Below are 121434 nucleotides of genomic sequence, written 5' to 3'. Positions count from 1 at the left end.
ACTCTTTACTAGCTCTCTGATCCTGGAAAAATTGTTTATATCTATCTGAAACTCAGTTTCCAGTAAGTGGTTAAGTAATAATATTAGTATTAATCAGCACCTACCTCCAGTGGTGTTTTGAGATACATTAGATAATGTATATAAGGTGCTTTGTAAAACTTGTGATATACAAATGTAAATGATCAGGGATTTTCTTTTTTTGGACAAGACTTGGGATTTCATCAATATTAAAAATTTCTCATGAGGAACTTCCTCCAGTTTCAGAGACTAATTGATTACTTATTATTGTTATGCAACATGGCAAATTGCATAAATCACTCTTTACATTTTTATATTATTTAGGGGCAGCTTGTGAACTTTGGCAAACTACCAGCACAACCTGCTTACTTTGTCCAAGTCAGTGTCACCGAATCCTGCTAAAATGCTTGCTGTAGCAACATCTTAACTTCAGCCATGAAGAAAATAGGCAGAAAATCATTGACTTAACCTTCCACTGTGGCTTAATTTCATAGATGCTAGGCTGCTAACCATCACATGGTCCATTCCAAATAAAGCATTTCAGCCATTAGAAGAATATGCTTCTTCTTGAGTCACTTGGTATTAGGCTGACAAGCTGTAAGGATGCTTAGTAGATTAAGGCTCATCTAGCACCTTTGAATATAAAATTGGCAGTTCACATGATGTGACTGAATTTTGTAAGGGAAACTACAGCAGCAATTTGGAGAGGAATTCACAGATATTTTAGAAGGAATGACAGTGCATATTTCAATTCCAATTCCTGATCATTTGGATTCTGGGCAGGGCTTAAAGGAGACAAGAGGATGATATTGCCTCTTCCAGTATAGTGATGAATGATTAAGTTTTGGTTAAGATGTTAAATAATGTTTTGAAAATGCATTTAGAAAAATATATCCTGTTATATCACCATTATTTCATTTATTATTAATGTCAAACCCAGAAAGACCTTTAGAGAACACTGCTCTCTTCCAACATATACTCACACTTATTTTTTACAAATCAGGAAATCAAAAGCTGGACTTGGAGTCTGAAAGATTTAAATCCAGTTCTATCATACCCTTTAATTGTGTGATTCAGGGCAAGTTAATTAACTTGTGTCTTATTTTTATCATCTGTAAAATGGTCATAATATGTGTAGGATCTTCCTCCTAGTAAGGTTGTAAGGTTTAAATGAGATACTTTAAATAAAGTACACACAAAGTACTTATACATATCACATGTTTTATATATGTATTTATATATTTTAAAGCATTATATATCATTTTTTATTAAGTTACTTTTTAAAGACTAATGAATTAGTACAGAAGTCCATACTAGAGCCCTAGTATCTGCCTTTCTGTGCTTTTCCTCTAAGAGTGAAATGATGACTCACACTAAATCATTTATCATGGTTCTCAGAAGATCCTTTAGAGTTGGAAGGGACCTTGACTCCCATCATTCTACATATTAGGGTCAAGAAGGTACATTTACTGCCTCAAATTCACTTGGCTCTTCTGGCTTCAAGGTCCCTGATATTTTTCCAATTCTCTGAATTTCTTACAATTTGCTTTTTATCCTAAAAAGAAGGTATGTACGAGGAACACCACTTTATCATAAAGATATCAATATCAATATCTTTATCAATATCTTATTGAGAAATTATGCATGTATTTTATAGAATTGTCATAAAGAGTCATTGTAATAATCTTACAATATAGCCTAAATTGTGTGGCAAAAGCCCAAATTCCATGATGAAATTTATAATTGAGTATTGGTGATGTTTTTTGATATAATGAAAGAGCTGTCTAAGTTGTAAATTGAAGGATTATCTTTTAGATTAATGGGTGGGTTTCTGTTTTTGTTTGTTTGTTTTTTTTTATAATGGCTATTGGACAATGCGGGAATTGTTTAGCAAAGAGATTTTGCAGTCCTCTTTGTAGAGTAAATGGAAAGAGCATGGGCAACTTTAAAAATAGTACAGTTAAATTTCTCAGCCACCCAGTTCAAGTTGTCTGATGCTAAAATGGTTAAAGTGAGGATTAGCAGATATATCTATATGACATACTCTATTCCAGTGGTCCTCAAAGTATAGTCCAAAGAATTGTTGGAGTCTCTGAAACCCTTTCAGAAGGTCTACAAATTCAAAATCATTTTTCATTTCTAATATAGTAAATAGCTATAACTATAACCCAAATGAACAAAAACTCTTTGAACAGATCCTCGATAGTTTTTTAACAACATGAAGATACTGAGAACAAAAGTTTGAGTCTATTCCTTGAATTAAGTATAATAGGGAGAAAAGAAGGTAAGGACCTATGGTTGCATGAGGGGGGGAAGACACAATGAGGCAAGATTGTTCCTTGGAAAAATATTCAAGATTATAGTTTGTCAATAAAAAGCTATTAAAAAAAACTATAATGCTCTCTGTTTGCTGAGAATAGCAATACTTTGTTCCCATCCCTTACCATTTTAAACAACCTATAAACCCATTCCTTGGTTTTTGGAAAACCCTCAAAAAAGAAATGGTTTCTCTAAGATACTGGTGTGTGTATGTGTTTTCCTGAAAAATAGCTGAGCAAGACTGATCTTCTAATGACATAAAAAGAAGTTCTGATGTTGAATAGTTCTGACAGCTGAATGAAAGAGATTGTACTGATAATATTTTAGCTTCCCCAAAGCTGAGCAGAGATCAAATGAATCTGGATTCCTATGTAGACACAAAATAAGCCTGACCTTGTTCTGGTGGGAGAAGATTTGGTAAATAGAAATGAGTGAAGGCCTCTCTGAAGCAGTGGGAAGTTTCTATCATTTTACCCTACAATAGGTTAAAAGAACCTAAGGACAGTTGACTAAAGAAAAAAGCAAACTCTGAGAGACATTCAGAGAGGTTCTCTGCCTATCAGGGTAAAGGAGCCAGAGATGCTAATACTTTCCCTCAGCCAAACATCTATCCCCATCATATGTAGACATACCACACAAGGAAGTTCTCTTAGTACTTACCCAATAAGACAATAAGCAGAGAAAAATAAAAAATAGTATGCAATATCTCCTTAATCAGGAATGACATTCTACATAATTGAATTGACTCTTACTCCTTTAGCCATTTCAAACTTCCTAGATATAAAAAAGTCCCATTTCTTAAAAAGCAGAGAGGTTCATCTGGCTACACCCAGGGAATGAACTCTGGGAGATGACTAGGAACCACTACATAGAATTTCCAATCCCTCTATTTTTGTCCACTTCCAATTTTGACTTCCTTCACAGGCTAATTGTACACTATTTCAAAGTCCGACTCTTTTTATACAGCAAAATAACTGTTTAGACATGTATACATATATTGTATTTAACTTCTACCTTAACATATTTAACATGTATTGGTCAACCTGCCATCTGGGGGAAGGGGTGTGGGGAAGGAGGGAAAAAGTTGGAACACAAGGATTTGCAACTGTCAATGCTGAAAAATCACCTGCGCATATATCTTGTAAATAAAAACCTATAATAATAAAACAAAAGCAAAAAAAAAAAGCAGAGGTTCATGAGTACTATTTAACTTTTTCAAACTTAATGACTCAGTTTCATTATTTTTTCCCCCAGTTTTATTGATGTATTTTGTTTTTACATTACATTTACAAATTACCCCAACTTTGTACGGTCTATTATAACAAAGTAAAACAAAAAAGTAACATTAATACATTCACTTCATCTGAAAGTTTAACATTGTACTGTTTACCTTTCATTTTTAAAAAACAAATTTATTTCTCTCTCTTCTACAGTTTCCCTCAAGCACACACCCCCACTTCCCTGTGTGTGTGGGGGAAGATAATTTTTTTTTTATAACAGAAATGCATTGTCAAGCAAAACAAATCCCCCTAATGGTTATACACAAAAATATGTCTCATTTGAACCCTAAGCCCATTGCTTGTTACTGTAACTAGTTATTATAATGCAGTAATATCCTAAGAATCTCTTGAGACCTATTAGGAATTGCTATAATTTCTGAATTAACATTGTAATTTGTATAATTTTTTCTTGCCCTTTGCTATCAGTTGACACTTTTTACTGCTTATAAGTGTCATATTTTAAATCTGAATTATATAACAGTCTCCTAAAGTTCATAATGATTTACTCCTCTGTGGTTTTAGGGAATTTATTTCAGATTAAAAGTTATAAGGGAAAGCTAAGTGGCAGAATCTTAACGTCAGGGAGACTTGAGTTTAAATTCTGCCTCAAAAACTTACTATGTGATCCTAGACAAGTCACTTAATAATCATTGCCCTAAAAAAAATATATATATATATATGAGTTCAGTTAGTCCCTTTGATATATAAACTCCCAGTTTATAAAATTCTTAACTGTGTTAAATTTATATTTCTATGTATGTCTAGTTAATTTTTGTAATTGAGGAAAAATTCAGGTTACTGAAAACATCTGGGTAACAAAATAGTAGCCAGCCTATATTAAGGGAAATGGAAAAAAGTAAACCTTTTTTGGCAATTTCCCTCAATCCTTTAAGAAGGATTAAGAAGGGCATTTCTAGTGAAGTAGACCAAATCTTCAACTCTGAGATGTTTGCTGAGCTGGTGATTCTCCTTTAATATTTCTGCCATAGCTCAGTCTTACCTTCTCCTTTTCCTATTGCTGGTTGTCCCTAGGCTTCAGGTTCATTCCCTCCTAACTTTCTTTTTTGACCCCTTTCCTACTCCTACTACACTTTCGGACTTTATGAATATATATGGTTTGCTGATAGTTCCTCCTTTTTTTACACGTTTCTTAGGATATGACAAAGTTTCTCAAATAATGGCTTTGATTGATTCAAGGAAGTATAACCAGGCTCTGTTGGTATTTATTTCTGATTAATTTAATCAACAAATGTTATTATCTAATAAATGTAATTTTTTAAATAAGATAATCAATGAAAATCAACCCTTTCACAGTTATATACCCACCTCATGCTATCTTCTCACTTCTTTTTTAATTTGCTATTTCTACTCTGTTATGGGATTGGGAAATCAGATAATCAAGCTTTGTTGTTAATTGTATCTTAAGTAGTGGTTCTCAAACTTTATTCTTGGCAAAAGGAAATCCTAAATGTTTGTGTTGATATGAAATAAAAGTTCCCAAGCAATCAGATCCCTAGACCTCATTACTTGGGCCTTGGGATTCTTTCACTTTTCCCATCCTTCTTCCTTTTCTTTCCTTACTTCTCTAGAACTTAAATCCATGAATAGAGTTTTTTTTAAATCATTTTTTAAAAATAACTTTTTATTAATTGATCCCATGCCAGGGTAATTTTTTACAACATTATCCTTTGCACTCACTTCTGTTCCGATTTTTCCCCTCCCTCCCTCCACCCCCACCCCCAGATGGCAAGCAGTCCTATGCATGTTGAATATGTCACAGTATAGATACAATATATGTGTGCAGAACCGAATAGTTCTCTTGTTGCACAGGGAGAACTGGATTCAGAAGGTGGAAATAACCCGGGAAAAAAACAAAACTGCAAACAGTTTACATTCATTTCCCAGTGTTCTTTCTTTGGGTGTAGCTGCTTCTGACCATCATTGATCAATTGAAACTGAGTTAAATCTCTTTGTCAAAGAAATCCACTCATGAACAGAGTTATTAATATGACCTTTTTAACATTGTTGGGGAAAAACAGACCGTGAACTACAATTAGGGCTGGAGACTGAGACATCTCTGAGTGTAGTGACAAGTTTCAGAATTTATCAGCAAAGCTTACAAGCATGCCACAGCATATTCTTATACACCAGTGGTCTAAAGTAAGAATAAATAGATACTAAGAGCAAGCTTGAATGAAAGACCTGCTGATTTTGCAAAGCATCTTGCTGATCAATGAATAAAATGCATATACCTTAATGCTTGGTCTTTCTGGCATTTCAGGAGCTCTTCTCACTTTTTTTTTTCGTTATGTCTTATTATGGCTACACCAGATAAGTGAGGCATAACTATGGTTGTTCTGCCATATATTCATTGTGATTGCTACTGATTCATTTCTTGCTTAATAAAATTTTGTTAACTTTACTATATGTTCCTAGTTACTGATACATCACACCAAGTATATTAATACAAGTGTTCCTTAGTGAAATGTCTCCTTTGAGACAGAAAATTTTTCTACCATTTAGAACTATTCAAAAGGGAAATCGGTTACCTTGGAAAGGAGCATATTGTTCTTCAATTGAGGTATCTGAACAAAGTCTGGAAGACCATCAGTCAGATATGTTTTAGAGAATTAAATAAAGTCTATTCTAACTGAGATTAGAGATCAGCTGTCTGTGTGACAGGCATCTTGAATACAGTGGAGACAAAATTTTTTTAGATAATACTGTTTATTGTTCAATGACTGAATGTTCACTTAAGAATGATACAAAGCGTCAGAGACATGCAGACTGCTTGTCATTTTTCAACAACTTTCATGTGTTCCCAGCACAAGAAGGTTTCAGACATCATATTCCAGCAAAAAACATATTGCCCCCAAAAGATCCAAACAAAACAAAACAAAAACCCCCAAAGCTTTAAATTATGGCAGCCAAATAGATATTTCTTAATACTTATAAGCAAAGATTTGAAAATAACTATAATGTAAACTTTCTTTAAAAATATTTTGAGTTGCTTGCACAAAAAAAAGCATGGAGAAAGGGTAAAAAGAACAGTGCTTAATTTGTATAACATATAAATTAAAGCAATGCCAAATGAAGATCCTTCATAAACAATATATATATATACACATATATGTATGTGTATGTATGTATGTATGTATGTATATATGTGATAATTATTTATTGTAAAGCTACTGGAAGGGTTCCTTATCTCACCTGCAATTTTAGTTTTTTTTTGTCTTTCCTATTAAGAAAGGAAAGAAGACTAACTAGCAAGGAATTTATATATATATATATATATATATATATATATATATATATATATATATATATTTTTAAATTTATTTATTTATATATAGCCTGTCCCCCCAAGATAACTTTCTCAAAGACCTGTTAACTTTGCAGGCATTTGAACAAGAAGGTATAAAACGAGGGGAAAGCAAAGAAGCAAAGGTAATTAAACAGCTAAAGAAAAGGTCCAGAGGAATCTATCTTCATAGGCTAACTTGACACTCTTTCCACTCTGTGTCAAATGCTTCCATTATAGAAAGCTTTTAAAAGAAAGTGCAATTCTAACACCTAACAACAGGGTTGGAGATGGTTAGGAGGTGGAAACATAGCACAGTAACAATATAACCAATGCCCAAAACAACTAAAAACATTAAAAGAAAAAAAAAAAGGAAAAGAGAAATCAGAGAAAAAAGTAAATGTCACATGTTTCACATGATTTAACAATAAAGTAAACAAATGGAGAATATTATATTGGCTTGACTAGAGTAAAATCACTTCTATTGGTCCAATACGACATCTTTAAAACCTATTGACAAAGAGCATGAAAATGCCCCCAAAACAGGTTTGCAGGGGTTTATTTCTGGATGCTGTCTTAATAATTTTGCCCTAGAAAGGTAAATTATCAAGGCCTGTGCTGACTGGATCCCAGACAAAAGAGGCTCCATGACATTTAAGGATCACTAATTGTTTTGGGGTAACTGCAGAATATGCTCAACTGATGACAGTTGGTGAAGTAGTTTCACAGAAGAAAGATCACTCATAGACTCTAATTTTAATTTAATTACAATTTGTGGTGTGTATATCTTCTGAAAGTAGGTTATTTTTACAACAGAGATATTTTTATCTCTGGGACTAACTTCCTTTTGCTATTAGTAAAGTTATTTGCCTATCTTAATTCTAATTACTAGGGACAATGAGTCATCTTTAGGAAAAAGCAAGTAGTATTGTACTTTGAGGAGATCTGATTTTCTTCACTATGTTATATTTCTGACATAGAAAATATAAGCAGATGGTGGCACATCTGGCATTTGGATTGATGAATTAAATCTCGAGAGGAGATGCCTCTAAAGCAGGCCATAATGTCCTAGAAGAGCCCAGGAAATAAGAGCTTCATTTAACCTTCTTACCTCCAAAATCCCTTTCCTCTCTATATAAGAATCAATAGTTCTATGTTGCTAGCCAAATAGCTTTTGCAGAAACCTGAGAGCAAAATGGCAACTGTCAATCTCTCTGGGAGTCTAAAGAAAGTCAAGGAACTTTAACACTAATGCTAGATATCCATGTCATCTGCACAACTGCAGATGCCTTTTTGAAAGGCATGCCATGGAACTCTCAGGATTCAAAGCTGAGTATATGGACCAGAGCTTCCTTGATTCTGTCCTAAGTCTGTGATGCTCAGAGTGGAATCCAAAAGATTCTCACTGTAGGAGACAGACTATATTTGAAAACTGTGTTCAGCTGGAAATTTTGCTGCCTCTGCATATTTCCAGGGTCTTTGGGGCTCCATCTGGTATTCTGTTGAGTGATAAGTTTTGGATGCCTTCAGAAGAAACAAGAAATCTGAGTGCTAGTTGTATAAATGGAATTTTATGGGTACACATTAAGACATGAGATTTTGAAAACCTGCGAAAGGCACAGACTGCAGGGAAATGGGGGTGAGGAGTAAGACTAGAAAGGGCTTTGGGGAAAGGTAGGGACTGACATTTTGAGAAGAAGGAAAAGAAAATTAATGAAATGAGGGACATGCCATTCAAGATGAGAGATACCTGGTAGACCTGCTACACAGAATCTTGCAATGAACCTCACTGATTTCTACTAAATGCAACATTCCAAAATCGGGGTGCTGGTGGGTTAGAGATTTCCAGGGAATTTCCTGGTGGTTATTATTCTGAGGAATGCAAACTGAAAATTACAGCACTTAGCCCAAGTCTAGATAGGATGGGAACTCTGTGTCCTCCTTCTACCTTTCCCTAGAGATGTAGTAATTGTTTGGGGAAAAAAAAAATGGAAAATGAAAATCACAGCTAATTTTGACACAATTGGATAATTATATTTTCATGCTGTTTCTTGAAAGTAATGTCAGAGTTGGACCTGTCTAAACTCTTGGAGTCTTTTCTATTGGCTGTTAGGGTTCTGCCAGTCCACTTATGGGTCCTCAATATCAAGAAATTCCTGCTTGGGTGGTGCTGCCCCACGGTACCATGCACAGGAGCCATCACTCCTCTTGATACAAGCAAAATACTTTGCCTGATGCCCATAAATGATCTTCTCTGTGACCCAGTCCATCCACAGGCACTCATCTGGTGAAGATACATAACATGGGATCATGGGGCATCGAGAAATCTAGGGAGAAAATAAAAACAGGGTCACAAGACAGACTCAGGGGCAAAGTCCAAATTAAGTAAAAAGGATTCTAGAATTTAAAGCTGTTAAAAAAAAAAAAAAAAAGAAAGAAAACAACAACAACAAAAAAAAAACAATCTATCCAGGCAAGATTTTTCATCCCACAGATCAAGAAAGAGTAATTCAGAGAAATTTAAGTGATGTCCAAAGACCACACAGAGAAACTAGATTCACTTGCTATTCTTATCACATTGTTTTTAGATAGCTGCCTATTGAATCCATTTTGCAACGCCAAAAGAGGTAGCTTAGTCCAGTGCTTAAAGCCTGGGGCTGAGTGTCTGCTATTGAAGGGGGAGGGAAATTGTTCCCTTTACTGATGTGTTCCCTTTAAGATTATCACTCTGAAACTGTATTCCATTTTGATCTGTGATCCCTTTTGGAGTCTCAGCCCCTCCTGGGGAAGGCATAACCCCCCAGATAAATTATCTTTCGGGGATGTTAGTGCCTTTGATTCAATTAGAAATCCTTGTTTAAAAGAAACCTTTTGAAATGTTGTTAATTCCAATAGGAGAGCTGGGCTGGATATCGATAAGCATCTAGGTTGGAAACTTAAGCTTACTAAAGCCTTAAGACTCCTTTTAAAGGGCAGTTTTTAAACTTACTCTTTGCAAACCAAGCAATTTGCTAGGACCCTGCTCACTGAGAAGGCATTCTCTTCTCACTGCCAGACTCCATTTTCCCAATCGGACTTTGCCACTATAGAAGTCAGTCTCTTAGCAAACTGGTTTCTATCCAACAATAAACTTTCATTTTTGCCATTAATATTTCAGGATAAGTGAATTCTTTCACTTGGAACCTGCGAGTTGACCAAAAGTTGATTAACAACTCTCTTACTGCCACTAACCTTATCACCACCGGGAACTGAGGGGATACAAATCTCATCACTATGACTTTGAATTGCAAGATGCAAAATACCTTGGATTTTTGAGCTTCATTCCCCTACTAATGTGTTTGGAGCATAAGAATATGGCCTGTCTCCCTTTCCAAACTTTTTGTTCCATGTTGGTCACATTGGAAGAATAAAAAAGGTTAAAAAAAAAATTGAGTTTTGTGGAGACTGGCAGTATATAAATAAAAAAGTGTCATTATGATCTAGTTTGAGCTTAGGTTCTTGAAAGTAGATGACATCCTATTTAAAAAGCAATTTGAGACTTTGCAAAGTAGTGAATACTTTCACCACATCAAATATCCAATAAATCATGAAAGACTGAATTTTAATTGTATGAAAGCTGATAATATTCTGAACTGTTATTAAGAATTAAAGTTTTAAATTAGGGACATTAGCACTCTGTCTTTTTGAATCTGAAAGGGCTAAGTTAAGGAGTAATACACAAGGAAATAAGAAAAGATCTTATGATCTTAACAAGAAAAAGAAGGGTTTGGGAAGCTACAATTCATAAATTTAGTCCCAATGCCCATTGTATTACACTTATTGTCTGCCTACAGTAATTACTATTACTTTTTGTGACTTCACTTTGCTTCCAGTTGCATAATGCTAATATGAGAAAAGAAACCAGAGATCCAAGACTGAAAGAGGCAAAGGATTCATTCCAGGAACTTTCCATGGGCAATTAATACATTTACTGGAGGGTCCTGCAAAAGTCCAGTCTGATGTTCTCAAGTGGGGAAAAACTTGATTTAGAAACCAAAAACTGAGTTTGGAGGTCAGTTTTTTTTTTTTTTTAAGTCAGAACTATAACCAAAGATTAGCTATCTTTTGGCTGATTCTGAAAAAGTCTATTTCTCTTGACAATATTTTGAACAGGGAGAGATAGCCTAGATCTATACAGGCTACAACTGGAGGGAGCTTGAATGTTGGCAAGGGACTAATAACACTTGGATTTGTGAGAAAAGGTACATGTGCTTATCTTTTTAGCCAAAGTACAAAAACATCTACAGAATTCCTATTTTTTTCTATCAAATTTCCTTCCAGATGTCTTCTTTATGAGTTGCAGACCACAGGCCAGATCTATTTACATCTGTCTATCCAAAGTTATCCCATTTCCCTTAAAAGATGACCTGGCAAAGCTGATTCTTGGAATACTAAACCACATTGTATTCCTTGTGGCCATTATTTGCCACTACCCTTCCATTTTTATCTCATGAAGTCCCCTCCTTCTATAAAACCTGCCCTTAGGAGCAGATTTGTTAAATTTAGAAGAGTGATTCCACACAGCATAGGTGTGCACAGCATATCTAAAAAGGATATACACCTAGGGCATTTTTTAAGGTCAACGTTTACTGAGTGAGAAATCATAAAGTAAGATATTTTTATTCATCCAACTAAAAAACAAAAATGTAAGCCTAAATTGAAGGGGAAAAAAAAAACATCTAAAATTTAAATATACAAATATTGCAATTACTGGAGATTTTTTAAAATAAAATTTTTATTTCTGGAGACTGGTTCTCCCTATCTCATCCAGGTGAAAAATATAGTGGCCACTCATTTGTCTATTCCCACCTATAATTGGCACAGAAACTGTAACTTTCTTTACTGGACCTAAGCTGAATTAGCCCCTTTAATTAGCCCTTGGGTTAATCAGATTTCTCTCCTGCTTTCCCCTCCCAGAAGCTTCGCCATATTAGTGCCCAACTAATGTAACTGGCTTAGCCCTCTCCCCCCCGGAAGCTCACTGAAGCTTCTAAGCAACTGATCTACCAGTCTCAGTCTCCCTGGTAGCAGGGATAATAGGTATGCACTACCATGACCAGCAATTGTTCCTTTTAATCAAACTCTTTTCCTTATGCTAAAATACAGAACAACCTTGTCAGCTTTATCTTCTTGGCTAAAAACACATTTTTTTTTTAAACTTAATGCTGTTTCTCTAGCCCAATACTGCCATCAAGGGTGGTAATGGAATTTAAGGACTAGTTAGTACCACCTTTAAAATTTAAAATCTAACTTTTATGCCTTTCTGACCCATACCCATCAGACCCCTAAAGTCACATATAATGAACTGAGGAAATAAGGAGGAAGACAGAAAGCCTAGAGTGTTTCCATGGCATTCAGATTTCAGAGCAACAAAATCATCATTTGTGATTCCTGCACTAAAGGCTAATGGAAGCTCTGGAGGGTAACTCAAGTGGGAACTAAAGGAAGAAAGTAGAATAGCAAATGTGATTGTAGGAGCTTAAAGTTACCAGGGATTGGGGAAACCACCTACATCCCAAGAGGGCTCTCAAGCCTTGGTAGCTTTACCAAAAGCAAAAGGGCCTTGGCACATTAAAATGTACACATGCACAGCTGATACCTTTGCTATCCGGTAAGCCTCAGCTCCACAGCACCATGATTAACTTAAAGTTACCATGGAACCTCTGCTCTAATATTAAGAACTGACTGGTAGTAATTCTTTGAATGACAACAGAAATTATCTGCTTACCTTGCACTCACAGCCCATCTGGTAGCGCTGATTTAGACTCTTCTTCTGAGTGGTACTCAGGCTATCCCAGGGCTCAATGAAGTCACATAGAGTAACATGCATTTTGCCATTTCCTTCTGACTTTCCTGAAAAGACCCAAGAAAACAGTGAACTTGTCTTATTTTATCCCCCATTATTCATTTGGCCTTTTGGCTTACTTAAAAGTAAGAGTTTAGTTTCACTGCTGGGTTTTGTAGGGTGAACAACACATTCTTGATTGCAAATGTTAAGTGAAACCAACAAACATTTAAAGCACCTCTACTCTGTGCAAGCCTCTAAGTAAGCAGCATAAATTGTTTTATCTGAATTGAAATGTAAAGGTGAATAAAAATGATCCCTGCTCTCATGGAACTTATAAAAATATAGGAGAGACAAATGATTTACCCAAATAGCCATATATCAAAGTAGAAAAGGGAAGCAACAATCTGTTATTAAGCATCTACTATAAAACAAGATGTGACATACTGATGACACAAAACCAGAGTTCACACCTTTATGAAATTTACCTTTTACTGGAGGAGAGAGAATGCTTTAGGAGTTTAGAGGAGGGAGGGATCACAAAGACTTTGAAGTTAATAGCAGATTATTGGATAGAAAATTCTACTGTGATGTTCCTATCTAACTGGACATAGGTGAGTTCCAGTAATTTTTCACATTTTGCAATGGCTTCTTGACTCAGCTTCCTTTTCTATCTCTTTGATAAAGACATAAAACCTGTGACATACAATGTCTTGGAGAAGCAGGAGACAAAACAACTATATTCAGTGAATGATGGAATCTGCCAAGGTAGGGTGGTCATTTTTAAAACTACTGTATTCATCCTTGTTAAAATGATATCCTGTCAAAATGTTCAAATGTTCATCAACCAGAATCTTTGACAGGCAGACTGAACAGAGAAGCTTTTCTAGAAATGGAAGGATAGTAGCAATCTGAAAATGCCACTTTGAAAGGTAAAAACAGCTTGCTTGACAGAATTTTAGCAGACCAAACTTCAATTATCTTAGGAGCAAATTTCATCTGGTAAAGTCACAAATGGAAATACATTATAGCAAAGCAGTAGTGTAGCTGGTGAAAAGTATGCTGACACCACAAATAAATGAGCTGTGACCAATTACCATGGACAAAAAACCGTGGATGCCTGAATTAAATAAAACCCTTTATGAGTGAAAATCACTGTTTCAAGCAGTGCTCTCTTGACATTTGGACTTCTCATATTTTGGTTTCTATTTTAATTGCTTGGCTTTCCAGGAATATTTTTATTTCATCTGGTTCCCTATAGTAGTTTTGGGCTCCAAGTGAAGAAGTTATTATTATTATGTTTTTCTTGCATGTTTGAATATTTTGTGGAGTGGGATGAGAGAAAAAAAAATCTGGTATTTATACACACACACACACACACACACACACACACAGAGCGTAGCCTTTAAGAACCCTGAATTTGGAATTAGGAAAACATAAGTTCAAATCCTACTTCCAACACCCTTACAAATTGTGGGACCATGCACAAGTTACTTACCCTCTCTAAATGTCAATTTCTTCTTCCATAAAATGGGATTAGTAATAGCACTTAGCAGAGTTATTGTGAGGATCAAATGAGATAACAGGTATACAGTGCTTTGCAAATTTTAAAGTGTTATATAAAAAAAGAGCTATTACATGTTAAAAAGACATAAGATCTTGTACTTTCTACCTGGCTCAGTAATTTCTTTTAAAAAAGGATCAAAAAAGAGCTGGAAGAAACAGAAGTGATGAATTATATATAACATAATCTGCTTATCTTTCATTTTACAATCCCATTCTTTTTTCAAATCTCAGCTCTTACCCAATATAAAGGGTCATTCATCTATGCTGTCATTGGTTTGAGAACTCTGAAACCTTATATGACTTAGACTCTTAGATTATGACTTGGACTCCATGATTATCCATGATGAGTCTTGCTATACATTACTTTGCCATAAGTTATCATATTAGTGTCAGGAGCAAGATATGAATTTCAGACTTCTGAACTCCAAGTTTAGCATTCTATCCAGTACAATGATTCAAGTGAAAGAGATAACTAAAAATATTTCTCTAAATCCAGACAATTCTTATGTGGGAGCTGATTTTCCAATTAATACTTCTCCCAAGTAGGACAAGCAGGAGTTCCTGTAGCACTTTCAGGTAGTACTCATTTTATACTAGCTTAAATTGCTTTTAATCTCTTTATGCATTAAAACAAAACAAAACAAAACAAAACAAAACAACCCCCCCCAAAAAAAAAAAAAACAACCTTCCCCCAGTCTAAAATATAGGTTACTAAACATCAAGGACTGAGTTCTATATCCCTTATTCCCCTCATCTCCTAACACAGCATCTATACACAGAGCACATTTGTTGATAGTGACAATGAACCTTATTTCTCATTTATTCATTCAAAAGAAAGTATTAAGTCTGCTAAGTATAAGGCCCTTTGGAGATAGTAAATGAAAAAGACCCAGTTATTGCCCTCAAGGAGTATAAAACTCCATGGGAAAATAACCTGCACACAGACACTTACCTTCTAATCCAAATAAGGATGACAAAGTACCATGGGTCAATGATCTCCAAAGTAAAGGTTGAGTCCTGATCTCAAGAGGGTGAGTGATTAATTTACCACCGACATATAATCCTGAAGGTTAACTGCCACAAACTACAATCATCCTTATCCTCCACACTCTATCATTCTTTTTCTTCCCTTCATTGTACAAGCTCCCAATCTCCCCTCTTCTGAGTTGAGGTCTGGTCTTCAAGGCAGAGCAATTATGCAGGTGACAGTGGGCAAGTTCTAATCTCATTCACCTTTCCAGCCTATCTATCTCATTTCCATATTCCCTCATGACTTTGGCAGGCATGCCCTGCAAGAGCAGCTCTGTGTTAGTGTTAGTGTTAGTGGCTATGAAAACTGAGAATGTGGTTCAAAGCATACTATTTTAACCTCTTTTGGGGGAGTTTGCTTTTTCTTTCTCTTGGTTTTTTCCTTTTTGTTTTGATTTTTGTCAAAACATAACTAATATGGAAATAAGTTTAAGATGATTGTACACATATAACTTATCAGATTGCTTGCTGTCTTGGGGAAGAGGGAAGCAAGAGAGGAAGGAAGGAAGAAAAATACTGGAAAAAATATTATAAAAATGAATGTTGAAAACTATCTTTATATGTAATTGGTAAAATAAAATGCTATTGAGAAAAAAAGATAAAAAAATTAATTGTAATATTTATCAAAGTTTAAAATCTCTTTAGGTTGGATTGACTATATATTGACTAAAGCAGATTTAAGATCCCATTGTGACATCAAACTGGGTACCTTTCACTAAAGAAAGAAGAGAGCATTCTGAGGTTTCCTGGTTCTTCATTCAAATTATATCCCCTAACTGTGGGTGTCATGCCATGGCTTTCAACTAAGTCCTCTTCTATTGGTTTTCAACACTTCAGTTCCAGCCCCAGTCTTTTTTATGAGCTTCAATCATTCATCATGAATTGCCTATTAGAGATTTCAAAATGGATGCCCTGGAGAGATCTTAAATTCAACATGGCTGAAACAGAGTTAATTATCTTTCTCTCATCACATCCTTTGTCACTTCCTCACTCTTGCCAAAGGCACTACCATTCTTTCTGTGTTAAGCAGGTTTATAATTTCAATATTATTGATTCCTCACTCTTCCTTCACCTTCACCCAACATATCAAAACACTGGCCAAATCTTGCTGTTTCTATCTTCCTAACATCTCTAGCATCTGACCTCTTTCTCCAACTTAGTTCAGGACCTCATTGTCTCTCCTCTATATATATTTGCAGTAAATTACTTTTTTTTTAAAAACCCTCTCCACTCCCAGTCCATCTTACCACTATGAGATTGATTCTCCTAAAGAGCAAATCTGACTTATTTCTTCTTTACTCACTCAACTCCAGTGGTTCCCAGGATTAAATTATTAATTTTAATATTAATTAATTAAATAGAAATACACCTGTTTGGTTATTAATGCCCTATTCAACCTGGCCTCATTTTTTTTTTTTTTGGTCTGGCTATTAACAGTCTCATTCCTATACTCTCCGAGCCTGCCTCTCATCCAAGTTCATGGGTCCTCTGAAATCTATCTGTAGACCTCTCTGAATATCCAAGTTTAAAATCCCTGTTACTGATACTGAAGACACTGAAGATACTGAAAGACAAAGACAGAAAGTACTGATTTCTCCCATATGTTTTTTTCTTTAATTATTAAAAAAAAATCATAGAATTTTGAAGATGCAAGGAACCTTACAGATAATTAAGTCCAACTCATTTTAGAAATCCAATCCATAAGGGCTTTATTTATTAAGGACTTGCTGAGTGAAAGTAACTGTGTTAGAATACAATGACAAAACAAAATACAGGACCTGTCCTCAAGGAGACCACTTTCTACTTAGGGGAAACAACATATAATCAGAGAAATACATAAATGACAATTTGAGGAGGAAGACAAGAACACTGATAAATATGGGGACAGGAAAGGCTTCCCATAGGATGTCACATGTCCTTCAAGATCCAGTTCAAGCACCACCACCTACAGGAAGGCTTTTCTGACTTTCAGTCCCCTCCCTCTCAGCCTATCTTGTATATGAGTTCTTCCTATTTATTCTCTTTATATTTATGTGGCAAAGAGAGGCATATAGTCTAGAATAAAGATAGTGAGCATTGCAGTAGAAAGATCTAGATTCAAGTTTGCCTCTTTTACATGATAGCTATATGACCTTGGACAAGTCATATAAGCTTTCTATGATCTAGCCAATCCTCTAAAATTGTAGGGAAGGTGTTGCTCTGCTTAATAAAGATAGTTTTCTCTAATTCAATAGAATCACAGGTCTAGCTCTAAATTTATTCTGTATATACTTCACTACCTACTGATTATCTCCCCAGATAGTGTAAGCTTCCTGTGATTAGGAATCCATTTTCTTCATTGTATTTGTAACCATACAATACATCTCATACAATATCTGCAACAGGTGCTTATCAAATATTTATTGATTGAAAATAAGTAATGTGCAGTGAGTATTGAAAGGTTCACTGCAGCCATTCTTTAAATGTCAAACTGACATTATTCTAGTAGTATTGGGGTTCTGAATTGGGAGACTTGGTCAGGAGTATGATTTAGGGAGAGTACATTGCCAAAAAGATGGTTTGCAGAAAGGAAGAAACTGGAAGCTAAAGAATCCAATTAGAGGATTGTTGCAACAGCATAGTCCTTCATTCTTGAAGAGAACCAAAATAACATCACTATTTAAGGGGTCAAAGTACAGTAGTCTAACTGTGGGTGATTAGACCAATATGAGGTAGACCAATATCCATTTGGAATAAAGATTTCTTGAATTTATGCATCTCAAGTTTATTTTAAGTAGTGCAATTCCTTTGATAATAAGTGTATTTTAGAAATAACTGATGAATAACAACATCTAAGATTTTTTCTTTGTCAGGTCATGTATTCTAAACTGGGGACCATATGTATACACAAAAAATAATTACTTGGAAGAGTCTGGGACACAATTGAAATCTTAGCAAGTAACTCACTGTTTTTAAAGTACCTCATTATTAGTCAATTTGTTGCATATAACATAACCAAATTTGTGACATAAAGGGCAAATGAGATGTGCTGGAGTAGAATCCAGTTTTCTTAATATCTGTTCCTCTGTGACCACTGAAATGTTTTAATTTTATGTAAGAAATATCCTGTTTTTGTATGACTATAATAGGAGATCAACTGTCAATGTAATGAGTATCATTAATTTTTTTGCAGAGATTTTCCCCGTTTGGTTATAACTCAGGAACTTTAGGGTACTTTAGCAATGAATTTCTATGTAATACGTCAGCTTCTGCCTTAAGCCAGGAATGTCTTGCTGATCTCTATTTGTTGAAGATAAGGTTCTCCACTGTTGTGCTGTTTTGAATAAAATGTTGATAGTTGTTAAATACAATGCTCCATACAGAAAATGGTGCTTGAGTTTCATCATAAAGGAAGAAAAAGGCTCTATAAGTCAGAGGTAAGGAAGGAGTACATCCCAGGCATGGGGGACAACTGGTACAAGGGCAAAGATGGAAAATAGAGGGTGATGTGTGAGGAACAGAGAAAAAGCCAGTTTGACTGGGTCATAAACTACAATCTCTTAATGTTTATGGCACAAAACAAACGCTTAATAAATGCTTATTTCCATATTTCTTTTCTACTCAAGACCACTACCCATCTCTTCACTGCTTTATTTCTTTGCAGACTGTAGTATTCCATGTTTTAAAGTAAAAAGCATTACTAAAAGAATGTTGATGTAAAAAAAAAAAGGATATTTATTCAAACAAGAAGTTTGGGTCTTTTTTAGAGAATAATGTTAACTAGATAATAATGATAACGAATACTTCTGTAGCTCACATTTACATAAACTAACATGTCAAGGGTGACATTCAGATCCCAGATCTTTCCAGACTCCAAGTGCAGGCTCCTTTTACACTATGCTACATTGTCACTCTTAGGAATTTCAGGTATATTTTGACTATACACTTGGAATCATTTATATGAACTCTGAATATAATGCAATTCTTGATATTTCAGAGTATTGCTTATTTCCCCTGTGAATAAGCTATAGAAAATACACACACACACACACACACACACACACGAGTATGGCTACAGAACGAGATAAAAAGCAGTTTGCTTCTACAAAAGCAGGGACAAAAGGATCAAGAGACCAAGAGAAGATAAAATTTCTGAATCATCCAACTAGGTTCAAGGGCCAAGATTAATGTGAAAAGTTCAGTGTCTTGAGAGGAAGAAAAACTAGGAAAGTTTAGAAACTTTAGAATTTAAAGAAATGCTATAGGCAGGCAGAATTACAGTTCTAAGAAAGAACATGACCCATAGTTTAGGATATTATACTTTACCAGAGCTTAATGATTTTAATCTGAGGCCTGTTCTCATTAGCATCTGCTCCCCCTAGCAACCTGATTAGTTTAGGCCAAGCTTGGGATTTTTTCCCATCATTCACAGCCTTTTTTTTTTTTTAAACAATAAAAGATTTAGATACCTCTTACTAGTACTAGTTATCTAGATTCTGATCTACAAGGAGATACACAAATTCAAACACAGGACCAGTTGATAAGGAAAAACCATTTCCAAAACGCTGTAGGAAAGAAGTTTCTGGGAGTTCAATATTACTATTTGATTTTTATCTGATCATTCAATAGAGGTATGAAAGATTTGGAGTTGGGAATCATAGTAGGTAATCATAGACTATGCTGGAAGGGGTCTCAGAGTAGCAAGTTCAACCCCCTCATTTTATAGATGAGGAAAATGAGGCTGGGAGTGTCTTGTCCAAGGTTACTAGGTTGCAAGTACTACTCTATTGAAGGCTGCTTGTCTCTGATTTCAGAGCTAATGTATTTTGCATTATTCCAGCTAAATAACAAATGAAAGGAAAGAAGGAAAGAAAGCATAAATAATAAAGAAGACAGGGTTAAATGAGAATAACGAATATGAAATATTTCAAAAACTATATAAGATGTAGTTATAATTGTTTTAAAAAAAGGATCTGAGGGGAAAAAGAGACACTTCTACTGCCAATCCTCAATAATTACAATTTATGCCACATGTGGTTTTTTCTAATTAATCTCATTTTCTGAGCTGTCAACACCAGCAGTTTCTGCTTTTTAAGATTTTTAAAAAATCATCTTCACAGACTTTAGAAGCCTAAAAGCTTGCCCATATATAGTGTGTGTTTTTTTATATAAACTTTTAAATTTGGTTATGTTTTCAGTTATAGACCAATTTCTTTCACATACCTTTTGTCAAAAATGGAACAATGAGTATAGGAGCAGGAGACTCCAGATGGGGACGGAGTCTTGAAAATGAATTCTGAGAACTCCCATCTGGGATATATAGTAAGGCAACAATTGAGGCACATATTGTGTTGAGAAACTATGTTGTGCCTGTAAGATTTGAGTATTTTCAGAGATAAAATACTTTAATCCTAAAAAGAATTACTGAATCAAAGAACAAATAGAAACAATAAATAATTTCATCAAGGAAAATGACAGTAATGAGAAAACATATCAAGTCTTTTAGGATACCACACACCTGCCCCAGCAAAACCTACCAGACTGTACAATAATCAAGAAATAAAACAGGAGGAGAGGATTCTGGGAAGATAGCAGGGTAGGTCATAAAACTTTCAGCTCTCTGAATTTCTTCTACAGCAAAGACAGAACATAGTCTCAGAAGGAATGTTGAACTTTGGAAATAAACAAAATTCAAACTAAAGTAGTTGTTCTCCTAAGACAATAAGAAGACCCCAGGAAAGACCTAACCTCTTGAGTCAGAGGTTCAAGGTACAAACACCTTTAAATCAATTCTGCTGAATCAATAAACAACAAAAACTTGGGGCAGCTGGAGTTGGAAGGCAGCCTCAGCCTTAGAAATTTTCATTTCCCTGAGAGTGTGGGGGTCTGACTACTGAAGAAGTGGGACAAGATCGAAGGGGTTTCTAGCTGTGACTTAAGAGTGGAGATGAGAGCCCCAGGTTGAAGCCCCCAAAATAACAGTAAGATGAACCTGAGGATTGGGACATTATTCCCCATATCTCAGAACTAGAACTCAATCACACTAATAGCTTCTAAAAAACAAAACAACAACAGAAAAAATGAGCAAGCAAAGGAGAAAGAACCCAATCAATATGGGGATAGAGGAGATATCAGTTTCATATTCAGAGGAAAATAATGGCACTTTTAAAAAGCCACTTCTTTTTCAATGAGAAAACTTCAAATGTTCCTAAGACCAAAAAATATTTTTTAAAATTTAAAAAGGACTTTAAAAATCAAGAGTTTAAGAAAAAATGAGAAAAAATATAAAAGCAATCCAAGGAAATCAAGAAAATTATAATTCCTTGAAAACTAGAACTGTGCAAAGGGAAACTGATGACATCTAAGACAAAAAATAAAACAAAATCAAAAGAATGAAAAAATAGGAGAATGTGAAACATATCAGAAAAACAACTGGTCTAGAGAACAGATCAAGAAGAATATATGAATAGTCAGACTACCTGAAAATTATCATTAAAAAAAGAATCTTGATACAATATTATAAGAAATTATCAAGGAAAACTGCCCTTAAGTTCTGGAACAAGAAGGTAAAGTGGAAATAGAAAAAAAAAAAAATCCATCAACCACTATCTGAAGAGATCCCAGGAGGAAAACTCACAAGAATATCATAGTCAAGTTTCAAAGCTCTGAAGTTATGGAGAAAATATTGGAAGCAAAAAGACAAAAAAAAATTAAATATTGTGGAGCTATAATAAGGATTATACAATACCTAAAAAATACTACGTTGGTCTTGGATTACTACATTCCACAGAACAAAAGTGCTAGGGTTATAACTAAGGATAATTTACCTGGCAAAGTTAAGTGTAATCCTAAATAAAAATAGTGGATTTAGTAAACTGAAAGTGTTTCAGTTTTTTTGTGACTAAACTAGTAAAACTTGGGGAAATTTTGATGTATAACATCTAGAAAACATTAAGGATCAATTATAAGGGACTCAATAAGGTCAAATTGTTTACTTCTTATATATGAAAATATTAACAGATTATAAAAGATTGTCGTTTTTATTTGCATAGTTTGAAAAAACTGCTTGGGATAAACCAAGTATGATGGGATGATTCTAAAAAAAATTAAGAAAAGATAAAAAAGGAGTGATCATCTCATAAAAATGAGGCAAAAATGAAAAAATTGGTAAAGAAGAAGTTAGTAGGGAGGAGGTTGGGCAGTGTTGAAACCTTACACCCATTGGGAATGGTCTATAGAGCAGAAAACAAAAGGAAATCTATAAAGAAATAAAGAAAATATGGACAACTCTGAACATGTGTAGTATTTATTATGTAGGCTTTCTTGAAATGGAAGTTTATGGCTTTATTATTTTGAATCTTCTCATACTCTGCTATGTACATGGCATTGCTTTTTCTTATTTTATATTTAAATTTCAAATAAAATTTTAAAAATGGGGAAGGGGAAATATAATGAGAAAATACAGAAAATAATTTTTTCTCCTCAGAATCACACAAGTTATTAGGAAATTCAGGGGCAACAGGAAAGGAGATTTCTTTGATAAAGTTAGTTCTGGGACAAGCATTGATGAGATATGTATGTAATCTGGAATCCACTAAGAACAGAGGGTTCCCCTGAGAAAATGCCAGAGTAGGTAACGTGGAGGCTGCAGGGAATGACCACAATAGGCTCGACCATTTGTACCAAGTACAAAGCCCTGGATAACCCAGATCCAGAGGCTCAGTGCCTTGTCCTGACACACCAAAGATCTAGCACTGTGAAATTTAAAGAGTGGGAAGGACCAAATCCCTCAGAATTGAGATAAATGCAGGAATAAAGAAGTCTCTAGAGTGGGTCCAAAGAGGGCTGACCACCCTATCCAAAAGTACAGAGGGAGCAGAGCCTGAACCTGGCACAAAGTTTTACTGCAGGAACTGTCAAAAAGAATAAATTGAAGAAAACAAATAAACAAAAAATTGTGTGTGTATATATGTTTTTGGTGTTTACATTTAGAATTAAATATTTATAAAAACAATAGAGAAATTTGAAGTGGAAACAACTTTGGGAAAAAGACAAAGAGTTCAATTTGTGATATGTTCAATGCTTTTGTTAAATGTCTAATATTTCTTCTGAAATAGAAAAAACTGAACTAAAATTAAACAAAACCATTAATAATTTCATAAAAGTAATAGGATAAAATAAGCTCATAAAATCATTAGCCTTTCCATATAGTAACAACAAAAATTACCAGGAAGAGATATAAAAAGCAATTCCCTTCAAAATAACTATAACGTATAAAATATTTTTGAGTCCAACTACAAAAATATATATAGAAATTACATGGATAGTAACATAAAATATATCACAGAAATAGATATCTAAATAATTGCTTATGGTTAAACCATACTGATATAATAAAATGAAAAGACTGCCTAAATTAATTTGCAAATTCAGTTCCATGTCAATAAAACTACCAAATAGTTGCTTTATAGAACTAAAAAAAAATACTAATAGTATTCATTTTGAAGAATATGTAGATTATGAAAAGGTAGTTCTCAAAAGGAAGGCAATCAATAAACTTATAAAAATATTCTTTATAGCCCTAACAATAAGATAAACATAGATAAAAAGAGCTCTGAAATTCTACGTTGGATCTATCAAACTGGCAAAAGATAAACAAAAAAAATGACAACTTTTAAAGGGGCAAGAGTGGTGGAATGGGATACAGACACACTAATGTACTGCTGGTGGAGCTGTGCAAGTGGCCCAACCATTTCAGAACACAATCTGAAACTATTCCCCCAATGTGATTCATCCTTTGATCAAGAATTATCAATCCTAGGATCATAGCACAAAAAGATCCAAAAAAAAAAGGAGGAAAGGATCTATATATATAAAAGTTACATTTTTCAATACTTTGTGGTATATCAAATAGTCTTTTGTTTCTATCTTTTGACCATGTATGTGTTTAGGAATGGCTTTTAGCCAAATATAAACAGACACAGATATATAGATCCATTTGTATGGAGAGTTATCTATCTCTATTGATAAAGGTATCTTTAAAGATCAATTATTATTTTGGCATAGTCAGCCATGAACACTAAGTTGCTCTTTCGTCAACTGTAAATTAACAGGTATTCTAGGGGGCAGCTAGGGAGCAGCTAGGGGGCGCAGTGGATAGAGCACCCGCCCTGAAATCAGGAGGACCTGAGTTCAAATTTGATCTCAGACACTTAACACTTCCTAGCTGTGTGACCCTGGGAAAATCACTTAACCCCAATTGCTGAATCAAAAAAAAAAAAAAAAAAAGATTGATGATTGATTCTAGGGCATTTCTATATTTAAATGAGACTTCCCTTCCCATTATTGTTCCTGAATTTTGCTTTATTGTATTGAAATAATAAGATCTCTTTATCCAAAGGTTAACTTTTCTTTTTTGTTTTAAATCATAGATCCTTTTGGCAAATTGGTGAAACATAGATCCTTTCTCAGAAGAATGTTTGTAAGGATATAAAGTAAAACACATAGAAACCAAACATTTACAGATGAAACCAAATGCACTGAAATAATTATATTTTAATATACATTACACACATACATATACACACACACACACACACACATATACATATTTAAAGTTCACAGACCTCAAGTTAGAAATCCTTCTCCATGCTTATGCTTTGTAGGATTTTTAGCATAATTGAGTATTATCCTTTGTCAACAATTTTTTTATATCTATTGAAATAATTAATAGTTGAGAGTAGTGATATTAAAATTGAAATCAAGAAAATATTTTTGACAAATCATTTTTTAAAAAGTAAATAGAGAATTGGAATAGAAACCTCAGAAAGAGAAAAACAAGTAGGGCAAAAAAATCCAAGTGGAACATAGTAAAATTCAGTGTCACTACACAGTTCTTGTTTTTGCTTTTTTTTTTTTTTTTTTATTACAGAAATGTTCAATAGTTGCATTTGTTGATAATGGCCAAGTTCATAATAATAAAAAGGAAAAAATTTCAAAAGAAAAGCAAAAAACTGAACAACACAGATGTTTAGTGAATTGATACACAGTAAGTTAGTGAAGTGAACTTTGGTAACCTGATTATCCTTTTAAAACTGCAAAAGGTCTGAAGGATAGGCAGACCATGTTTCAGACCACAATCATATCAGGTGAGTTGGAATGGTCCTCTGTTGGCCATCTATGCCATCTGATTTGCTATTGCTAAATCTTTCTACTCAAACTTCCAAAACCAAAAGGCTAAAAAGGAGTTTAGGATTACCTGGATTAGTGAGACTCTACTAAACCTAACCTACCCAACCTGATCAAGATCTTTCACAAAGGACATTTTTCTGACCTGATCAAGTTAACACTGTACCTTTGCTTCTGGAAAAGTGTGTCACTGACAATTCTATAGTTCCTGGATAATTAGATCTATAAACTTATAGAAGTTTACAGATGGAAATGGATAACTGGTAATTGAGAACTATGGAAGAGGCTTTTGGGGATTATTTCAATTCAATTCCATAAGTGAATAAATATTTATTGAGTTTTTGCTAAATGCTAAGGAAAATCCAAAGATAAATAAAAACTCAACTCACATTCATTTTTTCAGCAATTCTAAAAGAGGTGAAGTACCTTAGACAGTGGCAGAGCTGGGACCTCTCCTAGTACTCCAGGCCCTTTCTGTTCAGCCCTAAAATCTTTGAATGGGTCCTCCTGACTAGAAGGAATTTATAAGATACTGGAGAAGATAAGAACTGGAGGTAAAAGGCCATTAAAAAGAAGTGCTAATGAGAGGTACAAAGTTTATAGATTTGGCAACATGAAGTTTATAGATCTGACCACTGTTTAAAAAATCTCTTTTAGAAGTCTTTGTTTTTGAAGTGAATCGTGACTGATGAAGGTCTCCCATAAAAAAATGGGATGGACTTCCTTCTTTCTCTAATTCTCTATAATCTATCTAATCAAATGTCCCCATTAAGATCCTTTTAAGTTCCAGAATTTGAACTTTTGTCAGAAACACAAAACCCTGACAATCACTACCCGTAAATTCCTAAAAGGAAGAAACTTTTTCCTGTTTATTTTGGCTTTCCCATCATTTTCTACGATGCTTTGCAAGTGAAAGACCCCCTACTGCTTGTTGCACTAACAAAATTCATCTCTCTAAGCATTAGTTTCATCATATATCAAATACAAATATCACACTAAGTTGTTGTGAGGATTAAATGAGAAAACCAAATGCTGCACAAATACATAACTATTATGTAACATAAACTTAACTATTTTTATTATTGCCAAAGACTAGAAATTTTTTGTTTCCCAAATCATTCTGCCCAGTTGTTTTTACTGCAAAGCAGTATCTTGAAGAAACCACTAGAGGGGAGTATAAGATGTAAAAATAATGGCAAAAGTTTTTATTTTCATGTAAAAAGTATTGTCAAAGTTCAATTCTTTTAGAATTGAGAAAGAGACTATATTGATTCTGGTGCAGTCCTTTCTCAGAGATCTCTATGGATTTTCTCATGACAGGAGTACAATAAGAAAGTGAAAGAGATCCTTGTGCCAACTTAATAAATAAATTTACTTAATATAGTATTTAATAAATAAAAATGATAAAAACTAAAAATTGAATGAAGGAAAACTTCTGTGATGAGAAACTTAAGTAAAGGTAAAAAGTTAAAATGACCCCAAGAAATTGGGGAGAGGGGAGTAGAGAGGAGAGAAGGCTTCCAGGCTTCCTACCACACTTAATCTGCTTTTACGTTCTGATACATGCAATTTTTCTCATCTGCAAATGTCTCCCTTTTCTGAGAACAGACAGGTTTTTTTTCTGTGTGTGTGTGTGTGTGTGTGTGTGTGTGTGTGCTATTTGCCTTGTTTTCCTAGTGTTTAGCAGTGTTTGGCACATGGTAAATCCTGTGGAACTGACTTCTTCCAATTGTCCAAATGCTACTCCTTTTTAAGGGTCCAATTAAAGACACTTCCTCCATTAAGTTTTTTGATTGCTCTAGCCACAACGTTCTCTTATCTGATGCTCTACATTTATTATCTGTATATATATATGTACATGAATATTATGTATTAACTTATGCATGGCTACATACATATTTTAGAGGCAGACTAATTCAATAAAAAGAACTATAGGCTTAAACTAAGGGAAACTGGCTTCAAATCGTATTTCTTATACTTACAAGCTGGGTAACCTTGAGCAAGATCAGAAGACCATAGCTTTAAAACTTTAAAAGAGAATACAGAGGTCACTGAATCCAAACCCTTCATTTTACATCTGACAAAACTGAGGTACAGAGAAATTAAGTGATTTGTCTAGAATCAGAGATGTGGTAGTTTTCTAAGGCAGGATATGAAACTGCCTTCCAAGATCAGACCTTATCTGCTATACCATGCTGGTCCCTATAAAAGGGGAATACTTACTTGTTTTAGCTGCCTCGAAGAATACCATAAGGAAACTGCTTCATAAATTCCCCATTCCATCTTCTGCCTCAATACTTAAAATCACTCAGTCTTCATCTCTATCTTTCAAAATCTTTATCTTTACGATTCAACAGCAATTCTGTCTCCTGAGAAGTATTTCTTAAATCCTCCCCTTCTCCCCTACACCAATTTTTAGAGATTTATCCCTTCACAAATACTCCTAGAATTTTTCAATCATTACTTTGCCTTCTCTTTGTTATTCTTAGTGATGTTCCAGTTAAATGCTCCTACTAGAATGTATGGCAGGTATTACTTTCATCTTTGTATCTCCAATGCCTAACATAGTTCCTGTTACAGTAAGATTTAGAAAGGAAGAAAATAATCATTTATTAAGTGTCTATCATATGTTAAGTACTATGTTAAGCATTTACAATATTTCATTTGGTCTTTCACAATAATCCTGGGTAAATGCTATTGTTACCCCTACTTTATAATTGAAAAAATGAAGCAGAAAGTGACTTGTATAAGGTCATACATTAAATATCAGATTCAGGATGGGAACTCAGGTCTTCTTAACTCAGAGTCTAGTACTTCCATTGAGCTATCCAGGTGAAAGCAGCTAGGTGGTCCTAAGTATTTATAACAAAATACAATGGAAATAATAAAAAAAAATACATAATGACTTTAAAAAAATACAATGGAAATAATAAAAAATACATAATGATTTTTAAAAGACCTTAACTTATTTTGATATTTGACAACTTGCTGCCTTGTATTTTTCTGCATCCATTCCAAGTATATGGAAAGAATATTGCCTCTGAGGACCTGGATCTGAATTCCACCCTTGTTATTTATTTATCTGTGAACTTGAAGAAGCCACTGAACTTTCTATAGCACAAGTTATCTCATATGTAAAGTGAGGAGCTCAGAATTAAGCTGCCTTCTGTCTCTAGATCACTGACGCTTTGAGATATGAAACATTAGAGTTGAGTCAGCCCAAAGTCTTTTCCGTGATATGTAACAGTCTCTAACTAATAGCCTCACATACCTGCAAAAAGATAATCCTTTTTTCCTCCTGTGTCCAATGAGACTCCACATACTGCAGAGGATGGAGCAGTATAAATAAACTCGATGTCCTTATCAGGTCCTTTAAACATCTGAAGGGGAAAAAAAAAGTGAATCTTTGAAAGGGACTGCCCAGTTGCCCAGTTCTCCTTTTAAAGAAACTCATCAGAGACTTCTATATCCACTATCATGGAATAGTCTAATATTCTCTAATTTGTTCTTTCATCACAATTGGTATTTTAAGAAAATTATATTAAAAAGAAATACAATTTATAAAATAAAGCTATAAAATCAAGGGGTGAACATTACGAAGAGATATAATAGATTTACTTGGAGGTTTTAAGAATTTTCTGGTAGATGTGAAGTATGTGTTTATGGACAATTAATTAGCTAGTAAAGCAGATAAACCTAAAAAAGAAAAAGAATGTATAGATGATTGAATAAAGTTAGAAACAAAAATATCTCTGAAATGATCATTTAACAAATGGGAAAATAGTAATAGTAATAGCTAGCTTTAAAATGATGTTTTAAGGTTTGCAAAAAACTTTACATTATGTATTTCATTTTATCCTTACATTATTATTCTCATTTTAAAGATTAAGATAAATCAAAAAAGTTACATGATAATTTTATTGTACATTTGAAAGAAATATATGCATTGTAAGTTTGCAATCCCATGTATAATCATCTTTTTTATTCTACTGTGTTATGGAAATGCTTGTTTTATTCCATAAATATAAATTAATGTAAAAAAAAAGTGAAAAAAATACAGAGAAAAAATTTTTAAAAGAGAGAAGTCAAAGATGAGAAAAATGAGATTAACTCTGCTCGCGGTCTCAGCTAGTAAGTAATCCTACCATGTTTCCCCGATAATAAGACCTATCCCGAAAATAAGCCCTCCCCTGTTGTGTAAGATTCCTCTAAAATAAGCCCTCCCCCGAAAATAAGCCCTATTGAGATTGCTACTGTAGTGAAGGTGATCCCCTGCGCTACATGCTACATTACAGTACCCTCTGTATGCACCGTCCCCTCCTTGCCCCCTGCCGGGTGAAATGCACGCCGCGCTCCGAGCTGCAATCAATCAGAGCTGCAGCAGTGAGTGCGTCATCCTGCTCTTCCCCAGTGATTTGCTTGCTGGCGCCGTTGAGAGCAGTGCTGTGGAGGAGAGCTGAGGCAGGACAACACAAAAACCCAGTATGTAAGTGGGAGTGAGGGGGCGTGATGGAGGATAAAAGAAGAACTCAGGGGGCATCATGGAGGATAGAAGGAGCCCTCAGGGAGCATAATGAGGTTAAAACATTATTGAGGGGCATGATGGAGTGAAAAGAAGGACTGATGGTCATAATTTTATTATTCTGTCTGCACGGGTCACCTGTGTTTTGACAATTCATTTGGATGGAAAGAAAGCCACACCTCTAATTATCAGTAAGGGCAAGAAAGATAAGATTGAATGTGTATCAAGCATTTACATTCTTGAAACCAAAAAAGCCTGGTGTACACAAGCTGTTATAAGAAAGTGGGTTGATTTAATGCTGCCACTTGTTATGCGAGGTAACCAAAGAGGTCTGATAATCTGGGATTCAGCCAGCACTCACCACACTAAAGAAATGAAGAACTTCCTTGCAGAGAAAAGAATAGATCAAGTAATGATTCCTTCAGGAATGACTGCCTATCTCCACACCCTTGATATAGAAAACAATAAACAAGCCATTCAAGGACCATTTGTTCATGGAAGTCAATGACTACATTGAAAATAGAATGGAAAGAAATCAGCATGGAAACTTTGTGAAGCCCTGTCTGCAAGAAGTCGTGACTTGGGTGAAGAAGTCGTGACTTGGGTGAAGAAGTCATGGGATAAAATTACTGACAGCTGTGTCGCCAAGGCACTACGAGCAGGTTACCTGGATAAGACATGTTCATTTAAAGAGAGCTATATTGATGGACATGACAGATTGGGTCCACTTCTTCTGAAGGAAATAGAGGCACAAGACATCCAGGATGGAATTCAGGGTATGGACACTTATGACGATGTTGTTGAAGAAGATGACATGATCATTATTGAATAAAGATACTTTTTTTTTGTTCACATTTACCTGTTTATTAAAATTGTTGTCAATGTTCATTAAAATAAGGCCTTCCCTGAAAATAAGCCCTCTGGTGTTTTTCTGTCCAAAAAAAATTTAATAAGACAGTGTCTTATTATCGGGGAAACACGGTATCTGAGGTAGCATTCAAACTCAGGTGTTGCTTCTGACACCAAGTCCACACAACTGCTTCAAATAGTATTTGATGTATAAAAACTTTAAGGCAAAGGAATAGCTAGGAATGTTGGGATTGAGCAAGGAGCCTTTTCTGAGGGATGTGGCTACCAGAGGGAGGAAGCATACATCGCAAGCTATCTATGCTACTTAAGGACTGAGTGGATAATACTGAGAAGATGGGGGAGAGAGAAGAAAGGGCTAAGAGGAGCTGGGGATATAGTTGATGGTTGAGAGGAAGCCCACTGAGGGCCAATGTCCTCAGTCCTCTAGGAATTTAGGAGCCCAAAGATTTAGATGCAATCCATGGTTACCCTGTCCTACTTACACCTTTGATTTATGCTGTGTTTCAGGGATACAGCTACAGTTTAAAATGAGGTACACCTATGCAAAGTGAACAGATCTTTTTTTTTTGTAGTCAGAGGTTCTGCTGCAAAAATAACCGTGTTGCCCAGCACTGAATCATAACAAAAGGAAGCAATGCAAATTCTGTTCAAGTAGTCCCATGGCACAAGGATGCTGGACTAGGGGGTAGACCGAGGCAGAAAGAATCAGAGAGATTATCCTGGAGTCGTACAAGAGATGACCTCTATGTAGAACATTTCTAAAACCTTCATATAACTATTAGAGCTATATTGGACAGATACAGGACTGAAACCATCATTGGGATCTATATTGTAGAAACTTTTATGAGCTAAAACTGTTATGATTCTCCGCCCCCCTCCCTCATACTTTTAGGCAGGCAGCTAGGTAGCAGTTGATGAAAGTTGAACCTGGAGTCAGAAAGAATTTAAATTTGTCCTTAGTCACTAGCTGTGCGACCCTAGACAAGTCCTTTTACCCATTTGCCTCAGTTTCCTCATCTGTAATATGAGGATTGTAGCATGTATATCCCAAGGCTGACATGAGGATTAAATAATTGTAAAACACTTCAGCATAGTGCCTGGCATATAGTAAGCATTATATAAATTTTAGCTATTGTTATTTATTACATTTGTTGTTGTTCAGTCATTGCAGATTTTTTCCTGACCCCATTTGGGATTTCTTAGCAAGCATACTGGAATGATTTGCCATTTCCTTCTCCAGCTTATTTTTAAAACGAGAAAACAGTTTAAAGTGACTTGCCCCAGAGTCAAACAGCTAATAAGTATCTGAGGCCGAATTTGAACTTAGGAAGATAGGTCTTTGTGACTCCCAGCTCAGTACTCTATTCACTGTACCACAAGGTTCTAACCATGTCAACACTAATTCTAAATTGGCAATAGATAACACTATATAATCAGAATCACAGCATCTCAGAGGCCAACTCAGTTCAACTCACACCTGAACAAAATAACACAGCTGAAAAGTACTTAGTATAATAACTTTATATTGACAGAATCCATGCCAGGGTAATTTTTTTTACAACATTATCCTTTGCACTTGCTTCTGTTCTGATTTTTCCCCTCCCTCCCTCCACCCTCTCCCCTAGATGGCAAACAGTCCTGAATATGTTAGATATGTTGCAGTATCTCCTAGATACAATATATGTTTGCAGAACCGAACAGTTCTTTTGTTGCACAGGGAGAATTGGATTCAGAAGGTAAAAATAACTCAGGAAGAAAAAAACAAACATGCAAACAGTTGACATTCGTTTCCCAGTGTTCTTTCTTTGGGTGTAGCTGCTTCTGTCCATCATTTATCAATTGAAACTCAGGTCTCTTTGTCAAAGAAATCCACTTCCATCAGAATATATCCTCATACAATATCGTTGTCGAAGTGTATATGATCTCCTGGTTCTGCTCATTTCACTTAGCATCAGTTCATGTAAGTCTCTCCAAGCCTCTCTGTATTCATCCTGCTGGTCATTTCTTACAGAACAATAATATTCTATAACATTCATATACCACAATTTACCCAGCCATTCTCCAATTGATGGGCATCCATTCAATTTCTAGTTTCTAGCCACTACAAACAGGGCTGCCACAAACATTTTGGCACATACAGGTCCCTTTCCCTTTTTTCGTATCTCTTTGGGGTATAAGCCCAGTAGAAACACTGCTGGATCAAAGGGTATGCACAGTTTGATAACTTTTGGGGCATAATTCCAGATTGCTCTCCAGGATGGTTGGATTCGTTCACAACTCCACCAACAATGCATCAGTGTCCTAGTTTTCCTGCATCCCCTCCAATATTCATCATTATTTTTTCCTGTCATCTTAGCCAATCTGACAGGTGTGTAGTGGTATCTCAGAGTTGTCTTAATTTGCATTTCTCTGATCAATAATGATTTGGAACACTCTTTCATGTGAGTGGTAATAGTTTCAATTTCATCATCTCAAAATTGTCTGTTCATATCCTTTGACCATTTATCAATTGGAGAATGGCTTGATTTCTTATAGAGTCAGTTCTCTATTTTTTTTGGAAATAAGGCCTTTATCAGAACCTTTAACTGTGAAGATGTTTACCTAGTTTGTTGCTTCCCTTCTAATCTTGTTTGCATTAGTTTTGTTTGTACAAAGGCTTTTTAATTTGATATAATCAAAATTTTCTATTTTGTGATCACTAATGGTCTCTAGTTCATCTTTGGTCACAAATTTCTTTCTCCTCCACAAGTCTGAGAGATAAACTATCCTATGTTCCTCTAATTTATTTATAATCTCGTTCTTTATGCCTAGGTCATGGACCCATTTTGATCTTATCTTGGTATATGGTGTTAAGTGTGGGTCCATGCCTAATTTCTGCCATACTAATTTCCAATTATCCCAGCAGTTCTTATCAAATAATGAATTCTTTTCCCAGAAGTTAGGGGCTTTGGTTTTGTCAAACACTAGATTGCTATAATTGACTATTCTGTCTTGTGAGCCTAGCCTTTTCCACTGATCAACTAATCTATTTCTTAGCCAATACCAAATGGTTTTGGTGACTGCTGCTTTATAATATATTTTAGATCAGGTACAGCTAGGCCACCTTCATTTGATTTTTTTTTTTCATTAATTCCCTTGAGATTCTCAACTTTTTATTGTTCCATATGAATTTTGTTGTTATTTTTTCTAGATCATTAAAATATTTTCTTGGAAGTCTGATTGGTATAGCACTAAATAAATAGATTAGTTTAGGGAGTATTGTCATCTTTATTATGTTCGCTCGGCCGATCCAAGAGCACTTAATGTTTTTCCAATTATTTAAGTCTGACTTTATTTGTGTGGAGACTTTTTTATAATTTTGCTCATATAATTCCTGACTTTCCTTGGTAGATAGATTCCCGAATATTTTATGGTATCAACAGTTATTCTGAATGGAATTTCTCTTTGTATCTCTTGCTGTTGGGTTTTGTTGGTGATGTATAAAAATGCTGAGGATTTATGGGGATTTATTTTGTATCCTGCTACTTTGCTAAAATTATGAATTATTTCTAATAGCTTTTTAGTAGAATCTCTGAGGTTCTCTAGGTATACCATCATATCATCTGCAAAGAGTGATAGTTTGGTTTCCTCATTGCCTACTCTAATTCCTTTAATCTCTTTCTCGACTCTTATTACAGAGGCTAGTGAATACAATACTGAATAATAATGGTGATAGTGGGCAACCTTGCTTCACTCCAGATCTTACTGGGAAAGGTTCCAGTTTTTCCCCATTGCATATGATGCTTACTGAAGGTTTTAAATATATGTTCCTGACTATTTTAAGGAAAAGTCCACTTATTCCTATGCTCTCAAGTATTTTTATTAGGAATGGATGTTGGATTTTATCAAATGCTTTTTCTGCATCTATTGAAATGATCATATGGTTTTTGTTTGTTTGGTTATTGATATAGTCAATTATGCTAATAGTTTTCCTAATATTGAACCAGCCCTGCATTCCTGGTATAAATCCTACTTGGTCATAGTATATTATCCTGGGGATGATTTTCTGTAATCTTTTTGCTAATATTTTATTTAAGATTTTAGCATCAATGTTCATTAGGGAGATTGGTCTATAATTTTTTTTCTGTTTTCAGCCTACCTGGTTTAGGTATCTGTACCATGTCTGTGTCATAAAAGGAGTTTGGCAGGACTCCTTCAATCCTTATTTTTTCAAATAGTTTATTTAGCATTGGAGTTAATTGTTCTTTAAATGTTTGGTAGAATTCACATGTAAATCCATCTGGTCCTGGGGATTTTTTCTTAGGGAGTTGATTGATAGTTTGTTCTATTTCTTTTTCTGAGATGGGACTGTTTAGGATATTTACTTCTTCCTCTGTTAGTTTGGGCAAGCTATATTTTTGGAGGTATTCTTCTATTTCATTTAAGTTGTTGAATTTATTGGCATAAAGTTGTGCAAAGTAACTCCTAATTATTGCTCTAATTTCCTCTTCATTAGTGGTGAGTTCTCCCTTTTCATTTTTAAGACTAACAATTTGATTTTCCTCTTTCCTTTTTTTAATCAGATTTACTAAGAGTTTGTCTATTTTGTTGGTTTTTTCATAGAGCCAACTCTTAGTTTTATTAATTAATTCAATAGTTTTTTTTTACTTTCAATTTTATTGATCTCTCCTTTTATTTTTAGAATTTCAAGTTTAGTGTTTGACTGGGGGTTTTTAATTTGTTCCTTTGCTAGCATTTTTAGTTGCAAGCCCAATTCATTGACCTTTTCTTTCTCTATTTTATACAAATAGGCCTCTAGAGACAAGACATGTCCCCTTATTACCACTTTGGCTGCATCCCATACATTTTGGTATGATGTCTCATTATTATCATTTTCTTGGGTGAAGTTATTATGTCTATGATTTGCTGTTTCACCCAATCATTCTTTAGTATGAGATTATTTAGTTTCCAATTATTTTTTGGTCTACTTTCCCCTGGCTTTTTGTTGAATGTAATTTTCACTGCATCATGGTCTGAACAGGATGTATTTACTATTTCTGCCTTACTGCATTTGAGTTTGGGGTTTTTATGGCCTAATATATGGTCAATTTTTGTATAGGTTCCATGAACTGCTGAAAAGAAAGTGTACTCCTTTCTCTCTCCATTACATTTTCTCCAGAGACCTATCATATCTAATTTTTCTAGTATTCTATTTACCTCTTTGACTTCTTTCTTATTTATTTTGTGGTTTGATTTATCTAATTCTGAGAGTGCAAGGTTGAGATCTCCCACTATTATAGTTTTGCTGTCTATTTCTTCTTGCAGCTCTCTTAATTTCTCTTTTAAGGATTTAGATGCTACACCACTTGGTGCATATATGTTTAATATTGATATTGCTTCATTATCCATGCTACCCTTTAGCAAGATATAGTGCCCTTCCTTATCTCTTTTAATTAGATCAATTTTTGCTTTAGCTTGATCTGAGATCAGGATGGCTACCTCTGCTTTTTTGACTTCACCTGAAGCATAGTAGATTTTGCTCCAACCTTTTACCTTTAACCTGCATGTATCTCCCCGCTTCAGGTGTATTTCCTGTAAACAACATATTGTAGGATTCTGGCTTTTAATCCATTCTGCTAATCGCTTCCTCTTTATGGGGGAGTTTACACCATTCACATTTATGGTTAAAATGACCAATTCTGTATTACTTGCCATCTTGTTAACCCCTGTTTATGCTTTTTTCCCTTCTTTCCCTCTTATCCCCCTTCCCAGTATTAAGCTTGTGAGCACTACTTGCTTCTCACAGCCCTCCCTTTTTAGTATCTCTCTCCCCCTGGCTTAGAGTTCCTCCCCCATCTTACTCCTTTCCCTCCCAGTTTCCGTATTCCCTTCCACTTAGCTTTATTCCTTCCCTTTTCACTTTTCCCTTCTCACTTTTCAACGAGGTGGGAGAAGTTTCACCATAAATTGAATATGTCTAAAATTTTTCTCTTAAAGCCAATTCTGAAGGCAGTATACCCACTATATTCATCCCCCTCCATTCTTTCTCTCAGATATAATAGGTTTCCTTTGCCTCTTCATGAGATGTAGTACCCCCACTTTACCCTTTTTCTGGTACAATGTCCTTTCCACATCTAGTTTCTAGAACAAGGTATACATGTATTCTTAATACATCTTTATAGCAGAAATATAGTTCCCAAGATTAATGTTTACCTTTTTAGATTTCTCTTGAGTTCTATATTTGTAGATCAAACTTTTTGTTAAGTTCTGGCTTTTTCATCAAAAATAGGTGAAATTCACTTACTTCCTTGAATGTCAATCTTCTTCCCTAGAAAAAGATGCTCATTCTAGCTGGGTAAGTTATTTTTGGTTGCATACCAAGTTCCTTAGCCTTTTGGAATATCATATTCCAGGCCCTTCGATCCTTTAATGTGGATGCTGCTAGATCCTGGGTGATCCTTATTCTGGCTCCTCGATACTTGAATTGGGTTTTTCTAGCCGCTTGCATTATTTTTTCCTTCGTCTGAGGGTTCTGGCATTTGGCCACTATATTTCTTGGTGTTTTGATTTTAGGATCCCTTTCAGTAGGTGATCGATGAATTCTTTCAATGTCTATTTTACCCTCTGTTTCTATGACTTCTGGGCGGTTCTCTTTGATAATTTCCTGGAAAATAGTGTCCAGGCTCTTTTTTTCATCATACTTTTCTGGGAGTCCAGTGATTCTCAGATTGTCTCTCCTGGATCTGTTTTCCAGGTTTGTTGTTTTCCCAAGAAGGTATTTCACATTCTTTTCCATGGTTTGATTTTTTTGGATTTGCTTGACTGATTCTTCTTGTCTCCTCGAGTCATTCAATTCCATTTGTTCAATTCTGATTTTCAATGAAGTATTTTCTTCACTCACTTTTTACATATCTTTTTCTAATTGTCCAATTGAGTTCTTTTGTTCTATGGAATTTTTTTCCATTTCGCCAATTTTGTTTTTTAGAGAGTTATTTTCTGTTTCCAGTTCACTAATCCTATTTTTCAAGGATTTTATTTCTTTATCCACTCTGTCTTTAAATGAGTGGGATGACTTCTCCAGACTCTCTTGCCAAGCTTCCCTCTCCTTTTCTCATTTTTCTTCTAGCTCTCTTGTGAGAGCCTTTTTAACTTCTTCTATGAGGTTCATCTGTGCTGAGGAACAGATGATCTCCTCCTTTGGGGATTCACCTGGAGACAGTCTGTTTTTAGTCTCCTCAGGGTTTAGAATCTGCTCTCTATCCGTATAAAAGCTGTCAAGGGTTAAGGTCCTTTTCAATTTTTTGCTCATTTTGTCAGAGAAGAATCAAAGACAAACTAACAAAAAGAAAAAAAGAAAAAAACCCTAAATGGAGTCTGCTATTTTGGGGGGAAGGGGCTGGGTGGTGTTACCGAGCTTCCTCTACAGACTGCGGGGGCAGCAGTGAGGCACTAGCAGGACTGTGCTGCTCCTGCGCTCTGAGACTCCGAGGGCGTGCTGAGACACTGTGGGGGAGGGGTGGCCAGGTCCCGAGAGACTCCAGCTGTTTGGTGTTGTATTCTTCACCCCCGGTGTTTTTAGCTTCTCTGCTGGGCTGCTGACTTGCTGCCAGGGCAAAGTATCCAATCCTGTAGCAAAAGCTCTCCCCGCAGAGACGGCTGAGATCACACCCCACCCCGCTCCAGTCTGCTCGGCTGTGAGCTGCTCCTGTGCTCTCGCTGCCGCTGCCTGTCCTCAGCCTGCGCCCGATCTAAAACCTTCCCTGCCCTCAAGCAAAAACTTTCCTGGAGAATTTCAAGGATGTCTTCTCTTGGTAACTATTTGTGGCGTTTTTTTCAGTCAAGCATTAATTCAGAAGCTTGTAATGAAATGGATTTTGAGAGAAAACACGGAGCTTACACAGCTGTGTGCCTCCTCTCTGCCATCTTGGCCGGAAGTCTCCATACCTTCTTGCAAAGATTTAATTCCTTTCCCTGTTTTTCTTCTCTCTTTTATGATCCTTTTTTAATTCTTCCAAGAAAGCCTTGTGAAATAGGGACCAATTCATATCACCCTTTGGGGCTTCATCTGGAGCTGATTTGCCTTTTAGAACCACACGTTTTGAGGTCTGTATCTCCATAAAAACTGTGGTGAGAGTTCTTCTTGCTTTTTTGCTCACTTTTTTTAAGGGTTAAGCTCTGCTTTTAAGGCAAAGAGATGGCTTCTGTTTGCCCTAGGGTCTGTGTTTCTGACTGACTTCTGGTACTGGATAGGTGTGGCCAAGTCCCTTGTTCTGGGGTTTGGGGGCTCACAATTTGCCTTTCATATTTGCTTTGGGTGTTTTACAGCAAACCTGCTGAACTACTGGCCTGTAACTAGGACAGAGTAGCCTACAAGCCTCAAAGTAGCTTCCCTTCCTGGCTCCCTGTCCCAGCTCCTTGCCCTGGAGGTTCCTGTGCTGTGTATCTGGAAATTTGTTGTACTTTAAATATTTGTGGCTTCTGTCACTCCTAAACCAGTTCAGAGGCTTAATCTGCTGTTGATTTGAGGGAAGCTTGGAGGAGGTCACACAGAGAAGCAATTACTCTCTGCCATCTTAGCCCTGTCCTCTGATAATATTTAATAAATGGTTTTGTTTTGTTTTGTTTTGTTTTTACTGAGTGGCTTAACATTACTTGTCAGCATATCCAATTAATTGTCCCTTCATAATTGTCATACTCTCAATAAAATCATTTTGGCATATGGGCTAAACCAGGTTAAAGGTAACTGACAGGACTAAAATTCATTGTTAAGTTGGAGAGGTGTCTACCTCTGGCATGTAAAGACTTCTCTTGATCAAATGCCAGAGGAAAAAAATTTATTCTGATGACCTTGAGGATGACTGAAACAGGTATTGTAGAGAACTTAGAGTTGGTCAGGTATCAAAGACACCAATATCATTCACTGCAGCCATGTTGCTACTGGACCTTCAATGACTTTGGAAGAGAGGGTGAGGCTGACAATTTGTGCAACTCTACCCTACTTAAATCCAATGCTAGGAGCAGCTAGATGGTGAAGTGGATAGAGCATAAGCCCTGAAGTTAGGAGGAACTGAATTCAAATCTGGCCTCAGACACAACACTTCCTAGCTGCATGATACCAGGCAAGTCACTTAACCCCAATAGCCTCAGCAAAAAAATAAATAAATAAATAAAAATAAAAATAAAAATTAATTTAAAAAAAATCCTGCAACAGTATTTTTGACAGCTCAAAGTTGTAGGGAATGGAATGTTGGACTTAAGATCCAAGAAGATCCAAGTCCTCAAGCTCTTACTAGCTGACTTACCCAAGTACTTGTAGTACTTCACTTTCTTTAAAATGAAAATAACAATAGAATCTACCTCTACTTTTTTTGTGTGAGAATCAAATGCTATAACATAGGTAAAGAGAATTGCAAACTTTAAATTGCTAAATAAATGCGAGTATTAGCTATTTCACACCTAAATTCTTAGGAAGTTTTTCCGGAAATCAAACCTAAATCAGCTTGTATACAATTTCACTCCTACTTCTACCCTCAGAAGCCAAGCAGAGGAAATTTATATATAAATCTTTAACATATAATGCTAATGTCATGTTGCTGATGACAAAAATATATTCACATAATATCTCTTTCAAGAGTCAACAGTGCTTTACAAACATTATTACTTAATTTACAAAATACTTCAGGGAAGTCAGAAAGAAAAGACGTTCTCTTTCCTACTTTATGAATGAAGGATAGGAACAAACTCAAATATTTCAAAATTATTGTGTTAATATTATACATTTAATTTATTATGATGATTATCAATGTCTCTTCCACTCTCTGTAGACTAGTAATATTATATTTCTCTCTCCCCATCCCTTTTATTTATTTATACAGCTATTTTGAGGCAATCTGGGTTAAGGGACTTGTTCAAGGTCAAATTTGAACTGGTCCTCTTTACCTTAGGACTGGTACTTTCTAGCTGCCCCTCCTTTGTTGAAACCTATCTTTACATGTAATTGGAAAAAATACTATTAATTTAAAAAAAAAGCAATCTCACCACTATCTTAACATAATCTTTTCTTCTCACCAATGGCACTAATTCTGTATCTCTAATTGCTAAATAGAAATTCCCACATTAATATCTTGCAACCACTTCAAACTGAACATGTCCAAAATGGAAATCATCTTCCTTCCCCACCTCCATAAACTAACTCTCCCAACTTCCCTGTCTTTGTTAGTACCATCATCTTACTGTATGATGGTACCACAGTAATATTCCAGCAGAAGAATTTCCATCAGACATTTGCTATCTGGGTTAAACAAGGTCAGTCAAATTCAGATAAATAATTGTCATTAAGTAAAGGATTGATTTTAATTCAGAAAGACATGTACCACTTCCACTTACTGAAATTAAATGTAGTATGGGGATAATAATAACAACTACCTCACAGCATTGAGGATTTAAAGAGATAATTATAAACTACTTAGCGCTGTGCCTGAAACACAGTAAGAACTATATAAATGCAAGTTATTATTATTATCACTATCATCACATCAATCCAGTCTCTTATCACATTACTCCTGGATTATTTCAACAGCCTCCTAGCTAGCTTCTCTGATTCTAGGCTTTTCTTTGACAAAACCATCCTCCATAGCTTTACCAGACTTTACCAGTCTTCCTTCCATATTTCTGACAACATCATGTCATTCCCTTGTTCCAAAACTGTCAATGACTCCTTTTTTCTCAGTTTTCAAGGCCCTCAATCATTCAGCCCAACTTTCTTTACCCAAACTTATTTCCATCTTTTTCCTCAAAAAAGTTTGTACTTTAGGTAGATGAATCTCTTTTTTGTTCTTACCTCCTTGCTTTCCTCATGTTATCACCTTTCCCATGGAACATCTGCCTCTCTTCCTCCCCTCTTCCACATCCCACTTTTGTGACTTTCACCTTAAACCTCAATTCACAAAGCTTACCTTGACAGAATATTCCAACCCTCAATTAAGCATTTACTATTTAGTGCAAGGGCAAAAACAAAATCAAGCCTCCACATGTGTAAAAATGTTTATAGCAAGTCTTTTTGCTGAGGCAAGGAACTAGAAGTTGAGTAGATGCCCAGCAGTTGGGAAATAAGTTATGGTATATAAATGTAATGGAATATTATTGTTTTATAAGAAATGATAAGCAAGTTGATTTCAGAAAAGCCTGGAAAAAAGGACCAAGAAAGCTTTATAAACAGTAACAACAAGATCCAACTTTGATGGATTTGGCTCTTTTCAACAATGAGGTGATTCAAAAAAATATCAATAGTCTTGGAATGAAAAGTGCTGTCTGAATCCAGAGAAAACTATGAAGACTGAATGTGGATCAAAGCATAATATTTTTACCTTTTTTTTCCTCATTTTTTTCCCTTTTGATCTGATTTTTCTTATGCAGCATGATGAATATGGAAAGATTTAGAAGAACTGCAGATATTTAATCTATGTCGGACTGATAACTGTTTTGGGAATGGGGAGAGTCAGGAGGGAAAAACATTTGGAACAAGGGTTTATAAAGGTGAATGCCGAAAACCATCTTTGCATGTATTTGGAAAATAAAATGCTATTAAAAATTAAAATGAAAAAAAAATCAATCTTTGCCTTGCCTTGCTAAGGAGTGAGGGTGGGAAGACACTGTGTACTCACTAAGTAAAGGCAAGATAGTTAAGAAATAATTTCAGGCCTGGGACTTCTGAGGAAAGCATTCCAGCTGAGCCTTACAGGGACCTCAGGATTCCCAGAGGGAAGGCAGGGCACTGGCAAGTATGAACATTACACAACTGGAAGGATAGTTTGTCTAGATCACAGAGTAAGCAAGAAAAAATAAAAAACTGATTCTCGCTTTCAGTGGATTGCTTAACTTCATGAGCAAGTATAGGCACATGAGTATCATGGACTATTGTACCTGGAACAGAACTTGGAAATCTTCTAGTCCAGAGGATTGACAAATTATGGCCAAGAGCCAATGTGCCAATGTACCATGCAAGGTTCTAGGGACACAGTGAGGTAATCTCACTTGTCTTTTGACATGAAATGATCTGTCCTTGAGAAGCTTATGTTCAGAACAAGAAAAAGTACAGGCATATTGATGAGTAACACAAAGTATGGACAAAATAAATATAAATTTAAATTTAAATAAATAAATAAATAATGTTTTTAAATAATAAGTATAATTAACAAGTTATTATATGCTATATATAATGGGTTGGGAGAAGAATGCTAATAGCTGGGAAAATCAGGTACAATATAGCAGGTACAATTTGAGCTGACTTTTGAAAGGTATAAGGGATTCCAAAAGGTAATAGTGAAGAGGGAAAAGATGAAGCACAAACAAATTATATTTTTTAATAATAAGTATATTTAACAAGTTATTATATGCTATATAAAGGGTTGGGAGGAGAATGCTAAAAACTGGGAAAATCAGGTACAATATAGCAGGTACAATTTGGGCTGACTTTTGAAAAGTATAAGGGATTCCAAAAGGTTATCACCTTTGTGATAGTGAAGTGAAGAGGGAAAAGATGAGGCACATTCTATACCAATGCAGAGAAATGAGAAATGAAATGCTATGCAAATAAGGTATGTTAGTTGACTAGAACACATAGTAAAAAGGGAATTATGTGATAACTCAAGCAAGAAAGACTGGAGTCTGAACTGTGAAGATACTTAAATGGCCAACAGATGAATATTTAATTTTTTATAGAGGAAACATCACTCAATCATTTTCAGTTGTGCCTGACTCCTCATGACTACATAAGGGCTTTTTTGGCAGAATTACTGAAATGTTTTGCCATTTCCTTCTCCAGCTCATTGTACAGATGAGGAACTGAGGCAAACAGTAAGTGACTTGTCCAGGGTCATCCAGCTAGCAACAATCTGAGACCAGAGTTCAAATCAGGTAGATGAGTCATCTTGACTCCAAGCCTGGCACTTTCTATCCTGCCACTTAGCTGCCCCTATAGAGGAAACAGGGAACTAGTTAAGATTCTTAACCTGGAGATGAAATCATCAAATCTGTGTCTTAAGAATATCTTCTAATCTGTTTCTCAAGAATTGCTGTTAATATGAAAATCTGCCATCACTAGTAATATTAGAGCCTATGTATATAGGCTTGTGACTACTAAGATCAGTGTTTTATAATCCCCCTTTACTGATCTTCCCAAGATCAGTCCTTCTTCATCCCCAAGCAGATTCCTTCTATATTCTTCATTCTGAATTTCCTCAGTCCCTCAGTTCCTGATTCACACTCTTTAGTTACTCTTTTATTAAACTTAAGCCTAGCATTCTTCCCCCTCTTGGCTTCAGTGTTCAAAAGAACCTTAGTGTGACATAGCCCTATAGTCTTAAGCCCCTTTCCACCCCCTATTTTCAAATTCTGTATCAATACAATTTAACACCACCATGCTCAATGTGGCTTCATTTGTGAATTTTCAATAAGACTTCAATGTAAAAGTGAAAACATATGCTTCAAAACATATTTTGAAAAGTAGATTTGATTAAGAAGATTTTTCTTATCAAGCCATTCTCCAATTGATAAATGGTCAAAGGATATGAACAGACAATCTCAGATGAAGAAATTAAAACTATTTATAGACATATGAAAATATGCTCCAAATCATTATTAATCAAAGAAATGCAAATTAAGACAACTCTGAGATACCACTACACACCTGTCAGATTGGCTAGAATGACAGGGAAAGATAATGCGGAATGTTGGAGGAGATGTGGGAAAACAGGGACACTGATACATTGCTGGTGGAATTATGAACACATCCAGCCATTTTGGAGAGCAAATTGGAACTATGCTCAAAAAGTTATCAAACTGTACATATCCTTTGATCCAGCAGTGTTTCTACTGGGCTTATATCCCAAAGAGATACTAAAGAAGGGAAAGGGACCTGTATGTGTCAAAATGTTTGTGGCAGCCCTGTTTGTAGTGGCTAGAAGCTGGAAAATGAATGGATGCCCATCAATTGGAGAATGGTTGAGTAAATTGTGGTATATGAATGTTGTGGAATATTATTGTTCTGTAAGAAATGACCAGCAGGATGAATATAGAGAGGACTGGTGAGACTTACATGAACTGATGCTAAGTGAAATGAGCAGAACCAGGAGATCATTATATACCTCAACAACGATACTGTTTGAGGATGTATTCTGATGGACAAGGATGGACAGAAGCCCAAAGAAAGAACACTGGGGAATGAATATAAACTGCTTGCATTTTTGTTTTTCTTCCGGGTTATTTATACTTTCTGAATCCAATTTTCTCTGTGCAACAAGAGAATTGTTTGGTTCTGCACACATATATTGTATCTAGGATATACTGTAACCTATTTAACATGTAAAGGACTGCTTACCATCTGGGGGAGGGGGTGGAGGGAGGAAGGGGAAAAATCAGAACAGAAGTGAGTGCAAGGGATAATGTTGTAAAAAATTACTCTGGCATGGGTTCTGTCAATAAAAAGTTATTTAATAAATAAAAAAAAGAAGATTTTTCTTTAAATAAAGAGGTTCATACTACAAAATTCCTTGAATATATAGTCTCCTAAGTGCTTCCCTGTTTCTGTCAAGGGCATAATTCACCTTCAAGCTGCTCAGCATCAGCATCATCCTTGATTTCTCCTTCCTACTCCATAGTAAATAAATGGCCAAATCTTTTTGCTTCTATTTACACTGCATCTTTTGTATCCATACCTTTCTTCTCACCCTTTTTGGAAAAACAACAAATAACCCTAACTGATCTTGCCTCAAGTCTCTTCCCATTCCAAGACATCATGCACACAAATGCCAAAGTAATTGACAAAGTTCAGGTCTAATCAAGTTAATAAACTTTAAGGATTCCCTAACATCTCTAGTCAAATGTCAATTTGTGTTCATAATCTAGTCCAAACTTATCTACTCATCCTTATTAAAACAATTTCCCTTCGTGAGTAATATAGTACATTCAAATTAATCTTTTTATTGTATCTCATCCATGACATGTACAATACAGTCCATCTCTTTGCAAAACCCTCTTCATCTTTCACTTCTTAGAATATACATTTTTCTCCCAGAGTTAATCCCAAGTGCACCTTCTATCACTACTGCCTTCTTCCAATATTACTTTGTGTAAATTTTCATATTTGCTGGTATATTAATTAAAATAGCTAACATTTATATAGCACATTAAAGTTTTTAAAATACTTTTTGAATACTCCATTTTACAAATTTATTATCTAATTATCTGCTATTTGCCCCAGCTGTTGCTGATAATAATGATGATAAAAGCCAGAAACAAAAAAAATTTTAGTGTCCCTTAAAATCAAATATCATCTGTGTTTCTGTGATGAAAGTTTATATTTTATCCTCAATTAAGTTTTTCTGACAGCAGGAACTAATTTACTTTTGGTTTTATGTTCTTGGCACCTGGTACAGTTCTAGCACATTGTTATTGTTCAGTTTTCTCTGACTCTTCATGATTCTATAAACCAATAGCATCCAAGGCTGCCCATGGGGTTTTCTTGGCAAAGATCCTGGAGCAGTTTGCCATTTCTTCCCCAGTATCTGAGGCCAGGTTTGAACTCAGATTTAACTGAGGGCCCAGTGCTCTTTATCCAACCTTCCTGCCTGCCTGGCACATAGATAGCATTTAAGTGATTGGTTGCATTTATCTATAATGATGAATTATGACAGTTGGCATTTATATAGTACCTGATGCTTGCAAAGTGCCATATATACATTTTGTCATTTGATTCACACAACATTCCTGGTCAATGGTTATCATTTCCACTTATAGATGAGGAAATTGAGGGCGAGAGTAGTTAAGCATCTTCCCCAAGTTTTTTCAAATTATTAAGTGTATGAGGCAGAATTTGAACTCAGGAGTTTTGTTTTTTTTTAAATTAAAACTTTTTCATTTCAAAACATACACATGGATAATTTTTCAACATTAACTCTTGCAAAACCTTGTGTTCCAATTTTCCTCCCCTTCCTCCTACCCCCTCCCCTAGATGGCAAGTAATTCAATATATGTTAAACATGATAAAAATGCTAAATCCAATATATGCATACCTATACAATTATCTTGTTGCACAAGCAAAAAAGGAAAAAAAAATGAGAAAAAATAAGATGCGAGCAAACAATAATAAAACAAGTGAAAATTCTATGTTGTGATCTACACTCACTCCCCACAATCCTCTCTTGAGGGTAAATAGCTCTCTTCATCATAAGATCATTGGAACTGGTCTCAATCATCTCATTGTTGAAAACAACTATGTACATCAGAATTGATCGTATAATCTTGCCGTTGGCATGTACAACGTTCTGCTGGTTCTGCTCATTTCACTTAGCATCATTGTAAGTCTCTCCAAGCCTCTCTGAAATCATCCTGCTGATTGTTTCTTATAGAACAATAATATTCTATAACATTCGTATTTACATAATATACTTATTCATCCATTTTCCAACTGATGAGCATCCACTCAGTTTACAGTTTCTTGCCACTACAAAAAAGGCTCCCACAAACACTTTTGCACATGTGGGTCCCTTGCCCTCCTTTAAGATCACTTTGAAGTATAAGCTCAGTAGAAACACTGCTAGATCAAAGTTTGAGAGCCCTTTGGATATAGTTCCAAATTACTCTTCAGAATGGTGAGATCAGTTCCCAATTCCACCTACAATGTATTAGTGTCCCAGTTTTTCCACATTCCCTGCAACAATCATCATTATCTTTTCCTGTCATCTTAGCCAATCTAAAAGATGTTTAGTGGTATCGGAGTTGTCTTAATTTACATTTCTGTGATCAATAGTGATTTATAGCACCTTTTCATATGATTAGAAATGGTTTCAATTTCTTCATCTGAAAATTGTCCATTCATATCCTTTGACCATTTATTGATTAGAGAATAGCTTGAATTTTTATAAATTTGAGTCAATTTTCTCTATATTTTAGAAAAGAGGCCTTTGTCAGAATCACTGATTGTAAAAATGCTTCCCAGTTTATTGCTTCTCTTCTAATCTTGTCTGCATTAGTTTTGTTTGTACAAATTTTTTTTAACTTAATATTATCAAAATTATCTATTTTGCATTCAATAACGAACTCTAGTTCTTTTTTGGTCACAAATTCCTTCCTTCTTCACAGATCTGAGAGGTAAACTAACCTTTGTTCTTCTAATTTGCTTATAATATTACTCTTTATATGTCTAAATCATGAATGCCATTGGACCTTATTTTGGTATACAGTGTTAGATGTGGGTCAATTGACTGGGGCTTTTTAAGGGAGAAATTGAATTTTCAAGAATTCTCAATGGATCTCATGATATATATATATATGTATATATATATATATACTCATACATATACACACACACACACACACACACACACACACATACATACATATATATAAAATACATAAAGAAACACATGGGAAGCAGCTAGGTGGCACAGTGGATACAGCACTAGCCTTGAAGTCAGGGGGAGCGGAGTGCAAATCTAACCTCATACACTTAACACTTCCTAGCGGTGTGACCCTGGGCAAGTCACTTAACCCCAATTGCCTCAGCAAAAAAAAAAAAAAAAAAAAAAAAAAAAAAAAAAAAAGACATGGCTCAGAGGGCAAAAAGATTTATGATGATGATGATGATAAATCTTTCTTGCTGGAATGTTTTCAAAGCACTGTGTGTGGGTGTGTGGGTGTCTGTGTGTGTCTATGTACGTGTTGTGTCCTACTTTCTAGAGTCCCCAAGTTAGGGTGACAAAATGTACCATTGCTTTCTAGAGCCCCCACTCTGTGTTGATTAAGATATACCTTCCTAGTGAAGAAGTGATGAGGCAGGACTCCGAGGATGGAGAAAAAATGGAGTCCGTCCATTTCAAAGACTTTCTCCTTTTTATAATATAACAAAAACAACACTGTGCACATGGGATTTCCAAGGACAGTGGGAAAATAGAGTCCTGTCTCATCACTTATCCACTAGGAAGGTATATCTTAATCACCCCGGTATGGGTACTCTAGAAAGGAATGCTATACTTTGTCACCCCAACTTGAGGGCTCTAGAAAGCAGGACACAAAACGCACGCATGCATATACGCACATACAATGTAGATTCTATATATAAAATATTTATATATATATTTTTCTCCCAATTACATGTTTTAAAAAAAGCTAATGTAAAAAATTGATTCAAGTTTTGAGTTCCAAATTCTATCCTTCCCTTTACCTCTCCCCTGCTTTACATATATGTGATGTAAATGACTATCCATAACTATTTATAAAGTTAAGAACCAAGTGATAAATTTTGTCCTATTATGAAAAGAGAAATGTGAGTTGCATTAGTAGCATCTGGATAAATACTATAAAAACATTTCTATTGCATTTTAATGTTTTCAAAATCTTCCAACTTCAATCCAGAGCTCTAATCACTATGCAAGAAAATCTTTTAAAATATGAAAAATAACACATATTCTCTATAATCCAATTGTATACTCAGCTACCTATGGAGGTTGGAGTTTCATCACAGGTAAGTGTTGGGGGTTCAGAAAAGGAAAAAGACCACCATATTGAATCAGCTTAGTTCCTGAGAAGTTCTAATTTCCCATTTTATAAGAGCCAAGATCTTTATTTTATCAACTATCCTAGAAATAAAACTAGAAAAAGCCTTATGATGTGAAGTCATGGGTTACCTTTATCTGTTTGATCTCATATTGAATCCTTTTGATGGGATTTCCATAAATATCATTTCCAGAATCTACTTCTTTCCCGCTGACAGCTTTGGCTCTGATCACTGCAAGAAACAAAGAAATAATTAGGAAACCTGAACATATCAGCAAGGTGGATGACTGGAAGGAGCAGCCCAGGTCTTATTTTCGTGCTTGATTAGCTGATGGAAAGGAGAGTGAGGAGTAATGGATTAGGTTTACTTCTCTTTGCCCATCATGAGGCAAAAAAGAACATTGATGTCTCTTGGTGTCAAACAATATTTATGTTCTGTGTGTATTTTAGCTTAGAAATAACAACAAAATGCTGAATTCTTTTGCGGAGGAGAATGAGACAAGGTCATACCTATAGTTTGAGAAAACTATGATGGCAGCTGTATAGGGCAAAGGTGTCAACCATGACATAAAAAAGACATTTCTGCATTGAGACTCACAATATTCTTACTACTGCCTAGAACCAGGTTAAAAGGTAATTGAGAAATATTTAACAAAATTGATAAAATACAATAGAATGAAGATAATGTTAATACGTGGTTTTCTAAATCAATATACAGACAGCGGAGATCTTTGTGTTCAGTTTGGTGACTCTATTGCTATTTTAGTTTGATACCACTTCTATAGATAGATTGAAGAGGGGGGACTAAAAGCTAGGATTCCAATTAGGAAACTGTTGCCAAGGCACAAGCAAGATATATAATTTTGAACCACGGTTATAAAAGGGGAAGGAAAACATGAGTGAAATATGGAAGTAGAATTACCAAATTGACAGTAGAATACCAAGACTGGTCCACAGCGAGGTAGGGGGTGACAAAAAGGGAATAGTCAAGGCTGACCCTGAACTGAAGTTAGAATTCTGGCTGTCCAAAAGGTGCTCTCAAAAGATAAGTTTAAAGAAGAGATGGATTTGAGAGAAGATATTAATAATAATGCTGTATATAAATCTCAACTATATCTGCAATCCCTTGTTCTTAAGGGCTAACATTTACTCAATCAAAAAAGACTTTATAATGTGCTTGGTGGTCTAGAAGAAAAACACTGATTTCCAAATATGTAAATTAATGACAATTTGTTGTTATTGCTCTGTCATTGAAGTTGTGTCAACTCAAATTCCATCTGGTACATTGTTGGTGGAATTGTGAACACATCCAGCCATTCTGGAGAGCAATTTGGAACTATGCTCAAAAAGTTATCAAACTGTGCATACCCTTTGATCCAGCAGTGTTTTTACTGGGCTTATACCCCAAAGAGATACTAAAGAAGGGAAAGGTACCGGTATGTGCCAAAATGTTTGTGGCAGCCCTGTTTGTAGTGGCTAGAAACTGGAAAATGAATGGATGCCCATCAATTGGAGAATGGCTGGGTAAATTGTGGTATATGAATGTTGTGGAATATTATTGTTCTGTAAGAAATGACCAGCAGGATGAATACAGAGAGGCTTGGAGAGACTTACATGAACTGATGCTAAGTGAAATAAGCAGAACCAGGAGAGCATTATATACCTCAACAACAATACCGTATGAGGATGGAAGTGGATTTCTTCGACAAAGAGAAGATCTAACAGTTTCAATTGATCAAGGATGGACAGAAGCAGCTACACCCAAAGAAAGTACACTGGGAAATTAATATACACTGCTTGCATTTTTGTTTTTCTTCCCAGGTTATTTATACCTTCTGAATCCAATTCTCCCTGTGCAACAAGAGAACTCTTTGGTTCTGCACACATATATTGTATTTAGGATATACTGTAACCTATTTAACATGTATAGCTGCTTGCCATCTGGGGGAGGGGATGGAGAGAGGAAGGGGGAAAAATTGGAACAGAAGAGAGTGCAAGGGATAATGTTGTAAAAAATTACCGACATGGATTCTGTCAATAAAAAGTTATTAAAAAAAAAAAAAAAAAGAATCAGAGGACTAAGAGGATGATAAAAAAAAAAAAAAACAAAAACAAAAACAAATTCCATCTGGGATTTTCACTGGAGTGGTTTGCCATTTCCTCCTGAGGACAAAGGTTAGATGACTTGCTCAAAGTGTCTGAGGCCAGATTTAAGCTCAGAAAGGTGAGTGTTCCTGACGTCAGGCCTGGCACTATATCCATCAGCTGCCCCATAATAATGATAGCTGACATTTATATAGCATTTTATTATTTATAAAATGCTTTTTCACACACAATCTCATTTAGTGGTAACAACATTGAGAGGTATATACTACAGGTATTATCATTCTCATATTTCAAATTCAGAAAGGTTGTGATTTTCCCCATTTTATCCATTCCATATATTACTTCCAGAATAATCTTTCCTATGCAAATTTCTTTGCCTGGGAATCAAGATCCTTTACAGTCTGAAGTCATAAGATGTAAAGAAATGTGATACAAATTCTCCAAACTTTTCTTGTGTTCTTTTCACTTGTGAGTATTATTTCAATTTCTCTATTTTTTCTTGACACAGCAAACATATCTAGAACTATAAGAAAGAAGAGAGGATATAATTGCTTTATCCAAGATCTTATTAAGAAGGCTTAGATAGATATATTTATCACATTAAGGAAATATGCAATTACTTCTTTTAAGCGTATGATCAGGCTATTTTTGTTATTTTTGTCTTTTTCACCTGATTTATTGTATCTATAGTTTTCCCAACATTGAACCTACCAGGTTATAAATCCAAGCTGATCAAATATATAATATTTGAATATGCTGTTGTAGACTTTTTGTTAATATTTTATAAACATTTTAGTATTGATATTTATTAAAGACATTGGCTTTTTTTCTCTGACTTAGGTCACCCTATTTTAGGGATCAAGATCATATTTGTCTCATGGAAGGAACGTGTTAGGAGCTCTTGTAATTTTTGCAGACACTTTAGAAGATGTTTAATAGAATTCATTTGTAAATTCATGTGGTCCTGGGTTTTTCTTAACTTTAGGAATTCATTTGTTTAATTTCCTTTTCTTAGAATGCTAAGAAATTAATTTTTTTCTGTTGATTTTATTTTTTCTGTAAATATTTATCTATTTCATATAACATCACTAGCTTTCTTAGTACATAATTGGGCAAATTAGTTTCTAATTGTTTCCGTGATTTCATTTGTTGGGAATTCCTTTTTTTTTTTCATTTCTGATTAATTTTTTTCCATTTTTTCCAATTCTGACAATCGAATTTATCTTTCAAATTAAACAAATTAATTGTATTAATTTATTTTAACTTATTAATTTTATTAATTCTTTTTTTGCTTTCAATTTTATAATCTCTTTTTTTGATCGCCAAAATTTTGTGGCTTATTTTGAATTTACTATTTTTAAATTGCATTCTCAATTCATTTATCTGTTTTATTGATTAAAGTATTTCAAATTATAAATTATCACCACAGGACTGCCTTGGTTGCATCCCAGAAGTTTTAATATATTATATCACTGTTGCCATTTTCTTTGGTGAATTTGTTGCTTCTATCATTTGTTCTTTGACTCCACAAATTCTTTAGGTGTCAATTATAGCATCAACTATGATTTCATGCATTACAGGTCCCTGGAGAAAGGAATGGAAGGCACAAAAGCAACCCCAAGCAATTCTTAAGAAATTCTCATTCTTCTGTCTGATTTTTCTCTGCAATTATGATATTTACAAGGTTAAGCCTCAAGGATGAAGGACTCAGATAAGAGGTTATAAAAGATTTGTCATATTTGAACAGGAACTTGTATTCATTCAGTAAACATTCAACAACAAGTGTTTACTAAGTAACTGTATTCTAGGACAATGATATCAAATTCAAATAGAAACAAGGGCCATTAAATCATATTTAGGGATCCCTGTGAGTCACATACTGACTTAGAAAACCATATGTTAACATTCTCTATGTTCTATTGTATCATCATTATTTTAAAAATTTTATTGCATTTTCACTTATTTGTAATATTTATTTTATTGCTCTAATGTTGGTAAATATTTCCCAGTTATATTTTAATCTGGTTTGGGTGATACTTGGGAATGTTATGGCCTACAATGCTGTCCGCCAGAAGAGTATTTGATACCTCTATACTAGAGAAAACAAAAATAAGATGAAAAAGATGAAAATTCCCTTAAGGAATTTGCATTCTTCTTGGATACTTAGTTCTCAAATCAGAAAAGATACAGAAAAATCCCAGGAAAAATAATCTCCTCACAGAGCAATCTTACCAGAAAAGGTGAGAATAAGCAGAAAGAATCTTTACATTCCCAGTTTAAAATTTCTGGAATAAGAAGTGACCATATTTTCCCAAAATGTACAATTTCTTGATTTAACTTTTAAAATAAAATTTTATTGATATCTGTTATATCCCTTACATTTCACAATGTTATTCTTTCCCTTTATCAAAAAACTCCTCTTTGTAATGAAGAAGAAAAATAGGGGAAAAGACATTTGAGCAAAGCTAACATGAATGATGTAATTTTTAAAAGCCCAAATTACAAAGCATAATTATAAGGTGTTAAGAATTATTACACTAAGGTACTTTCCAATTTGAGCATTCTATGAGTAACAGACAAAAATAATCCTCATTAAATTTGAAGTCACATGTCCTGCCACCTGATACCCAGGAGGTGATAATGAAGCCAGGTCTTTCCTGATTCCAAGTCTAGTAGTCTTTGTAGATGCCACACAAATCCTTGAGCTGCTTTGGAGAAGGATTTAAAGATCAAAATACTAAGTCTAAGAACATAGAGACAATTTTATCATCATTAGTTCAGAGGGTTGGGGATTACTGTAACATAAGCAAAAAGGGAAGAAACTCTGGCTTAATTCTGATTTCTGAAATTTCTCAAGTTTCTGGGAATCAACTCACTTGCTCTAAGAATTCCTTCCTCATATGACCTGGCTGAGCCCTGGGGAGACTAAGACATCAGAACTGAATTTGAGTCACAGATCTGCTACTAATAAGCTGTATGAACTTTGACAAGGTCCTTCTCCATTCTCAGCTTTCATTTTCTCCTCTGAAGAGCAGAACTAATTTTGAGAATATTTTAAACTCTAAGAATCTGTGACTTTTTAGTCCCAGTCCCAAATAAAACAAAAGGTTTATGCCTTAAAAGCTAGGGTGGAAATATTTCAGCTGTCCTGTCAGCAGGACAGTTCCAGAGTCACCAAAACGAGTAGGATTGAGTGGCTACAAAAGTGAAGTTTATTTGTGTGCCCTTCCATTTTCTTTCTCATCTATGCCTAATTAAATGCCTCATAAGTTTGCATGCTATATGATAATTAAGTAACATGTCAGACTTTTGACATTTTATTTCATTTCAATACTCATTTGTCCAATCAGACCTCATGATGTGTTATTCATATAGCATGATGACTGGTTCTTATACCATTGCTTATCAGACAATAAGCATAATATTACAACCATAAAGTTGGTTATAGTAATGTCTCAGCTATTGGGAACTCATTTTTCTGACAATACCAGCTGATTCAGCACCAATCAGGGAAGGAAGTAGAAAAGCCTCTAGGCAGTCAAAAGAAATGACTTCACTCAGTGCCCCTTTACTCTTACTTTACACACAACTCAAATAAGCTTAATTCTGAGGTTCTAAGCCCATAACATATTAGAAATAGTCAATTTAAAAGGGGTAGAAAAAAAGTACTATGATGGCAGTTGTATTGATAATAGAAAGAAGTGACAGCTGACAACAAGGAAAAAGACAGGAAAAATTGTAAACCAAACTTAAGAACTCAAAAAACACAATGAGAGAGGGATATTCAGAATAGGCACAAATGATACCTTATACTTCATTAGCTATGGAAGCATAATCACATACCAGCTAAGTACATACAAAAAGATGTTCATAATAAGATTCCCCAGTCATCAAGAAAAGTTTAGATTTTGTTCAGTATGTTCTGATAAAGAAGAAAACAAAAGTTATCATGAGAGGTGAGTAGGACATGATATTTTTTGAAAGATTTTCTTCCATATTGGTTAAAAATATGAAAAAAAAGTTTTTATTCATAAACGGATAAAACTTTAGCTATTGGAAAAAGTCACTCACTCCCTGAATTGAATTCAGGTCTTTTTGACTTCAGTTTAACACTCTATTCACTAAACACCTACCTGCTTCTATTGCCCATAGAGATAGGTTCCTGTAATGCAAAATGCCTTGCATAACATAGTACCTCTCTCACTTGTGAAGATACTAGCCAAGCAGATATAAAAAGAGAAATATAAAGATTTGGGTGCACTGTGTGTTAAGACAGGATAAAGAAGAGATATCAGTGGATTAAGAAATGGTAAGAAAATAGAAACAAAGGAGTATGGGTATATATGTGAAAGAAATATCCACTAATGATGAAACATTAATATGAAGTTGAATCTACAGACTGATTTTTGAGGTTGCTTTCTGAAAGCAATGAGAAAGGCAAATTTCATAACCTTATATACTAAGCATCTCCCCCTCTTTGTGCCTCAGTTTCTTGCTTTGTAAATTGAAAGGAATGGATTGGGTCATCTCTAAAGTCCCTTTCAGTTTTAAAATTTTGTATTTCTATGATTCCTAGAGAATACTGGAGAGACAGTTGTAGGCAAGAAAGAATCAGAGATAAAAAAAAATCTTGGTACACTTGCAAGGTGAGGCTTCATTAATCAACAAACATGTAAACCTAGGGTAACAGGCTGAGAAGAACATTAATGCCCCAATGCAAAGCTCCCTCGATCTGACTGGTAGAGGAATGGGTCTGGAGTTTTATAAAATAAGCACCTTCACCCAGGGAACACAATTCACAAGAACTTCCCTCATAAAAGGAACTTCTAAGCTACTCAGAATTAAAGCAGGTAAAGGTCTCTTTACATCTAGGGTTCTTACTTCTAGGATCTTGTTAACTTGTTTTTAAAAAAAAATTTGGGAGGGAAAGTAGGTGGCGCAGTGGATATATCATTAGCCTTGAAGTCAGGAGAACCTGAGTTCAAATCTGCCCTCAGACACTTAACAATTCCTAGCTGTATGACTCTGGGCAAGTCACTTAACCTAAATTGCCTTAGGGGAGAAAAAAGCAAGTAAAAATTTTTTTTGATGATTTATTTCAATGAAATTGGTTTCTTTTATAATTCTGGGTACATTTTGAGAAAGGATCTACAACCTTTCCAGACTGTCAAAGGAGTCCATGATACACACAAATTTAAGAATCCTTGCTCTATATGGTTTTACAAACAAGAAGAGAGGTATTCTTAACCCATCTATTGTTACAGCTGCATCCAGCCAGATATGCCTTAAAATGCCTGGCTGCCTTAAATGGAGGATATAAATCCCCTCAAATAAGTAGTTTTGAGGTACATAAACAATTTTGAAAAAATGAGGAAAGGTGGACCATGGGTTCACCACTGAAATAAGTTAAGGGTTCCAAAAGTTGAAGAATATTCCAAGCATGATAGCCTGTACAGAAGTACAGAAGAACAATATGGGAAACATGAAGAAGTTGGTCGGTTTAACTAGAATGAGAAGTGAGAAGTGATATTTAATCAACCTGGAAAACAGGTTAAAGTCAGACTGTGAGGGATTTTAGATGACAAACAGGATATTTCCAGTGAATTTTCCACTGCAATGAAGCAGCCTTACAAATTTCAATGATGAATGGAGAAAGAAATGAATGAATGGGAAGGAGATCCCAGAAGTCACAAGTCACATTAACCCTACTTGAAAAAGCACTTGGGGGTGGGAAGGGACAACGATTTCTCCCACAGGTCACAAATTCTCAATTGCTTTGGAAAAGACTCTCCCCTCTAAGGACCAGGAGAGAAACATAGTTTATTTTTTTTGTTTTTTTTTAAGACTTGTTTTATTTATTTATTTATTTTTAATGTTTTATTTTATTTTATTTAATAATAACTTTATATTGACAGAATCCATGCCAGGGTAATTTTTTTTTACAACATTATCCCTTGCACTTGTTTCTGTTCCGATTTTTCCCCTCCCTCCCTCCACCCCCTCCCCTAGATGGCAAGCAGTCCTATATATGTTAGATATGTTGCAGTATATCCTAGATACAATATATGTTTGCAGAACCAAACAGTTCTCTTGTTGCACAGGGAGAATTGGATTCAGAAGGTAAAAATAACCCGGGAAGAAAAACAAAAATACAAATAGGTCACATTCATTTCCCAGTGTTCTTTCTTTGGGTGTAGCTCCTTCTGTCTATCATTTATCAATTGAAACACAGTTAGGTCTCTTTTGACTTCTTTCTTATTTATTTTGTTGTTTGATTTATCTAATTCTGAGAGTGCAAGGTTGAGATCTCCCACTATTATAGTTTTGCTGTCTATTTCTTCTTGCAACTCTCTTAATTTCTCTTTTAAGAATTTAGATGCTACACCACTTGGTGCATATATGTTTAATATTGATATTGCTTCATTATCCATGCTACCCTTTAGCAAAATATAGTGCCCTTCCTTATCTCTTTTAATTAGATCAATTTTTGCTTTAGCTTGATCTGAGATCAGGATGGCTACCCCTGCTTTTTTGACTTCACCTGAAGCATAGTAGATTTTGCTCCAAGCTTTTACCTTTAACCTGCATGTATCTCCCTGCTTCAGGTGTGTTTCCTGTAAACAACATATTGTAGGATTCTGGCTTTTAATCCATTCTGCTAACCGCTTCCTCTTTATGGGGGAGTTTACACCGTTCACATTTATGGTTAAAATGACCAATTCTATATTACTTGCCATCTTGTTAACCCCTGTTTATGCTTTTCTCCCTTCTTTCCTCCTTATCCCCCTTCCCTGTATTAAGCTTGTGAGCACCACTTGCTTCTCACAGCCCTCCCTTTTTAGTAACCCTCCCCCCTGCCTTAAAGTTCCTCCCCCATCTTACCCCTTTCCCTCCCAGTTTCCGTATTCCCTTCCACTTAGCTTATTCCTTTCCTTTTCACTTTTCCCTTCTCACTTTTCAATGAGGTGGGAGAAGTTTCACCATACATTGAATATGTCTAAAATTTTTCTCTTAAAGCCAATTCTGAAGGCAGTAAGATACCCACTATATTCATCCCCCTCCATTCTTTCTCTCAGATATAATAGGTTTCCTTTGCCTCTTCATGAGATGTAGTACCCCCACTTTACCCTTTTTCTGGTATAATGTCCTTTCCACATCTAGTTTCTAGAACAAGGTATACATGTATTCTTTATACATCTTTATAGCCAAAATATAGTTCCCAAGATTAATCTTTACCTTTTTAGATCTCTCTTGAGTTCTATATTTGTAGATCAAATTTTTTGTTAAGTTCTGGCTTTTTCATCAAAAATAGGTGAAATTCACTTACTTCCTTGAATGTCAATCTTCTTCCCTAGAAAAAGATGCTCATTCTAGCTGGGTAAGTTATTTTTGGTTGCATACCAAGTTCCTTAGCCTTTTGGAATATCATATTCCAGGCCCTTCGTCCTGGGTGATCCTTATTCTGGCTCCTCGATACTTGAATTGGGTTTTTCTAGCCGCTTGCATTATTTTTTCCTTCGTCTGAGGGTTCTGGCATTTGGCCACTATATTTCTTGGTGTTTTGATTTTAGGATCCCTTTCAGTAGGTGATCGATGAATTCTTTCAATGTCTATTTTACCCTCTGTTTCTATGACTTCTGGGCAGTTCTCTTTGATAATTTCCTGGAAAATAGTGTCCAGGCTCTTTTTTTCATCAAACTTTTCTGGGAGTCCAGTGAGTCTCAGATTGTCTCTCCTGGATCTGTTTTCCAGGTCTGTTGTTTTCCCAAGAAAGTATTTCACATTCTTTTCCATTGTTTGATTTTTTTGGTTTTGCTTGACTGATTCTTCTTGTCTCCTTGAGTCATTCAATTCCATTTGTTCAATTCTGATTTTCAATGAAGTATTTTCTTCACTCACTTTCTAAATATCTTTTTCTAATTGTCCAATTGAGTTCTTTTGTTCTATGGAATTTTTTTCCATTTCGCCAATTTTGTTTTTTAGAGAGTTATTTTCTGTTTCCAGTTCACTAATCCTATTTTTCAAGGATTTTATTTCTTTATCCACTCTATCTTTAAGTGAGTGGGATGACTTCTCCAGAATCTTTTGCCAAGCCTCCCTCTCCTTTTCCCATTTTTCTTCTAGCTCCCTTGTGAGAGCCTTTTTAATTTCTTCTATGAGGTTCATCTGTGCTGAGGAACAGATGATCTCCTCCTTTGGGGATTCACCTGGAGACAGTCTGTTTTTAGTCTTCTCAGGATTTAGAGTCTTCTCTCTATTTGTATAGAAGCTGTCAAGGGTTAAAGTCCTCTTCAATTTTTTGCTCATTTTGTCAAAGAATCAAAGACAAATTAGCAAAGAAAAAAAAGAAAAAACCCTAAATGGAATCTGTTTTTTGGGGGGGAGGGGTGGGTGGTGTTACCGAGCTTCCTCTACAGACTGCGGGGGCAGCAGCGAGGCACTAGCAGGACTGTGCTGCTCCTGCGCTCTGAGACTCCGAGGGCGTGCTGAGACACTGTGGGGGAGGGGTGGCCAGGTCCCGAGAGACTCCAGCTGTTTGGGGTTGTATTCTTCACCCCCGGTGTTTTTAGCTTCTCTGCTGGGCTGCTGACTTGCTGCCTGGGCAAAGTATCCAATCCTGTAGCAAAGCTCTCCCCGCAGAGACGGCTGCGATCACACCCCACCCCGCTGGGATCTGCTTGACTGTGAGCTGCCTGCCATGCTCTCAGCTGTCTGCCCTCAGCCTGCGCCTGATCTAAAACCGTCCCCGCCCTCGTGCAAAAATAGACCTTTCCTGGAGAATTTCAAGGATGTCTTCTCTTGGTAACTATTTATGGTTTTTTTTTTTTTCAGTCAAGCATTAATTCAGAGACTTGTAATGAAATGGATAGTGAGAGAAAACATGGAGCTTACACAGCTGTATGTCTCCTCTCCTCCATCTTGGCCGGAAGTCCCCGAGAAACATAATTTAGCCTGAAAATCTTCCTTGCTGAATACAGAGTCCCTCTAAATCAAACCTAACAGAAGTAAATGTCTCCTAAACTCAAACTATACTTAGCAGGGCCAGAACTTAACATGCTTTCTTTACTAGACAAGAAAGATTACCCTCTGAGAGCCCTGCCAACTCTAAGATTCTGCCAACGTAAAAATCCTCAAGAGATTAAGCTGCTAGCTTAGGCAAGAGTGTGAACATCAGAGGAGAAAGGCCAAAAATAATGAGGTTCTGGATAACTAAATGGGCCTTAGCAGAAAAAGTTTGAAACATAGATAGGATCATAATATTCCCAATTTAGCTAAGTTCCTTTAGCCCACCAATCAATAATATAATCCCTTTCTTCTGCTAGCCCCTTTTTGGGGTTAGTCTGCTAAATTTCTCTATGGATTTAGCCCATTATTTTATGGCATTCTCCTACCTCATGTTGTCTTCCTTTTAATGCCTTGTTAGAGTTCCACTAGAGAACTTGTCTTCCTCCTTGTTAATTGTTAATTGTTAAATTAATTAATTGTTAAAACCCCATTCCTCAGTAATTCTTGAGTGCTATTCATATAATAAAATAGCAAAACCTTTGTGACCTGTGATGAATATCTATGACACAATTTCTTTGTTGTGAACTGAATTTCTATTATACTATTTTTACAATATTCAATTTACAATACTCCTAGTGCTTATTTTATTTTATTTTATCACTTCAAAGAAAATCATAGTTAAAAGATACTTACCAGTGCTGTGAATGCACATCAGTGACCAAATGCATAGGGCAGAGGCAGGGAAAGCTGACACTAGATATGTGACTATGGGCAAATCCCTTGATTACTCTATATCCTAGTAAATTCTAAGACTACATATTACAAATTGTCACCTATATTAATGGAAGAAATTTCTATACCAGAAATTATCTACAACAATGAAATCATATGTTTCTCCTGTTCCCCCAAAAAAACTCATAAGGAGAGAGAACTCTGATGGACCAGAATCATTTGCAAGCAGAATCTTGCTAGTTTGTAAAAAGATGCAAGGAGTTAGACTAAATGACTTCCCAAATCTAAATTATTCCAGGATGGGGACAATCCTACCCTTCTCTTTTTATGGTATCTCCTTTGGAAATTACAGAGTTAGATTTAAGATCTAAATCAGATTTAATGACTATTCAAATACTAAGTACAAAGGATTATAGGACTAGAATATACTTGGGATAAATTCAAGGAATTCATTTCCAGTTAGGGTCAACTCAGTGACTTTAATTTCACCTCATGTTCCTATTTCTAATCTCTGTTCTGAAAGGAAAAGTAAAAATGGTCAAGAAAATCTGCATTTGTCATTCATTGTTTCTAATATGCAATGTAATTCTTACAGTGGTAGTGAGACACATATGTTTGGGGAATACATGACAAAAGCAATTCACAATTAAATTCACTCCTTTTTCTAGACTCCTCACAAAATTCATTATGGATGAGAGTGGGTGGATGAGTAATTCTGCTGCCCACCAGGACTGATTCCCCACAAAGCACAGTATCTAAAATGGATGGGGTGGATAAACAGAGCTTGCTCCTTGTAAGATATGGCCTTTCTGTTTGATAATTCAATTTGCTGCTGAGAGAGGGCAAGAAGTTTATTTGGCTGCTGAGTTAGACACAGCTTACAGAATAATTTCTCTCTTGAATGGGTCAATCTCTTCTAAATCTCAGGTTCACTTTTCAGTGAGAAATTATACCTTCAACATCAAGTGCCCACAGGTGCTACTGTGTAACCTTTAGCTGAGATGTTACAGTGCTCTTTTCAGTGCCAGAGAAAATGTGAGCCAATTCTCTTCAGTGAAAACTATGGAAGCACTTCTTCCTAAGGCTTATTTACACCAGTGCCATAATTTTGAGACCTCAATTCTCCAGCATTAGCTAAGGACTTTGCTAGACAAAATGTATCAAGTGACTGCATTATTCCTATTAGAATGAAGTTAGGTATTCCTTTAAAAAAATAGTTTTAAATTTTAGGCAGGTAGGGCTTCTCATAGGTGCAAGTGGTGTAGGCACTCAATCTTTTCTTCTCTTTTCTTCATTCTGGAAGGGACTGAAGATGAATTCTTTTCACACTTGGCTATTGCCTATATATCTTTGGTTTTAAGCATGATCTTTTCTTAGGTCATTAACCTTTCCTTTCCCTTCTAAGTACAACAATCACTGAATAGGTCCACTGGTACAATCTTTCCTATTTAAAATAAATTATATCAGATGAAAAGTTATTAATAATAACTATTGTTAATACTAATTATTAATAATAGCTCAAATCTACACACATGCCCCCAAGAAAATCCTTAACATTTATAGAGTGTTTGGGCACTCTACCCTAATTTAGATTTTTGTATATTTACATCTACTCCTTACTACATGTTTGAAGCAAAATCAGTAAAAAGAAAATAAATGATTAGACAGAAGAAATGAGAAGAGGATATTATGGCAATTGTTACTGGAGAGACTAAGAGAGGGAATATACCCAGTAGGTTCTTTGAGTTTTAAAATCTAAAATAAAAAAAAAGCCTGAAAGTCAACCTTAATTTCTCCTTTCTCAGTCATGGGTCAGCTCTTCTATTAGTTTCTTTTTTTTGTCTCTTGCTCCTGAAATTCTTTCTAGCTGGGCACCTAAAGTTCCAATTGAGATGGATATTATTTCCCCCACTTTTCTGCTCAGTTCATACTCTTCTCATTTATTCTACTAAGTCTTTATACATTCCTTTAACAACTCCAGAATTGAACTCATCTAGCTCCCAGCTCAAAGAGAATGATAATTCAAATCACTCTTGGGAAATGCATATCTTTTTAAACTAGGATATGTGTGTGTGTGTGTGTGTGTGTGTGTGTGGGTGGGTGGGTGGGTGTGTGTGTGTCATAGGTTAAAAAATCAGAACTGGAACTACCTTTCTTCCCTAAATATAAATAAATAAATATAAGTGCCATAAGAAATGAGAATGTGGGGGTTTCAGAGAATCACAGGATAACTCCTATGAAATGATACATGCAGAATGAAATGAGCAGAGAAAATTATGCAAAGTGACTACAAAAATGTAACTGAAAAAAAGATAAGATGAAATTCAAATGCTATGTAATTATGATTGTGAATGAATGAATGAAAATATCAACAGAACAAAAGTCAAATGCCATGTAATTCTTTATGAGAGGAAAAGGGCTAAGGGTATAGAATATTGCATGCACTGCTAGATGTAAATGTGACATTCCTATGCTGGTTTTGGTAGTCTGTTTTGCTTTGCTACAAAGGAAGTGTGGAAATGATGTAAAAATAAGTCTTTTTTTTTTTTTAAGCCAACATTTGGAGAGTGTCACCAAACCTTTACTTGCCTGAAGGCAGAAAACTGTATTTGATGATTTGTCAAGGTCCCTTTTAGCTTTGAGATCCTTCAGAGTATTACTGTATTCTGCTTTTTCTTTAAAACATGTAGGAAACCTCACATTCTCTTGGGTTCTTATAGCACTTATATCAGAAGTTCTTCTGATGTTTAACATTAATCTCTCGGGATAATTAAAGTATATTCCCTCTTGTCCTGTTCTTGGTGGGCATAGAGAGCACATCAGGCAGTTAGACAGACTTTAGGTCTTGTTAAGCTGGCACAAAAAGCACAGAATAGGAAAGAAACAATGTCAGCAACATCAAGAATTTAATAACATAGGAAGGCTTTGTCACTTTCTCGTCTTTATCTTATATGCCCAGCCTCCCACCCTCCAAAGCATTTACAACCTTAAAAATAGACCAGATGTCCAGAAAGCTTTAAAGATTTCTCCAGTAGCCTAAGATACAGCTTAAATACAGTTCAGGGATTACTGCTGAACTCCCAACTGCTTGAATTTATATAATTCATTTAATTTAGGATTTTTAGGGCATAATTTAAAAAAACAGCTTAAATTTTGATTTAGGGAGTGCATTAACTCCTTCAAAAAGGATATACTGACCTCATTACACACCCTTAGGTGATGTGGTAGCCCCTGTTGCTTCTGAAGCTGCCAGACATTTCCTACAATACATAATAGTGACTAACTCTAGTGACCAAAGAGGACAACTGGGTTTAGGAAGCCAGTGACTCCTCAGAGCTCATTTCTAGATTCTTTATCTAAGGATACAAAGGAAACGGGAGATTATAGAGGGACAGAGAAAGGAAAATCTCCACTACATCAGTGTGGTCTCTAGGTCCAGAAATCTGTGGATGTGTCCCACTACTGTCTCTCTCCAAAGGCTGTTTCCTTCCCAGCTTTCTGCCTAGTCTTGTGGAATTTGAGGATGAGGGGTGGGATAAGGATTTTTCCTGAGCACTTAATTCTGCTCTCCATAACCTGATAGAGTTTTTGCCCTCGGGTGGAGCAGCCCTCTAAACTCTCCAAATTTACTCTGGTTTTAGAGGGGGAAAAAAATGATCTGTGGGGGCAGGACTATAATTTGGCAACAAAACCAGCTCTGTAGTTTATTAGGGAGAAGCTCTTCCCAGACCACTAGATCCCTTCCATATTCCACGTGGTAAGGCTAATAAGAAGGAGTGGTACAGTATTTTGGAAGAAAACAAAAAGCATGAGAGAACAACATTTTGGAAAGAACAAAGAGCAAAGAATGAAATTGAAGGAGGTGAGATCAGTGGTTTTGTTGCAGTGAGCTAAAAAAAGTCAGTCAGCCTGAACCAATGCCAATATTTGTAACTGCCAGAGATAATGATTGTTCAAAGCTGAGAATATACAATTAGGAAGGTACTTAGAGTCTGCATGGCAATTAGGAGACCCAGTCAGTGCTCTAGTCCCTCTTCTGCCACAGCAGAATTGGGTGTCCCTGGGTAAAGTGGCTTCTTTTCTCAGTTTCTTCCTTTGAAAAAATGAATAAATTTGACTAATTGTTCTCCAAAGATCCTTTCAGCTTTCAAATTCCCTCTCGCTGTACCTCCATAAATTCAATGTCAAGGGCCCGCCAAAGAATAATGAAAATTTTCTAAGAAAATAAAAGTGGGAGGGATTGTGGCCAGATTCCTTGGATATTCCATTCACAGGCCTAAAATTGAGATTTTCCCAGTTTCATGGAAGTTATCCCATCTTAGATTTTTACAGCATAAAAGATGTTTGCCCACTAGGCACTCTGTTACCAGGGAGAACAGTTGCTAATTTTCTCTTTTCTCTACAGAGAGTAACATTTCCCTGATCCCTGGACACCCCCAAACTATAATGATAATAATATAATAACATAATAAGGCTCTTTATCTCCTTGGCTACTTGAAGTCCCAGGGACTCCAATACCCTTCCTTTCCAGTTCTGCAATCAGTGGGCTCCAGTTAGTCCAAGATAATGCCTTCCTCCCTATGGGACAGGGAGCAGTTATACTGCAAGAGACCTTAGTCGTGGTTCCTGAAGCAGTGGGCTGCTCTAGCCTTTTCCACTCACGTGCTACTGACTCATTTTTTAAAAATGCATCCCAGTCCCAGGAGGATTTGTTCTGAACATTGCAGCTTTGTGGAGGGAATTGCTGCTCTGCACTTTCTCCGCCAAGACCCCAGAAGTGTAGCCAAGTTCGACTCTGCAAAACCCAGAACCCCAGAGAGGGAAGGAAGAGGGTGGAGAAAGACAGAGTGGCTGGAGGAGGGAATAAGTAAACAAGTGGGAGAAAGATAACTGAACAGAAACTGTTACAATGTGTTAAGCAAAGTGTTGGAGTTGAAAAGGAGAGAAAAAAAGATGTGAAGAAGCCTTCTTAAATTTAGTGAGCTGATGTAGCATTTTTGAAGTAAGGGTTAAGGAGCTTTGTTAAGAATGAGGGGCAGCTAGATGGCTCAGTGGATAGACTCCCAAGCCTGAAGTCAGGAAGACTCATTTTCCTGAGTATTATTCTGGCTTCAGATATTTACTAGGTGTGTGATCCTGGATAAGTCACCTTAACCCTGTTTGCTTGTTTCCTCATCTATAAAATGAAATGGAGAAGGAAATAGCAAACTATTACTATATCTCCAAAAAACCCAAAAAGCCCAAATGGGGCCATAAAAAGTCAAACAAACTGAAAAATGATCCAACAACAATTTATGAGAGCCAATGAAGGAAAGAGGGGTCAGAAAAAGTGGGTTTAAATCACTGTTGATACTAGCTGTGTGACAATAAGACAAATCATGTGACTTCTTTATTTAGCCTGTTTCCTATATAGATTTTTTCTTTTCTTTCTTTCTTTTTTTTTTTTTTTTTTTTTTTGAGGCTATTGGGGTTAAGTAACTTGCCTAGGGTCACACAACTAGGGTTTCAGGACCAGTGCTCTATCTCTGTGCCATATAACTCATAGATATTCAAGTGGAGTCATGATCTTATTGATTAGGGAATTCCCTTCAATGATAAGGATAGAAATCCCTCTGGGGCAACCCATCTAGTATGACTCTTATTCATTTTGAAAAGTTGCCAATCTGCTAGAAACGTTCCTCACTATTGGGACTGGAGGAACACTTTGGCCATCTCTCTGTAATCCCCTGTGGTAGGGACTGGCACATTTTCTCTTGTTCCTATAAAACTCCTTGGTGACATTCTTTATTGTGTGTTTCTCAGCTCCTTACTGATTTTATATTGCTATATATCCACACCCAATATGTGCTCTTCCTTTGTCCTAGAAAACCATTCAAAAATCTACTGGAAACAACAGTTTTAGCAAAGTTGCAGGATATAAAATAAACTCACACAAATTATTAGCATTTATATATATTACTGACAAAGCCCAACAGCAAAAGATAGAAAGAGAAATTCCATTTAAAGTAACTAGAAAAAATAAAATATTCTGGTGTTTACATGCTAAGACAAATCCAAGAACTACATGAACATAATTACAAAACACTTCTCACACAAATAAAGTCAGATCTAAACTGGAAAAATATCACTTGCAAACAGATGGGGGGGGAGGAGGGATTTTTATTGGAAGTTTGAAGTCAATAAAAGTACTTTTCATCTCTAGGTTCAGATCACTGCCTAGTCCTCGATATATATGCTATTGGACAAGTACCAATGAGTGTCTATTCAGATGCATTTTGAAGTCTGGGCAATCAACAGTCTTCATTTATTTAGTCTTTCTTTTGTGAATGTACAGGACCTATTCCTTTGGCTGATTACAGATCTCTTCCAAGGAGCTCTAGAACATCTTGAGACTTGATGCAGAAAATACTATTTATCTGCAAAAAGAAACGTCTGAAGAAATTGAATAGCCATATGAAAAAATGATCCAAGTCATTATTAATCAGAGAAATGCAAATTAAGACAACTCTGAGATACTACTACACACCTGTCAGATTGATTAGAATGACAGGGAAAGATAATGTGGAATCTTGGAGGGGATGTGGGAAAACAGGGACACTGATACATTGTTGGTGGAATTGTGAATAAATCCAATCATTCTGGAGAGCAATCTGGAGCTATGCTCAAAAAGTTATCAAACTGTGCATACCCTTTGATCCAGCAGTGTTACTTCTGGGCTTATATCCCAAAGGGATACTAAAGAAGGGAAAGGGACCTATATGTGCACGAATATTTGTGTCAGGTCTTTTTGTAATGGCCAGAAACTGGAAACTGAATGGATGCCCATCAATTGGAGAATGGTTGGGTAAATTGTGGTATATGAATGTTATGGAATATTATTGTTCTGTAAGAAATGGCCAGCAAGATGACTACGGAGAGGCTTGGAGAGACTTACATGAACTGATGCTAAGTGAAATGAACAGAACCAGGAGATCATTATATACTTCAATAATGATACTGTATGAAGATGTATTCTGATGGAAGTGGATTTCTTCAACAAAGAGAAGATCTAATTCAGTTTCAATTGATCAAGGATGGACAGAAGCAGCTACACCCAAAGAAAGAACACTGGGAAATGAATACAAACTGTTTGCATTTTTGTTTTTCTTCCGGGGTTATATTTATCTTCTTAATCCAATTCTCCCTGTGCAACAAAAGAACTGTTCAGTTCTGCACACATATATTGTATCTAGGATATACTGTGACATATTTAACATGTATAGGAATGCTTGCCATCTAGGGGAGGGGGTGGAGGGAGGGAGGGGAAAAGTCAGAACAGAAGTGAGTACAAGGGATAATGTTGTAAAAAATTACCCAGGCATGGGTTCTGTCAATAAAAAGTTATAATTATTATAAATAAATAAATAATTAAAATAAAATAAATAAAAAATAAAAAATGAAATGATCAGCAGGAGGATTTCAGAAAGGCCTGGAGAGACATACATAAACTGATGCTGAGTGAAATGAGCAGGACCAAAAGATCATTGGATACTTCAATAACAATACTATATGAGAATCAATTCTGATGGACGTGGCCCTCTTCAACAATGAGATGAACCAAATCAGCTCCAATAGAGCAGTAATGAATTGAACCAGCTACACCCAGCGAAAGAACTCTGGGAGACAACTGTGAACCACTACATAGAATTCCCAATCCTTATATTTTTGTCCGCCTGCATTTTTGATTTCCTTCACAGGCTACTAGTACACTATTTCAAACTCCAATTCTTTTTGTACAGCAAAATAACTGTTAGGATATGTATGCTTATATTGTATTTAATTTATACTTTAACATACTTAACATATATTGGTCAAACTGCAATCGGAGGGAGGGGATGGGTGAAGGAGGGGAAAAATTGGAATAAAAGGTTTAGCAATTATCAATGCTGTGAAATTACCCATGCATATAACTTGTAAATAAAAAGCTATAAAAAAAAAAGAATAAAGCGATGGAGAAAAAGAAAATCTGATAAACACTAGTAATTTATAACTAAAAAAAAAAAAAGAAAGAAACGTTTGTAAGATATGTCAACTCATGTCCATATCAATTTGAACTCTGCACTGCATCTCCACAGGTACAATGGCAAATATTTATTGTTGGAATCCTAGTGTTAACTCAACTTGAAACAAGGTGATAAGTCAAGGAAGATGTTAGAATCCTAGGGTTAACTCAATGGAATTGATACAATGCTTGTGTTCACACTGTTAGAGAGCACATATAATCAAGAAGTACTTAAGTACTCATTGGAGTTCACAAGAATGGGAGATTCACAAAGTTAACTTTGTAACTTTGTGAATTCACACCTCCCTTAATCCCTGCCTCCAGAAGGAGGAGTCAACCTTTGGGAGATCATATATATAAAGGAGCACTCAGGGAGGAAGACCACAAGCCCACTCTCAGGGGTGGAGTCAGATTCATTCCAACTTTCACCTTGGTGCTGGCTGGAGGCTGAAGAAAGTAGAAGCAAAGGACAACTGCAAGAGCTCTTGGAACCAAGCAGAAAGAAAGGCCTCTAAGAAAACTAACTGGGCTATATTGAAGGACACAATAAAAGATTTGAACTTTTAGCACCTGTCTGCATTTGGGTGATTATTACTTTTAACTGAAACTAAGGCTGCCTCCAGTGCTTCCAGAGAGAACCACTATATTTTAAAGAAGAACACCACAATTTATGGTGACCATAACATCTCCTTATTTCTTGCTTTGCCTAATGATTATCATCAATCACTGAATAGGATTATTTCTTTTTTACATTGTCCAAGAAATCTTGAATTATCTTGATATATCAAATGGAGATATGTTGTTCAAAAAAAAGAGAGAGAGAGAGAGAGAGAGCCTATCAATAACAACAATAAACACAAGAGAACCTCTATACACTACAGCTTTGAATCAGTGTGAGATGGTAACTATGTGAGCCACTATTGTTAATCACTTGCAAAAACCTGCTTATTTCCTTAATGTTTTCATGGAGAATGGCCTAAATTCATGCATAGATAGCCCACAAAGATTTTGTATAGCTCAAAGAAACATCTGGCAAATAAGTGAAGATATAAATCAGTAGTTATTGATGTTTTTTCATTTACTTATTTTTTGGGGGGTAGATATTAATAAGGTTAAAAATTTTTTCCATGCCTCTGATATCTTTCCTTACTTGAGAGATCCCTTCAATGCCATCACAATTGTTTCACCTCAGAGATTTTCATTAATTAATTAATCTTTTATGTATATTATATCTGTGTATGTGTGTGTGTGTATATATATATATATATATATATATATATATATATTTTTTTTTCCCTTTAATCCTGTTGCTTTTCCCATCCTTGATCTCCATAGTGCTATTCCTACATCAAGGACTATGACGTTATGTTCTTTTATTTATTTGATTTAATCCTGTTACTGTTTCCATCCTTGTCCTCCATGGTGCTATTCCTATCTCAAGGATTGTGACATTAAGTTCCAAGGATGGTGGTGTACCACAAGATGAAAAAAATTAGTCTACTAAAATAGTTTTTGCAAATCTTTTCCATTTTCCTTCTATTTGTATTTTTTCCAGTTTCATCCTTAAATGCTCTTGGAATGATTTGGATCATTATTTAAATATCTTGTAAGATTTGGTTAACTGATTTTACTCTCTCCAGTACTTCTCTCTACATTTTAAGACTGCTCATAAGTATCTATCATCCTTTGTAAAATTTTATAGATGAATTAATAATCTAACATAGTCAAATGTTTGGTAAACATTCTGGGCTTTTTTGGTTTCTTTGTTTTGCCAATTAGTTAATTTTGGAGAAATTGCTGAACAAAATTTTCATAACTGATGCCACTATCACTCCTATTGTCCATTTTCTATTTTCAATAACTTGTGTGAATGACTTCATGTTAAATTCTCTTTAATTCCTAGCCATGTCTTTTTCTTATTATTTATCTTCATTAATAATGAACAGTTCTGACAGTTAAAATGCAGTTAATACTTACATGAACAGATACTGAGTGAAAAGAGCAGAACCAAGAGAACATTGTTCAAAGCAAGATTATGTGATGATCAACTATGATAGAGTTAAAGCTCTTCTCAGCAATGTAGTAATCCAAGACAATTCCAATAACTTGGAAAGGCAACACCATCCATATCCAGAGAGAGAATTCTGGAGACTGAATGTGGATAGAAGTATAGTATTTTCACCTTTTTTTTGTTTTTCTTTCTTGTGGCTTTTTTTTCCCTTTTGGTCTGACTATTCTTGTATAACATAAATATGGAAATATGCTTATGTTTAAAAGTAGTGTACATGTAAAACCTATAGTAGATTGTTTGTTGTCTTGGGGGAGGAGTAAGAGAGAGAGGGAGAAAAATTTGAAACAAAATCTTATGAAAATGCTGAAAACTATCTTTACATGTATTTGGAAACAAAATGCTATAAAAAAAAAAAAAAAAAGGAGGAAATTTCCTCAGTGAATCTTTTCTGTATCAATTAAAGGAAAGGTCTAAACTACAATATCTGTATATAAATATACTGGAACATAGTAAATAATAAATGCTTGTTGATTAATTTTTAAAATGTAGTCAATATTATTCTTTGTGATATTATTTGGTGTTCATCATGTTCAATGCAGATCTATTCTTTTTGTTTGTTTTGAAGGGTCCATGATATAGAAGTATAAGACTTTTGCATCATCTTTTGATTCTGGCCCTCTTTCTTTCTTCTGAATCATTTTATACTAAAATAATACTAATACCTGTAGTAGATATTTCTCTTTGAAGTTTGCTATAGAGAAAATTCTAGAAGATGCTTAATTAATCATCAATTATTATGATTTGTTATTAAAATTGCTCTTATAGGATCCAGAAAGGGATACACACACACACACACACCCAACCTCTCAGAGAAGCAGAAAAATTTATCCTACAAGTAAAGAAAGAGTAACAAGGGTTTGAATATCTAGTGGACCAGACCCCTGAGGTTTACTATTTCATTGGCTTGATTGGAGAAAGTTATTTCATCCACTATCTCTATAACAAGGTCACTGGTTAATGAAAACTGGTCCTTGCAGCATGCAGAATATGCCATACCTGATATTAATACAACTGAAAGCTTAATGAGCCAGCTTCTGAGCATGTATACTAGAAGGCTTTCCCCCCAATTCAGAGCATGCAATGTTATCCCGTTTCCTGTTTGCCCACAGCTTGGTGACAAAAAATCTTTTTAAGTGGATGCTGAGTTGAGACTGATTGCGCATACAAAAGTCACAACCTGTCCTCTCTCTGTCTCTGTCTCACAAGTGAGGAGGAAAAAAAATGCTATAGATCTCTAGTTGGGAGTCAGAATTGTAGCTGCCTAAGCAGGTTACCATGTGGCCATGAACATATGAAATCCATGTTTCTTTTATTTCTGTTGTGTTTATTCTTTCCTGATCCCAAGTGAATGTGTGTTGGAGACACACAGACTAAGTTACAATCTCATCTGTTTAAAAAATTCTCAAGTTTCATCAACAACTTGAATCTATAAGAGTTTGCTATTAGTCACTGCAGCTATGCTCAGTGAAAGGCAACCTTTTTGACTTAGTTCAATGATGAAATGAATCTCATAAGCAATTCATCCATCTGCTAAGCCAATCTCAGATGGGAATTTGGTTGGTTGGAGATGAACTAGAAGTAGTTATAGTTAATACTGAAAACATTTATGAAAAATTTGAGTCCATTCCTCCCACAAACTGCAGGAATGAGTGCCATTCATAGTAGTAGACTCTTGCTTTTGGAGGATTTTGTTTTGTCTTTAATTTATCCTTAAACATTTCCATCATTCTAGCTATAATAATGTAATACTATATTAACAGTTTTATTGGTAAATATCCCTACACAGTAAAATCTAATTGATAGAGGTCAGCTAGGTGGCACAGTGGATAAAGCACCAGCCCTGAAGTCAGGAGGACCTGAGTTCAAATCTCACTTCAGACACTTAATACTTTCTAGCTATGTGAACCTTCCTAGCCGTGTGACCCTGGGCAAGTCACTTAATCCCAATTGCCTCCAAAAAAAAAAAAAAAAAGAGAGAGAGAGAGAGAGAGAGAGAGAGAGAGAGAGAGAGAGAAGAGAAAAAGAAAATCTAATTGATATAGAAGATATCAAGCGGTTGGTTGGTTACTTGATTATGTTGAGAGATTATCTGGGTAAATGACAAAAGCAAAACATATCAGGTAGGGGCTTATGAGTGATAGCAACAGAGAAAAACATCCCCAACATCTCAAGGTTAGCCCTAGAACTCCAAAGAGAGCCAAATTTAAAACTCATGTTTTAGTCCCTAAATAGGCAAGGATGCCTCATCTGCGAAATGAAGGGGTTGATCTGGATGACCTTAGATGGCAAGTAGTCAAATATATGTTAAACATGAGTACCTTATTTTCTATCCTGAAGAATAAGTGGCAGCATGCCATAGACTAACAAAACTATAAGGACAGGTAGCACTATCTCGATTTTAGAGATGAAGAAACTGAGGATCACAAATTTTAAGTGACTTAGTCACAAAGCTAGTAAACTATGAAACCAGGACATGACTAAGGTCTTTTGATTCAAAGTCCAGTCATCTTTCCTCTATATCACACTATTCCTTGGAGCAGGCCTATGGGAATTTAGAGTCTCAAGTTCCTTTTTGGTAGGAGATGTGTTGTTTTGGACGAAGAATTGGATTTGAAATCAAAGGATCAAGATTCAAATTCCCAGATTACCTGAATGACCTTTGGCAAATCACTCTTGCCTTAGTTTCTCTAAAGGTTAAATGAGGAAGTTGAAATATTTGGTTACCAGATCCCTTCCTACTCTAAATACTATGAACCTTGTGAACCCTCTTTTACAAAGTGGTGTCTTTAGTTTTTAGGCATTGAGAGAGAGGGCAATCTGGGTTAAGTGACTTGGGTCACATAGTTATTAGGTATCTGAAGCCAGATCTGAACTCAGATTCTCCTGATTTAATTGCTTGCAGAACCCTGGGACTGAACCTAGATGCTCAGCACTTCAAGAGCAGAGGGGGGCCTCTCATCCAAAAAAAAAAAAAAATATATATATATATATATATATATAATATATATATATATATATGTGTGTGTGTGTGTGTGTGTGTGTGTGTGTGTGTGTGTGTGTGTGTGTGTGTATATATACATACATATATATTCTCTCTATATATTTTTTTCCTTTTCTATATATATATGGAGAGAGAGAGAGAGAAAAAGAGAGAGAGAGAGAGAGAGAGAGAGAGAGAGAGAGAGAGAGAGAAGGAGGAAGAGAGAGAGAGGAAGAGAGAAAAGAAAGGAAAAAATTAATATGCTAGAGGTAGAATGTGGCTGCTGGCTTCTAAGAGGGGGAAAAAAGAAAGAAAAATTCTAATTAAGGCTTTTTATTTATAAAACATATGCATGGGTAATTTTTCAACATTGACACTTTGTCCTTCTGTTCCAAATTATCCCCTCCTTCCCCTCACCCCCTCCCCTAGATGGCATGTAGTCCAATACATGTTAAATGTGTTAAAATATATGTTAAATCAAATATATGTATACATATTTATATGTATACATTTACAAGGAAACAAAATGCAAGCAAACAACAACAGAGTGAGAATGTTATGTTGAGGTCCATACTCAGATTAACTGAATGGCCTCTCTCTGGATGTAGATGAGATGGGTCTCTTCATCACTGAGCAACTGGAATTCATTTGAATCATTTCATTGTTGAAGAGAGCCACTTCCATCAAAATTGATCATACAGTCTTGTTGTTGCCATATATAATGATCTCCTTATTCTGCTCATTTCACTTAGCATCAGTTCATACAAGTCTCTCTAGGCCTCTCTGAAATCACCCTGCTGGTCATTTCTTACAGAACAATAATATTCCATAACATTCATATATCATAATTTATTCAGCCATTCTCCAGTTGATGGGCATCCATTCATTTTCCAGTTTCTAGCCTCTACAATTTTGCCATGTGGACCCCTTTCCCTCCTCTAAGATTTCTTTGGGATATAAACACAGCAGTCAAAGGGTATGCACAGTTTGATAACTTTTTGAGCATAGTTCCAAATTGCTCTCCAGAATGGCTGGATCCATTCACAGTTCCACCAACAATATATCAGTGTCCCAGTTTTCCTACATCCCCTCCAACATTGTTATCTTAGCCAATCTGACAGGTGTGTAATGATATCTCAGAGTTGTCTTAATTTGTATTTCTCTGATCGATAGTGATTTGGAGCACCTTTTCATGTAGTTACAAATAATTTCAATTTCTTCATCTGAAAATTGTCTGTTCATATCCTTTGACCATTTATCAAATGGAGAATGGCTTGAAGAAAGAATTTATTTCTAAGATAAGGAAATAAGCAGGGAAGGTTTCCCTATATGTCCCTCAACCTCTTCAGCTAGAGGCAGTAAGCTTAAAAAATGGAAGAAAAATAAAAAGTTGTAGTATAAATAGTGTTACTGAGCTTGAAGTCATGAAGGGGTTTGAATTAAAATATACCTCAGATACTTAATAGTTGTGTGAGCTTGGGTGAGTCCCTTCACCTATCTCCCTAGATTTCTTCCACTGTAAAATAGGAATAGTAATAGCACCTCCCTCTCCAAAGGTATTATGAAGATCATGAGCTATTTACAAAGTGCTTAGCACAGTGATTGGCACATATTAGATACTATAAAAATGCTTGTTCTCTTTCCCTTACCCAGGAGGAATGTTTATTTCTCCAAAGCTGTTTCTTTAAAATTTATGTTTTTTCATTACTGTTCATCTAATCCTTCAAAGATTAATGTTAACCCAAAGCATTATTAGTCTGCATGTATTTTATTTGTTCAAAGACAGCTGAGAGTAAAAGCAAAATTTTCTGTCCAACTTGCCAGAATATCTGTCTGGGAGTTGGATGAAACAATGAATTTTACTAAAAGGATATTATCCAACTCTTAAAACAGTTTAAAAATTAATCCAGACTGTTTGTGGATTCCCCTGGGCAAAGAATGAGCCAATGTTTGTGTCAGGAGAAAAGAACAATAAATAGGGAGGTGGAATTATTCTTTTGGAGGCAGTTATCTTAGTAATCTCTAGTATAATATACTTAATATATAACAGAAAAATAATATAATATACATATACACACATCCCTCCTCTCTATGGTCCCATTTCCCTGACCAGATTCAAGCAAACATTTCCCCCACTGTGCAGTCTAAGTGTACCTTGGTCTAAAGGAGCAATTGGGAAAGAGTAGAAAATCTCAAAAGAGAGGAAAAAAAGAAATGGGCGTTTATTAGGTACATAATATATGTCAGGCACTTTGAGGAAGGGAAGAAATTATTTGAGCCTCACAAAAACCCTAGGAGATAAATGCTATTATTGCCTCCATTTTATAGTTGAGGAAATTTATACAAATTGAGATTAAATTATTTGCCCAGGGTAACATAGTAGTAAGTATCTGAATTTAGGTCTTCCTGACTCTGGTCCCTAGACTTTATCCACTATGCCATCTAGCCAAGCAGGAAAAGTAAATAATTTTCCTACTAAGCCAAATACCTCCAACCCTAGTTAATTTTACAGAGACAAAAAGTAGATCCCTTTTTGTGGTGCTTGCTGGAATGAGATAACAATGAAAAACTATTGAAAAGATCACAAGATCCCAGATTTGGACCCAGAATGGGGCTTAATGGTAACTCAACTCAAAATGGGCTACATTAAATTTAAAAATTTTTGCACAAAAAAAACCAACAGAAACAAGATTAAAAGGAAGTACAAAGCTGGGAAAAAATCTTTTATAGCCAGTGTTTCTGATAAAGGTCTCATTTCTAAAGTATATAAAAGAACTGTATCAAATTTACAAGAATAGAAGTCATTCCCCAATTGATAAAGGATATTAAAGGATGGTCAAAGAATATGAACAGGTAATTTTCAGATGATGAAATTAAAGCCATCTATGGTCATATGAAAAAATGTTCTACATCACAACTGATTAGAGAAATGCAAATTAAAACAACTCTGAGATACCACCTCACACCTCTCAGACTAAGATGACAGGAAAAAATAATGATAAATATTGGAGGGAATGTGGGAAAACAGGAACACTAATGCATTGTTGTTGAAGTTGTGAATGATTCAACTGTTCTGAAGAGCAATTTGGAACTATGCTCAAAGGGCTATCAAACTGTGCATACCCTTTGACCCAGCAGTGCAATTACTGGGTCTGATCCCAAAGAAATCATAAAGAAGGGGAAAGGACCCACAAGTGCAAAAATGTTTGTAGCAGCCCTTTTTGTGGGAGAAAAGAACTGGAAAATTAATAGATGCCCATAAACTGGGGAATGACTGAAAAAATGATGAACAAACTGATTTTAGAAAAGCCTGGAAAGGCTGAGCAAGAGCAAAACAAGCAGAACAAGGAATACATTGTACACAATAACAGCAAGAATGTGCAATGGTCAACTATGAAAGAGTTGATTTTTTTCAGTGATCCAAAGCAATTCTGAACAGAAAATGCCATCTACATCCAGGAAAGAAAAAGATGAAGATTGACTGTAAATCAATACATGCTATGTTCACTTTTTTTTCTGGGTTTTTTTTTTTTTTCCCCCCTTCTCCCATGGTTTTTCCTTTTTTTTTTTTTTTTTGGATTTTTCTCTTCCAACCTGATTCATAAAGCAATGTTTTAAAAAAATTAATAAACTAAATAGAAAAAAAAATCTAGTCCAACTCCCTCATTTCAAGGTATGTAAAAGAGCAGGATTGATCAGGGAATCAATTGGTCCTCAAGTTAATAGAGGCAATGAATCAGTGATTGTATTCACAGCTTGTAAAGGGCAGGAAATCTTGAGTGGTTCATACCCAAGTGATCTATTCACACATTATAAAGTGTCCAACTGGGAATGGTCCATTCATAGTTTTTTAAGAAGGTATAAAATATTTGTACTTTTTTTGCTCTTTTAATAAATGTAAAAAAATTCCTCAAACCTAATGAAATTATAGGAGTAGTAATATCAGTCATGGTCTTAGTGGCCTTTAAAAAGTAAGGTTGCAGTCCTGGAGATCACAATACAAGAGGAGTTCTATCAGTATAGTTATGTTGTCTCTGGAAGTTGAGAGAGTTGATTGTGGAGAAAAAACCCAGCTTCTATAAGAGAATCCCTCTTTAGCTTTTACTTTATACTACAAAAGCTGGAGGGAAAGGAAATTTTCTCTCCTCTCTACTCTCACTGACAAAGGTCATTACTGTTCATTTCATCTTTCAAAGATTAATATTTACCCAAAGCATTATTAGTTTGCATCTATTTCATTTGTTCAAAAGGTGACTCAGAGTAAGAGTAAGATTTTCTTTCCAACTTGCCAGAATATATGCCTGAAAATTGAATAAAACAATGAATGTGGGGCAATTATCTCTTAGTAAGAAACATAAGGCAAAGGGAGTACAGCTGTAAGGAGAAGCAGTCCCATGGAGCCTACTAGAAATAGTATATGTGGAATAGCATGAGGATAGCATAAAAAGATGAAGACCGTCAAGGTCCTGTAGTCCTAGAAATGTTGAGTTGCCTTTGCCAAGTGTATGTCCTTTCTATTTATGCATCCAATTCTGTCCACTGACATCATTTAGGGGAGAAAGTACCTCAGGTTTATGGGAATAATCAATGTCCTAAGACATTTTAGTAAATACCTTTGTTTGCAGCAGAGTATCAAAGGTTAATAATACATTGGTAGAAGCTAATATAATCTTTTAAGATTATGTATGGACCATAAAGTACCATAGTACTTTGAAACTAATAAAATAGTCAGGATTTGAATCAAGGTCCTCTGATTTCTAAGCCTGCCCTACAGTGCAGGAGCTTATAATATTAGGTCAATGGCTGGGGACATCAATGTTTCAGGAAAAAATCCAGCATTGGAAAATTCAATTCAACTTCTTCCTTTTTATATATCTTCTATCTGCAATAATATTGACATTACCTCATCCATAAAGATAAAAATTCTTGATATACATTTATTTTTTTCTGTAGATTAGCTAACCTCTCCTCTACAGAACATACAGTGACTGCCTTTTACTAGTATGACAGAGAGAGACACTAGTTCCAGGAATGTGGATGGGAATGCTCTGGTGAATATGACTTGAATAAAAACTCTGGGCAAAGATATTCATTTTCAAGGAGTAGCAAGTTGCAATCACTTTTGGAAAGAACTGAAATTGCCTCTTTTTTTTCTTTTGCTAAAGATTTTATCTTTATCTCTGTCTCTGTCTCTCTCTCTGTTACACACACACACATACACACACACACACACACACACACACACACACACATACACATGCATGCACTTTTTTCAAAATAGTCTTTGTTTAAAATCTAATTTTCTTATCATATCAAGTTTATAAGTCTTTACATTATGTTAATTCATTTGCACAAGATCAGGGGAATTTTGCCTACTGAGTCAGATAGGGTTGTGTCCAAAATGACGTATGATTTCATAAGTGGGAACCAGAAAGTGCTGATACAACTATATGACTACATACAACTTCACCACCCTTCCTGGTTTCTCTTACCATAGTATAGTCTAGTAAGTGAACTATTTTTGACTTAGCTAGCAATCTGAAGTCCTCCCCGACAAGGCCACATTATTCCTCAGACCAACACCTAACTTAACTGATCCCACCCAGAACTTCCCTTAGATCCACCTCTTGTGGTAAATGCTTTGCCACAGCAGTAGGCAAATTCTACAGGATACCATAGTGAAAATACCTTGTCCCTCAAAAAAGAAAATAACTGTGGATATGGAATTCTGTCCACATTAGAGCCGTAGGAATTAAATAACTGATTTGAAGATGTGCAAATGTTCAGGAATTACAGATTAATATTCAATTCTCTAAGAATACCTAAGGTGATCTCCAATGGGAGGAGAGGAAAAGAGAGAATTATGAAAAATTCCAAGGACAGTAAAAGGTTCTCTAGTTTCCAGAATGGGAGAGAAACAAAAGAATGTGGTGAGACTGATGGAAAAGAGGCAGAAGAAAAGTATTCACCTTGGGAAAAACCCACGATATTCCTACCAATGTAGAAGATCTACCTCAGAGAAATTTAATAAGAGACTGGTCTGCTCAAAGAATTTTTAAGGTCAAAGTACTTCACTTAGCTGTGAAGAGAAGAGTTTCAACATAGATTTACAGGAGTAAAAGCAACAAAAGGGGGGGAAAAAAAGACTGCTTTTCTAGGAATCTATTGAACTGAAAGGGTGGTTAGAAAACACAGTAGATAGACTGCCCAGCCTGAAATTAGGAAGACTTATCTTCCTGAATTCTAATCTAGTCTCAAACTTATTAGCTGTATGGCAAGTCACTTAACCCTTTTTGGCTCAGTTTCCTCTTTTGTAAAATGAGCTGGAGAAGGAAATGGCAAACCATTCCAGTATCTTTGCCAAGAAACTCCAAATGGTATGAAGTACAACATCATAGAACAACAACAAACGAAGCTAAAAGAATGTTCAAGTTTATGGGACACCTTGTTGGTGGAACTGTGAACGGAACTGGAGAGCAATTTGGAACTATACTCAAAAAGTTATCAAACTGTGTGTATTCTTTTATTCAGCAGTGTTACTACTGGGCTTATATCCCAAAGAGATCTTAAAGAAGGGAAAGGGACCAGTATGTGCACGAATGTTTGTGGCAGCCCTCTTTGTAGTGGCCAGAAAGTGGAAACTGAGTAGATGCCCATCAATTGAAGAATGACTGAATAAATTATCGTATGTGAATGTTATGAATATTACTGTTAGTCAGAAACGACCAACAGGATGATTTCAGAAAGGCCTGGAGAGACTTAACATGAATTGATGATGCTGAATGAAATGAGCAGAACCAGGAGACCATTATATACTTCAGCAACAAGACTATATGACGATCAATTCTGAAGGACCTGGCCATCTTCAGCAATGAGATGAACTAAATCAGTTCGAATGGAGCAGTAATGAACTGAACTAGTTACATCCAGTGAAAGAACTCTGGGAGATGACTAAGAACCATTACATCGAATTCCCAATCCCTATATTTTTGCCCGCCTGCATTTTTGATTTCCTTCACAGACTAATTGTACAATATTTCAGAGTCCGATTCTTTTTGTACAACAAAATAATGGTTTGGACTTGTATATTTATTTTGTATTTAATTTATCCTCTAATATATTTAACATGTATTGGTCATCCTGCCATCTAGAGGAGGAGGTGGAGGGAAGGAGGGGGAAAATTGGAACAAAAGGTTTGGCAATTGTCAATATTGTAAAATTACCCATGTACATAACTTGTAAATAAAAAGCTATTAAAATTTAAAAAAAAAACATACATGGAAAACTAAATCAGCATCATTGGTTCTTGCTTTTGCTAATTCTTTTGTTGTTCTTTTTACATGTATTTCTATGCCAATTAAGGAGCTGTATAGGAGCTAAAAGTATTCTTTTCCTTTACATGAACTAAAAGTTAGTGAAGTTACCAGAACCAAGAGAACATAGTACACAATGGCAAGATTATGTGATTATCAACTGTGATGAACTTGGATCTTCTCAACAATGAGGTGATTCAAGGCAATCTGAATAGGTTTGGGTTGGAAAATGTCATCTGCTTCCAGAGAGAGAACTAGGGACATTGAATATGGATCAAAGCATAATATTTTCACCTTGTTTTTTTTCTTATGTCTTTTTTCCCTTTTGCTTTGAATTTTCTTGTACAACATGACAAATATAGAATATAATTTTAAAAAGAAGTTTAATACTTTAAAATTATGTTAAAGTGAATAATGTGACACTGACCTTGTCTATAGTTGTAGCACCAGAATATTAATTTTTGGTAAGCCAAAAAAGGTCTCTATTCTCGGTACTTAGCTCAGTGCCTGACACATAATAGATGCTTAATAAATGTTTACAGACTGACTACTAGAAAAGAAAATACAGTGGCTATCTCAGGAGAAGGTGCTACCAGAGAAAAGTAAAATGATCCCTTTAATCTCCACTACCAGTAAAGTGGGTAGAAGAAATCCAGTCTTAATTTTTTTTTTCTTTACATCAGAAAGTTACACAAAATACCTGGCAGCAAAAATTACCAGAGAGGTCGAACAGATAAACCACTTTACTTTGTGACTGACCTATTTCATCACAGATCACTCTGTACCTTGAGTAACAGCTGGGGTTCAGGCAGGGTCAAACACCAGCCTCTGCTCTGTGTGTGTGTGTATATATGCATATATGTGTGTAAAATGTATGAAGGAATAGTAGTGATTTATATTTAAGACATGTAATAATACCAGCATGTGTTGTTTTTTGGTTTTTTTGTGTTTTTTTTTTTTTGGGGGGGGATTTGGAAGTGGTATCTTCCCCAGTTCCAAAAACCCACATTTAGTCAAAGTGTATGGCTATGAAAGAGAAATTCCCAATCTAGAACACACAGACCACAACTACTACCTTGGAAAATAGGAATGAAAATAACCCACTCAAAAGAAGATCCTGGTGCCTTTTCACTAATTAGACTTTGGTTTGTAAGCTAAGTAAAGCAGGAGCAAGTCACCAGATGTGATGTTTCTGCTCCACCCCTGGTCAGAGCTATGAGTCACTGCCTGGCTACAAGAGTAGATAAACTTAGGAATGATCAGAACAGCTTCTCATTAGAATAAATAAATTCTAACTGAGGGTGGGAAACTATAGGAATTTAAAATTAGCAAGAAACTTAATTCTAATTTCTTTACCTCTATAGATCAAGGAACTGAAGGGAAATAATCCACCCTTAGCAAGAAGCAGAGATGTTATTCATACCAAGTCTATAGGAGAGAGTTTAAGGTAGGAAAATCCAATAATCTAATCCACTCTTATAATCACTTAAGAACCCACTACCTTCAAGACATAGTACTAATTGTACACAAAACCAGGCTTTGAAATACATATATAGCATTTTACCTTTTCTAATTAATAACACCAGAAAATCCCCTTGGAATCCTGTGACTCCAAGAAGTTATTTCAGGGGAGCTGAGGATTCATTTATTTATTTTTTTGGAGGCGAGTTCAGATCTATAATCTTATTAGAGGGAATTTCCTCCATAATTTCCATAGTGAAGATCAGCAATGGAGATTCTTCATTTAGAGATTGTCTGAGGCACTGTGAGAGGGGCACTAAATTCTGGCTCTTAGGTAGTTCATGTGAAAGGCAAATTGATATTATTTGTCCTTTCTCGAAGAGGACCATGATATCAAAAAGGTGATGCCATGACTTGTAAGTGAATTGAATTTAAATAAGATAGGACTGTGCAAAGTCATTCTTTCCTATAGGGCCATCTGGGTCCAATATCAAAATATAGTATTGACTATTAGGATTAATTGAAAATTAGTAAGACTGGAGATGTCCCCAGATGCAGTGGGAGATTTTGGTCTTTTTAAGTCTTTCCCAGGTCTGTTTGAGACAAATGTGTGTGTGTGTGTGTGTGTGTGTGTGTGTGTGTACCAAGATATCTTGTGAGATTTCAGCAATCAAAATTTATATTCCTTTGGGCAGAATACCAATGATATGATACCCTATGTGAACAGAAGAAGAGGAGGAAGGAAGGAAAACAGTGAGGGAGAAAAACTAGATTTTTAAAAGTATTTGGCCATTACAGTTATATTCTCAAAAAAACTTTCACTGAGCAGAACCAAAAAACATTATACACAGGAACAACAACATTTTGTGATGATCAACAATGATGGACTTGATTCTTTTCAACAATGAAGTGATTGATTCAAGGCAATTCCAACAGACTTGTGATGAAAAAAGAGTCATCTAGAGAAAACTATGGAGTTGAATCATAGCATATTATTTTCACTTTGTTGTTGTTTTTTCCCCCCTTTTGATCTGGTTTTTCTTGCATAGCATGACAAATATGGAAATATGTTTAGAAGAACTGCACATATTTAACCTATATCAGATTGCTTGCTATCAAGGGCAAGGGTGAGGAGAGAAAAGGAGAAAAATTCGTAACACAAAGTATCACAAAGGTGAATGCTGGAAACTATCTTTGTACATACATGGAAAAATAAAATGCTATTTTTAAAAAATAAAAATAAAATAAGTTTTTTTAAAAAAACCTTCACGGGTCCTGCTAGAAGCTAAATCCCACTTCTGAAACTTAACAGTTATGTCCCTTTACCTTAGTTTTCTCATCTTTAATAAGGAGGAAGAACTCTGGCTTCTTAAGGTCTCTTTCTAACTATGATTCTTCACCCAAAAACAAAAAAACCTGTATATATGGGATTAGCAATTGGGTCTGGCTGGCTGGGTAACTGCACCCAAAAGTAAACAGAAATGTGAGGTAAGTAGGATGGGACTTAGTAGGAAGTGAAGAAGATATATCTCCTTGCTGGTTTACCTATTTATAAGTGTGAGGAGGAAGAGCAGATATGTGTATCTTTGTCTGCTCCAGAACAGAATAATCACAGGGAGAGCAAATTAATGCACTTCAAACAACATTTTGGCATCTTATGAGCCCATCAATTTGAGGAGCTCCCAGTCAATCTATGAAATTATAGGATGTAATCCAATTCAGGCAACAGAGGGATGTGGAATGAAAAGTCTAATTAGCAATCTACTAATTGTGTTTTAGAGACTAGGGCTGCTTCCAAATCAGCCAACTTTCTCTATAGGCTTTGAATCAGGCTGGTCAGTTTTTCATAATCTTCTCAGAACTTCCTCTTTCCATATTCCACCTTTCCCTACTATTGCTGACAGTTATTCAGAAATTTAGATTAGATGAGAAGATGATTGTTTGTTCAGTAGCCCTCCAGAAGTATGTTTACTTTCTCAGGGAAATCTAATAGGTTATTTTAGTGTTTTATGTATTTTTATTTCTTTTTGGACGGACTACTCTGGGGCCTTTCTGTCTCATCCATTTTCCAAGTGGGAAACAGAAGAAATAAAGATTATTCTATACTTGCCATTCTAAATGCCAGTATAGGAACCTGTATTTAGGAAAAGCTAACTCAAACAAACTAGAGAAAGAACAAACATAGGATCGTCAGCTCCTTAGGACTGGATCCTATTTGTGTGAGCTCAGAGCTTTGGAGAATCTTGGACCATGGTTTATATCTGGATCTGTGACAAATTCAATTGACTAAACAATTATTATAGTGTCTACCAATACAATAAAATTAAAATAGCTACAATATGGACCCTTCTCTCAAAGAAGTTTATAATCTAGATTTTCCATATTTAACATCTATAATTTCCAAAGGGGGGAACAGTTTCCATTTTTCTTGGAAAAAGAGGGTTGTGTGAGAGGGGGAGGTTAGGATGAAAAATGTCTACTAAGCTTAATAGGGAGATTCTTTTATGCCAACAAAAATTAAACCTTGTCATAATTTCTATAGTTGAGGTCAAAATTTAATGAGAACTATGGGAAAACAATGCTGCCTTCAATATTTCAGTTAACTAATGAATGAAATGTAGATAGCTCATTGCAATTCAGCAAATATACCTATTATGTGCAAGACATTGTTCTAGGCATAAAGATAGAAATTATAAGAATCCTTGTTCTTAAAGCTCATATTCTATTGGTGAGTGGGAAGAAGGCAAGGAGAAAGATACAATGTATATCTGTGTTGAAAGGTATATAAGAAAGTAATTACTAGAGGGATGGATAAAAGTTTCATGTAAGAAGTAGTACCTGAGCTGTCTCTTCAAGGAAGTTGAGAATTCTATAATGCTCCTTTATTTCTTTATAGGAAGCCAAGCTTTCTTAGTTTTGGGGCTTGATTCTAATCCACTTACCACACTGCTGCTATATTCATTTTTCTCATCTTATAATAGTATACCTTTCTTTCATGTTTCAATAATAAATTAATTAGTACAGAAGACTGGACTATGTGATATTTGAGAAATTATTTTAACCTGCTTGCTTTTTGCAGAAGAATATCTTTCTAATACCAGTATTTTCCTAGTGATGTTCAATCTTGGAATACCATAAACTTAGAAGGATCAAAATTGAAGGTACTCTAGAAGATTTCAGTATTAGTAGGCTAAAGCATGATTACTGATGTGCACATAAGAAGTATCATAAAAGATATTTTCCAGGCCATGTTATGACCATAAAAGGGCCTGAATCAGTCAACAGTAAGCGATTAGCAGTCCATAAGCAGCACAATAAGAGGATTTGTCAACAAGCATTTATTAATCTCCTACTACATGCCAGGTACTGTGCCTTAGCACAACTTAGCTCAAGAAGTTTAAAGTTTGATGAGAGATAACATGCAAATAACTATGTACAAACAAGATACATACAGGATAAACTGGGGATAATTAACAGAGCATTAAACGTAACGAGAATAGATTTCCTGAAGAAGAGGATTTTTAAATGTGACTTGAGGAAAGCAGAAATGAGGAGGGAGAGAATTTCAGGGGACAGAGTGAAAATGCCCAGAGTAAGAAGACAAATTATCTTATACAAGGAACAGCAAGAAGCTCAGGTTCACTGGATTTCAGATTACATGGGAGTAAGAAATAAGAAGGTTAAAAAGGGGAGGGGACCAGGTAGTAAAGGTTTTGAATGCCAAATAAAGAATTTTATATTTAATCTTGGAAGTGACAAGGGGGCATTGGAACTGAGGGTGGGAAGGTGATATAGTTAGAATTGAATTCTAATAAGATTAATTTGACACTGAATGGAGAGAGACTTGAGGCAGAGATTAACCAAAAGGTTATTACAATAATTCAGGAATGAGGTGATGAGGGCCTACACTAAGGGGTGGCAGAGTCAGAGGCAGAAAGGGTTATATATGGTATGTAGTAATGAGTGTAGAATCAACAATTTGATTACAGGTTAGATGAGAAATTGAAAGACTAAGGAGTCAATGATGACATCTAGGTGACAAGCCAGGAGAGATAAAGGAAGATATTACCTTCAATAGTAGGAAAGTTGCAAAGAGGAAAGAAATTTAGGGAGGAAATACTGAGCTCATTTTTGGACATGCTTAGTTTACAGATGAGACACCCACCCCTAGTGGGTGTGAAATATATGACAATCCATCAAAGGAAACTGAGAAGTGGCCAGACATGTAGGAGGACAAACAGGATGGAGTAGTATCATGAAAACCTAGACAGAAAAGAATGTCAAGCAGAGGGTGTTTTGAGTGTCACAATCTTCAGAGAAGCATAAGAATTAAGCAAAAGCCATTAGATTTGGCAATTCAAATCTGGATCACTGATAACTTTGAAAAGAACAATTTTGTTTGAATGAAGTCAGAAGCTAAAGTGTATAAAAAAGATTAGAAAATAGTGAGAAAAATTGCAAATAGTGGAGATATCAGTTGTAACTTGCCTTCTCATGGGCTTTGGAATGAAAGAGCAGATGACGGCATTAAAAAAGGATATTTTATTAAAAGGATAGCAGAGACATGAGTATGTTGGAAGACAATAGAGAATCAAGCAGGCAATAAACAGGGAGAGATGAAAGATGGAGAGTGGGGATGTGATAAAGGGCGCAATATACTGAAGATAAGCTGGAATGGGGTCACTTGAACCTGTAGAGAGGATTGCCTTGGCAAAAAAAAAAAAAAAAAAGCCACCTTTTCCTGTGAGACAGGTATGAATGAAGAGAGAGAAGAAGGCATTTAAGTGATGGGACAAGAAGATGGGACTTGAAATAAAAATAAGAGTTTTTGACAAATGGCTTCAATTTTTTTTCAGTAGAATATCAATCAATAATCAATCAGTAAATACTTATTTTGTTCCAGGCCTATTATGTTCCAGGTATTGTGCTAAATACTAAAATAGTAAATGCTGTTGCACTAGATACAAAAAAGATGAGAGTCTGTGACTCCCAAAGAGTTCACAATCTGGAGAGTGACATGGCATGGGATAGAATGAAAATGCCTGAATAAGGAGACAAATTATTTTATGTAAGGAACAGCAAGGAGGTTAGGGACAGACAACAAACAAATAAATACAAATGAGCTACATAAAGGATAAATAGGAAATCATCAAAAGAAGGAAAGCACCATAATTCTTATCATTAATATAACATTTTAAGGTCTGAAAGTGCTTTACAAATATTATATCATTTTATCCTCACAACAATCCTGGTAGGTCAGTAGGTAGGTATATTCTTATTTCAGAAATGAGGAAAACTAAGGCAGTTATATGACTTGTCCATGGATTTGAATTCAGGACTTCCTGATTTCAGATCTAGCATTCTACCATTACATCACCTAATTACCCTTAATAAGAGTTGAATCTCCAACGATTTAAAGTGGAGCCTCCATTTCCTGTAAGTCTATCTCCTCATCCTTCTGACCCTATGTTTCCCTTAAATATGATGCCACTTACTCCACCTAGCAGCCGCCACATACTAACCATTTTCTTTTGAAAATATTTCTATTAATATATTTTATTACAACATTATATTTCTCAGAGTATCCCACTCTCTTCATTTCCAGACGACCATCACTTTTAGCAATTAAGGGGAAAACAGTTCAGCAAACTAATCAAAATGTTCAAATTGGATACTAAAATGCAATGTTTCCATATCTATAGCCTTCCATCATCATAAAGCTAGGGAAGGAAAAATGCAGGCAAGGTGGGGGAGAGGTACCTTCTCCCACATTATCATTGAGGCTAGATAGTCACCATAATCAAACAGCATTCAGTTTCAATTGTTTTGTTATTTTCTCCAGTTACACTGTTGTAGTCATTGTGGATACTGTTTTCTTGGCTCTGCTCTGCTTTTACTTCACTCTGTGTCTGTTCATGTGTTTTCATGCTACTTTGTCTTCATCATATTCATTATTTCATTTCATTATTACAACCACAAGAAAAATTCATTAAATTCAGGAGGCTCAACTTAATCCAATTTATGGGCATCTACTTTGTTTTTAATTCTTTTCTACTATAAAAGCATTGTTACAATGATTCAATGCTTTGGATATATATGCCTAGCAGTAGAATTTCTGGGACAAAGGGTATGGACATTTTAAGTCACTTTATTTAGAATTCCAAATTGATTTTCAGAATGATTTGACCAATTTATAACTCCACAAGTGCATTAGTCTTTCTAGTCTTTCCACAGTTTGTTATTTTTTTGTCATATTTGTCAATTTGCTAGATGTAAATTCAGATTTGTTTGGATACCTTTTTCTTTTGAGTGATTTGAAGCATTCTTTTGACTAATAGTTTGCAAATCTTTTGATATAGAAAATGGTCTTGATCTTAATATTTCTGTTAGTTGCCTATTTCTCTTGTCAACCAATCCTTTATCAGAAATATTTGATGCAAGGATTCTTTTCTCAATTACCTTCTTTCTCATCTTTGTTACATTTGGTTAATGCAAAAGCCTTTCAATTTTATGTAATCAAAACTCTTGTCTTTTATAAGCACCTCCATCCTTGTTTGATTAAGAACTCAATTACTTTTCATCTTCCCCTAGATGTCCACAGATAGGCCTGAGATGATTTCTGAATATATTTTGAGAATACAGAATATTGGGGGATGGAGTAAAGCAACCTAATTGCTTAAAGATGGGCTCTAAACTCTCTTATAGGACCATAATTATATAAATTCATTTTATTCTTATGACTAATCTGACAAAGAAAGGTTGACAATAGTCCCATTTTATAGATGTAGAAACTGAAGCTCAAAGAAGCAAAAGTCACATAGCAAGGCAGTTCCAGAACTATTAATTTGATATTAAAATTCTTTAAAAAGAAATAAGATTCTTAAAAGCTTTTTTTATGCTTTTGCTAAACACTATATAGAAGAGTTACACAGGTAAAAAAGATAGTCTCCATAGGCCAATTATTAGGGGCAACTAAGTGGGGCAGTGGATAGAATGCTGGGTCTAGAATTCCTGAGTTCAAATCTGACTCAGACATTCACTAGCTGTGTAACCCTGAGTAAATAACTTAACCTTGTTTGCCTCAGTTTCCTCATTATTACACAGCTTGTTTTAAGCTGAAGAAGAAAATAGTAAATCACTCCAGTATCTTTTCCAAGAAAATTCCACAAAGAATTGGACACAACTTCAATGACTGAGCAGCAATATGGGTCATTATTATTAGAGTCAAGCACTTTGATATGAAAAATATTTAAATGACCCAAGAAAAAAACCAGCCTAAAGTTAGTTGATGTTTATATGATGTGAAAATTAAATTATATTTAATTTAGAGAAGTTATGGTAAAGATTAATGCAAACAAAGAAGTTGTTATAGGAAATTGATACTGGATCATTAGATGGCAAAACTAGGAATTGGAATAGATATAAACAGGCAAATTCAGGCTTAGTTTAAGGGGAAAAGGATAATGTAATGGAAACTGAAAATACTTTCAGCAATTATAGCTGCCTAAAAATGGGATGGGCTGCGTCAGGAGGCCTTCTTTCCTCCTCACTGGGTATCTTCAAGCAATGAAAAACAATCAATTACTAAGTAATTTGTAAAGGGAAAACTTGTATAAGCATCCTGTCCATAGTTTAGACAAGATGAGATGCTCTTTAAGGCTCTTCCTACTCTGAGATTTTATGAAAGCAGAGGGAACATCTGTAAAAACTACTAAGTTTAAATAGATAGTCTGTGCAAGAGGTCATCAGAAATCTTTTGACCAATTATAGAAGACTTCATTGAGACTCCAAGACTCCAAAGTAATCAGTGATATAATCAGTTATTCTGTCTTTAGAGATCAAAAGCAGAAATAGAAAAGAATAGGACAACATTTGAGGGAGGAGGATCTGTCAGATAATCATCTCTTGAATCATTAAGAGTTTGGCCATGGTATCACTTCCCACCTCTCAGATGGACTAAGATGGCAGGAAAAGATAATGATGAATGTTGGAGGGGATATGGGAAAACGGGGACACAAAGGCATTATTGGTAGAGTTGATAAATGATCCAACCTTTCTGGAAAGCAATTTGGAACTATGCCCAAGGGACTATAAAATTGTATATCTCTTTTGATCTAGCAGTGTCTCTACTGGTCTGTATCCCAAAGAGATCATAAAAGTCGAAAAAGGACTCACACGTGCAAAAATGATTATAGTAACTCTTTTTGTAGTGGCAAAGAACTGGAAATTGAGTGGATGCCCAGCAGTTGAGGAATGGCTGAATAAATTATGTAATATGAATATAATGGGATATTATTGTTGTTTAAGAAATGACAAATAGGCTGATTTCAGAAAAGTCTGGAAAGACTGATGCTAAATAAAGTGAGCAGAACTAACAGAACATTATACACAGTAACAAAAAGATTGTGATGATCAACTGTGATGGACTTGGCTTTTTTCAACAATGAGGTGATTCAAGGCAATACCAATAGATTTGGAATGGAAAGTAGTATCTACATTCAGAGAGAGAACTATGGAGACTGAATGTGGATTAAAATATATTATTTTCACCTTTGTTAGTGTTTGTTTGCTTGTTTGTTTTTTTCCTTTCTCTTTTTTTTTTTGCCTTTTGATCTGTTTTTTTTTTTTTTTTTTTTTGCTTAGCATGACAAATATGGAAATACATTTGGAACTGTGACAGGACAAATTTAAATTCATCTATTAGATTTGGCATAAGGCATTTGATCTCCTGGCTGAATCTGAGGTAATGGGGTAATCTGTGGGTTGTTGTCATCTATGCCTCTACTGTGCCCTATGACCACAGATATTAAGGAACCAGAAATGAAAAAAGGGGATTTGGTATGGTGTGGTAGATTTTTCACATTCTGAAAACTCTGACAAACTAAATTACACCCTAGCCACTAATAATCTACCTAGGTTTGGGGTACAGGGGGAAGATAAAGAAGAGGAGACATTTTTATGATCCAGCAAGGTATACTGCTCTGAGGTCAGGCAGCTTTCCAGAAAAGACAGGGCACAATTTCTGAGTTTTTATTCACAAGTCTTTTTTCCCAGGAAGAGCTTAGGTTTCAGTGTCTCTGTCTCTGTCTCTCTCTCTCTCTAAGGATGCTCTAAAGCATCTCTGATTTACTAAATTTCTTCCTTTGGCTTTCAAGACAACACATCTGGCCCAAAGGTAACATTTTCATAACTTTCCAGGAGGTTTTCCTTTTCCTTCTCTCTTCCCCGTCCATGCCTTTAAGCTGAAAAGTTTTGCCTACTGCCTTTATAATCATGCAGAGAAACCACAGACCTCCCTTCTATACAGTAGCTACACTCATAGCTACTAGGAAGGAGAGATCATAGCCTAGTTTGGCCTCTACATGACATCTAGAGACTTTGGGAGCAATTTAGACAGTGGGGCCATTCATCACTCAGAGCTTTCCATGCCCTTTGCTTCCTTCAGGTGATAGAGACCAACCAATAGGCAGCAAAATCACATAAAGCTTTTTCAACATAGGCAACATTTTCTTGAACCCAAAGGAACACCACCCTTTCCATGTCAAGATAAAATAATCACAAAGTAGACTGGGAAAATGCCCCAAATACCAGGTTATTGAATAAAGTAACTAAAGTACTGGTTCCTGTAATGTTCTCTTCTCTAAAATATAATTGTTCTCTGGGAGCAGATTTCTTTCAGGGCTTCTGGAGGCAGCCTTAATTTCAGTTCAGTTCAATAATCACCTCAAATGCAGCCAGCTGTTAAAATCCAATGCTTTATTATCTCTTCCAAAATAGCCTGGTTAGCTTTCCTTGGGTCCCAGAGCTCTTGTTGCTAGTCCTTTGCCTCTGCCAGCTTCAGCCTCCAGCTCCTTCTGAATCCAAAGCCTCCAGCCAGCACAATGGTGGAATATCAAATGGATCTGACTCCTCTTCCGAGAGAGTGGGCTTATGGAAGATGTGACTTGTGAATCTCCTCCACTGAATCCTGACTTGTGAATCTCCCGAAGTCTCTAGTTGGCTTGTAGGAGATCCTTATATATGATCTCTTAAAGGTGTGAACGCTAACGTGTGAGCTAATGTGTGAACTCTCCTAAAAGTGTGAACTCCAAAGGTGTGAACCAAGTACATATGCATTGTTTCTATCAATTCCAGTGACTTAGCACCTTGTTTCAAATTCTGGCCCATAACAGGTTCCCAAGCATTTCTTGTTTGTAACCCCAAATTGGATGCCAATGAGGTTTCGTGGAAGTAAGGCCCTAAAGGAAATTGAAATGGGTACCTGTTCTTTAAAAATATCAAAATACATATATTATCACATATAATATATATAATATCACAATATATATTAATATGGCACTTTAACCTTTAAAAAACTAAGATGATATCAAAGTCTAAGTTAAAGCAAGAGGCCAAAAAGGAGAATGGTGAATCTGTCTGTGGATCATCATGGTGATCAATGGTGCATTATTGGTGACGCTTATTGTCATTGTCTGAGTCACAGGCTATAGTATCTATCAGGGATTAGTAACGGACCCATTAAACCCATCTAAAAGGTTGGCAACTCTGATGTACTTTTAAACTTGTCCAGTACCTTCCTTTGACTTTCAAGACATAAGCATCAGGATCAAAAACAAAAGCTTTCATAGCTCTAGATGGCTTCTCCCCTCTCCCTTCATTCAGATATACACACATACATATATGTGTGTATATAATTGTATTTCAATACAATTGTTTTATTTTATATAACCATCTGTATTTTATTTTCTAGGAAGAGTTTCCTATCATTAGACTTCCAAAGGGATCTATGACCAAAAAAAAAAAAAAATTATACTGTGTCAATGGAGGGGGTCCCAATAGCTAAAAAATGACAAATTCTTGAAATACTGAATACCACTCTTTACATAGCTGCCAAACTGATTTTCCGACCATATCACTCTCCTCCTCAGTAAATTCCAATGACTCCTTGAACCTCTTAAAGATCCAATTATTAATTCAGTATGTCACTAAAAACCCTTTACAATCCAACCCTACTCTCATGACACATCAGATTTCTTGTGGACCAGCTAAATTGAACTCCTTAGTGTTCCTCATATAAAGCATCCCATCTTTGCACTGGTTGTCCTTCCTCCTTGTCCCTCTAGTGTTCTTCAAGAGCTAGACACTCAAGGGCCACTTTCTTTTTTTTTTTTAATAACTTTTTATTGATAGAACGCATGCAGGGTAATTTTTTACAGCATCACTTCTGTTCCGATTTTTCCCCTCCCTCCCTCCACCCCTTCCCCCAGATGGCAAGAATCCTTTACATGTTGAATGGGTTGCAGTATATCCTAGATACAATATATGTGTGCAGAACCAAACAGTTCTCTTGTTGCACAGGGAGAATTGAATTCAGAAGGTATAAATAACCCGGGAAGAAAAACAAAAATGCAAGCAGTTTATATTCATTTCCCAGTGTTCTTTCTCTGGGTGTAGCTGTTTCTGTCCATCCTTGATCAATTAAGGCTCTCTTTATCAAAGAGGTCCACTTCCATCAGAATACATCCTCAAACAGTATCGTTGTTGAGGTATATAATGATATCCTGGTTTTGCTCATTTCATTCAGCATCAGTTCATGTAAGTCTCGCCAGTCCTCTCTGTATTCATCCTGTTGGTCATTTCTTACAGAACAATAATATTCCATAACATTCATATACCACAATTTACTCAACCATTCTCCAATTGATGGACATACTTTCATTTTCCAGCTTCTAGCCACTACAAACAGGGCTGCCACAAACATTTTGGCACATACAGGTCCCTTTCCTTTCTTTAGTATCTCTTTGGGGTATAAGCCCAGTAGAAACACTGCTGGATCAAAGGGTATGTACAGTTTGATAACTTTTTGAGCATAGTTCCAAAAGGGCCACTTTCTTCATGAGGCCTTTCCAAAGTCTCCAAGTCGACGCTGGGAAAGTCATGATGACACAGTCTGGGCAGGGGTGTATGTTATGTGTGCACCAGTATATTTTGCCTCCAAATAAACTACAAACTTTCTGAAGGCAAAGACCATCGTTATTTTTGTTTTTTTATTCCCAGAATCAAGCAACATGCCTAACACATTGAATAGGTACTCACTAAAAAAAAAAATGTTTTTTATTTTAATATGAAAATAGACAAATCTTACTTGATGTACTTCACAATACTTTTTACCTTTATTCTAGGGTTACCCTATATCCCCAGACCAGCATTTCATTTTTTAAAGGAAAATTTAAATTTCAGGCATTGGAGCAGCAAAGACAAAAAGTGAAAAGGAAATATGTATCTAAAAAATAAATCTAAAATATATACAAATTAAATACAAAATATCTTGGGGGAAAAAAACAAATGGATCATTAAAGGCTTATGAAAGAAAAGACTCTTTAACTGAACCTTGAATAGTGAAGGACTGCAAATTAGGAATTATTTTATGCATAGTTCACTTAGCAGCCTGAATAAAAGACAAAAGAAGTGGGAGATAAAATGCTGGGTACAAAAGAGCTAATAGGCCACTTTAGTTGGAAAAGTACACAAAGGCAAATAATGTGAAATGTCTGGAAAGATAGACACCAGCCAGATTACAAAAGGTTCCCAATGCTAACTAAAGGAGGCAGGAAATGATAAGAGATGACTATTTCTAAACTATCCTTTGGCCCAAGTAATTTGGAAATGTCAGCATACTGCCTTGGATCTGACAAATGCTTAATAAATTCTTGATAAATTGGATGATCTCTCAAGTAGCTTCCAAACTGAAAATTCTATGACTTCATAATTCTAAGTGAGAGACAGGATTATACAAGTAGATAGGGAATTAAGGATTAGGTCCTTAGATTTCTGATTCCCTATGTTCACAATGAGTTTAAAGCATATGAAGAAAATAGTTACGGCTTCTGAATTTCACAGATAAAAGCATATTCATTATATTTTAAATTAAAGTGTATTTTGTAGACTTTAGGCATTGAATGTGATAACTCATATCAAGAATATTTGATTAATGCAAAATATTTAGAGATTGGACTTTTTTTTTCAAGATTAATCTTTAATATCCAAAGCATCTCCCTTTAGCTATATCTCTATTCAGCTGGCTAAAAGAAGGTCTGTATTAATATTATTGTCCTTATGTGGTATCTTAGACCTCAGAAACATTTAATCTATACCACAATTTAAGGTAACTCACATGTTCCATATGAGTAGATACTACTGGATAGATGTAATATTTGAGACAGAAGCAATTTCAAAGATATGAAGAGAAATTATCACTTTTGTGTGGTTCAAGAGATTTCAATGCATATTACCTGGAATAGAGACCTATACAGCGAATACGTGCATGAGAAAGAGACAGACAACAGACAGAGTGAAAGGGAGAGAGAAGGATAGAGGGATTTCTCTTAATGCATCCTTTCTACTTCTTGACTACCTTTATTTATTTCAAGGCATGACTTCCATTTAGTAGAAAATAAAACAAAAACACTTTTCTCCTAATTAGAACTTCATTCTTTTAGGATCCTAGCAATCACAATAAAAGATGCAGAGATTATGAGCCACCACTGGCTTCTTCTTGAGGAGGCTTTCCCAGGGAAAACACTTGAGGGCAAAAAGTTTTTTTTTTTTTTAATCTTTTATTTTTGCATATCACTATGTGCTGGGTGATAAATGTGCATGCATGTGAGTGAGCTTCAGATTCTTCACTATAAATAAGTTTAAATATACTTCTCTCTCCCAAAGAGAAAACAATTTTCATATCCTTTGATAATGCAAATTAAAACAACTCTGAGGTACCACCACAAACCTCTCAAACTGGCTAAAATGACAAGAAAAGATAATGATAAATGTTGGAGGGATGTGAGAAAACTGGAGCACTAATGCATTAAAGGTGGAATTGTAAAATGATCCAACCATTCTGTAGAGCAATCTAGAGGTTTGCCCGAAGAGCTATCAAACTGTACATACCTTTAACCCAACAGTGCCATTACTGGGTCTGTATCCCAAGGAAATTTTTTTTTTATTATAACTTTTTGTTGACAGAGCCCATGCCTGGGTAATTTTTTTTTTACAACATTATCCCTTGCACTCACTTCTGTTCGGACTTTTCCCCTCTCTCCTTTCACTCCCTCCCCCAGATGGCAAGCAATACAAGTTAAATATGTCCCAGTGTATCCTAGATCCAATATATGTGTGCAGAACCGAAGAGTTCTCTTGTTGCACAGGAAGAATTGGATTCAGAAGGTAAAAATAACCTGGGAAGAAAGACAAAAATGCAAGCAGTTTACATTCATTTCCCAGTATTCTTTCTTCCAAGGAAATTTTAAAGGAGGGAAAAGGACTCACATGTGCAAAAATGTTTGTAGCAGCTCTTTTGTGGTAGAAAAGAATTGAAAAATGAGTAGATGCCCATCAATTGGGCTGAATAAATTGTAGTATATGAAGGTAATGGAATATTACTATTCTATAAAAAATGATGAACAAGCTGATTTTAGAAAGGCCTGGAAAGATTCACACATATTGATGCTGAGATAAACAAGCAGAACCAAGAATACATTGTACATAATAACAGCAAGAACATGCGATGATCAACTAGGAAAGACTTGATTCTTCTCAGTGGTTCAGTGATTCAAGCATTCCCAATAGACTTTAGATAGAAAATGCCATCTGTATCCAGAAAAAGAACTAAGGAGACTGAATGTAAATCAACACATGCTATATTCACTTTGTGTGTATGTGTGTGTATTTTTCTTCATATCTCCTATGGCTTTCCCCTTTTGCTCTGATTTTTTCTCTCCATGATTTAAAAGTAATGTGTATTAAAAATAAATTTACTAGGAAAAGAGAAAGAAAGAGAGAGAGAGAGAGAGAGAGAGAGAGAGAGCGAACGAGAACAATCACTCCACAAGCCTTACTAATACCATTCTCTTTCCCCGATTTCAAATTGATCACATTCAAAACAAAATTCATCCTATCCACCTAAGCTAGCTGTTTTTTCAGACTTTTCATTTTAGTCAACAGCTCCACTTTCTTCAAGAATTCAAGGAAGAAATTCTTGGAATCATAGAATTTAGACTTGAAAGTTTGGTCATCATTGGATCCACTGGATAGATAAAAACTAACTAGCAAAGCCAGAATTTGAATTTTAGTCTTTTAACTAACATACATCCAGTATTCTTTTCCTTGTATTATTTTTCCTTTCTTTAAACCACCAAATTTTAAAATACCACTTTTACTGGAAATTTTTCTAAAAACAGTTTACATACTTCCTGCCTTTTCAAAGAACATATACCAAGTACAATTTAACCTATTCCTGCTGCCTCAGACTCCCTATCATGAAAATATAATTACAAAAATTATACTGTACTATGATAAAATGATATTCCTAAAGGCTATTGCAGTAAACTGGAATTATTTGCTCCTAAACTAAATGACTTCCCACCTGGATGTAGGAGGCAGGAGTGTGAGTGTGTGTGTGTGTGTGTGTGTGTGTGTGTCCCCTGTTCTGCCTCTTTGTTACTTTCTAGGCTGTCAGCAAGCGCTTCTTGCTGCTTGTCAGTCTGACTATCTCTAGCAGATTCCCCATTCCTTCTAATATATGGCCTCAAATTTGCTGCAAACTGAGAAACCAGATATATAGTTATAACTATATCCAAAGTAAGAACAAATGGCCTCTGAGATAGGAGTTCTCTTCAGAATAAAATGCAATGAGCTTTAATTTGCTCATAGTTTGTGAAATGTTTTGATTGCTCAGGAGCCTTATTTCTTCACTTCAGAGTTCTTACCTATGCTCCAGATATTTAAGATTACTGGAAAAGTGACTTTCAAATAAGTATGATATTCCCCATGAAACCGAAATAACAGATTCAAATGATTGATACAAATGAACTGTCTTAAATAGACAGAACTATAACTCCTAGGGTTGATTTATTTTTGCTTACCAGTCTCCCAAAATAATTTTAGACCATAGACCTCAATCATCTATAGCCATATTCATCTTATGAGTAAGTAGAAATTTTTTCACCACTCTTCTCCTGCCATCATTCTTGTTCTCTGAGTCTGGTTTTATCCCATTATGGATCTAGTGGGCATTAAAAACAGGCTATAGTCTTGTGGAGGTTACTTCTCCAACAGAATGCCTTATCACCTCAACCTAAGCTCCCTAAACAAATGTGATGCCCCTCACAAAAAAATAATACCAATGAGGAATAAGGCACGAAGGAATAATGATTTCTCTTATCAAATGCCCAAAGGTAGTAGAAATAAATGCTCCCTCATTTCCAGCAATATCTCCAGGTTCTTCTCTGGCCTGCTATGTCAGGCTGTTGCCATAGGAACAACAGTATTCTGATACTATGAGAGCAGGGCAGGGGGTGAAATCAGGAGCAGACATGCTAGCCAAGAGGAAAATGTCCAATCAGAATGCTTGTGTACTTTCAACCAGAAAAAAGCTACTAAAAAATTAGGATGAGGAGAGAAAATGGATCAAAATATTCTTTAAAACAGACAAAAATGATTACACTCAACACATAGAACCTTACAGAGGCAATCAGTGTTAGAGGTTTTTATAAAGCTACCATTCCTAAACCATCATGATTAATTACATCACTGACACCAAGGGTGTGCAGGAACCAGCTTAAACTGGTTGAGTTTTTTTCAATACATTTACACCTCAGAATCTAAAAATCAGGGGTTGGTTTATTGTTTAATTGGTTGTCTAGACTTCTGAAAGGGTTAATAATGCAGATTAAATTAAACATAGGATTACAAAATAAAATCAAAATAAAACCACTTATATTTAAAGTTATCTTTTATTTATTTATTATTATTATTATTTTGCTGAGGCAATGGGGGTTAAATGACTAGCCCAGAGTCACACACCTAGGAAATGTTAAATGTCTGAGGCCACATTTGAACTCAGGTCTTCCTGACTTCAGGGATGCTGCTCTATCCACTGCACCACCTAGCTGTCCCCTAAAAGTTATCTTTTAGGAAAAAAAATCAGAGCCCTTTTCCAAGGATCACAAGGTAAAAACCTCTAATCTAAGGTATGTCATGCCATGCGATTGCCTTCCAAGACTCAAAAAGTTGTTGTTTTCTTGTGTCTATCTTAAAATTTTTGTTATAATCATAGTCCATTTTCCTTTTCTTTAGCCTTCAAGGAAAAGGATGACAGTAGGTCATAACTCTATTAACAACCTCTAGACACAAATGTGAAGCTGACTCATCAAAAGATCCTAATTGATAAACTTTTGTATGAACAAAGGAATTGAAGTAATGGCTCAAGTCCATTACTAACTAGTGGCTTTGTAATCCTGGACATTTCTCGCTATTTTTTAATGCTCTAAGCAGCTCTTTAAGACTCTAATTTGTACAGAATGTGCTGACCTGCAATGGTAGAAGTTTTCACATATTGTTCCCTACACCAATGAAATCATACCATCAATCCTTATCTCTTACATTAAAAAATTGAAAATCTTCCATTTTAAAACATCTTCCTATAAAATGAGTAAAAAAAAAAAAAAAACAACCCTGAAAAATCAACCAAACAAAAAACCCCAGCCCCCTAAACATCTGGTGTAAAAGGGATCAAATGATAATCAACATAACAGTAACACTTTTGTGACTACTTTAGAAACTTTCTTTGCTTAATTCTGTAAATATATTCTCATTTGATAAAGGTTTCAGGGCACATAGCACCTTATTAATTACTTCAATTGGGCTAGAGGTGATTGATTGAATCCATTGACTCCATTCTCCTCTCCCATCCCCCAGTTTTTACACAAATAGGATACATAAACAAACAAATATTTCTATTTGTAGAAGGGAGATTAGAAATTCTGGCCTTTTAAAATGATACCTACTCAAGTTTACATGACAAACGATTTCCTTAGCTCACTCCTAATTCTGAGTCTGATGGGCTTTTGTGAAATCCTTATGTTGGTCCAAATCTGAAGTCTCATACTTTGGTGACCATAACTAAGTCACTTAATCTATTTTAGCATCAGTTTCTATCTGGAAATGGGGCAAATGCTTAAATTACTTTACAAAACTGTACTATTTGAGAAAAATGCTTTGGAAACCATAAAGCATTATAAAAATGTGAACTATTATTGAAAGAGGAAGAGTATCACATTCATTACTTCAAATAGAATACTGTTTGAGAAAAGGGCTTTGTAAAACCATAAAACTCCGTATTACCCACATTTATAAAAATGTGAGCTATTGTTAACATAGTAAAGGCATCCGATTCATTACTTCCTCTCACTCTAGTCAAAGCCAGTTTTATACATAATAAACCTTGTAAGGATGAGAGAAATGCTCATTACTATTAGAGAAAGGCCCAGAAGAAATGATGGCTTGACTTTTCTTAGTAGGTTGGACTCTCATTGACAGGACATTCTTTATCCGCATTATATATTCTATGCCATGGTTCAGATTTCTCATGCATAAGTCAAAAACTCATTTCCCTTGGAAATGACAACTACTATATATCCACAGATTTTAAGATTCTAGTCATTCTACAATCTTTCTTTTTGTTAAAAATCCTACTTTTAGTCATTTAAAACCTAAAATCTCTAACCCTATTCTATTGCTTAAATACAAGTGATGATCCAATTCTGGTCATATTTTTGAATGAAAAATATTTAATTCTTCCTGTGATTTTCTATATACCTTTAAAGAGATATGGGCAAGAGAACAAGGCAGAATTCTCTAGTAAATGCCTTATCTGTACTAATAAAATAGAGTAGCATGGATAATCCAGTAGAATTAATTATTAAAATAATATTTCACTTGATTTTGGAATATAATTAAACATCCCCTTCACCACCCACCAGCAGATTTAATGTTGCATTCTCTGAGGATATACAATTAAAGGAAGAAAGATATTTTAGAGGTGTGCCCAAAGGAAGGGAAAAGTGAACTTAGGAATGAGCATTGTCCATGGATAATTGAAAGTTTTGGTTTAGATCTGTTATTTCATTGATGTGTAGAACTCCCAGTGTGGGGAAAAATACAAAAACAAAAAAATTTCTCCACTGATCTCTCTCCTTCTCTCTCTCCTTTCCTCCTTTCCTCCCTCCCTCTCTGTCACACACTCCTTGAGAATAGAATCCCCAACATAGGGTCTAAGTAGATGTTTTTAAAATGCTTGCACATTGATTAATGGAGACCAGCAACTCTCTCATAAATTATAACTTTTGGGTTACCTGACATGTTGAAATTTTAAGTTACTTCCTCAATCACACAGCCAGTATACGAATGAAAGCAAAATGAATGAATGAGCAAAGTGGTAACAGTACAAACATAAAATGAGGCACTCCTTGTCTTTAATAGTTTATATTATAAAGGGGGAACAAATAACTTTGATAAAGGGAACTGCTGGCAGACAAGAAAAGGTATTCTGGTTTGAAAAGTCACAAAGATTGGGAATCAGAAGGCAAATTCACCGATGTGTCCTTTCCAGAAACTATAGTAGTATTGATTGGATAAATTTTTCAGAACAAGATGTGGGAAGTAGGAAAGCAATGACCCTTGTAGTGCAGCAAAGCAGAAAATGGCTGGGCAAAAATGAGGCCACATGGACCAGGCAATACAGGATAGAGAGAGACGTAGCTTTCTAGCCTCTGTTGGACAAGTCCAGAGGGTGGAGCAGCAACAGCAACAGCAGCAGGGCAGAAAATGGTTAAGATGGAAAAGTTTATCATATAGAATGTAAAAAATAATAGCTACATTTTGTAGCATTTCACATACACTATTTCATTTAATCCTCACATTAAGACTATTAATTCCTAATAGTCTTAGGAAATATAGGAAAGAGAACATACATTTCTGAAACACTATGTAAGTTTTACAAATATTATCTCACTTGAGCAAGGCAATGTATTTTAGATGAGGAAACTCAGGCTCAGAGATTTGCCCAAACCCCTCCCCTCTGAGAATAGAGATTAGTGAAAAGACTAGAAAATTACTTTAGATAGAAGTAGAGAAAGTGTGTCTGCACCCATAGGAGGGTGGGAGAAAATAAAAAGGGAATAAGCCAGTTCTGCTAAATTCTAAATTCATGTCTATATCTCTCATTTCTAAAGGTTTAGCTATTCATCAGCCAACAAGCTCTAGAGTGAAACTAGATGACCTCAAGTTTCCTTTCCATTCATTCATTATTCAATTGGAATTCAGGAAGGTTGCAGAGGTCAAGATTCTTCTTATCAAGATAAAGCTTAGGATGGCACTCTCCCTTCCTCCTGTGACAGCCCCCCCACACCAGTCACTGACTGCTAAATATGAGACAATTCAGAAAAAAAAAAAGAAAGAAAGAAAGAAAAAAAGAAAGAAAAAGGCATATATCATAAGCACAGAGATGTGACAATTCTGTCTCTCTACAAGATAAAAATGTAAACTCCTTATGACCCAGACTGTTTTGTCTTTGTTTTCCTATCCCACTATATAGCACCAGTGCAAGGAGCAGAGCAGATGCTTGTTAAATTGATTACCACAATCACTTGACTAAAGCTAGTGAGTTGAAACCTTATCTTAGGATGACTTTCCTTCTAGGTTCTCTGAACAATCCTTTCTCCAAAGTTCTTTCTTTGGCTTCCAGTCACAGAAACCATCAAACATTGGAATAAAACCAAGAACTTGAAGAACAGGCCAGGCTAGTCTTGCAAATAAATGCTTTCCCGGAGTATGTCTATTTATATCAAGCAAGTAGTACCTGTAAATTCAGGATGGGTGGAGAATGGAGAATGATTGTATTTTGGGGGGCACTAATAGTCAGGTCTTTATCTCCTTTTACTTTGCCTGCCTAGCCTCTTATAACTATCTTGCCAACATTCTTTAAATTTTTTAAGTCCTTTTGTCATAAAAGGAGCATAGTACAATGGCAAGAGCTCTGCATTTGGAATTGGAGGACTACAGTTCAAATCCTTCTCCTCTCACCACTTTGCATGCATAACCTTGACTCTGAACCCAATGATCCTGAAATGATCACTGGTACAAACAACTGAAATAAACAACTGTCCCCAAAGTTAAGTAAATCTCTTAGAGCACAAATTAAACAATCTGACCAAGAGTGCTATCTCAGGCACAAATGACATTCAGTTCATCCCTGATACCTCTTCCTCCCTGCCTTCAAACTCTCCCCTCATTTTAAAAGAGAGGATGATCACCCATTCTTTGTCATATTTTTAGAGGAAATGTCCAATTTCTATCTGCCAAAAAAGGATTTTACCTCCATGAGCCTTTCCATTGCAAAGTGGAAAGAGAAGAAAATTTCTCATGTTCAGAAGCCTGTCCCCAAGCCCTGCTATAAAGGCAAAGAAAGTCACCTGGGTAGGATGGCTTTATTGACATTTAAGTCCATATCAGGCCCCGTGATGGATCTTTCTCATTAACACTATCTTTGAGCTACATAGGCTACATGGAGCAAGTGTTATGATCTGAGAATGATAAATTGGAACTTTCTGGCTAGGGAAAAAGTAAAATTGCTCAGTCTTGCTCTTGCTTCTAGACCCAGTCACATAATCAAATAAAATATGAAATGTAACAAAAGGTTGCTTCTTTCTTAAAACAAAACTGTCAATGAAACTTTCTGCTTGGAATTCTCTAGAAGTATACAACTGGAAACCAAGAAAACCCCCTACCTGACATAGCCCAACAATAGGCCAAAGTGTCCAGGGGAACAGATACAGAAGTCTTCATTTTTCACATCTGTAAAGCAGAAATCTTTTCCCACTCCAATTAATTAGGTAGTATACTGGTGTGATCATGGTTAAATTCAGGTCAAATAGCCTTATTCTGTTGCATGCCTACTCTCTTCCTTTAATTCCACTCAGCTGTTTGAAAAAAAGGTTTCTTTTGATCAAAAAAGGGAACCAAGACAAAGACTATAAACATCCTGGTATATATACATTATTCCCGCTTGAAAATATCTCACAGTCCATGCCCTAATGAAGTACGGCTTTATTACATGAAGAATGAAGGGTTTTTCCTAATGGATACTTCAAGAAATGAAGAAAATCCATACAGTCATTTAATTGAAGCCACTGAGTTTTATGGAAGAAAGATACCCTTGTTTGAGGGTGATATGATGAGACTGTCAGAGAACTATATTATCTCCAGAGTTCTTACTCCAATTCCCTGGATAACTTCCTGATCCTGTAATACCAATTTTCTCTTTCTCCTCTAATGTCTCTTCCTGTCACAGCCTCTCAGAACTGAAAGTCTTATATATAACCTCATAACATTGTGTGTATCTTAAATCTAGTTTCATACTCTACTTTGCATTATATTTAATTGTACATTTGTCCTAAATCCATTTGATTTTAGGTTCCTTTAGGGTTAAGGTCCTCATCACTTAGCTCTCAGCACTTAGCAATATCACCTTACATACATACAATAGGTGCTTACTAACTATTAAGTCTTTTTACACCCTTCTAAACTTTAATAAAGATTACAAGAGAATTTGGGCCAATGTTGAAAAGAATTTAATATTCATTTGGTTCTAAAGTTTGGATGCACTTTAAAAAAAAATTATAAAAATAAACAAGTGCTACACTGAAATTTAAAATATGATTCCACTTAACTATAAGACAAGGTCCTTGCCCTCATAGAGTTCATGGGCAGCGATGTCATAATGGATATGATATTGTCACCATAGCCAGGATGACTGGGTTCAAATCCTGCCTCTGTGATTATCAACAAGTTATCATTTCTCAAACCCACAATTTCTTCATCTGTCAAACAAGAATAATAATTCTATAATGTGCTATTCAAGTTATTGCAAACAAAATGCTTTACAAATGTCAAGTAAACAAGCATTTAATAAACACTGTGCAGCAGATTTAGTTCATGGCTCAGTACATAAGAACACTGGACCTGGAGTCAGAAGATCTTAGTTCAAATCCAACTTTAGACATTTACAAGCTGTGTGACTCCTGGACAAGTCATTTACCCCATTTGTTTCAGATGAAGAAACAGAGGCAAATGATCTGGAAAAGGAAATGGCAAAGAACTCCAGTATCTTTGGCAAAAAAAACCCAAATGAAGAGTCAGATGGAACATGACTGAAAGGAATGAACAACAAAACAATTGGTAAGACAAAATGTGAGTCATCGTTAAACTGTAGGTCAACCAAAATGAGGGGAATCGTTAATGGTACTACATCAATGCTTTGCACCTTCCAAAAAAGACCTTCAGAGAAGACATGATTGGCAGATTTGGCCAACTTATGTTCCTGATGCTAGGCAGAGACACTGAGGAAGAATTTGGTAGGGCTGAACCACAAAGGAGCCCACTTTAAAAGGGTGTCTCCTTTCAACAAATAAGTAACAATCTTCCTCTACCATGGAATAGAAAGTCCTGGCACTCAACTCTGGTGTGGCAACTCAGCAATCAAAGAGAAAGAAGCCTGAAGATTAGGAAGGAGACAAACGTGAAAGAATTAATTGGATTCTCTGGTTCATTACCAAAGCAGCTGAGATATATGGAGGTGCTTTCCCTGAGCCCAACCCCTTCCTTAACAGCACCGAGTAAACAGGAACCTGTGTATCTTGAGATCCATGTTCTTCTACCAAATGTCTGGATCTGATTCAGTCCCATGGGATATGATTCAATGGTTGCTGGCTGCTACTCCTTTGCTGGTGGTATTAGAGTAGAAAGGATCCTGGCTTGGGAATTAGAGGATGTGGCTTGGAACACTGTCTCTATCAGTTACCTATGAGACTCTGGGGAGAGCATTTTCTAAAAGTCAGCTGTATACAATGTAAAATGAGGGAGTTGGACTAGATAACCTACATCCTCCAGCCCTAAATCTGTAAAGTAGTAAAACTCAATGGGAAATGAGTAGAATTGAAGGGACTTACCTGGACCTAGGCTATTTCTACATCTGAGATAGGCTGTACTTCTCCCTCAAGACCTTCTCATCCTCTCTAAAATCCTGTTTGGGAAGAATCCACTTGCACTTCTCCCTCAGTTTTAAGTCCAAGGTTCCTAAATTTGAGTCATCCATACAAATTGTGTCCACATAAACCCGCATTCATCTTATTCAAACCAAAATTCTGACCAATTTTTGGAATAACTCATTTTTCCCTTAGAGATAAAGGGCTTTGCAAACTTAAATGTGTTTGGATATTATTAAAATAAGAAACCACGATACAAAGCAAAACCTTAACCTACTCTTAAGTCCTTCCCACAGGTAGTACAAAACTATAAACCTGAGAAAGAGAGCCAGCTATAATCAAAAGAAGCCAAGTCAGATTTGAAAGCATCAACTAAAGTGGGGAGGATAGCAAGGAGGGAGAGAAACCCGTTTCAGGTCAGGGTAGATGACAGATACCTCACTTTGGGTCTTCTTATGTGACTTGACAAGGAAAAAAGGCTGTGGGAATAAGATGGTTAGGAATGAAGTTTAGGTTGCAGAGTCCTTGGGGGAATGAAGGGGGGAGGGGCGGAAATAAACCTGGCAGAAAAGCAGTGGGCTAGAAGCTGATCTTGGTATCTTCTGTTTTGGTTAAAGGGAAAAAAAAAAACACATAGCTAATCATGACTAAGGGTTTAAAGGCCTTTGAAGCTATTTATACATGGTAAGTAGATTGAAATCTACCCTAATCAGCCTTTTCCTTTCTTTTCTGGCTGCCCCCTATTTACCGGACCCACCATGGATCAGTCCAACTATCTAAACTTTTTTTTTATCCCACTCTTCTTTTTTCCTGACTCCTGCCATCTTCTCTTAGAACTCCAGCGAAGATACAATAGTAAAAATTATCTCTGAAATCCTAATAGTTCCAAGTCAAGGATAGGATATCCCCCTTCCCTCCTCTTGTAGTCACCAGAAACTTCAAGAACATTGTAAAAGTCCCAAAGCACACACACAGAAATCTGTGACAAAATGAAGACCGTTTCACCCCTGAGTCCCACATCTGCTCTGTGGGAACACCCTGGGCGAGAATGTCAGGCCCATCTTTCATATAGTGGCTTTCACTAAGGCAACTCCAAGTCCTCGAAATGTGTTTTAAGAAGAGCGTTTTCCATCCTTCAAGAGGAGGGAGCCTTTTCTTTAAGGAGAAAAAAAAGAAAGAAAAGAAAAAGGGAAAAAAGGAGGGGTGCAGATAACGAAGAGGGGGAGGGGAGACTAATTCAACCCCAGGCATGGAATCTTACCACCTGCAAAAGTTTCAACCTGAGGGAAGAAACCACCTTCACTTCTTCGGTTTGATTCGGGAGGGGAGGGAAAGAGGGGGGAGAAGGGGGGAGGGAGAACCCAGCCTTGCCTCTTCGCTATTTCTCCCATTCCCTCCCCCACCCCTACTAGCATCCTCAAGCCCGCCGCCTGCCAAAATCAAATCCATTCCCTGGCTCCTTTTCTGGGTTTGGAGCTGCAGTGGAATTTCAGCGGAATTCTGAGGTTGAAAAGCATCAGAGAGAGGAAAGGGGGAGGGAAGGAGAGAAAGAAAGAGAAGAATGAAGATAAAGGGGACTAATTGTATGTCAAACTTACAAACCGAGTCTAATGAAACTAACGCTTCTTTGCTCAGGATAGAGGGGTGGAGGGAGGGAGAAGAGAGATAGTTAAGGGTGGGTACTACTTTAAACAAGTGGTTTTTATTTGGCCACCACGTGAGATTCCTTCACCCCCACTCCCACCCCCACTCCTACCCCCACCCCCGATTTCATTTGAGTGAGGGGTAAGGGTGGCTTCCAAGTGCTGAATGCAATAGGCGATAAAGAACCGAGAGAGGAAGGGGGAGAGAAAGGGAGGTGGCTGCGAAGCCCAGAGGAGAAATCTACAATTATCGAGAGGAACCGCCTTTTCTTACCTACATCTGCATTGCAAAACGCCTGTTGCGGGTGCACTGGGGAGCAGCTACAGGCTTCGCTGAACCGATCCAGCTTCCAGAGGAGCAGGATGGAGAGGAAGAGCAGGAGACTTCTCGCAGTGGCGTTCATGTCTGGGAGTCTTGGGGGGAGGGGGGCGGGGTTGAGGGGGGCGGCGGCGGCGTTGTTAGAGGGTGCTGCCCGGGAGCGCTTCTGCCTCAGCCTCCTCCCAGGGTGCTGCTGCTGCTGCTGCTGTCGCCGCCGCTGCTGCCGCTGTTGCCTCTTTCTCCCAACCTCACTCCCTTTTTTTCCAACAGAGAGGAAATGGGGGTTGGGGGAGCGTTTGGTTTGAGGCCAGCTGCGATGTCCACACGGAGCTCCTAAGGATTGGGGGCTGGGGTTGGGAGAATTTAGGGGGAGGGCGATGAAAGGAAACCGAATAGAGCCCTGGTTCACACCCTCCTCACCTGGCAAGCCTCAACCAGGAGAAAGTTTCTCTCTTTGTTGCTTGAAGAGGTGGTGAGGAGAGAGAAGGGGGAAAAAGTACTTGAAGCAATTCACCAGGAAGTGGAGAAAGAAGAAAAGACGAGGGAAAAAAACTGCAGGGCTGTCTTCTCAAGCTCCTTCTATGGATGTGTTTTCTTCTGGCTTCTGCTAAGCCTGGCTTTTTTAATGTGCTCAAAGGATTCTCTGCTCCTCCTCTTGGTGGCTCGGGGCCAGTGCAGGCTGTTGGGCTGCTCCCATTAGCCCCTCCCTCTCCCTCCTTTACCTCCAGTCTCGACTCCTGCTCTCATTTACTCCAGCCAGACTCAGGCCTTCCCATAATCAGGTTTTTTGTTGTTCTCTTTTGTGGTCAGCTTGGCGGGTGCTGACTGCCTCTACAGAGCCACTAACCACAGCCCTGAATCCTGATAGAATGACTGTTTCACATACTACTCACAGCTGTCCAGACTCTTCCAAATAGATTCCCAATACTATCCCCACCCCACCACAACGCATCTGGTGATAGCTCTCCCCAAATGTGATTTTTGGGAAGCTGCTTTGGGTGGCCTATAGTGCCCAACATACTGACTTCACAGCAAATTAAACAGATGGTTTATAAAGGGTTTTAGGAATATCCAGAGAGAAACCCTTTTCTTTTAAGATATATACAACATTGCATATAGACCTTTTTCTAATAGAATGAACAATTAATAAATAGGTGTTGAATGTTTACTACCCTGGGGATACAAATATAATAGGGGACTTCATCCTGCCTCTCCTTTCAACACAAGAAATGAACAAACATTAAGCACCTGTTATATATAAGGTACTGTGGATGGAGATACAGTAAAAGCAAAAATAGTCTCTGTCCTCAAGGAGCTCAGAGTTGAATGGGGGAGACTACATGCAGATGACTAAGGTACAAACTAAAAAAATAAATTAGAGATAATCTCAAAGGGAAAGCATTCATCTTAAGGAGGACTGAGAAAGGCTTCTGGCAAAAGGATGTATTTGCACTGACAGAGAACAAGGAAAGCCAAGAGGAGGAGAATTCTAGCCCTAGAAACTATGAATATTTTACATAAAAATAGAGTGAAAGGAGTAAGGTTAAAAACACTGGAAAAGTAGGAAGGGGTCAGGTTATGAAGGGCTTTACATACCAATCAGAGAATTTTTGTATTTGATCCTGTAAGTAATAGAGAGCACCTGTAGTTTACTAAATGGGGGGGAGAGACTTGGTTGTACTTGCTCTGTCTATATCCTAATCCACTGAAAAGATATGAACTCCTCTCTGAGTCAACAAGGGATTGTGATTAATAGAAAGAATCAGTTATGCCTTTTGGGCCTATGTATAAAAATTAAGCCAGTCTGGGAGTTAACCAGTTTATCTGGAAGATCCTGAATCAAAGAAGAGTGGAGAGAGGATGAGTGAGCGGAGATTCCTTATCCCTTATCCCATTTACAATGGTTCTGACAATAGACAAAATGAAACTAGATTTAGCTTTGATTGGAAAGATTTCTGGCTGCCAGAGAAAGGCACCAGAGTGAGGTGGCTTCAGGGAGCATAATGCTTCTAATGTAGAGAAGTGCCCACAGTGGACTTAAGGAAGTTGACACTCCTAAGATGCATGCCTAGCATAGAACTCTTGTATAAGCTAGGCATTCTTAACCTGGGATAGATTTTTCATGAGATCTGTAAACTTGAATGACATCCTTATTTTTATTAACTTCTACCTGAAATTTAGGATTTCTTTCAGTTATTCACAAACATTCTGAGAAGGAATCCATAGAGTAAATCAGACTGCCAAAGGATTCCATGGAACAAAAAAGTTAAAAAACCCCTGGTTTAAAGGGAGTTATTTGAGGGCTCCACAAAGGTAGAAAGAACTTCCAGGACCAGTTGTGAGTTAGTTTGACCACCAGTGTTCCCTTAATGTAAACCTCATTAATATACAATATATATTGTATAAGAAAGAGCTAGATTATGAAGAACCTTAAATGCCAAAGGAGATTATTTGATCCTACAGATAAGTAGGAAGTACCAACATTTATAGAGCAAAGGGGTGACAATGTCAGACCTATGCCTTAGGAAAATAATTTTATCAGCTATGAAGAGGATAGGCTGGAGTGGGAAGACATTTGCCGCAAGAAGTCCAATTAGTAGGTTTTTGCTACAGTCCTGGGAAGAAGAAATAAACGTCTTTATTAGGCTTGTGTCTATGAGAAGAGAAAGGACAACTTTTAGTTGCTAATTTGATGGGATACATGGAGTAAGTGAATGAGAGATCAAAAATGACACTGACGTTATATGTTTGTGTGATTGGGAGGCTAGTAATACCCTTGACAATGATAGGAAAGTACAGAAGGGTTTCTTGGAAAGAAATAATGAGTTTTGGAGATGAATTTTGTTTTAGACATGTTTAGTTGATATTTTTATAGGGCATCCAGTTCTAAATGTTGAATAAGCAATTGGTTCCTGACAGAGTTCAGGAGAGAAACTAGATATATAGAAATATATCTGGTATTGAGATAAGTATAGAAAAAGAAGAGCCCAGAACAAAGTCTTGTTGGATACCTACAATTAGTGAGTGTGACAGAAAAATCTATTAAAAAGAGCTGGAAAAAAAGTAGTCTAGTAGATAGATGTAGAGGGCTGGAACTCTGAAAGAAGTATACTTAAAACAAGGATACTTACAACAAGGTGTTAACCCAGTGAAATTAATGAGATGATGGTTCTTTAGTATACATATACTTAGTACTTAGCCTGGTGATTGTAATGGTTCACTAGTTCACACATATTCAGTATAATGTAATGATGTAATTATAATAGGGCATTTAAGGGCTAAGAGGACTGGAAATGAGACATTCCATTTTTGACCATCCTTCTGATGGCTCTCCTGCCTCCTGCACTTCTCCCTTAAAATCAAGGCTGGTCCCTAAATCCTCTAGAAAGCTAGGCCAAACATTACTGTTGTGAGAAAGCATCCAGGTAAGATTTATATCTTGCATGTCCATTCTCATAGTGGACTTCCAGATTCTATTTTTATGGAAATTCAAAGGCAGATCGCCTTCTAACCATCTTAAGTAATACTCCTTTATTTCAGGCAGCCCAAGAATCTCATTCTAAATATCATCAGGGTCCTCAAGCTTTACATTTGCAATTTGGGATAACAAAAGAGGAAGCTAGGAGCATAGTAAAAGCCTGTGCAGCTTACCTTCCTTTCCACACACCTACACTCCCTCCAGGGAAGAACCCTCATGGTTTGAAACCCAATGAAATTTGGCAAATGGATATGACCCATTATAAATCTTTTGGTCGTCTGTCTTTTATCCATATTGTAGTAGACATCTTTTCAGGATTTACTTTTGTGATACCAGCAGCAAAAGAGATAGCCCTAGTGGTTGCTGAAGTCCTTATACAAGCTTTTGCAGTTATGGGTGTACCACAAGCAATAAAAACAGATAATGGACCTGCATATACTTCTAAACATTTTGCACACTTTTGTGCACAGTATAAGATTTTACACACCACTGGCATACCTTTTAATCCTCAAGGACAGGCAATAATAGAGAGGAGAAACAGAGACAAAAACGAAAGAGAGGAGGAGCCACAGGTAACCCTAGAGAACTTTTAAACTTATCCCTTTATACTATTAATTTTTTGATTTTAAATAAAGATGCACTGGCTCCAGCAGACAGGTTTTATAACCCAGTGAAAGGGCAGGGTCCCGTGTGAGCAGCACATTGCCAGGTTAACTGCTTGGAGGAGAGAGTTTGCTTGTATCTCTACAGATGGAGAAGGAATCAGATGGGTGCCAGCAAGCTGTATTCACCTTGTCTATTGGAGAGAAAAAGAGAAGACCCAAGAAACATCAGATGACAGTTGACTACATCAGATGACAATTGATTCATGAACATCAAAAACTGTCAATGAGACTACTACAGGACTTCAAAATCTGCAGGAATTATTGGATTCCCTGACACATGAAGTAATGGACAGTAGATTGGTTTTGGACTATCTCTTGGCTGCTGAAGGAGGTGTATATGTAATTGCTATTTATATACCCTCCTTCTAGGACTTATGGACATGTATAATTCCTTTTGCTGATTCATGTTGTTTGTTACATCACTACTAGCCTGTGTTATATTTCTATGTGCTTATGCAATAACTCCCATGCTGATGGATTTATGTATACCTGTTTCAAGTAAGACTCTTCAGTCCAGAGGAAACCTGCTAATAATATCTGGTTTGGTGTTCTCACCTTTCTGAGAAGTCAGGGAGGGCATGACCACCTATTTTAAAAGATGGGCAACTAAGAGAGAGAAGCATTATCACAATTAAACAAAACCCTGTGGTCTTCTCTTCTTTTCTAAAATATGATTGTTCTCTGGGAGCAGATTTCTTGGGGGGACTTCTGGAGGCAGCTTTCGTTTCAGTTCAGAGTAATAATCACTTCAAATGCAGCCAGGAGTTAAAATCCAGTCCTTTATTGTCTCTTCCAAAATAGCCCAGTTGTTTTCCTTGGTTCCGAGCGCTCTTGTTGCTAGTCCTTTGCCTCTGCCTCTGCCAGCTTCAGCCTCTCCTCTTCCGAATCCCCAGTTCTGCCTGACTGCAGTCTCTAGCTTCTCAATCTTCTCCACTGACTTCTCACTTCTCAATCTCTTCAAATCTCTCTCCTGAAGCTCTAAGAGTTTTTTATATATGATCTCTTAAAGGTGTGAACCCAAAGGTTGACTCCTCCTCGGAGAGAGTGGGATTGTGGGAGGTGTAAACTTGTGAATCTCATACTGAATTCTGAAATCTCCCAAACTTGTGAACTAATGTGTGAGTTAATGTGTGAACTCTCAAAGGTGTAAACATAAGCACTGTTTCTATCAATTTCATTGAGTTAACACCTTGTAAGGATTCTAACAAAACCCCATACCAAAAAAAAAAAAAAAAAAAAAAATCATAATTAGAATAGCCAGGAGGAGAAGGTGGTTTGCTTTATAGTAGCTGAAGAATGAAGATTTGAAAAAAATCATTACATCTGGCAACTAAATCTTTGACAACTTTGGAGAGTGCAGTTTCAATTTAGCAATGACTTTGGAGACCAGATTAGAGAGTATTTAGAATAATTTTTCACATAGAAGATAAGGCTCAGTGAAGGAGAGAGCCTGTTTTCATCTCTGCAGGATTATGATTCCCCTCCTTTCCTAGAAAGGTGAATTACTTCTAAAAAAACCCAAAAAACATTTTTTCTTTCTTTTTTCTTTGTTTATTTCTCCCCACTTAATAGAATTTTATTTTTTCCAATTACATGTAAAGATAGTTTTGAACATTTACTCTTCTAAGATCTTCAGTTCCAAATTTATTCTCCTTCCTTCCCTTCATTTTTGAGATGGCAACAATCTGATATAGGCTTTACATGTACAATGATAAGAACAATAATATTCCATATCATTCATATACCATAGCTTGTTCAGCCATTCCCCAAATTGATAGGTATCCCCTCAATTTCCAATTTTTTTGCCACCACAAAAAAGAGCTGTTATAAATTTGTACATATGAGTCCTTTCCCTATTTTATGATTTCTTGGGGACACAGACCTAGTTGTGGTACTACTGGATCAAATTTTTTTTTTTAAATCCAAGTACAAAAATTACTTAGGGGAGGGGGGGAGGGATTTGAGAGTTTATTCCAAGAAAAGCTGGTAGCATGGAATGTGTCACACCAGAAGCTGGTGAAGTCACTCTTTGTACATTTGCAGATGTGATTTATCGCACTCCTATGCAGACAGTGTGCTTATTCCAGAGCCAAAGACTTTGCCGGCAATCACAGTTTCCGCAGTTTGTAGCCCTTTGAACATAATTCCAAAATACTCTTCAGAAGAGTTGGATCAATTCGCAATTCTACTAACAATGCATTAGTATCCCAATTTTCCCATATACTCTCCAACATTTATCATTTTTCTTTTTTGTCATATTAGCCAATAGGTATGACATGGCATCTTAGAATTGTATTTCTCAATCAATAGTGATTTAAATCTTTTTTTTTTTTTTATATGTCTGTAGAGAGCTTTAATTTGACCATTTATCATCTGAGGACTGACATGAGTATTGTTTTCAAAAATTATGATTTCTGAGTTTCAAGTAAGTTTGTCAAATTAGCTTAGTTTTGGGCTAAAATGAACAGACTTATTTGGGAGAAAAAGATGATCTTATTAAAAGTATCAATTTGTATGTGTATACACAATTAATATATACATATATGTGTGTATATACACATACACAGACATATACAATGACAATATAACATAATGAAAACAACACTAGATTGAAACTGAAAATTACAAAATTATAATGACCAAGGTTGGCCCCACAAGAAGCATTGTGAGAAGATACCTCCCTACTTTATTTGCAGAGGTGGTAGACTATGAGTATGGACTATTACATGGAGTATCAGACTTTTAGTATGTTGGTCAATTTTCTGAACTGTTTTTTTATAAAGGATGTCTGGGGGGACAGACAAATTGAATTTTGAAATGCACATGATATTATAACAAAATATATCAACAAAAATTATTTCTAAAAAACCCAAATATACCATATATACTAAAATATTTATAGCAGTACTTTTTGAAGTAGCAAAGAACTGGAAACAAAGTTGGTATCATCAACTGGGGAACAATCATACAAATTGAGGCATATGAATGTAATGAATTTACTGAACCAAAAGACAAAATGCACATGAAGATTATCTTGATAAAGTTAAAAGGGGTACTGGGTTTGAGTAAAAGGAACTAGTTTCAAATTCTGCTTCGGATGCTTAATACCATGAGTTGTTCTATCTCTAAATCCATGATCCTTTGGAAAATTAAATTCTGAGGATGGTGTTCAAATCAGGTTGGTGCTTCAGTTTCAGAATTCAAATACAGTTTCAAATTGATTTCCAAAATGCTTAGATCAATTCATAGTTCTGTGCATTACCATACCTTTTTTCCCACAGCCTCTCCAACATCAAATATTTCCTTTTTTTTTTTTTTTTTTTTGTCAGCTTGGTCAATCTGATAAGTATGAAATGTTTAAATTTGCATTTTTCTAAATGATTGACTTGAAGCATTTTTTTTGATATGGCTATTGATATTTTGGATTTCTGTCTCTTAAAACTGTCTATATCAGTTGGCCATTTATCATTTGGGGGAATAGGCAGCTAAGTGGTGCAGGGGGTAAACTAAAAGTCTTGGAGTAAGAAAGCTGTGTTCAAATCCTACCTCAGATATCTACTAGCTGTATGATCCTAGACAAGTCACTTAACATCTCTATTGCTCATTTTCCTCAGCTATAAAATAGTGATAATAATAGCACCTACCTCATAGTATTGTTATGAGGATCACTTGAACATTAACATATTTAAAATACTTTGCAAAAGTTAAAGCAATACATAAAAACTAGCTATTGTTGTTATAAATTTGAATAAATTTCCTATGTATGTTAGAAATGAGACATTTTATAAAAAGAAATGAGGAAAAAAAAAGAAACAAGGCATTTATCTGAGAAAATTACTGTTTTCTCTGATCCTCTTTTCACTCTATTTTTGTCTTCTTTCCTTATTTGTAGATCTGAAAGGGAATTTCCTTGCTTTCCTGATTTTTTCATGAAGATGAAATTTAAATCTAAGTTGTACCTGTTTAGAGTTACCCTGATATGTTATAAAATACTTGTCTATCCCTAGTTGTATCCCAAATTTTCCAGTTTTCCCAGCAGCTTTTTAATAATGAATTCAAAGATTTTTTTTTTCCTTAGCTCTATAAAGTAATCCTTTGGTAGTTTGACTGGTATGAAACTAAGTAAAACATTTAGGTAATATTGTCTTGGCTTACCCATTAACAATTAATATTTCTCTGAGCGGATGCCCATCAATTGGAGAATGGCTGAATAAATTGTGGTATATGAATATTATGGAATATTATTGTTCTGTAAGAAATGACCAGCAGACTACTAGGCTTATACCCCAAAGAAATACTAAAGAAGGGAAAGGGACCTGTATGTGCCAAAATGTTTGTGGCAGCCCTTTTTTGTGGTGGCTAGAAAATGGAAAATGAATGGATGCCCATCAATTGGAGAATGGCTGGGTAAATTGTGGTATATAAATGTTATGGAATATTATTTTTCTATAAGAAATGACCAGCAGGATGAATACAGAGAGACTTGGAGAGACTTACATGAACTGATGCTAAGTGAAATGAGCAGAACCAGAAGATCATTATATACTACAACAACGATACTGTATGAGGATGTTCTGAAGGAAGTGGACTTCAAAGTAGATTTCTTTGACAAAGAGAAGATCTAACTCAGCTTCAATTGATCAACAATGGACAGAAGCAGCTACACCCAAAGAAAGAACACTGGGAAATGAATGTAAACTATTTGCATTTTGGTTCTTCTTCCCAGGTTATTTTTACCTTCTGAATCCAATTCTTCCTGTGCAACAAGAGAACTGTTTGGTTCTGCACACATATATTGTAATTAGGATATACTGTGACATATTTAACATGTATAGTACTGCTTGCCATCTGGGGGAGGGGGAGGAGGGAAGGAGGGGAAAAATTGGAACAAAAGGTTTTGCAATTGTCAATGTTTAGCCATAAACTAATCAGGCTACTCAGAAAAGGATTTAACTTACTGACAGCCACACCTACATTGGAGGAGTACGGCATTGTAAATCCCATTATAGAAAGCAATAGAGGAACTCTACATCCATAGGGCCTTCCTTGGAAACAAATTGACTACAATTGGTTAACAGTTGCCCCAAGCATGATTCTATTGATACCTGTCTCAAAAGTAAGAATTGCCCCTTTTTGTAGTAGCAAGGAAATGGAAATTGAGTGGATGCCCATCAGTTGGGGAATGGCTGAATAAGTTATGATATATGAATGTAATAAAATATTATTGTTATTGTTCTATAAGAAATGATGAGCAGGCTAATTTTAGAAAAGCCTAGAAAGACTTACATGAACTGATGCTGAATGAAATGAGCAAAACTAAGAGAACATTATACACAGTAACAACAAAATTATGTGTGATCAACTGTGATAGACTTGATTCTTTTCAAAAGTGAGGTGATTCAAAGCAATTCCCATAGGCTTGGGATGGCCTTCCATATCCAGAGGCAAAAATGAATATGAATCAAAGCATAGTCTTTTCACTTTTTGTTGTTTGCTTGTTTTTTCCTTTCTCATGGTTTTTTTCCCTTTTGATCTGAACTTTCTTGTGCAGCATGGCAAATATATAAATATATTAAGAAGAATTGAACATGTTTAACCTATACTAGATTGCTTGCTGTCTTGGAGAGAGAAGAACGGAGAAAAAATAGATGGGGAGGGAGGAAGGGAGAGAGAAAACTTGGAACACAAGGTTTTGTAAAGGTGAATGTTGCAAATTAACTTTGCATATATTTGGAAAATTTTTAAAAAACTATTGGAGAAAAAAAAAAAGAGTTGCCTATTAAAATGCCATAAATGTCAAGAAGGATTTCCTGTTATTATTTCCTGGGTTTCTAGATCTATGAACTGAAGACCAGGTATGTGACTAGGCTGTTCCATACTTGGCTAAGATTCCTGGGGAATGAGTAAAACACTAGCAGGGAAATTCTGGAAGTCATACCACTCTATACAACTATCTAGATAAGTTTTTTAAAAGTACTTAGTTGATCTTTATTAGTAAATTTTGTAGTGGAAAAATAATTTTACCAAACTGAAAGGTCCCTTGCTTAAAAGAAGGAGTAAATTTCACCCAAAATAGTTGTCATCAGTACAGAGTCCCTATATATGTTGATTTGATTAGGACTTGTGAGAGATGCCTCATAGAAGTCTTGTGTCTATCTAGTTTCTGTATGTTTGTGGTTTTCTGCCTAATACATTTTGTTTTCCATTCTTGTGGTCTGACCTAAGAAACTATTTAGAATAATGAGATCTAATAATAGCAAGCTAGATAATAGTGTGCTGAAAGAAGCACCCTTAGGAAAATTTCTTGTAGTATGGGACAAGGAGGAGCTTCTAATAATGCCAGGTGAGAAAGAAGTATGCAATTAAGTTATATAAAACCTGGCCTAAATCTGTTAGAGATTCATCTGAAGATCTGTTCTGACCTCAATTTGGTATCTTTGAGGATTATAAATTAAAGGTCTTAAGGCAAATCATAGGAAAACATCCAAGTTAGATGGAGTTCTGGACAGCCCTGACAAAGGGAATGTGCCTGACCAACCCTGCCTTTTCTGTACTTTCTCCCATCCTTGACAGACCCTTTTGGATATTACTTCTTCTGATGCTATTACCTTACCTTTCCTGCTAACAGCTCCTTTTCGTCCTATTTCCATTCAGACCTTCTTTGCCTCCATCTGATTCTCCTCCTGCAAGAATTTAGTTTCTCCTGAAATTAAGGGATAGCCTAGTGGTATTTTCCTTCCTCAAGAAAGGCTTAGTTATAATTATAGGAGGATAATAATTATTCAGACTTTCAGTTCCTTAGACCCCTTCCTTCAAAGGAAGAACACCCCCAAATTTGATAAAGATCTAGGGACTGTTATTACCTAATGTCAGGTCATGTAGGGATTACAATCCCATCTAGGGGAATGTTATTAACCTTATGGAAACTCTTCTTTTTCCTGGAGAAAAAACTGCCATCATAGAGTCAGCTAATAGACTGTTCCTAATTAGAGGAGTCCTTTCCCCGCAGCCCCTGAAGATCTTCCTAATTGGCCACTGCAAGATCCCCATTGGAATTCCAATGTTCAAAACTATTATAGTGCAAATCTGAGATACTTTGCTGTCATGAAAGCTTTTGCCTTCAGACCAAAAATTGTGCTCAGATCTTTGTGCCTCAGTCCATTTTATTTTCAGTCATGACAGACTGAAAACATAGAAGCTATCTTATATTTAAAAAAAAAATTGACCTGGAACATTAGTCAATAAGAAAGAATTTAAGAATCATGGGACTCCCTGAAAATCATGAATTTAAAAAGTCCAAAAACAATTTTTCAAGAAATTGTAGATAAAAACTGCCTAGTTCTATTAGAATTAAAGGACAAAAATAAAAAGAATATACCAACCACTTCTTGAAAGAAACAACAAAATAAAAAGTTATAGAAATTCATAACCAATATCCCACATCAAAGAAAAAAATGCTTAGAAGCATCCAGAAAGAATCACCAAATAATTACAGATTGTATTACACATGACCTGCTACTTTGTGCTATAAACAAGAGACAAATTTAGAATACAAAATTCCAAAAGGCAAAAACACAAAGGTTTGCAACTAAGAATAACTTAGCTTGCAAGACTAAGTATAATAATTCTGTAAGGAGTGGTTGTGGAATAGATTTTTAATTTAATAGTGAAATAACCCAGGCAATAAAATTCAAGACAGCCGCAATGAGGAAAATTTAGAATTTTATTTGGTACCAAGCTCAGGATGGAGTTCTGATCGAATTCCAAGCCTCATAGAACTAAAGACAGCCTTATAAGCATTTTTTTTTTGTTCGGTTTGTTACATTTTAATCTGTGATTCGCATTTTACAACAGGAAGATGGGGGTTTTACAGGATAAGAGGAGAATCCCACCTGGGCAGATGTTTTAACATAGAGGGTTTTGGGTACCATCCTCCTGGTACCACCCTCCCAGAACAGATACCCTTAAGAGCATTGTAGAGGCGGCTCTTTGAAGTGCAAAAGAAGTCCCCCAATCTAGCTGAGCAAACTTTCTTCTTCTGGCCCAAGGTGGAAAGGAGGGCCATTTGTCCATTTCAATAGCAGATTTTCAAGTTATCCTAAAGAAAAGACTAAATCTGATTAGGAGCTTTGGAACACAAATTCAAGCGTCCTAAAAACAAACAAACAACAAAACAACATCTTCATCAACAATAGCAAAAAAAAAAAAAAAAAAAAAAAAAAAAACCCACAGAGGTAAATATTTGGTGTAATTAGAGCTTTATAATGGTAGTGTTAACATTTTAATAAAGGAAAAAGAAGCATGTGTTCC

At 35.8% G+C, this 121434-nt stretch overlaps 1 protein-coding gene across 1 annotated transcript; it reads right to left on the bottom strand.

Moving 5' to 3' along the window:
* Nucleotides 1-7209: 7209 nt before the first annotated feature.
* Nucleotides 7210-109638, bottom strand: TIMP2 (TIMP metallopeptidase inhibitor 2). The gene is made up of 5 exons (XM_051995471.1): nt 108937-109638; nt 49562-49662; nt 28779-28887; nt 12689-12813; nt 7210-9248 (listed from the first exon to the last, which is right to left on the bottom strand). Exons 1-5 carry the CDS (start codon nt 109064-109066, stop codon nt 9051-9053), a joined length of 663 nt encoding a protein of 220 aa, XP_051851431.1. The 5' UTR covers nt 109067-109638; the 3' UTR covers nt 7210-9050.
* Between the last annotated feature and the right edge of the window lie 11796 nt (nt 109639-121434).

Source organism: Antechinus flavipes, chromosome 4, assembly GCF_016432865.1.
Source record: "Antechinus flavipes isolate AdamAnt ecotype Samford, QLD, Australia chromosome 4, AdamAnt_v2, whole genome shotgun sequence".
NCBI classification, from domain to species: domain Eukaryota; kingdom Metazoa; phylum Chordata; class Mammalia; order Dasyuromorphia; family Dasyuridae; genus Antechinus; species Antechinus flavipes.
The sequence above is the reverse complement of the archived record's forward strand: the minus strand, read 5'-3'. Positions and strand labels throughout refer to the sequence as shown.

Bases quoted from the DNA above. Each gene is read 5' to 3' on its own strand.
- TIMP2 (XM_051995471.1), bottom strand. From the start codon at position 109,066: ATGAACGCCACTGCGAGAAGTCTCCTGCTCTTCCTCTCCATCCTGCTC. The intron at 49,663-108,936 runs GTAAGAAAAGGC...TGTTTCTTGCAG, and splicing joins GTTTTGCAATGCAGATGTAG to TGATCAGAGCCAAAGCTGTC. The intron at 9,249-12,688 runs GTAAGCAGATAA...TTTTCTCCCTAG, and splicing joins AGATGGGCTGTGAGTGCAAG to ATTTCTCGATGCCCCATGAT.